The sequence below is a fragment of the Echeneis naucrates genome, chromosome 14 (assembly GCF_900963305.1).
Source record: "Echeneis naucrates chromosome 14, fEcheNa1.1, whole genome shotgun sequence".
Classification (NCBI taxonomy): domain Eukaryota; kingdom Metazoa; phylum Chordata; class Actinopteri; order Carangiformes; family Echeneidae; genus Echeneis; species Echeneis naucrates.
Window position 1 is genome coordinate 19,313,344 of NC_042524.1, and position 127,469 is coordinate 19,440,812.

A 127,469-nucleotide genomic window follows, 5' to 3' on the forward strand; every position below is an offset into this window, starting at 1 on the left:
CAGGGGCATTGATCTCGTCCCTGGTCCAGACTGTGCGCTCCCAGACACATGGTAAAGTTGTGACATCTGCCAGCCAGTCAGTCCCTTAGTGGGACTCAGCATAACATGGCAACCAAAAACAGTGTTTAAGTGGACTGGAGTCTCAGAATGGAACACCTCTTGGACATACTGTAGAACGCTAGTTCATTTCTGCTCTAACTGTCACATTTTTAAAAATTAAAGTCACAAATATTATCCAGTTATTATAATGAATACAACGCTCCATGCACAGCCAGTATTAGTAATCACACTGGTTGGTTTCAGGAAAAGGAGTACAGCAGCAACAACAGCTTTACAATAAGACTACATTTATCAAGGAATTATGAATTCCTTAAAACCAGTTTATTTTTGTTATTAATCCTTTATAAACTGTCATTACACAATAACTAAAAAGGGTGACAGTCACATGCCATATCTTTACATTATTGGTCCCACTCTGTAACTCATCTCTCCCTGAATGCCATAATTTCTTTTGGAGACTGGTATTGGTTCATGTTTTCAAGCCACAGCAAGGAACTGGAATCATGTGTTTCATTAAGTCAGTGAGGTTTAATTGTGTTCAAGAAGCTACAGGCACAGCATGCCGTTTTCTCATAATCGAACTCATATAAAGTAATTTCAGTGTGCAGGGGCTACTTTAGATTTTTGCTTAAGTTACAGTGATAAATTGTCTGCTTGTATAGGACGTGTCATTGATGTTAATGGAGATCTGTAAATTGTGACTTCCCTCCAACACATAATGTCGGGATATAAAGGCAGGGGTCACGTTCCCACTGCAGATAGAACGCACTTTTTCTGTTTTTTGAATGGTATGCAGTGATGGAAGGCTAATGAAAAGCACAAGTATAAATAATAAAGCTGAATGCTCTTTAGCTTCATCTTGGTCCTGGTATTGTGGAGGCTGGCTCACTGTGACACTGTCATGGCCTACAGAGCCTCTTTAATAGGGCATAGTGTAGTAATGTTATTATAAACTCTGCTGTGAAACTCCTTCAGCACTTATTGATACAGCCTGGCTATGAATCGTATCTTCATTTAACATTAAACATCAACTAGTAGTGTAAAGAAAATAGTGCTAGAAATATATAGATGTATGCATGCAAGGTGAATATATTAAGAGATAATGTCACATGCACAAACAAAATAAACAATCTGCCATGACATTGTGACTGTTCATGGGCGAAGCTACTTACATTGATTATCTTGTTACTATGGTACCTGTCAGTCGATGGATATATTAGAAAGGAGGTGAACATTTGGTCCTGAAGTTCATGAGTTGAAGCAGACAAACTCTCAAATCAAATCAAATCAAAAATCTAATCAGATTTATTTGTAGAGCCCCAAATCATAACAAAGTTACATCAAGGCAGGTCTAGACCAAGCACTTGTAAAATGATTTAAAGAGACCCAACAGATCCCCCGATGAGCAAACACTTGGCGACAGTGGCAAGGACAAAACTTCCTTTAAGAGGCAGAAACCTCGGGCAGAAGAGCTGCCCCCCCGGACCGATACTGTAAATTGGTTCCATAGAAGAGGAGCCTGATAAATGAAAAATCTGCCTCCAGATTTACTCTTGGAGACTCTAGGAACCACAAATAAACCTCCATCTACAAAGCGGAGTGGCCTACTAAGACAGTAAAGAACTATGGCCATTAAGAGCTTTATATGTTAAGAGAAGGATTTTAAATACTCTGTAATTTACCGGCAGCCAATGAAGAGCAGCTAACACAGGAGAGATGTGATCTCTTTTCCTAGTTCCTGTTAATATTCGTGCACCAGCGTTCTGAATCAACTGAAGGCCTTTCAGAGATTTGTTTGGACATCCAGATGAGTTACAGTAGTCCAGCCTAAAAGTTACGTATTCATGGACTAGTTTTTCCGCATCGTCTTGAGAGAGGATGTTTCCAATTTTCCAAATGTTTCTCAGGTGGAAGAAAGCTGCCTGACTGACTTGTTTTATGTGAGGGACAAAGGACATGTCCTGGTCAAAATTCTCTCATGTGAGGATGTGAGAAACTTTGACAAGAACCAAACTGTGATGTGTACTATAGATGGCTGAGTCAGAGCATCTCCAACACTGCAGCTCTGCGGGATGATCCTAGTCTCCAGTGTGGATTGCATTCATGTGGATGTCACTCTGTCATGTAGAACAGGTCAAACTTAGTATAAATTAACAATGAAAACCTTTCCTTCCAAATTACGAACAGAGAATTTTATCTGCTCATGTGGAGTCTAATGTCTTGCGCTCAACCACCACATAAAACCATGGCAACGTCTAATTATTCTTTTATTGTGTTGTTAATTATTACATAAAAAGATGGCGTAATTTCTACGGCCTCTGTGAAACACAGCCTGAAACCTTTGAAAACTAATATTTATATTTGAGAAACATAAAGCAGTGAACTTTCCCCAACTTCCCAATCTGATTATCAAACAAACATTTTCCTCTGAGGTTGGCACGCTAAGCACCAGGGAGAAAGGACCCATGATTGAAGCTGAGTGTGATGATGTAGATCACAGAGCCTGATAAAAACTGAATTCGAATAGACTGGAAGTTCACATGCCGCTCGTTTAAAGCACACTGCTCCCTGTGACATTTCGCTATGAGACATGGCCACACTCCCATTACTCCAGTGTTCAGAGTAGCTGCTCAGGAAAAATGGCCTTCAGCTCCATCTTGAGCAAATGATGCCCCTGTCAGAGATGCTGACATGTGGGGACTTGACAGACAACACTCATCCTTGGCTGCTGCTTACAGAGCCCAGCCAACACAAGTGACTATACCCTCATAGGCTTTCTGAGACACAGATATCAAGAGGTTCAAGAGATCAGGATCAGGAGAGACCAACAGATTGTGTGTGTGTCACTACTTTCCCTCTTATTACTTACACAGAGTTGACCTGAACATACATCTAACTGGTGGTGTAGTTCGTAGGTATTTGATCATAAACCAAAGAGTTGGACACATGATAATGTCAACCTTATGATGCGGAAGCATCTCTCTTTTTTCTGGGTTGGGTCAGGGCATGGGGGTGTAATTTTGTAAACCATGGCTGTGGCCAGAATCACTCACTCGTTCGCTTTCCCCTACTCACTATCCAGGCACTCAAATACAAAGTCCGTACTTATGTAAAACTCAAAAACACTTTTTGACACTACTTTTGCACTGTTTCCTACGTATCACTGTAAGATCAATGCATGGTGGAACATACTTCTTGGTTAAGAAGCACTGGGTGTATGCTACTTCTCATGATGCATTGTGGGTTACAATGAGACCACTTGATAGGGTAAAATAGTTTTCACCATAAATTTGGACAGCACTACAAAAAGAGCAAACTTTAGGAGGAGTGAGTGTGTTTGGACAAAGCCTATGTAGATACTTATGTGCTGACTCCTGGAGGGATAAATTTTCTGACAAGCAGCTAAAACTGTGCGCACACTGCCTTGCTATTTGCAGCTAGTCCCAACTTCCTGCCTGACTGTCACATTGAACAAATGCACTCTTACTCTCTTGCTCACACACCCTTCACTTGGAGTTATTTGTAACGTAAGATTATCTTCAGCCAAGCGAATTAGTGTTAAATCTCCCTCACCCATTTATGAAAAACAGCTTGTTTTTTGTGTTATCCCTGGAATTCATTTCCTGATCACAGTTGTTGTGGTTCCTCCTGAGGAGAACATGAATGTGAATAGCAACAAAGCACAAATGGTGGTGCAAGTCACAGGCTCATCCAAACCAACATGGCTCATCATCTTCACATTCTGACAAACTGTTCCTGGGGCCAGCCTGAATATGTTTCTTATGAATACCTGTTGCTCACAGAAACAGCTTTGATTGAATTATAATGAAGACTGAGTTTTATCCACCACAGCTGAAGGCATTTACAAGTCAGAAGACAAACCAAACTTTGCTGTTTACAAAGGAAAGTGTCTAATTACCCTTAAAAAGAGTTTGATTGCAAATACTAAGTTGAACATATCCTGAAGCCACTGAGAGGAAGAGACAATAGCAAGGAGCAATTTCTCTTTCCACTAAAGAGAAAATTTCAATGTTGAAATGTTTTTGTGTTTGACTGTGATAACGCAAGTTTCAACAAAAGGACTGTAGAGATGGATGTGAGACCAAGTTTTAAAAATCTGCCCTAATGCTGCTTTTGTCTTTAGGAACATAAAAATAAATGAATGTGGCTTACAGACAAGTTTGTGTCATCTGTCTTATTTGTCTGGAGAGATTGATTCATCCGGTGCATGAGCCTGAAGTGTAAAAAGGAGGACTCATTGATAGAAGACATAATGTGACTGCATCATCAACTCCCCTGTTCGAAGGTAGAACCTGATGAGTGTCTGACCCCCCCCTCCCACTGACAAGGCGGACTGAGTCAGTTGGTTTTTATACTCTCACTGACTGAATCATTGCATTGATGAAGAGAAATCGTGCTGATTTCAGACGGTGTTAAAATTCCAGTAGTTCAGTCAGTCTTCTGCCCTGATGCTGTTCATTTTGACAAGACGTTTGATTTCTCCACAGACGTGGTCCGTCAGGTTGAAATGTTCGGATGGTGTCGATGGTAATACTCAGGTTGGAGGATTCCTCTCCTCTTATTGCGCAGGATGATACTGCAGCTCCGCTACGGTTTCACACGCCAACCCACCTTGAAACGGTTCCCCTAAGTGCTGCGTTCATGTACCCTGACAGCAAAAAGGAGATATAACCATCCTTTCAGAAGTTTTATGTTTTATGTTAAAATTCTGGCTCATCAGACTCGTTCTGAATTCTGTGTCATTATCACCCACCTATGGTCAAGCAATGCCAGTATTACTGTCTATATATGAGACGAATGTAACTTTTAAGCCTATTTATCAAAGGCAACCACCTGTTGGATTCTGCTGTCTGTGTCTGTTATTGGGATAATGCAGAAACCAACTGTATTGTTTGATGTCAACTCTGGCCCTTGAATCAACAAGTTTAAGACTCAGCCAAACCTTTGGATATGTATAATATTAACTCAAGCTTTCAGGCACTTGCTTAGCTCGAAAAGAGTTGCTTCTAATTCCTCTATACAAAATAATAACAGTTTTCATATGTTTCCAAATTACTTCTACCATTCTCTAGTACCATAGAGCTATATCAGAAGTGTATCACGACTTCATTAGATTTTGTAGCTTAATATATGTACATGAATTATTACATACATACATACATACATGACGTCCATTCCTCTACCGACCGTTACTTAGCTGCACTGAAATCCTGTATCGGAACAGGAATAGAGAAACTCCGAGCATGACCGTACATATTGAACGCGTCATGATAGCTGGCATACTGACAGCGCAGGTAACCAATCAGCGGCCGGGACCTCCCCAAGTGCATCAATGAAAGGAGTGCGTGGGCGGGCCGGTTGCTATCTAAAAGCTTGGGTTTGGTTTCATAGCGCCGTCTGCTCTCGTCCCATTGGCGCAAGTGATCCGTCTCAGGATGCGCGAGGAGAGCGGAGGAGAGGGGAAGAGAGAGGGGAAAGCGCCGGAGGAGAAGTGTCCAGGGCTCGGCTAACAATAACAGTGGACACCGGCCCGCTTTACTGTCCGGGATGACAGAGTCACCGAAAGGGGCACTTTGAGATATGATGAGCTTTATTTCTGGCCGGCAATAGTACTATGATTTGGTATGTGGCCACTTTGATAGCAAGTGTATTCAGCACCCGAGGAACGGCCGCTCAAGGTGAGTCGAAGTGCAGCGTCTCCATCCTCCGCCCGCCGCTCAACTTTCTTCTCCGTGCTTTTGTCTGTCCTCTCTGTTTTATAACTTTCACCGTGTCGCTTGCATGTTAGAAATGCCACTTGACGTAATGAACTTGATGCATGTGTTGATCACTGCACCTGAGCGGAGCCGGGCCGGCAGAGGCTGGCCGCTCGGACCAGTCGGTTCCCCGAGACTGGAAAGATAACGGAGCTTTAGTCATAAGTGCCTCCAAGTCATCTGACCACAGCTGTTTGACGGACTTGGGTGGGAGGGGGCGCTGCTCATTCCTGCTGTGAAACATGACGGGGATGCAAGGTGCTTGGTGTTAAACGGAGTTGTGACGTTCTTGGCATCACGCTGGTAGATTTTGCAGTCTCCCTGGGCTGACATGTCCCTCCCAGGATGGATGTGGAGCTCTGTGGGCTCTGCCGCTGGGCTCATCGAGTTGCACGTCGGCTGCCAGCGTTTTGGTGAAACGTGAAGGCAAATGTGATTAATATGGTGCGCTGCTGTAGACGTTATTAAAATGTTATGAGTGGATTAATCTCTTCCTGGGGAGCCGATCCTGCTCAAGCTCCAGTCTATCCCGGCTCTGTCCGCCAGAGGGAGCACCTCCTGGGCCAGCGCAGGTAAACGGCTCCCGGGCTGTTGCTCCGTCAGTCACGGAGGACACAACTTTGTTGCTGTTGAGAGTAGAATGTGCTCTGTGACATGATATGACATGATGGCTTCATGGCTGACGGTTGCTGAAGCTGTACCCCCTGCAGCTCACTTCTGGCCTCCTCGACGAGAGGAGGAGGGGATGGAATGGAAAGTGTTTCTCCCTCTCTAGCAGAAAACCAACGGGTTCCATTCAGAAAGCAGCAGAATACCATTTCATATTATAAGTACACAGCTTTTCATTTGTTCTATCAAATGTAAGAAAATAGTGAAAAACGACCGTTAGAATTTTCAAACACCTGGTTTCGGACCAAACTCTGAAGGCTCAGTTTGTCATCGAGGAAATGAGAAAACCATACTTTTCTGATGTTTGAGTCTTCGTTAATAGACTAAAGCTCCATGACATCATCATCATCAAGCCAGCAGTACAAAACGTAATTATGTGTGTGTGTTGGCTCCTATGCTCAGGGACAAGCAGACGCGAGGAGCAAGAGCAGCTACAGCAGTGTCACACTGCACCCTCTAGAAAATTTCGTTTTTGTCACTTTTTTCCTCCATCTCTTCTTGCCACTCACCTACACAAGAGAGGTGAGATGGAGGGAAGTAGGACACCACCTGTTTTTGAGCATCATTGATTGGATGATGAAAAGAGATCTTGAAGAACTTTCTCATCTCTGTGTGTTTAAACTTTTGGATCTCTCAGGTTTGCTTGTATTTTTTGTTGGCTTCACTCTGACGCGTGACTGAGTTTGGCAAACAGTTATGTAATGTCCCACCAAAAGAGGATGCACTTAAGCATTGCCTGTCAAAGGAAGCAGACTTAGGGAGATGTGTTTAAGATGCTTCGTCCCCACAGCTGGGGCAGCAGGGACTTTGGCAAAACCTGACCAGTACTGACTGTGACTGGACCGCTGTGCTCTGGAAAGGCCATTTCGTCAGCCAGACTAACTGGTTTTGCATACAGTCACTGCACTCTAACACATTGACAGAGCTTTCAATGCGCTGCAACATTCATGCATGTGCACACAAAAACACACAGTCACATCAGCCGGCAGAAGGTGCACAGGGTGGCATCTTTCTGGCTGAGTGCTGCTGTCTTGAGCTGACAAGTGAAAAATGCCAGTGATGACCCTGGACCCGAACCAGACTGCCTCTCGTTCTATCGCTTCTCTGGCTTCCTCTTTCCTTCCCTCCTTCCCTTTCCTGTGTTTCTCGCATCTGACTCAGGTCCTTGTCGACCTCCTTTCCTCTTCCCATTCCCCACTCAGTTCTGTCCTGACATCTTCCACTTCCTCACACTTGAATGAACTTTCTTTCCTCCAGGTTTCAAGCGGCCTCTATCAGCATGGTTGGGTAGCTGAGTGAAATGAACTTGTTGGGTTGTGTTAATGGAGGCTCAGGGTGCGCTCCACAGCAACCGTCTGTTGCCATACACAGACACACTTGTTGCAGACACTCATGCATTTACACACATGCGTCACACACACACACGTCAACACACAGCCATCCCCTCAGGGAGCAGTGTGTCTTTAACCAGGATGTGAACATATGTCCACTAACAGGCTGTCTGCCCCAGTCTAAGTTGGACCAATTATGACTAAGCCGTGTGATAAATGCCACTCTGTTGCTTGATAAATACATACAGCATAACATGCCAAGAGGGCTGGGCAGACAGAACAGGAGGGGGTGTGTACATGGATGTTGTTTTGTATAATGGATAGAAATAACGGAAATCTGCTTTGACATCCCCTGTGCTGGTGCAGACTGGTTTGAGCTTAATCATTATCTTCGTTGTCATTTGTTGTCACATATTTGGAGCAGTTTGTTACCAAGTGTAACCACCCACAAAAAAAAAAAAAAAACAATAGAAAATAAAAAATCGTGAAATGACCTGAATTTATTTGTTAATATTAGCTTAGGTTTTACACAAGGTAGACATGGTGGTACACTGCTTTGTCCTCTTGCCTTAAAGCAAGTTATGGGTTCAAACCCCCAGGTCTCTGAATAGTTGTAGTTGTGGTTGTTCCAGTACATAAGGTTAATTTTTGTCTCTAGATTGCAGAGCGTTTAGATGTTTAAATTTGAGCATAAATGTCTTCAATATATTCCAGTTAGGACGACACAATATGCAAAAAAAATGATACTTCAATAATTTTGCAGATACAGTGACATGTCATATAATTTTTAACTAGAATGATTGCATTTGCGTTATTTTCTTTGACAAAACATTATATGAATTTTATTGAGTCTTGTCCCAAACAAACATGTTCCTTTATGCTTATAAAATTGGATATGGAAATCTGGGTGTCTCAGTAGCGCCGCACTGTTCTAACAATGGACCACAATTATGTCTGGGCAATAAATTGAGTCAAAAGCAACTGGACTTTGATTTGTCTAAGAAGACATTTTGCCTTTTATCCAAGGGGCTTCATCACTTTTCAACACATTGGTCTGACTAGTCCTCAGGAGTCTGACATCAGACAAATATAAGTCCAGTCCAGACAAGTTTAAGTCCAGTTGCTTTAGATTCAGTTTGTTGCCAATTTGCTGATATGACTATGAATGAGAATATACACAGAATATACAAAGAAAATCGATCACAATGTCATGACATATTTTACCTCTATCAAAAAAACAGCTGCTTCTGGCTTTTTTATTATTTATTTATTGTAGTTCTGCAATATTGCATATTGCACCTGGATATTTTGTGATTTCAATCATACTTCAATAAATTGTGCAGCTCTAATTGCAATAATGTAATCAAGCCTTCAGGATGTTCTGTTCTAATCAAAGTCAGAGAGAAACATGGGCAATGAGAAACGGTGGCAGGCTAAGCTACTGTAAGTAAAGCATATCTTGCAGTATGGCACAAAGTCTAACTTATGTCACAGTGATTCTAGGAGAGATCATGGTTCTTTGTTCTATGATCATTTATTATGCTTTTATGTTTCCCAAACATAGGCCCAAAACCCCACCAGCCTTGTTTATGTAGGATTTGACATCATCATGATGCTTTTATTAGAAATCATATAACTCATTCACGTTCATACATCCACAAGTAAATAAAATTTGTAAAGGAAAATACATTCCGTGACTTTTTGCTCTAAACTATTATTATACCAACTGCTAATTAAAACTCCTGACATCCTCTTGTTAGTCGACAGGTTGGAAGTTGAACGGAATGTCCGTATAGAATCATAGTTTAAATCACAAGTTATGAGGGCGGCGTAGTGATTAGTGCTGTTGCCCCACAATAAGAAGGTCGCAGGTTTGACTCCCAGCTTGGGTCCTTTCTGTGTGGAGTTTGCATGTTCTCCCTGTGTCTGAGTTTCCTCCAGGTACCCCAGTTTTCTCCCACCTTCCAAAGACATGCATGTCTAGGTTAACTTGGCTAAATTGTCTGTAGGTCTGAATGTGCATGTAAGTGGTTGTTCGTCTTTCTGTGTTGGCCCTCTGATGGACTGGCGACCTGTACAGAGTATACACCACCATTTGCCCGGAATGTTGGCTGGGTTTGGCTCCAGTACTTCCACAACTGGAAACGGAAAAGCAGTAGAAGATAGATGGATGGATGACAAGCCATGAAACAGACCACTTCCGACTCTCTTTGACAATGCCTTAAATCAGAATGATAGACATATGTGCGCTGACTTTTACAGTCAACCAATGTTCTCATGTTTTGTACTGATATATCCCTAAAAAGACCTTCTCTACTTCCTGTTCTGTCTAAACTCTCTGCAGGTTTTGCACAGAAATGCTGCTTTTAAAATGTGCATTTTAGTTTTGGCACACTGTGCTCCAATAGCATCAGGACAGCTGGCCTAGTACACATTGACTGTAACTAATCCATAAATTACCTGATTAATGGAAATAGATATCACATCATCTATGTTGTACTAACTGATGTCTATTTTTAGCTTTACTGTAGCTGGAGAAGTGCTGCTTGCTCTTACAGCACATCACTAGTTAGACCTCAGGTAGATGTAGGATTTAATATCTCAGATATGACAATATTTTTAATTTAAGTAAGAAAACAACATGAAAAGTAAAAAGAAAAAATGTCTGACAGTGTCCAGAAGTCAGAGGTTGCCTAAGTTATTTGTTTTAAAATAAATCAATCTTTAGTGAAACTGTATTATTGAAAAATTTAAACTGGAAAGGTAGAATATTTACCCATGAAGTCATCAAATAAACTACTATTAAATCAATCTACTGATTATATCGCACTCTTTAGACTAAGAGTAATGTATAACTCTAAATATGGAGTTATTTCATTGCCATGGTAACACTCATGCACGTCAGCAGATGTGTGTGGGGTGGTTTTCATCCACCAGACAGTAAAAGGGAGTAAAATTGAGGTGTGTGGTGCATTTTTGTTCAATATTGGGCAGAGCAGATGCATCTGTAATGTCACTTGAAAGATACTGTTTGGGTCAAACTCGGAAAAAGGGGCTGTGTAGTGTCTAAGCCCAGCGCTAATAATATGTGAGTACAATTGGCTCCTATAAAGTTTCTTTCATTGGATTAGTCAGGTCTGAATCATGGTAATTATCTAAAATAGCTCTTCCCACAGCAACCTACAACACAGCAGATGCACAGGTGATGGACAGCATGCTGCATTTATTGTCTGAAGGCACCTTTATATATGCACTGTCTGTTGAAAGTGAATTGGTTTCTTCCAATGCTCAGCTGCTGTTGTGCACATTTAACTAAGGTCTTAGATTCTAACACAGGAATTTCATCTTTCAAAATGTTCCAGAGAAATTGGCTCAGTTTTATCCATCTTGTAACATTTGTATTTGTGTTGCTTTTCCAGACTGACTGGAAAAAGTTAGCATTTCCACTTATGACCCCCTGTTCAGGTGACTGATTGGATGCTGAATCCATCTTGGCTGTATTTACAACTGCATATACTTTTTGGTATAGTTAGATGAGATTAATCTGAAACTCTGAAACTTTCCAGTTTCTGCCTGTGATTCAGTGACAACACATCAGAGCTCAGTCAGATCGTGTGTATTTTTGGGTAAACTGTGTAAATGGGCTGGCAAGCTGGTGCCTAATTAATTTTATTCTCCAGAAACTTTCTTCGTCTCCCAGTTTTCTGATGTTCCCCACAATGTGATCACTTAATGAGTCTTCTCTCTTTAAGTGGGTGGCTGCCTGGCAAAAACAAAGCTGCTGACCAAGAAAAGGGAAACAGTGTAGATTCAAAACCTGTGGGTGTTCAGCATTTTCTTACTGAAGGACCTGTATGCTGACTCTGTCTTCTTTTTATTGATCCAATGCTGATCACTGACGTTAACAACTACATTACTCAGCGTATTTTACCTTCAGAAAATTACGCTCCATAACTCTTGAGCTCCACAGCTCACAAACTTACACATGTGGTGCAAACAAGTAAATAAAAAAAAAATTGAAAGCTGTTCACAGCATTATAATGCAGCACCCTGGGATGAAGTGGTCAGATCCTGAAAATTTCAGAACTGCAAATATGTAAAAGCCACTCATAATTTCACCAATGAGCCAGAGCACCACTGCTGAAATCACAGTATTCATTAATATTTATGATGGAATCTAACCATGGGAACTCATGCTTCATGTGGCTGAGATTGTACCACACACTCACAAACAAATACACTCATATACCTCACAGTAGTGTCAATGACTAGCTGTTAATTGCTGCAGGAGAAGGACCCTGGACCCGTAGTGTAGTTGCTTTGGGCATGGGTGCAAATATTTTCCCTGAACCCCTCCCTTACACCCACCTGAAAATACTAGGCTTTGATCAGGACCATTGATAGTCAGTCGCCTGTATGACCATACTTTGCAGCTCATGTGAACAAATCAAAATGCAGAAAGTCACAGCACAAAGGCCATCAAGAAACACATAGCAACTCATAACTACATGGATGCACAATCTATTGATACTCTTTATTTTAGCATATATATATATATATGTGTGTGTGTGTGTGTGTGTAGTGAAAGCATTAAAATTACCTCTTACTCACCTCACTTTTTTAAAATTAAGACACATTATTGAGAATACAGAGCATGTCTGAAGATGAGTATCATGACGTGGATGCTTATATTGATTGACAGGGGCCTGGGTTATTTTCTTCCATTTCTCTGAGCAGTATTGTTGACAGAGTCATAAACTTTGACCGCGCTGAGTATGCCTCTTCCCTGGCTGGTGTTAGTAATTCAGAGTAAAAAACGTGACTTCTCAAATTGGTGTGCCACAAATGAAGGTTGGAAGATGATAGTACCACAGACACGATAGACAGACTGCCATAGCTAATACAGGTTACTTGTAGGTGGTTATTTTTAACTAGAATTCTTTTGCTTTGGTGTGTTTGCAGAGTCTAGGAGAGTACTTCTTGATGTTGTTGTTGTTGCATCTTTTAAGGTTTAAGGTTCAGGACATTGATGAAACTATTTCATTTTGTTTGTGCAATATAAAAGAGTTGTCAAAGCACTTTTTAATTTTGAAGGGGGCTTGGGTCCGTTGGAGCTACAGCACACCTTCCTACCAAGGCACCACCTTCTCCATCAGGCTGTTCCCATGCTGTCAGATCTGTTGAAAACTTGTTTCCTCCTGCACTGCTCATGTTGTTTAATGAGTCTGCATGTGAGAGAGGAGCTATGCATCACTTTTTACTGCAGACTAGAGTTTAATGTTAAATCAGAGTCAGATGGTGTTCACTGAGCCCTGGGGCTTCAGATAATGTGCTTCTCTAATTCCAACATTCAACTTCCTGGATTGAGGTCAGGCACCCTGCTCGAATCAGAGAACACATCTCAACTTAAAGCTTCCTGCACACTGACTAAATGCCTCAACATTTTTTATTGGCAATTGGTTATTTCTGTATGCAAGTTTTCGGCTTTCACCTTCATGTTGACCAACCATTCTTAGGCATTTGGTTGCTCATACTTGAGCTAGATGATTTCAACACTAGTACTCCCAGCGGGCAATTTCTTTATCTAGTATAATCATTTTTCATCTGTTATCGTGCGGTAACATTGCATCAGGAAGAAAAACCTGGTTTGAACAGTTAACATGTATCAACAGTTTGTTTGGTACTAAACTGTAAAGAGTTTAAAGTGTGTAAAGTGTTTTGTCCATGTTGCAGCCTAAAGTATTTGTACACTTTCTGATTTAATGAGTGTGTTATTGCTGCTGTGTTGTCATTCTGTGCTGACATTAAAACATAATCTGCTGTTGACAGTTCGTCCTCCATGTATGGGGGAAGTAAAACAACTTGGGGCAAGTAGCATACATTCAGAAAAGTCACCAACCTTTAGATGCCAATCAGTCTGGTATTTGGGCCAAGGAACAGTGAGTAGCAGCTGCTGTCAGACCCCCAAGCTCCAAGCAGCCTCCATTTTTGGTTCAGTGAACTAGTCCATCAGGGCGTTGGAGCTGTATCAAGTGAAAGAGGAGATTGTCAGCTCCTTGTGTAATTTTCAGTTGTTCCGGATCACTGTTGATTATACAGGTGTATCCCCGAAATTGAAAAGTACATTTTTATTTGTAATTTTCTTCAAAAGGTAAACCTTTTGCATGTTGTAGATTCATTACCCATGGTGCAAGGGTAGTGTAGAGTCAAATATTTCAAGCCACTCTTTGGTTTCATTTGGATGATTACGGATCATAAAACAATTTCTTGAAATATTGGATTATTTTCTACAAATAAAAAGGAATTTTCAAAAATGTGCAAGTTCTGTAAAGTATGTTCATCTGTCACTGATTACTTGGTGGGGTGGTGGATTGGCCTGTAGCTCTGCTGAGGTGTTACTGAAGTCCAGGCTGTTTTGATATCTCCAGCTCATTTGGGTTGTTTGGTTGGTTGTTTCTGAACTTCCTCTTAACAACAGTCCATAGATCCTCTATTTGGTTCAGGTCAGGCCAGTTTACCTGATCAAACTCAGTGACCCAACAGCAGCCCCAAATCATTACCTACTGAGGAAATGCCATTCTGGATGGGTTTGGACTCTCCCTTCTCCTCCAGACTCAGGGGCCTTGATTTTGATTTTTTGACTTTACCTCAGGCTTCCAGTTAGTCATTGTGGGTGTGTGGGTTTGTTTGCACCATCCTACAATGTCCCAGAGTTATTACTTCATTCTTTGCAGGGGAGGACTTCTGGGTTATCTCAATTGCATTTCAGCATGGAAAGGATTCACCAGGTACTGATTGCTGTATCCACAGGTGCACTTCAGTGTCGATAAGACAATATCTGTGGAGTTGTCTCTTGGCTTATATAAAAACGGCCTCACTGTTCCGTTGTGGTGCTGACCATGTGCTGAGAACAAAGGGAGGCCTACAACAATGTCAAAAGTCTGATAAGAGTTGAGCAGAGAACAAAGGATCAAAAGGACTCGTTGAAAATTGTGCCAGTATGCTCAGCTGGTAAGGATGTGGCTAAGCCCGGGTCAGGTGGACACAGGGGTCAGGTGGTAACACCCAAGACCAACACAACATTGCTGTCCTCTCCCCTTTTGAAGTGTTATTCACCATCTTGGTATCAGCCATTTTGTGCTCCACACTTCAAAACACCCATCCCCATACAGTTACACATACCCACTTCAACACACACACACACACACACACACACACTTCCCCTCTAGTTCCCTCTATAGTAACTTTGTTAGATAGTTAAAGTTACTTGTAAGTTAAATATGGCTGATCCTTAGTTAAGCCAATGCCTGTTTTTAAGACGATAGAGACCTGATTGTAATACAACATAAATGGTGCCCCGTGGGAGACTGTCTCACAACAGTTTTTACCCACCTTACTTTCACCTGACTCTCACGGCGTGTCTTCAGGTGTATGAGGGGCTGAAATAGATTGTGGTATTTTCTGATGAGTGTGTGTATAGTACAATAATTGTGAAAAAGTATTTGACCAGGAATGTGAGGTAGGAGGGCGCTGCTTTCTGGTATTTGTTCTTATTGTACTGCACTAGTTTTGCTGACTCATCTTAAAACTGCCCAGTTACAATGTGTTGTAGTGTGTCGACTGCAGTCACACTGTGGAGGGGGGACACATTTTCAAAACCTGTATTGAGTTATGTTGAGGGATTAGTGCGACCATTAGGTTGTATTGAAGCCTCTGTTTAAGTTTTTGACAACAAGCCAAAGCAAAGGGAATGTGCAATTTTTAGTGTCCATATTCCTCTTAAGGGGCAGCATGGCATCTTAATGGTTACCACTACACAAGAAGAAGATAGCGGGTTTGGTTGCCAAGCCTGGGGCCTTTCTGTGTGGAGTTTGCATGTTCTCCCCCGCGTCCTGTCACTGTTCAGAGAAATGCATTCATCGGGTGGCTGGTGAATCTAAATTGTCCATAGGTCTGAGTGCGAATGGCTGTTTGTCTCTGTCTGTCTCTGTGTGTTGGCCCTGTGATGGATTGTCGACCTGTCCAGGGTGTACCCTGTCCTCGACCAGTGTGAGCTGGGATTGGCTCCAGCACCCCCAGCAACCTGGAAACGGAAAAGCTGTAGAAGATGGATGAATGAATGAATATTGGAAACTGAAGGTTGTGTTTTCCCTTATAAAAATATAGAAATAGATAGAAATACATACATTTTCAGTTGTGGTGATGATCCTGACGTTCGGTAACGGGGCCTATCCTGCCCTGACACCTGATGGATGCTGTCAGCTAAAATAAAATTCCTCCCTGTGTCAAGTCTGCTACTGCTGTAGCGCTGTTCTGTTTCTCCACTCAGAGTCTACAGTGCAGCATCTCCCTGTGTATGCGAGAATGCATGTTTATTTATATGTACTCATACTTGTGACGAAGTGGAAGTGGCAAAATAACATTTCACATGTTGAAAGCATTTGTGTTCATCTGCATAGAGAAGTGCCTGAAACATCTTACAGCTTCTCATGTTGAGCTGTTTCACTTTCACTGGTTCACATAACAAATGCAACCATCAGCATACCAGCTTAACCCTATGAGTAATTTGACAGTAGACCAAAATAAATGCCTGCTCACATCCTCTCTGCAGTCAATGTCAAAGATCTTCTGTTAGGGCAGAGCAGCTTTCAGAGCAGCTAGGTGAATGGGATTGTATACAGACTACATTTACATATCTCACAGTGCCTAGACTTTACAGTTCTGACATAAAAGGTTTCATGTAAGAACCAGTCTTGCTAGCCTGCATTAATGCTCCACATAAATTAAATGTCATATTGACACTGCTGAGCTTTAAATGCAACACTTGTGTTTGAGGAAGACAAACGACACTGCACAGATAGGATTAGTCCTAGCCATAACATCTGGTGACTGCTATGACACATTTTATGTCAAATGAAGTTTATGTCAATTGATAACTGCATTTATCCTGTGGTGTTGACACCTGACAGCAGGAATGGTGAAGTCACAGTAATTACTTCAGTGGACTGATGTGAATCTGTTCAGATCAGATCTCTTCATACCCTGAGGACTGAGGGTAATGTACTGATAGTCATCATTGGTATCAGCATCCTGCACTATAGCTGGGAAATGCTGAAAAATTCCTTCTTGTGGCACCTGTCAATCAAAGTGAATGAAAAAGCCATCAGTGTCAAACCTCATTAATGGGCCTTAAATGGTCTACTGGTCTAATTTACAGTTGTGGGAGGAAAGATAATTTTTTTCTATAATGGGGACTACACCCATGCCTTCTGGCAGATTTTGCAGATTAAAGGCCTCATTATTCTAACCTGTTTGGGACCTGTTCTCAGCTATATGGATAGGCAGATATATTGATGGGATTGTGTTACTACTAACTACCATTTCCTCTTTGGGTTCTGTTGGTTGGTTTCCACTGTGCTTTCCGCTTCTGCTATGCTGTATACATCCGTGCTCCCCTAAAAGTGCTGTGGACGAGTCCTTGTGGATGACATAAAACAATAAGTGCAAAGTAGTAGCGTTGCTGCAGTTAGCTGAGCTAACCCAGTAGCCTATGCGTTGACGATATGAACAATAGAGGATTATATATCGAATGGTAGATATTTTTATATCGCACCACAACATATATTGTAATATCGCACAGCATTCATTTACATATTGGATGAGAAGGAAGACCCCTTAGGATTGTTTTCTTTGGTCCCCGGGGAGATGGGGATCCAATGTGGCGGATGTTTTGGTGAAGAGAAGAGTCTGCTGCAGTTGCTAGATTCTTCTTGCCTCGTCTTCTCTAATGCATCCTTTGGCTTTTTAATTTCACAACTGTGACATTGCAAGAAACCTCTGAAGTGATCCTGACATTGTTTGTAGACATTGGTAACACTTGCTCTTTCAAGTATGTGTGTGCAGTCAGATTCCTCCAAAGCACTCAAAACAAAGCCTTCCCTGGAGCTGACAGTGTATTCCTGATCTCCTGCTCAGATCTGAGCTTTCACAATGCAGTGTCTCTTCATTGTTGTGCTCATACACTGCCAGTGTCTCAGACATGGACACATGGACACTGACACTGTCAGGCAGAGGGGGCAGTGTATTCATCCTGTAAGATAGAGCTGTGTGGCTCACTCTCATGTGACAATATAAAGAAGTTGCTGTGTACTTAATTGTGTGTTTTTAAGTAAGCCTGATTTCAGTGCATGCTCTGAACAGAGTGTTTTCCTGTGGTTTTCGGTAATGGCTTCCTACAAACATACATCTTGGTTTCTCTGTCCTGCCCTACTCAGTATGCTCTCTCTGAATACTCCATTACCCCGCCCCCCTCCTTTCCTCCAGCCGTTCTAAGCTGCCTGACTCCCTCCCTTGTCTCATTTTACAGCCAGGCCCAGTGATACAGCACAGTCAGCTTCCTCCACAGCAACTTCTCTAGACCCATTAAACATTCATCGGCTCGGGCCATAAGATACCTCACCATACCCTGTGCTCTAAATTCAGCCTCAGCTTTATATCCCAACATCCTAAAGTGTACAGGCTTGGCTGCATGGAAGACATGCAGTAGGAAATGCATGCCCTAGACAAACTGATTATATTGGTATTTGGCCTATGTGTCACTGTGGATGACACACGATCCCTTTTCTGTTGTGTGGTGGCTTTGAACATGTATACCACTAATAAATGTCTGTTGTGACTAGGTGTAATTGGGTCCAAAATGATAAGAGCAGCAAACGATTACCAGGTTGTTCTGCAACAAATCTACCACTAAATACACAATGTCACCACCTTTGAGGTAGACTCGGATAGCATAATCTAAAAGATAGCATAATCTTAAAGATACTGTCTCAAGTTTATACCATCCATTGGTCCACTGACAGAGTATTGGAGTTTCGAACAAATGTAATTTCTTTAGTGAGAGGACAGACATTTCAATTACTGCTAATTAATTTGAAGGGTTTCATACTTGTTCTATTATCTGACAAGAGAAACAGAAAAGCATGTAGATGAGAATGGCTTCATTCTGACTTCACTTGTATTAAAATAGTGTTTATGTGACAGAGAACAGAGGAAGAGAAAACAGATGGAAGCTGAGATCAGTTGAGATAAGGCTGACATCATGCAAAGTTAACAAGTGATCTTTTGATAGAATTATTAAGAATAATTAATTTCAGCATTACCTAGCAACAATAAGTGACTTTTTATTCAGTCTTTAGCTTCTTTGCATTGAGACATGCCCAATTAGAGTCGTCAATTATTCTAATGCACATGTCTGTGGGATGAAGCCAGATTACCTAGAGGGTACCCACACAAGGAGGAAACATGAAGGCTCCAGGTCCTGGATTTGAACCCAAAAATTCCCCCCCAGTGAGAATAACTGGCCAACACTAATGATAGATAAGTTGAGGTGAGGTGAGCAGCAAACAGCTGTCATATCGAAATGGAGACATATTAGGGGAGCTGGCAAAGTATATCACTCACCACCAGGGAAAATTTGCTTTCTGTGAAGTAAACACATGCTTGGCTCAAGCATTTTGCAAAATGTTACAGAATCTGTCTCCTGCATTTGTCTTGAATCCTATTTTATAATCTCAGTGTCTGCTATGGTTGTCATGTTAGCACTTCCTTTATTTCTTCTTTTTCTTAAATAATGAGACATCTGGTCATAAATTTATGAAGAAAAAGCTTTAGCAATTATTTCTTCATCATTGACAGTTCCATTATTAACTATAGGCTCAGGTCTGTCCCCTCAGCTGCTGTGACCTTATATGGTGACCTTGTCAGAGCAATGACACCCACACATTACCAGCCATTAAGCAGCTGTGAATGTCAGGACTGAAGAACAAACAGTCAGATGGCACTTGGCTCCTCAGTCTTTCCCTTGATTTGACATTTGTTTATTGATTGTGGTTGGAAAACACAGGTCAGGTCTGAAGAAACAGATGGTGACTAATCGGAGTGATAGCTCATATAGCTATAGAGAGAGGGAGATTTATTTCAAAAGTGTTCCCTCTGCTTTCTGCCAGATGTCAGCTACACACTGCAAAGCCTGAATGTTCTGGATTGATTAAATGTCTCTTTTGAAGGCCACTGCTGCTAAACTGTACGGCCAACGACAGAAGCGGTGGCATTTTAGCACCTGTGCATAAACCGTGTCTGCTGTGAGAAATGCTGTCTCACCTTCTTCATATTGGAGTCACTCATTTGTCTTAGCAGGATTTTGAAATTATAATTTGTGATGCAACATATTATACTAGCATATATTTTCACGCATCTGGCTAATAACTGCAGTCATTTAAATCAAATAAATAGGAACTGTATGCTACAGAGGGACAGCTGTCATTGTTGATGTCTTTCCTGGCAGAAAAGAAAACCCTAACCCTTGAGGGGAACTGCTTTGGATTATGCCGAATAGTGATATACCATGCACTCTAGGATCAGATGTTAAAGGTCCAGAGTCTAAAGGTAGAACTCCACGTGGCCTTTGATTATAAAACAGGTCTGATTTTTATATTAATACAGAGAACGTATGAACGACTCCACAAAGAAATTCAGAAGCTTAGCCTTAAACTCAGCTGTCAGGAACTTTGTGATTTGACAATAAAGCAGTCACTACTCTCAGCAACCTTCCAAGACACCCCACCTGAACCTGTCATACCACAGTGCTAACCTGAAATCTATGTCAGAGAACCTGACAATCAGATACTCAAATAATAGTCAGCTCATCAGAAGAGAGGATTGGATCCTCTCTCTGCTGATCAGCTCACTGACCTACTGTTACCAGAGCTTCAGAGAGAAGAGATTTAAAACTACACTGAGATGGATTTTGGTTATTAAAACCACAAATATATCTTCTTATATAATAACCCTTCAGATAGAGAATATAGGATCTTTAAGCCTGAGGCAGGGATCTTTCTCAATACATAATTCAGCTACATATTGCTGTGATTAGCATCTCAATGAAATGAAGGCTTTTATTTGCAAATATGAGCTGTTTCAATGGACTCAGTGTAGAAATCTCAGGATCATAACTTAAATAGATAAAAGTATATCACTGTACATTCTGGTTTTACAACAGGGAAGACCTCCAGGATAGAATTGAACCAATCAGTTCAACCAGTGTGTGTCTGCCACCTCCTTAAGCTTTCCTACTGAACTCTGGATGAATCCTGAATGCGTTTTTTTGCCTCTCATCTATAGTAGATATAGGTTAATTGATTGTGTTTTTCTGTGGTGTCTTTGTGTGCCTCTTGTTGCACAGCATATTAGAAACTCCACTGCCTCATTCTGAAAGAAGTCATTAGAGGCAGTCTGGCCTGCCTCCGGCCTGACCTTTAGCTATGGCCCAACACTAAGTGGTTTGCTTACATAATCCTGAGAAGACACAGCACACATTTGTGATGAAGAAGAAAATGTGTGCACACATTGAAATATCATTGAAGTGTATAAGCTGAGTACAGCTGATTTGTAATGAAACTGACAAGGAAGGGCAGCACAGCGAAATATTGGTTGGCGCTGTTGCCTCACAGCAAAAAGCTGGGGGTTCAATGAGCGAGTACACCACTATCTGTATCCCTATCTGTTCAACCATCTGCATTATTTGTATCCGTATACGTACTTGGAAGGGGCGGGACATAAACCAGAAGTGGGCGTGGTTTATATAAGAAACTTGTACACAAGCACCACTTCTGTGACAAATCAAGTTTTTCCCCATAACTCCATAAAGTGGGCAAATTTGAAACATTTGGTTTAATGGTAGCAATGTGTTGAATCAGAATAGGACACAGTGATTTAAACGGGACACTTTATACAATTGGAAAACATCCAACTACTGTGTGTGACACCTGTAAACAAGCCAAAACAATAGAACATGATATTCTTAATTGTAGAAGTTATACAAGAAAGACTGAGTGCGGTTACAGGGATGAGTTGGACTGATAGGGTGTGATAGAGTGTGGTGAAAGTGGACAAGGCCAGTGATATTTATTTGAATTTCTTTTAAGAACTGGATTGATAAGGAGAATTTAAACTGTAGATATAATTAGTCCCAGTAGGTGGTGGTAATGCAACTGATAGGATGCCAGCTACCTTCAAACTTTAAAGAAGAAGAAGAACATTTGGGTTATAAAAAGCTATTTTAAAATGATGATGTAATAGTGTGGATGTAGCTGAACTTATTGTCTCTATTAGGTTAAATGATGATCTTACTGGGGACTCCATCAGGTAGTTGTAAATATCGATGTATGTCACTCAGCCGTTCAGTGGAATAATTTCTCCATGAAAATGAAGGCAAGCAGAAGGGACAATGAGAAAGACCCACATATGTGAGTTTTTACTGTACCATTTTTCTCCGGTACAGCTAGTGTGTTGAAATACTCATCTGACATGTTGAAATAATGTTTTAGGCTAATTACTGGACAGTGTATTTTAAATTATACCACTGGTTTTCTCCTCCGGTGGGCGCGGCTTTCGGAGTATGACACGCTGGGCTCTGTCTCTATCATAGGACGACCTGAGTCCAAGCACGGTTATTGACTCGTATTACTCGTACTTGTCAAAATACTTGTTTCAGCCAACTATCCTACTCAATCCTATGCGATTCCCAAGCCTGGGGACTTTCTGTGTGAAATTTTCATGCTCTCCCTGTGCTTGTGTGGGTTTCCTCCGGGTACTCCAGTTTCCTCCCATGGTCCAAAGACATCCATGTTTAGGTTAACTGATGACTCTAAATTGTCCATAGGTGTGAGTGTGAGTGCTTGTTCATCTCTGTCTGTCTCTGTATGTTGGCCCTGTGAAAGACTGGCAACCTGTCCAGGGTGTACCCCACACTTGCTCATTGTGAGCTGGGATTGGCTCCTGATTTATCCTGATTTATCAGGTGCTAGACAGGTCAGATGCTGCTGTGGAGGGGAATGAGTGTGATGGTAGTTGTCTCACTCAATAATTTCTGGTGTCATAGAGACAGGCTTGGAACTGACTGGTATTGCATTTTACTCCCAATCACCAGGAATGTGTTATCCCAAAGAATGCCGTTTTCGCCTTAATCAGTTCCTTCAGCACAGCCCTAAATCATTTGTATATACCTTTGGGGATATCATTGTAAATGTCTCACTATTTGCAAATTATATGGTTCAGTTCTCTTATGAGAAGAAATTACTGTTTTATTTTTTCGTATTTACAGTTAGTTAGGCCTGGCAAACTACTACTATTTTGCCCTGTAATATAGCTTTTACTGTCAATAAATGTTAGGGTTTAGCTGGGAATAGTGTCAACACAGAGAAACCATAAAATAAATATGTAGTGGAGTTTCAGACTGAAGCCTTAAAGCCATTAAATCAGCAATGCAAGAAAGAAGCATGCTGTTTGCTCTTTTTGTAGAAGTCATAAGGGCTCAGACTCTGCTGAGTTACTATGCTAATGATGGAAAGAAGTGAGAAGTCTTAACAACTGCAAAACATCTCTAGCATGCACTGTAGACAATGTTGATGTGGACAAAGTCTTCACACTAGCCTAATTTGTCCTTGACCTTGAAGGAAAAATATAGTCAAGTTAAAATTCTTGATTTTTTATGACTGTTGGCCATTGTGTGAGCTAAGAGTTATTGATGAGACTGTGAAGTGAAGCATTTGTTAGTTGTAACAATTGTCTAAATATAGCTAGAAATTAGTGTTACTTAAATAGGATACATATGGTACCGTAAAGCCATGTATGTTGAGACAGTTCACACATTGATTCTAATGCAGTTATAACCACACCAGCAATCACAGGTGATGTGAGGTGTCTGGTTTTCCTGTAGAACTCAGACCAGTCAGTTCAATATTTCATAAGACTAGCGAACTTTCTGACTCAGGCTCTGGGAGTACTTTAGAAATTCCAAACAGCTTCCCTGTATTTTCACTGAGACAACGCTTTTGTGGCAACTTTTTGCTACCCCCCCCCCCCCCAAAAAAAAAAAAAAAAAAAAAAATCCTGCAGTGACTGTTGTTCTCTTGGAAGTTTGTCTCATCTTGGCCATCAGGCTCGTATGCACCTCTCTCACCAAAGCAGTTTGTTGTGCCAAAGCTCTTCCTTTTAAGAATGACGGAGGAACCTTCAATGCAGTAGTAGTTTATTATTTTATTTATTTTTTTTTTTCATAGCCTTTTCCAGACTGGCACCTCCACACAATCCAATCCCTGAGCTCTGTGGGCACCTTCTTCCTCCTCATGCCTTGTTTGTTACTTTAAACATCATTATCAGAAATACTGGAGCTGAATTTAAGGCACATGGCACAGGCACAGAATAGATTTATCAATTTAATGTTTGTTTTTTTTTTGTTTAATATTGTTTAATAAGACAATATTTTAGCATAATAACAATTACAAAAAAGCAATACTTTCTGAATTAATCGCCATTGTTGACTATTGGTTTGAGAGTCACTGACCAATATGTGTGACTCTGCCTAGGAGCACAATGTGAATGTCAATATGAATGCGTACTTATATTCTCTAATCACACACCAGATTAGAAAATAGTTTTCTGAAAGGAGTGGTGTGATAATGACCTGTTCCCATTAAACAAGTGAAGGCGGCTGAAGCTTGTAATATAGGTTGACAGCTGAACAGATGCAAAATGTCTGCGTGCACTGTTCCTGACAAGAACTGCACCACTACACTTTCAGCCTATAACATGCAGTGTTTATTCTGAAAACATTTTCCTCACTTCATTTGGAAGTCCTCCAAGAGTACCTCTCTGTGGCAGCCCACAGTTTGATTAGGGCGTGCTCACCTTCCCAAATGAATCATAGATCTGCCAGACTTCGATTCGATTGCAGCACGTATGAAAGCATCAGTGTTTTTATTTTATTTTAATTATTTACCATCTCTAGGTGAAGACATTTTTTGCATGCACAATGAAACAAACAACAAAATAAATTATGTGAACGTAATAAAACATCTGAAGCAGGTAATGGAGGTTGCTCTCTTGTTTCTGCTGTCCTGACAGTCCAAGTGATGAAATAGAAGCTTTTCCATCAAATACTCACTGTATACAGTCAAATATTGGTTTTACTTCAGCCAGTTTTCTTTAGTACTTTGTGACCATTCTTGGTCCTTGGACCTTAATCGCAGCCAGTCAGCAGGAGGTAAGAAGCTAAAACACACTTTTTGTCCTCCAACAGTCATTCCATGGAAAAATCTTAGGCCCTTACAGTAGATAGAGGTCTGCATCACTTTGTGAAATACCCTCTTATTAGTGCAATATTTTTGGACAGCATTTAGTTAACTATACATATTTATGTCTTTGTGAAACCATAATAAGTTTTTCTTATTTGTATTTTTTAAATACTTTTAATTCTTTCAGGCAGAATTAAAGAGGTCATTCTAAAAAACAAACTGGTATATAAATGATGCCAACCTCAAAGTCGTATGCTGAAAGGAGCTCTTTCTGATGTTTTCGATTGCTTCAGAACTTCAGCTGCTGCAGTGTTAAACCATTAAACCATACTATAGCCTGGTGGTAAATGAGAGTGAGTTAGACTGACTGACTGGATACAGAATAGCTCGTTATCATGTTAATGTCAGCAAAACAAACACAAATAACCTTAGCATTAACAGTGGGTGCTTGCTGAAGAATACAGTTTGACGCTAACTCCCTTTATTTACTGGCAAGTGAACTGCTGTTTGCACTCTCTGCTGGCAAGGCAAACACGCAGTGAAGAGAAGAGCCACAGCTAACTAAGTATAATAGCAAAACAAGCGTTAGTATTGATCATTAGTGTTGTTTCCATCTGGAGACAGCCCTTAGTAAAGGAGGGAAATTTGATGCGGAAGCCATGTTTCTTCTAGATTGGTGAGTAAACAGCTAATACAGTTAATACTTGTTTCAAAGTGATAGCAAATTCTTAATTAGAACATTTAAATAGTGACAGTTGCTCCTGCCTTAAACATACAGGGTGTAATTGTAACAGCGGAACATGGTGCAATTATGAGCTAGAATGCTGAAAATGATTGTACATTTTTTCCAACATTAAATGCATTAGTAAAATCCTTGGCTCAGACGAGAAAGTTTAGATAGTAAGGTCACCTAGAGCCATCATCTAGTTTCCCAGCTTCCCCTCCTTCCCTACTTATTAATGACCGAGTTGTTGCAGTAGCATAGCTTCTTAAAGCTGCCCAGAAAATTATTCTGCATCGACCTGCGCAGCGCAGCAGCAGTGTTTCCTTTTACCTCTGCTGTTCTGCATAAGAGCCTGTGAAGTGGATGAGCTTTGGGCTTCAGACACTGAGTGCCTCAGACACTACTCTCATTTCGATGGTGTTGTTGATTCTTGTTTGGCTTAAGATATCAGGTGCTGAAGTGTGGATCAACCAATGGAGCCATATCAATCACACCCTTATGCTTTCTGGTTACCAAACTTCTCAGTAAGATATTCCATTTATGTCTTCTGAGAGCTTCAGGGCCACAGCTCTGAAGAGGTGCAGCACAGGTTTAAGGTAGGATATGTACAGAATTCACCAGAGAGTGAACCTGTGAATTTGTTTCGGGACTCATTCAAACCTACATCCTGCCAGTTGGACACTTGCTCTCCTATCAGCAGTAAATACCTGAGAGGTGGTCATGTGTTGCTCCACCAGCTTGACAGAAATAAGCCAAGCTCTTCCTGAATCACTGCCAGGATGAAGGAGGGCAGTGACAACTTTTCTTTGACAGGCCCTCTACCCTGTTCTCTCTGTTAAACGAAAGGAAAGTTAAGGAAAGAGATATAAACTAATTCATAGGTATAAATATAAGCAAACATTTTTGAGCAAAACGAAAATATGACATTTCTCTCAATCCACAAAAAAGCCTTCAGAAAAGGCAACAGAACATATAAATAATTACATCAGTATTACACATATTTCAGTTTCAAATAAAGCTTCATTGTTCTAGCTTGAAACCACAAAGGAAAAGAACAATTAAGAAATTGGTTGTCCAGTTGTTGGTATTTACTCAGATCCCAGTCCTTCAGTCATTCCTGGGGCTATAGTTTTACCTCCATATATCAGGAACAGGTGGTATTTGGAGGAATGTGCTTTGAAGAGTTGAGGCTATGACGAGAATTGATTAGACTCAGACTGGACCACATATCACAAGGTGTAGTATGAGGAATGAGAGCATTTGTGGTTGATGCCCCGTCATCTCACCATGCTCCACATACAATACAGCCTGAGATGTGCACTTCGTGACAAATGTTTCCAGTGAAGTAGCTTGTATCTGTCAAGGACTCCATCCACTGAATCCTCCATTTCATTGATGCAGGTGGGATCTATGTCTTTTGCAATGCAATATGAAATTGTATTTTTGATGTCTGTGTGTTTTGTTGTTTTTGCTGTTGTTGTTGTTGTTTTTTTAATGAATTTGAATGCATTTGCTGCTGTGTAGTCTCCTTGGACACTGGCATGGAACACTTGTCCTAGCTGTAATTTCTTACTGTGTGAGTTCAAACGTGTGACGTTGTTTCAAAGGATGAAAAAGATTTATGGTGTTGCTCTCTTTGATGTTTTAAATATAGCTCACTGTGCATGATGCTCTAGTACGTCCAACCATAAATAATTTTTTGCTCATTTCACACATACCAACAGTACCTTGTCCTGTCTTGTATTTATAGTTTCTGCTGTAGAACTGGTGGTTTGTGCTCTCAGCATATTATTAATTAGTGTTAAACAATTTTTGTTCAATTTAGTCCAATAGGAAGGATTAAAGTCCAAACTGTTGTCTTTATTTAGGCGATTTAGACTCTTTACAATATGACTTTGCTTTGCCTTTACGTCTGCTCCGTCTGAATTTTGCTGCAGCCACAATAGGACATCACAAACAATGAATAATTGTGGGACATCTCTGGTGGGGAAAAGAGGCAGGCACAGAGAGCTAAGGGTCAAACTTAGAGGGCAAAAGGCTGAAAGAGGGCATTAAAGCAGCTTTCAGCAGCAGTGTCTGTAAGACAGAACTACTTGCATTGATGCAAGTTACAGGTTAATATTAATAATCAGGACTACTTAAGAAGTTCTTAGTAAAATTGTTGAAAGGCATCGTCTTTTCTCATCAGCAGTCTCATCAGCCAATTTCTTTGGCCAGTTACATAATGTTTGATGCTCAAATCTTAAATGTACCCTGGAATGTGTTAAAATTCAAAACACGAGTGACTTTAGAAGTGAGTAATAGAAAGGGGGAGGACTAACGAACAAAATATTGTAAGACATTTTGTTGACAGGGGTTGCAGCAAGTTGGCATAGTGGTTAGTGCTGTTGACTCTGACTCAGACTGTTGCTGACTTGTCAAAACTGTAGTTAGAATGTGTTGTAATGTGTCTACTGCAGTCACACTGTGCAGGCGGGACACATTTTAAAAACTTCATCAAGTTAAGTTGGGGGATTATTGCCCACATTGGGTTGTATTGAAGCCTCTGTTCTTGACAAAATGCCAAAGCAAAAGGAATGTGTAATTTTTAGTGTAGATATTCCTCTTAAGGGGCAGCACGGCGGCTTACTGGTTACCGCTACACAACAAGAAGGTCACAGGTTCAGTTCCTAGGCCTGGGCCCTTTCTGTGTTGAGTTTGCATGTTCTCCCTGTGTCTGCATGGGTTTGCTCTGCGTTCTCTGGTTTCCGCCCACCATCCAAAGACATGCATGTTTGGATTAACTGATGACTAATGACTTGAGTGTTTGCCATGATTAGACATCATGTTTAGGTGGATTGGTAACTCTAAATTGTCCATGTAGGTCTGAGTGTGAGTGGTTGTTGGTCTCTGCCTCTGTCTTGGCTCTGTGATGGACTGGCGACCTGTTCAGTGTGTACCCTGTCCTTGCCTAGTGTGAGTTGGGATTAGCTCCAGCAACCCCCCATGACCCGGAAATTAATAAGTGGTAGAAGATGAACGAATGAATTAATGTTAACAGGGGCACAATGATTAAACTGACCTGAAGTTTGTTTTTAAGTTGTTGTGTGAGAGGACAGACTCATCCTAATCAGTGGATCCGGTTGGTTCCATGGGCCAATAATACAATGGAAATAGCATCCAGGGTTAAATATCTTTGAAAATAGACTTTGTTGTTACTCCTTAAATTTTGCACTGCAGTGATATAAATGCCCCCAATACCCCAACTTGTTTTTTTGGTTTCCTTTAGTCCGTGTGAAGCAGTAGGGATCACATGCAGAAAAGATCTTTAAATTTGAAAGAGTAGGAAACCAGAATTAGGTCAAGTCTCCCACCCTTTGGTGTTGTATTAGTGTCGTAAGCCACCCTAGTATATCAGAGGATTGTAGCACAAGCTTACAAACACAAGTGAGCAACACAGTTTTCCATAAGTTCATGTAAAAATGTTCTGACTTTTCGAACAATGTTTTCTGTTTTCTGCCTGTTTGAAACACACAATATATTCCCACTTAGTTTGCACATTTTACTGTATTGATCTGAAAATTTAATTTAATTTTCACTGAATAATAGAAGCTCTTAATAGCTGCTTCTAATGTTTTTTGGTGTGGAAACTGTCTTTATGCAATATTTTTTTCAATTCCCTGTTTGGACTTATACATATATATATATATATATATATATATATATATGTGTGTGTGTGTGTGTGTGTGTGTGTGTGTGTGTGTATTATATAGTGCTCAGCTGTATCTCTGTACCTCTTTTCAGACTTGAAATGTTTCTTACATGGGCACACATAGAAACACATAGAAACATGAGCATTTCAGACAAAGCAAATGCAAATAAGTGAACTGCAGTGAACTGTGAGTTACTGTGAAAGGTTTCCTCTGTAGCTGCTGCATCACCATGAGCCCCAAGATTTAAGCCTTGAGATTTTGGCAGCAGATGGTGATAGAGTTTAGAGGCCACGTGACAGAAAGAGAGAGAGAGGTAATGCTCTTCTGAAGTGGACTGAGTGTCAGTAAGCTTTTACACTCAAACTTGCTAGAAAGTCCTGTTAGCTGTGTGATTCAAGGGGTGGGCTGGTTGTTTTGATCTCTTTCTGTCCCCTTTCTCTTAAACTCGATTTGGTCAACATGCCAGGTTAGATCCAATGTGTGGATTTATGATGGCGTTCAGTGGTTAGCAGTGTTGCCTCCTAAAAAAAAAAAAAAAAAAAAAAAAGATTTTATGTTCCAACCTTGGGCATATCTGTGTGGAATTTTTATCAAGCTCCACTTGAATTTCCAATACACATAGTTAATGTGACTAAGCTCACCCATTTTGAAGGCTCATTACAAACGTGGGTCCTTTTTATGGGAAAGGAATCCAATGTGTTGATTCTTTGTGGTTCAACCAAACCCAAGATTCATTGTAATGGAAAATATGGTAGCAAAAAGAACAGCAGAGCCTGAGGTTTACACTGTTCATTGTAAGTAAAGTGTTTCAGCCCAGCAGTACTGCTCAGGTTTTTAGGGGAAAAATTATGTGTTGTCAATATAGATAGGCAACAGGAGCCTAGCTTTGCAACACAATGATAACAGCTGGAATAGCTGGTGACACATTGGAACTCGTCGAAGTAGGGTGCTGGTGGAGAGAGTTCATGGTCCGGTGACAGGGAACATGGCAAACACTGGAAAAGGAGGGTTGTGAGACACAGGCTTGAGGGATACATGGAAGCTGGGATGAATGTAGAGTGTCGATGGCACAATCGTTGGGCCTAAACGGGGGCAAGGACAGGGCTCTATCCTTACTGAACACCAGCTGCAGGTCATGATAGGTGTCAGGGACATTAGAGAGGTCAATGAGGTAGTGGTGGAGTAGTAACAGTAGGATTGGCTGATTTTAAACAGTCTTGGTGACAGTAATTACTCCAGGAAGTAATGGATGCTGTGGACCAATTGATACTGGGATCTTGATGTTTAAGACAGGGAAGACCTAATTCCACAGGATGGGTGGGGGAAAGGAGGACTAATAGTTCCACCAATTCAGTGTGGTTACCAGAAAGAGTGAGGGAAATGGGAGCAGTGCGATGGGTTACTGAGGAGAGAAGACGGCCGTCTAGGGCTACGATTTCCTTAGGCTCGGGCAAACTGACGACAGGGATATTTTTTAGTTTAACCAGATCACTGTCAATGAAACTATCATCTGCTCCAGAATCCACTAAGACATGTACAGGGAGAGAAACAAGCAACTAGTGCAGCATGCCTCTCAATGCGATTTGCAGGAGTTAAGGTCCAGGTAGAATGGCTCACCAGCACCCCCTGCTTGGTGGGTAAGCCTACTCTTTTTGCTGAGCAGGGCATGTAGCCAGGTTGTGTTCCTCGTGGCCACAGTACAAGCAGAGACCCAAACGCAGCCGGCGCTGTCTCTCAGCCAGGGTGAGCCCAGATCTCCCCAGCAGCATGGGTTCTTCCACAGAAGCTGGAGGTAGAGAGGGTTCTCCAACGCAATCGCTGACAACCTTCCCAGATGAGTGGAGGTGGCTGCAGGTGATGGTGAAGCATAAATGGGTTGGGAGCGCCTCTTTGCCTCTCTGCCCTCTCCCTGAGCCTATTGTCAAGTCTGGAAGCCAGTCCAATTAGTTCCTCTAATGAACTGGTCTCGTCCCCAGCTGCTAACTCATCTTTAATTTAGTCCCTTTGGAAAAAACTCTGGAGTGCACTTTCATTCCACCCACTCTGCCGCTAAAATGCGGAATTCTAAGGCATACTGTGACACTGAACCTCTGCCTTGGGTGAGGGACAGAAGCCGACTTACAGCTTCCTTGCCCTTAACAGGGTGGTCAAAAACCCAGCGCATTTCAGCAGTAAATGCTTGATAATCTAAACACAGGTCTCCTGGTAAGGAAAATGGCTAGGGACCAGGCTGCCGCTTTATCTCTGCACAGAGATGAATGCTATCCGGGACTGATCGGTGGAGTAAGAAGAGGGCTTCTGACTGAAAACTAAATTGCACTGGTGAAGAAACTGCGCACATGTTCCTAAGTCACCTGGGTACCTGTAAGGAGTGGGAATAAACAGCTCGTGAGGCATGACAGAGGGGTTCACCTGAGGTGCAGTAGGTTGTGCAGGAGATGCTGGAGGAGTAGCTGGTGCTGAGAGGTGAGTGAGTTGTGTAGTCATTTGGCCCGTCTGACTGCCGAGTTGAGAGACACTGGTGGTAAGTCCTGTAAAGTCTCCATAACTTGGCGAAGGGTAGATTCGTGTTCTCCCACTAATGCACCTTGAGAGGTCAGGGCCTGTTTAATCCTCTCTGTTTCCGCTGGGTCCATTTTGTTGGCCAGATAATTCTGACACATGTAGGGGTGGACCAACAGTAGCGGAGGCAGAAATATGCGGCCAGTTCCTGTGTATTTGAATGAACAGAAGGTAGCAGAGTAAGGTGCAAACATAAATGTTCCAGCTCTTCAAAAGCTTGGTGGGGGGGAGACAGGAACTAGTCGAAGCAGGGTGCTGGTGGAGAGAAGCAGTTCAGGGTCCAGCGACGGGGAACATGGCAAACACAGGGAGGCACACACTGGAAAAGGACAGGAGACAAGTTAGCAAACAGGCAACTGCAACCAAAAGGCTCGAGGGCAACAAGCACAAGGGTTTCTGATATAGCACTACCGAGCAAGTAGGAATTATCTGGCAAGGTGATGTAGAGGTGACCAGGTTTTTATGGAGTGATTGATTAGTGGCAAACAAGAACCAGGTATGCCTCCACTGCAGACCAGGGAAGGTGGAGAGTAGGTCAGCCACGCCTCCTGCACAAAAGCTGAACACAAGCTTTCAAGAAGGGCATCTCTTAGCCTTTCAGCATAGCATTTATTGTATAAATGTAAAACAAAAAGGCATTTAAGACTTGGTCATCATTTCAAGGCACAGTAAGTAGGCCTGCCTGTGTAAAGAAATGTGCCTCACTGGGAAATCCGAGAGCAACAGGACAAAAGAGGGTAGGTATGCTAGATGCAATCAGACAGCAGCAACACATGAACTTTTAAACACAGGCTTTGGGAAACATGAGGTTCGACTGAGCAAAATTTAGGCCCATTGTTCTGTTATTAACCTAGTTAGCAGCAGTTTGATGACACCACTCAATGCACTCTGCAGAGAGTGCATTTCACACAAATATTTTTATTCTTTCAAGTAGCAAAGTGAAAGTAATGTGAATATCGTCACTGACTGAAACCCCCTTTGTCATTTAAATTTTTCCTTTCTCATATCCCTGTATTTTCCAGCCGCTATCTACTCAGTGAATTCAGCGTCTGTACCTTTGACATTGTACAGCACACCAGTTCCTAAGCACCCATGTGTGCATGCGCAGTGAAACAGATCTGAACTTTTCTGACTGACAAAAATGGCTCAGCTAAATGTGTTACTTTAATCCTGGTTGTCAGTGGCAGCATATTAGCATTTATCTTAAAGCTTTACTGTACCTAAATACAATTCTGCAGAGCTGCTAGCAGGGCTACAAACTATAACTGAGTCATATCACAAATGAATTGAAGACCTTTTGGTGACAAACATGTTAGTTTAGGCTAGAGCCGTAGCTGCAGTTTTGTGTTTGGAACTTGTAGCTCATTGCATGTCTTGAAATGCTGCCATTACAGCCACTGCGCAACTTTGAAGCCCAAACTTTAAGCCTGTTGATTTTGTCAGCAGAAAGTTATGGAGCTCAGACATAAGTGATGGAAAGAGGAGGAGCTGATCAGTTGACCTCTTCTGTGTTGTGCTGTACAATGTCAAGGAAAGCAAAGGTACAATGTGCAATGAAGATCAGACAAGAAATTCCTACTCAGACTTTGTGGACTGACTGGCAACATTATTAATGCTTATAATAATTTCACCATGCTTTCATTTTATTACCAACACAGTAAGAGTTGGAAGGGGATATGGGAAGACTAAGTGCAGGTGCAAGAATGAGAGGCTGCATGACAATGCAGAGGTCTTGCTCTAGTCATCAATAATTGATGATGTATTGTGTAAAAATCTCATTTATCTTTCATCACGGTTGGCACTTATCAGAGGGCCAGTTGTCACTGCTAGACAGTGCCGGGGACGAGCTGCGGGACAAGCTGAGACAGTGCCGGGGGAGCTCGAGTGTGTTCCCTGTTTTAAGTGCCAACACAGCCTCAGATAATATGGCCTACTGCCGTCTGTTGTGTCACACTTGTTATGTTTATTTGCTGTATCTCACTGAATCTTGCACAATTTCATTTGCCGTCTTGCTTACATATAAAAATTAAGTTTTTTGTGAGACTTCGTTGTGCCAATTAGATTGGGTTGTCTGGACTGTCACTTAGTATTATTTTGACATATAAGGTCTATTATAGTGCCTTATAAGACAGTTCGTCTTTAACATTCCAGGACCTGGAAACAAATATCAGCTGTCAGTCATACTAAACATGAAAGGTAGAAAACCATTCAACCATTAAACAGTATCTTCCTGCAACTTGCCTCTTTCCATATGCGAAAGGGATTGCAAACACATAGGAACAAGTTGTGATTCTACTTCGCGGCTCAGCTCTCCTCTCACATGCCATTTACAGTGGCCCTGAAGGCTCAACACACTGGAACTAAGGGAGCACATGCAAATAATTCAAAACTAATTCAGAAAAGATCTTCATCTTCATACAATACATGCGCTGCAAATAGACACAACACAAATGTGTAGGACACAACCAAATACACAAACATTGAACAAATATGCATAACTAAATACACATACACAACAGAAGTGTTGGGAGTCATGGGACACTAGAAAGTGATGAACCTAGATGAAGATCATTTTTTGTGATCCTTGGAAACCCTTTTGTTGTGATTGTTTGCAGATTGCCTGTGTATTTGATTGTGTTGTGAGTCTTTACAGATGTATTGATAAACTTTCTGGCATTTTGGCTGAATTCTCCTTTCCTAAAGTTCCAACACGTTGAGCTCTCTGGGTCACCATAGTCACCCAGGGATTCACCATGAGGGACTCCCACTACACCACCAGAGTCATGTGAGCAGTGTGTGCCTCTCTGCTCCTCATTGTCTCAGCCTCTCCATGTCTCTGAATGATGATTGTCAACAATTATCCAGTGACAACAAACCAAAGACCTTCGACATTCTCAGAGAAATGGGTTATAATGCTGGTTTGTGATTGGACAGCTCTGCATTATTCTCTTTATTAACAATGGAGATATTTGAAAACTGTGACTTTATCTGTGAGTGCTATGGCAATTATCCCACCCCTCAGAGTAATTGTCTGTGCTGTGCTGACATGGCCTATCTAATGTTGCTGCAGAGAACATGTTTAATTTGACAGTGGGCTCATGGTCGTCTGACTTAGGTTACACAGAGCTGCAGAGCTCCTGGTAACAATCACAAAAGACTCAGCTCCCTTTTCTCTGCCACCTTGCTTACATGTGTGTGTGTCTTTGGGTGCTCCTCTGTGTTATACCTTGAGATGGTAGCCTCCTCTGGGTCTTTGATTGTAAATGAGCTAAATCCTTATGGAGGGGTGGGGGTGGATGTTGGGGTGGGAGCAAATGAGCACCGCTTCTACTCTCCCAACTCCTGCTCTTTCGTTCCCCCTCTCCTTCTCATCAGCCATAAACAGTGAAGTCATACCTTCCAAAGGGCCTGTTTTTGCGCTATCTGCGATGATGTCACCAGCAGCCAATCAACATGGAGCGTTGCTGCTTGAAGGTAGTGTGTGTGCGTGGGTGTGTGCGTGTGTGTATGTGCGTGAGTGTGCATGCGCTTGCTCATGTGGCTCACCGCTGGGAGAAGCTCAGTTATTATGTGGCTCTGCAGGCAAACATGAGAGCACATCGAATGATGAATCCACAGGCTTCATCCTCTCAGTGATGTAGTATGTAGCCGTCTATACATGGGGCATGAGGGTACTGTATGTCAGATCTGTAATGGTGGTGTGGTGATGTGCTCAGTCTCTGACAGAGACATGACTGCAGTCAGAGACTGAGCACATCGCCACATGACTCTGACAGAGACATGTAAGCTCTGGGTGTGAAGAAACTCAGCTCTCCTGGTACTCACTTATTTACATTGCACTTTGAACTTATAAGTGTTTTTATTACATTAGTCTGACATAATTAGGTTTAATTATAATTAATAATATAAACATCTTCTTTTTAGTACAAAACCCTAACAATGAATAGCTTTTCATAGTGACCTCAGTTCAAGGTGACTGTGGAGGCTTTTCATGCTGTGCAGCAGCCTTAATATGCATTTGAAAGCTCAGGCTCTGAAGTCAAGATGGATAATTTAGGTTAACACTGTTGAGAATTTACTCGTGGCCTTGAATGGTTATTCAATTATTACAGTGGTGTGATTTGTATTGGCCTATTCTACAGCGAGTGCATTGTGGTAATTGCAAAATAGAGAAACATGAAGTGTTGAGGCTCAGCAAAATGTCATCCACCGAGGAACTGCTTTTTTTGTTGTTGTTTTTTGGCTGGAGAACTGGTAGATTATGATGGCCAGAAACATCACTGCCTGATTCTGCCATCAGTTGCTTATGTTCATCTTCCTCCCACTGTTTCCACAAACACTTCTGGGCCATGTGTTATTGCAACACCTAATGTTTTACCCATTGAAGAAGAAAAGAAGAAGCTGATATTGTGACATTAAGATGTTTGAGTTTGTTGCATGTTACTCTCAATTTCTAATTAGATTTTTCTAAAGATTGGCTGCATTTATAGCTTCTCTTCTGACAAATCAGAATATATATGCTTTCAAAAATCACATTGTCTTCACAGGCTTTTTGGCTGATGGGCCAGTGAATTTTTGCCCATTAATTTGTCACTTCCTTCAGTCCATGAATGAAGTGGGATCCCATGCAGCAACAAAAGATGGTGTGATGAGCTGAACCCACATAATTGTGGCAGCTTCTCCAAAGATGTTCAAACCACTTAACTACCATTTACAGTTGTTTTGAGGTCTGAAGAAAGGGGGGTGGAGATTCCAATCCCCCACACCCCTCAAACTTCAAAGAGACTATTGCCTCCAACAGAGATTTCTCAGATCTCTGCTAAGTGCCATCCTGGACCCTATCTGAACCTGGCATCTAAAGAACCTGTTTTCTCAAAATAATATATTGCAGGTAGTGCCACAAATCAGCATAAACCTGCCTAACCCCTTCTCTGACCCTCCACTCAGGCTGACCTGATAACACTATCAGGCAACGGACGTAAATTGCCGCTCTGGAATGCATTCATACCCACAAGGACATAAGGGTTGATATCATAAGAAATTGGATATTCCGATCAAATAAGAGATCAAAATAACTGATTCCCTCGTGAGAAGAGGACTTCACAGCTGTTCGAACCATTTTTCTACAAGGTAGTTTGACTGAGATAGAATTTACAACGGACAATGAACTATTCCCATTATGTAACAACAGTGCCACCTGAATGACGAACTACCGGGACCGATGGCATATTGCCTGAGCAGCGTAATCGATGTGCATAGTCATACGTTTCTGGTTTTCTTTGTTCTTAATGTTCTTTTCTTAGTTCATTTGTTTGTGTGCTCTGTGATGTTGTGATTGCCTAATAACCATTTAATTGTGTTTTACAGTGAATCAGATAAAACCATGTCCACCGAAGTAACCACAACAAGCAGAGAAAACTACTTATCAAAACGATACATTTATCTTTGTTTTATACATAATGTCAATCTTGGGTGAATGAAAGGCGTAGTTAAAATCCAAAAACCGCCCTTGCTATGCCCTGAAACTTGAGGGAGAAATTTGATTGGACCAAATTCGCGAAGATAAGCAGACCACACCCGTGGGTCGGCGCCCAAATAAAAGTAGTCAAAATGAAATTTTATGCGGTCTCTAATTTGGTGGAGTTCTGGGGAAGTTCTGAAGAGGAGAGCTTCTCCAGGAGACCTGAAGAAGCAATAACAACCACAACAGAAAAAGAAACTCAGAAGTCAGAATTTAGCTGCTAAGCTACAAGGGCTAAGTTCCAAGTTGAAGCTGAAGCTGCTGGAGACCGGAACAAGTTTGGCTGGGCGGCACTCAGCCTCCAGCCTCTTGAGTTGCCGTGGTAACCAGGGCCGCTTGTGCCGCTCCAGTCTGTTTTCATCAGGAAAGACAAGAATAATTCGGATATTAACTTAATAACTAAGCCAATCGCACGAAAGACAACACTGCCGCTGAAGAGGTACGAGCCAGACCGACAGCCACTTCAGCTGAGGACCAGTCTAGCTTGGGAGGCCATGACTAAAGACCTCTACGCGGCCGCTCTCGTCGGACATCTCCTGCTCTTGTCATGGCCAGTTGAGTCATCTACCAAGTAAGGTGGTGTTTATCTGCTTCCCCAGGCATGGCTATTAGACAACAGTGAATCAAATTTTAGTTTTAGAGCTCTCCTTCCTCAGACTCTCCCTTGTATCTTGATAAATGATCTGCCATTCATTCGCCCAAATCCTCAAGAATCACCAGCTGCTTAATCATCATTGTTATATAATGCCAATCCATTTACATATCCAAGCTCACCTGTTTCACCTAGTTTATGCTTTAATTTGCACCCATATATAATGAGCATGTTTTTATTTACCCCTTTTTAATTTATAAAAACCCCCATAAATTAAGCCATCGTTACACTCCTTCAGTAATTGTTCTTAAATCCACAGTAAAGAACATCCCTTCGAGACTGAGACTTGATAAGAGGCAATACTATACACAATCCTAGGCACCACACAGTAAAGGCATATGAAGGGATCTGTTGCTTAGTGTATGCTTAATTAAAAACATGTGGTGACTGCAGGAGGTCATATTTTTTTTTTTTTTTCCAGTGTCCATGATTGGATCACTGCAACAGCTGCATGATTTAGAGATTCATTTACCTGTGGCCTAACCACATTACACAAAAACAACAATTTCACTGCCATCGTTATATCCAGACAGAATCTCAAATACATGACAGATATGAAAAGATACAAAACATTTTTGCTAATTTTATCAGCTGCATGTGGAAACACTCACATTTTAGGGACATTCACTGTCATACATTCAATACATTCAACATTCAGGTATGGGGCCAACTTGTTTTTCAGCTGCAGATCAAGAGCAGCTACAACACACGCACACCATGAGTCCAGTGTGTCTCAATTGTTTTTATTCTGTTTGCTCATATTTGGTTCAGTTTTATTGTCTGAAACCTTTGACCAGTTCTGCATATTTAGTTTGTTAAACTCCAAAATATTACTTCAAGAATTGATGCAATATCAGTCAACCTTTAGCACATTGTTGTGGTTTGTGAACTATTTATAGGACTTAAAACTTTGGTAACTGCTGAACAATTGTCACAGTACAGATTTCTTAATGTTGTAGTCAGTGTACAAGAAACTCATTCTCTTGGCTATCGGAGCAGTTTTATCTAATCTCCTTTGATTATTCTCTGAATATGTTCTCACTGACTGCGAGAGAATAAAATACCTTTTTAACTTTGTTGTTTGCAGATGTAATAGATTGAAATCCTGCTGCTTCTTGCAACATACAGTGCATCCGGAAAGTATTCATACCACTTCACTTTTTCCACATTTTGTTATGTTACAGCCTTATTCCAAAATGGATAAAATTCCTTTGTTCCCTCAAAAATTCTACACAAAATACCCCATAATGACAAAGTGAAAAAACTTTTTTAGAACATTTTGCAAATGTATTAAAAATAAGACACTCAAATGTTGCATATACATAAGTATTCACACCCTTTGCTATAAAACTCAAACTTGAGCTCAGGTGCATCCTGTTTCCACTGATCAGCCTTGAAATGTTCCTCCAACTTGATTGCAGTCCACCTGTGGCAAATTCAGTTGATTGGACATGATTTGGAAAGCCACACCTGTCTATATCCCACAGCTGACAGAGCACGTCAGAGCACAAACCAAGCCATGAAGTCGAAAGAATTGTCTGTAGACCTCAGAAACAATACACAAGACTGGAGGCTGTAATCACGGCTAAAGGTGCTTCGACCAAGTATTGAGTAAAGGGTGTGAATACTTATGTATATGCAACATTTGAGTGTCTTATTTTTAAAAGTCTTTTTTCACTTTGTCATTATGGGGTATATTATGTAGAATTTATGAGGGGAAAAAGGAATTTAATCCATTTTGGAATAAGGCTGTAATATAACAAAATGTGGAAAAAGTTAAGTGGTATGAATACTTTCCGGATGCACTGTACATTTTGTGTGTTGCCTGACTTGATGTGTGCCTTCGCTAATGAGAGACAGGGCAGGCAGTGGGCTTTCAGAAGAAACTTGTCTGTCTGCATGGCTTCCTTATAGGCCAGAGAGGCATGAGCAGCAAGCACAACTGATTTAGCTCTATTGACTGGTAAAATGCTACCACCACGTTTCCACTTATAAAGCCAAGCTACGTAGTAATTAGTTTGGGATCAATGTGACTGTCCAGCACTCTTTGCAGACACACTGTTTCTCTGGGACAGCTTATCACTGTACTTAACACAATGAGTTCTTTTGGGAGAAGGTCAAAGGTCTAGATGTTATTGAACATTAGGTGCATTACAATCACATTACCTCTCTGGTGCTTTTATTTGCCCACATTCTATCAGATGAGTGAGATGAATAGCTCCTTGCGAAATACATTCACAATCACATTCATGTGTCTGCAGCTACTCTGAATCACACTCTTCCGCAACCTATGCAGCCTTGGCTTCATATTGGATTTGTCACTGGCAGTCTTTTCCCTCTTGATTGATGGAGCTTGTATCATAGCATGTTTGTGTTATCCCCTGCAAACCTTGCACCCTTGACTGATGCCAAGTTGTAATAGAAAACATGTATGTCATGCTTGTTTGATGCGGCAAGGATCAGTAAAAATGGGCTATTCTAAGGAAAGTGTTCACAAGCAGAAAGAAACACGACACCCCCTTTCCTATTGGTGGAAAAATGCACCACATCAATTAATCAAAAAGTTATCTGGCCATGAACAGCATTTGGCTGTTGAGGAAGAGATTTGACGAAGGTTTTGTGCATGTGGCAAAAGAGAGAAAGTGATATCAATAGCAAGTTTTGAGATAATAATTTGTGAAGCGTCTTACTGTGACACATGGTTGTATTATTTTATTTATATGGACCGCAGAGGGTTAAACCGGTGGAATTAGCTCAGCAGGCATTGGTGCTGTTTACTTCGATTGACTGATGTTACCATAGCCTAAAGATTATAGTAACACGCTTGTCAATTAAAGACAACAGGTGGAATGAACAGGTGAATGCATGGATTTACCTACTGCTGTCATGTCTTAAAGGACTTTGGGGGAGTTGAATGAGAAGATGGGTACCTCTAACTATTTGTTAAATTCACTTAACACATTTGAGTTAACCTGAGTTTAACCCCAAAAGCCGACAAAGCTGCTGCCTCAGGTCAGTGACAGGAACTCCAGGCCTTTAAAGAGGTCAACTAAACAGACCCAAATTCAGGTGCTGACAACTCAACTGAAAATACTAAACTAGAGCTCATCAATATTAAAGTTATTGCAAATTGTGATTAATGGACAGCTACTGTGGCACTGTCTCCAGTCTCTCTTTTTTTGACTTTGACCATTCCATTTCAATTCCATTATGATTGCATTCATGTTATAAAATACTTTGGTGGTTTACGTGCTGCATTCATCACTGTGTGGTAGCTGAGACTGACAAGATCCAATCAGTTGACAAATTTTGGTTTGCGTGATGAGCTTCAAACTAGTGTGTGTGGATGTTGAGCTTGTGTCATCCATATCTCTAGCATCACTTTGGGTTGAGTGGCTTTAATGTCACTTGGATGGGCTGGAGGGCCGTGACTCAATGTGAGTAGTATTTACTGAATTAACAGACAGTAGCATCATTACGTTTGTGAGAAGTCTTTTTTGGTCATTTTCTTAGTTGTTTGTGACTTAACAAAGTAAACACAAAGATGAATATGTGTAAAGTCTGGTCAAACCACTCTAGGGTTAGGGTTAGGGTTAGAAATTACATGGTTCACACAAGAGCAGCATGGTGGCATAGTGCTTTGCGTGTTGTGGGTTCTATTCCCAGGCCTGGCGCCTTTCTGTGCGGAATTTGCATGCTCTCCCTGTGACTACGTGGGTTTCCTTTGGGTCCTCTGGTTTCCTTCCACCTTCCAAAGACATGCATATCTAGGTTGACTGGTGACTCTAAATTGCCCCTAGGTCTGAGCCTGGGTGGCTTTTTGCATTTGTCCCTGCGATGTCCAGCCTCTACCCTCGCTTACAACATGGCTGGGATTGGTTCCAGCGACCCGGAAACAGATAAGTGGTAAAAAATGAGTGAGAGCCAGTGGTTCACACAAAGACAAACCAGGGGACAGTTGAGTGTTCATCCATTAGACAAAGCAAAAAAAAAAAAAAAAAAAAAAATCTCTTCTAAAACTGTCTTCCAGTCAAATGAACCCAATGTCCAAATAGTTTAGATATGCTTAGAGAAACTACAAGGCATGACATGTTGTAATTTAGATCTAATTGTGTCAAGGTGGTTTATTTTATATTATTATTCATAAATTATTTCATATTTCATTTCAATTTTCAATTTTCGATATAGTTTTGTTTCAGGCAGCATGGCGGCATAGCAGTTAAAGCTGTTGGTCTACAACACGAAGTTTGCAGATTTGGTTCCCAAGGATGGGCCTTTCTGTGCAGAGTTTGTATGTTTTCCCTATGCTTGCGTGGGTTTCCACCTACTGTCCAAAGACATACATGTTTAGGTTAATCGCATGTAGGTATAAGTGTGAGTGGTTGTCTGAGGTCGTCTATGTCTGTCTCTGTGTGTTGGCCCTGTGATGGACTGGTGACAATGTGAGCTGGGATTGGCCCCAGCACACCCCATGACCCGGAAAGCAGTAGAAGATGAATGAATTAATGTTTTGTGTGACAATGTATACTGAAGCTGGAATGTGTTGTAGAACACTGGGGGTTTTTGATCCATGTGCACTATCTGCCTACAGGTGCCCACGGAGTGCGAGAGGAGCCCCAGTTTGTGACGGCACGTGCAGGAGAGAACGTCATCCTGGGATGCGACGTGTCCCACCCACTGAACGGCCAGCCCTACGTGGTGGAGTGGTTCAAGTATGGAATGCCCATCCCCTTCTTCATCAACTTTCGCTTCTACCCTCCACATGTGGACCCAGAATACGCTGGTAAGATACCAATTTGATGTACTTAGAGATTGCACCGTACCTTGATACCAGCAGCTCTGGATGAGCCTGTTGTTCGGTCTGTTGTACTACTGCAGATTGTCTGTAAAAGTGGATGTAGCCTGTGGGTCAGAAAAGTGATGCCACTGCTGAAGAGCATTAAATCTGCATTTTATCTCATGACCATCAGAAGGAAACTCCACTGGTTGGAAGTCAGATGGTATTGAAATCAATGTGAAAATGGCTACTAAATGTATTAGCTCAGTATATGTCTTCCTAATGAGTTTATGGTTATGCTTGGTTTATGGTCTCAGTCTTTAGTTTCAAGTCTTCAATATAACATGATTTCAGTTTTTAAATGATGGTTCCATTTAAGTGAAAATAAACCATAAAGTAGGATTTGCATTAGTGGGTGTGGCCCCTATGCAACTGTCAGACTGCACCACCCAATCAGGATAGACTACAGAGCTGATCAGATCCAGCCCTCACTCTTCCTCAGCTCCACTTTCACTCCCAAGTATTGTTTGAAAAAGAAAAGATGGCTGAAAAATCAGTTCACAAACTAATGGGTGACATGGTGCACTGACAAAGATGAAAATTTCTGGTTTTATGATCTGGTTATAAACTTTAACTGATGTCTGGCATCTAGTCTAGTCATCTAATTCTGCACATTGGCGAGCAGGGAGTTTTTCCCCTGGCGTCAAAGCCTCAGGTTGCTTCTTCTTGCTCCTGCAGCGTTCTCTCTGTCTGGTCACCTTCTAATGCTATCTGTTTCCCTCTGCATCATGCATATGCCTTGCATGCATCATGCGTTTGTCTTGCCTTTAACTGGAGTTGTGAATAATTTGGTTCTACTGTGATGCCGCACAGATTCATTTCAGGATTGTCACATTGTTACAACAGTAACAATTACATTTTATAAAAAATTATCGTAGCCATTATATTTTCCTTCCTGCTGTTTTTTTTTAGTTTTATTTTGCTAAAAGGCTTTAGACAAAATATTTCAGTATCCCCATCACTGCCTTCCTGCCATCAGCGCCTTTCATCACTATTGCCCTTACCAGTGTGATGTGAAATAAAAATGTTTACAACCGAATGTAGATGCCTTTAATGAGATCAAGTTTCTGTTTAGGGCAGCAGCTTTTTCCACTGCAGATAGTTCATGTATTTTGTTCAATGTGAAGTTTTCTGAGGAGGTGAGAAGGATTTTCCTACCTTTTAGTTCCTTTCCTCCCATCGTTTACTTTCACCTGTTCCCTAGCAACAAAACCAAGCTTTGGGTCATACCACCCCTGGGTTCAATTTGAAAGTAATGCAAAAACCTTATCTACGAATTGTTATTGGCTAATTACCCCTAAAGCACTTGGATGTAGTAATAGTACTACTGCTACTACTTGTAATAATAATAATAATAACTATATGCATGTCAAACTTTTCAATAACATATTTCTCATTCAGTAATTGAGATCTTAGTTTCCTGTATGATGTCTTTAGATGGTAGACAAGTCTGTACAGGGGATGACTTCAGATCTATTGTTGTAGCAGAATTTCTTTGTTGGTTAATTAATTCATAAATACTTCAATTTTAATAAAAAGACATTAGTTGGTCATTACACAGAATCACACACGTATTGAAATTGGTAACACTAAATACTCAACATAATGGAAAATAGTTGAGAGATTTTCCGTTGTATACCAGTATCTAAACTTCACGTCTATAGTATACTGCAGATTAAATTGTATACAAAGTAGTCAGCGTTTCGTAATTGGAAATTTTCCCATCAACATTGCATTAAGCAATCTCCAAATCTCTTTAAAGACCAGCCAATTGATCTACAGGTATCTTTATCAGATACAGGAAAAGGTTTCTTTTCTCTACGCTGCTTATCCTACCTGTGTCCTGCAGTAGGACGTCTAGAGACAGCTTAAATAAAACGGAAACCCTGTATAATGTTTGCTTCTTCACACACTGCATAAATACCAGACAGAAAAGACACTGAGTTTCAGGAGTTACACATCTCAATGACAAGGCCAGAAGGATATGACTGAACTCCAAAGGCCAAATAACTTCATGAAGTGTTCCAAGTAGACATGGCGACAGAACCTTATCTGCAGCAAGTTGTCCTCACACCTGTGAGTCATTTGCTCTGCTTGCTGCTCTGGTCAGTGCGCTGTTCTAAGAAGCTATGGAGGACAGAGCAACATGGGTAGAATTGTTGACACTTCTAGAAAGACACATTGCTCCATAGTAGGAAGTTCCCACTGTGTTTTTGGTGTTGGGAGTGACAAAGATGCTTTCAGTACTAAGAAATAAGTGTGAGCATCAGGCCTGCAATACAAAGATGGGGAGCAGCAAGTAAGACTGTGGGTGTCATGAGGTACAGAAAGCAGCCTGTGAAGGAGGTCTGTTTCTACAGCAACCACCCTCAGGTTACCTTTTTTCTGCTGTCTGCAAAAGTGTACGTCATAGGACATAATGAGTCCGTGCAAGGTCGCCAAACAGTATGCCAAGCTGTGTCTGGATTCTGTTCAGTGCAGAGAAGACCATTGTGGTGGGGTGCAAACCAGTGGAAGACCATTCCGAGCACAGTGATGCTGTGGCTATGATGTTTGGAAGTCCGATCAGACTCATACTATGGCCAGATACAGTCTGACCACTTTGCTGTAACTGTCCTTGAGATGTGTCTGAAACTCGACTGGACTCATCCTGTAACAAGTGAATTGATTGGACACTGTTCTGTGTTTTAAGGCCTATAGTTGACACTGCCAGGACAAAAACCAAACCATGAAGTCTAAGGAATTTGCTGCAGTCTTCAAAAATTGAAGGTAGTCACAGATCAGAGCAAGGATGAAAAACAGTTTTCAAAGCTTTGAGTGTTGAGTTTGGAACAAGGTGCTGAACCCAAAAGTTATTATGAGAGTTTTGGTAGTCCTCTACAGCACTTTATCAATCAAGTCTTTATTGGGGAATGGCCAGAAGGAAGTCACTCTGAATTAAAGGCATCTGACAAGCCTTTGTCTTAAAGTGCATTACTGTAATATCTGTAGTTCTGTAGCCAGATGTAGCCTGACAACAACCTTTTTCGCTGCTTCTCTGCAGAAAGTCACAGGTCATGGAAAGAGCTGATGGAATACACAGAGGCTTCTATTGTGCCCGCTTTAGATCTCCAGGGTTTATGAGACGAGCCAGGCACAAGGGCACTGTTTCCTAGATAGCTGTCTGCCGCTGATCTCAAAAGAGCTGTTGTCTTATTTTATATAGAGAGGAGGAGGAAGGAGAGCATCGTGAATGCCAGACCAAATATAAAAATTCCATCAGAAAGCGTGGACAGGAAGAGATAGACAGACACTGTAATAGAAAATGAAGCTGGAGATGGAGGAACAGAAGAAAAATGAGAAAGTGGAAGTCCTGATTACATTATTGAGTCGTCACCATCATCATGGAAAATCTCTTGGCTGGTCCAGAGGGATGGTGACATTTGAAAAGGACTTACCCCCACAGACATTCCCTGGAGCTAATAAATCGGCTTTGCCCTTCTGTCAAAGATATGTAGAATATTTGAGGCACATTTAAAGGAGCTTGCCTTGTTGAAAGCTACTCTTAAAACCAAAACAATCAAACAGTTGTACTGTAGGGGCTCATGCTTTAAAGATATAAATATGAAACATTCACATGAGAGCTGAAGCAGCCCACAGTTTTTCAGTGGCCTTTAATGAACGTAATTGTAGAGGTAAAGAGAGAACCCACAGCCAAAGTGTCCTCTGATGTTATCACACCAATGAGGAGGAGCAGAGCACGGTGTCGCACTGTCATGCCAAGAGACAAGAAATGGGGCCAACAGCTGGATTTGTCATAATTACTGCAATGAACAGAAGTCCTGCTGAGTGCTCCTTTTGTTGTCTCTGGGGTACTGGCAATTATAGTATACTGTATACAGTAAGATACTGAATAATCCAACTGAACTGAACTGGCTTTCAAATAAAAATTATGATCACTTTATGTATTACCTAACCTCTCATATGGCTAGGAGTGTAAAATTTCTACTGTCTTTACTGTGATGGTGTGGGTAATTTAACCTTTATCTACTTGTAGTCAGTGTCTTATCTGCAGTAGTATCAGTTTGCTCATGTGCAGTTGAAGTGATATTGGATTTCTTTCTCAAAAAAACAAAACAAAAAAACCCCAAAAAGGTTGTGACGTAACAGATTCAAAAGCTTTGAGACCTCCTCAGACCCAATTCATTACTCACAAAGAGTTTTCGGAAGTCCAATCTCTCAATTCAGTTTCATGATTATTCCATGCATAGTAAGTCAGTCAGGCTCTCTTCTTTCACGGGTTCTATATGTATGGAATTTCTTACTTCAAATACACATTACAAGAACCTCTCAAGTGTTTATATTCCTTCACAAGTTTCCTCAGCTTTAATTCAAATTTAACATGAAGTTTGACATAAAGGATTTGGTGTGGTCTGTTTGACTGACCTCCCTAGCTGCTTACATTGCTGGATTGTATGGCTACACGGACATAGCCCAAAGAGACTGGTCAGAATCAAGGGGTGAAAGGCAGGAGGAATGCAGGCAAATTCAGTCTAGAAAGATCCTTGAAGAAAAACTCATTCCTGAACTGTTATGACAGGAGACTGGGGCAATGGTTCACCTTTCAGCACAATAATGACCCAGAGCAACGAGCTAAGGCAGCTCAACATTGGCTTTGAGCTCTCTGACTCTCCTTGAATGGTCCAGCTAAAGACCTCATTAAGCAGTGTTCAGATTTCAGATTTCATAGTTTTCAAATTCAAAATTCGAAAACCAATTCTAGACACACTGCGATAGTAAATGTCCAACTACTTTTTTTTTTTACAATAAAATAACATTTTAAAAATGTTATACAGTTATAGTTGTTTTTTTTTTTTTAAAGAAAAAAAAAAAAAAAACCTTCAACACAATAGATTACTAAGTCTAAACCTGACCTGATTACTTTCTGAAGCTGTAGACTGTCCTACGTCATTAGACAATCAGATTTAGTCAGTCTTAGTTAGGTTTCTATTTTTTAATATATTAATACACTGAGAAAGGCTGTATTCTTATATGTTTGCAGCCGTTAAAACAAAGGCTGCACACAGAAAAGAATCAGCACTGTGTTTTCATAATGGTAGTGAAAGACAGAATAGGAGCTTGTGTTCATATGCAGTCCCTCACACATGATTTCTTCTTCATTAACTTTGATGTTTGAATGTATACATTCCAAGAAGGACATTTGATAAACAGTCAGCACAGTTTGTTTACACTCAAATGAGAAGAAATGAAAGTGGGATCAACAATGAAAAACACAGACACTGCACCTACACACTACTAAATACATAGTTCACACTCACTTCACATGGAATCTCTTTTACAGAACCCCCAAGTCAGCCAAGAGAGGAGACAGATATGGGTGGAAGCTGGAAAAATATAATCTGATATATAAATACCAAGATCAGTCCACACACACACACACACAAGGGAACAAATCCTGAGTGTGCACCTTCGCTCACAGAGACACTCTGGTGCAGCTCATATTTACCTGGTGTGCTATGCTAAACAGGGGATTTGGGAAAGCGAATGATAGAAATGAGGCAGGAATACCCAAAAAGTGGATCGCATAGGATTGGAGGGAGTGGGGAGATTAAGAAGGGATAGCCAGGATTTGATAATGCTGATGTTTTGAACCAGCCACTGCTCCCTGAAAGCTCTTTGTTTAGCCTTTATTGCCAGTTGCCATCTGTTATGATCTAGTTGCCAGATTTGCTCAGAGCAACATCTTCAATCCCCCCTCTCTCAGCTTTTGATCTGTGAAAGTGAAATGCAGCTTCTCACTGACTCCAGTTAAAAGCTGATATCTGAAATGACGGCCTGTGACTCCCATGTAACCCTGAGGGTCGTTTGTTGTCATCCTGTCATGTTGGCCACTTCCAACTCCTCATAGGAAGTAATGACCTGCCCTTGCCTCAGTGCATCTTGAAAATAGACATGTAGAGGTGGCCATCTCAGCCACACTGAGACTTAGGTGACACATTTCACTGTCCGTACACAACTGCAGTTGGCATCCTACTTTCATGTTGTGTTGCATTGGAACAGTGCTGCAGTGCAGTTTAAAATATAATCTCGTGTACTGTGATGTCACCCTGCAGCACTGTGATCTGTGCATATTTACTCTACAAATGAGCTCTTCAAAGGTTGATTCTCTCTTTAAAATGCATCTGGTGTTTCACTTGTCTCCTCTCTTTGTTCATTTGCCTCTCGACTGTCTCTTCCTTCCTTTATTTCTTCCATTAAATTCAATCCATCCATTCTTCTCCCCGCTGTGTTCCCTTGTGCTGACAACACATCTCCATCACTCTGGACCAGGCCGGGCCACTCTGCACGGCAAGTCCTCCCTACGGATAGAGAATGTGCGTTCAGACGACCAGGGCTGGTACGAGTGTAAGGTGCTGATGCTGGAACAGCAGTATGACACCTTCCACAATGGCAGCTGGGTGCATCTAACCGTCAATGGTAAGAATCATCTGCATGTTTTATTCAAACTGATCAACATCAACACTTTCAACGTGGAAAGACAGTGGTAGAGAAACAAATTTGTGTTAAGTTTTTGTGCAAGTTTAGGCCTTTGAAATGACACATATGGTGTCAATGTGAATATAAAACAATATTTTTCTATGGGTTTCAAGATGATAAAATGATGATTATCAATGTCACAACTAGCAGGAGCTGTCTGGTACAGATTTTTTGCGGCCCCTCTTAAATGCACACATTCAGCACAAGGGCAAACATTTCCATGCACAAGTCCACAAGGCATGACAGACAAGACAAGTTAGATTTTAAGGTCAGGCTATTTCACAGCACTTTTTCTTATGAAATAGAACATTAAATAAGATAAATTGTGTGATACTGATTTCAAGATTATGAAAGTTAAGACTTAGACTATCTCAAGGTTTCACTTTAGGAAAATTAAATTCCAAACACTTAATTCTTAATTAGATAGAGAGATTATAAACCTTGTATATACAACAACCAAATTATTAATAGACAATTATCATACCAATGAAGAACAATGATCATATTGAAAAATAAATAAATAAATAAATAAATAAATAAATAAATAAATAAATAAATAAATAAAATATATACACATGGCATTATTTCCATATGGATAGAAATGTGATCTTTTTAATGATAAAAATCTGATTATTTTAAACTCTCTTCAAACCATATCTCAGTATGTTATGTGTTTAAATTAGGTCAATCAAGTAAATCATAAATTTAAAATTTAAAATTAAAAAATGTAAATTTAAATTTAATAATTTAATAATTAAAATTTAAAAAGAGAAATTATGTTATCCTGACTTTTCTTAACGCTGTTGGGACTATAATTAACATGTACTGTCATATGTAACGTTATATTCATTGTTAGTTTGTCCAATATCCTGAAAAGCTGTCAACTATAAATGACATGTCAGTCGCTTAAGCTTAAGTAGCTTATCTAAACAGTTATGAGAAAAGATGAAATATTTCTGGACATTTGCTGCATTTTCATACAGTGGTCAGGTGTTGAGATGCTGCTGAGTTCAATAATAAAAGTTACTTGACATATGTTCAGTCTTTATAGTGATAAGCCACCTTGTGTGTGTGGAGTCCAGAGAAACACCAGAGTGCAGTATAAGTACCCCACTCTGTAAATTGACACACACAGGACTCTCTTAGGAACAAATATCCTCGCCCTCTCTTGGTGCAGTAGCTCAAGCATTTATCAAGTTACTTAATCAGGCAGCATACATGGCATGTGTTGCTGTGGTAACAGACGCACCACAGACCCCACAGCCTCCTCATGGTCACGGCACATTAGCTCAGTTCCATCAGTGCTGCTTGTTTTGTTTAGCTTTGCCTCACGCCTCCTTTCTTCCCCAGAAGTGCTCAAAGGCCCCAGTCTGCCTCTTTTTTCTCTGTCTTCACGTCCATCAGCCCTCTACAGGCCTACCGCCTTGTTGCCAAATCAGACATGAGCCACAGCACTTTTACTAGTTATGACCTAGGCTACCGTTGTCTCAACTGTTGTCTGTCGTCTTGTGGACTCAATTTCCGAAGCACTGAGAGTGGGTCTGGATTCAGTCCAGTTCTGATTAACATGTTCCCATCACCACCACAACCACCAAGATGTACAACTTTTTGATTTTATGCACATTTGGATCTGTTTTTTGATCATGTGCCTTTGTTGGATTTCTCTCCTACCAGATGAATTTTCTTGAGCTGTGGCCTTTGTTATCTTTGTCAAACATGAGATAATAATATGTACTTTGAGCAGCAAGTCTTCAAGACAGATTTGATGCTACAGTGAGTCACTATTAGAAATAAAAATGAGCTGGTGTTAGCTGGTTACAGTGCCAATTTGAGTAGAATAAAAGATATGACTGAGACAAGAATTGCTGCTTTCAACATCCAGAGACAGATGTTTGTGAGCAAATGATGAAAATTTTATCCTGAGCCTTAGTCTCTTTTGGACTGGTAAGTAATTAGCTGCCAATCCTAGCATTTGCTTTGCAGCAATGGCAAAACTTGCAATGAAAGTTAGTTCTGAAATTAAATGTAGTTTGCAATCTGAATTTATTCATCTATGTATTTATTTTTTCTAAGAGCTGAGAGCTTTTGGATCAAAAATACTTGCTTACGATGTGCTATTTTTGGTGGATTTGCCCATTGAGAGATGAGTGGAAGAATGATGTGGAAGGTAAAGTTCACATGGAGGACAGGAGGTGGCATGGGAACACCCCTTCTGGCAGCTGCTTCTGCTGAGCTATCACCTCTCTTACTGATAGGCAAGGTGAGTTCACTGAACCGAATGAGACTTACTGGGTGAAATAAAGGTCAAAAGAGGCCTTCCGCATCCTTTGGAGAGATATGAAGCAGTGAGGTTGAGGCAGGGGTCATGTGACCAGGTCTCTGTAGTGGCCCTGCTACTTTACAGATTGCTGATGTCATTCACCTTCAGTTCCCACATCTGCTTGTCTGACAGTAAGAAGCTGTGTAGGACAAGTCATTTATACATTTTCTTGATACTTGTTGTTAATGAAAGGTTAGTGATTAATGATATTTGAAATAAATTGCTGTGATAACTCAATGTTCCTTTCAGATTGTCCTCCCCTTTTATGCCAGTGATGGCAGGGTAAGTAACAGAAACACCTCTATAATGCAGTAGCTCATTGGAACCGCAAACTTTGATGATCCAAACATCCACAATGCTCTCAAGTTCTCAAGCTCTTAAGCTCTTAATGCTCTCTCTCTCTCTCTCTAACCCATATATATATATATACATATATACTGTATATATGTATATATATATATATATATATATATATATATATGTATATTAGAAGCATGATGAAAGAGGATGCATTACAGGATTTTCTTCAGTTTTCCCTAACATTCATTATCCTTTTTAAAAAGTTTGGACTTGAGAGATTTGTAGCACACAGCTGATGATGAAAAAATAAATATCCACATGTCCAAAGTTCAATTTTACAAAAGCACCTGTTTAATGAAGTAGGGAGCAAGCTGACTGAGGCGCAAAGATTCAGAGGTAAGATTAAAGTTTAACTGAATGCTAAAGTTGACAAAAGGCAGTAGGGCTGCATGCTAACACTAGCATGTATGGTAGATAGAATTTGCTAGGTTTTATATGTACGTTGTAGAGAACAGTTTTAAACCGTATATAAATCTTTGAAGAAAACTGTTGACCAGCATGTTACCTGATCGTGCAAACACTTAGTAGAGTAGGTGTTTTGAGGGATCAGGATATATTTAACACAGTTATGCTATTCGTAAGCATGCTGGCTAATGTAAAACTGCCTGTATCTGGTCTAGTTCACTTTTTGAAGGCTTGTCTAGCTTTAACATCTAGTGTGTAATTCTTAAACTTTATTTTCCAGAAGGAATACAGGTGACACTGTATTTGAATAGTCCACTATAATTTTATTGTATTGTGTAATTGTCATGGTGAAATTCAGGTGTCCAGCTGCTCAGTAGTCATGACGATAATATTTAAGGATAAATAATAAAGAATAATAATCAAATTAGGCCTCTTCATGAGCCACTTCCTATTGCTGAGGCATGATAGTCTGATGGCAGTTTGGATAAATGATCCCTTTAAAGTCTTTATTTCGTTACAGGAGAGCGTTTTACAGACACCCTGATGACCTTTAAACAGGTAGGGATTTAAACCAGATTACTGAGAAACAGGGGGTACCAACAATGACACTGTGTGCTTGTGTTTGATTCATTTGATTTTCTTTCAGTTACTGAACTAAACCACTTCACATATCTCACATTCAAGTTTATTCCGAAGCTCATTTGCATATTCCGAAAAATGCCTTTGATACATCATAAAGTCAGAAAATGACATCACACTTCAAGAACATATAGGGAGGCACTTTTGTTCAGACAGTTGCTTAATCCACATTCCTTCAGTGTGCAAGGGACGTTCACAAAGGATCACTAAGAACAAAGAAGAAACAAAGAAGACTACACATTATTCTTGTCGTGCTCTCAACAAAGAAGCAGGTATGTGAGAAACAACCCTTTAGTCACAAATGTTCATGATAAATGTTACTTATCTGGTAGACTGGGAACAGTTCAATTAAATATTTAAGTTCTTTCCCCAACCTGATGGTTGTTAATATTCCACTGTTTTCAAAATTTACAGAAAGCAATAGCAGTACCAAGCAACAAAATATGGCATCTACAATGGATGATAGTACACAGAGACCTAAAAGAAAGGCCAGTCCAGAAATGAACACCCAAACAAAAAGGAGTAGGGTTTTAGAGATTGCTGAACCCTGCAGTAGCATCACAGAGGAAACATTTGTAAAAAGAAGTAAGAGAAAAGTGCTGGACGACGGTGAGGGGCCATCAAACCAAAAAAAGAAGATGCGGTTGCTCGACACACAGGAAAAACAACAGGACAAGGAGTCAGGTAAGCACATCGTCTAAAGTTACAGCTGCAGGTTTATTGCCTGTTTACACTTCAAATTATATTTTAAGTTAATAAATTAATACAGTATTGGAACAAATTTAAATAAGCAGGATACAAATACACATATAAGAGGACTAGGGGATGATGCAGCAAAATTAATAGGGTCAAATATTTGTTTGGCACAATTTATTTGGGCGAACTACCCACTCTTTAATTTCTTTAACTTAGTGTCTGTGACTGCTGACAAGCTGAAATTCCTCTTTTTTATTCTGTTTATTCATTTGCAGAGAGGAGCAATAATCTTGTAGAAGACTGCAGCACAATCATGGAGGATTTGACTGAGAAAAACATCAATATAGAGACCACCACTGAAGTAAAAAGACCAAAACAAAAGAGGAAGAGAAGCCAGGACCCGAAGAAGACCAAAACAAGGAAAAGGAGAAAGAAGGAGTTAGTGATAGTTAGCCAGAGTGGTAAGTAGGTTGTAAATATTGGTGAGACATAAAACCAGGACTTACAATAGGTGTATCATAGGAGGGATTTTTATTGATGCTACTCATAGTTGTAGTACCAGAATATGTGTATGTATGTTAATTTTTTTGTTTTTTTTTTTTGTTTTTGTTTTTGCTTTTTAGTTGAACAATTTGAAGCCAAATACAAAGAACAGTTTCCGCTTGGAAATGGAGGATGTGGATATGTGTTTGCTGGCTACCGCAAATCAGATAGTTTACCAGTAAGTCAGACATACATTCTAGTATACATATGCACATCCAGACACAGTCATACATAAATATGTACATACACACATATGTTCAGAAAGTCCTAATCAAAACCATGTCATTGTCTTGTAGGTTGCAATCAAACATGTTCCAAAAGGGAATGTCTTAAGCATGGAAATGGTGAGTAAAGCCACATGAATTGGAATTCTAGTCATCCATGGAGCATCATCCGCCTAATCCTCTGCTCTGTTGTTATATTTCAGGACCGTAGTGGAAAAGAGCTCTCTGTTGAGGTGGTCGTCATGTTAAAACTCAATGAGATAAAGAATGAATCAGTGGGTACGTCAGTGTCTGTGTCCCTACTTGACTGGTATGAACTGGAAAATGAGCTGATCCTGGTTCTGGAAAGACCTGTACCCTGCGATGACCTCTTCACATATATATTGCTCAATGGAGGCGCTCTCGAGGAGTCAGAGGCCAAGGTAAGCTACAGTTCATGACAACAGATATTGTCAGCTGTCAGCTGTAGGCCTCACAATAATGACCATTGTGTATCTTTATCTGTTTCTTAGATCATAATAAAACAACTGGTCAACGCAGCAACTGAGCTGGAAAATAAGAGGATCTTTCACCGGGACATCAAAGTAGAGAATATTCTCATTGAGACAGGCTCAGATTTCCCACGTGTTCGCCTCATCGACTTTGGACTTAGCTGTTTCTTCAAAAAAAGATCAAAATTCCATGTTTTCTATGGTAAGGATGGATGTTGCTTTCCTACTTTTGCTCTTTGTTATAGTTGTACTGGTCTGTAATGTTTAGTCAGAGCTCTTCTTCGTACTCAGCCTCATCATTACTCTGTATTAATGTATTACAGGTACCCCTGCTCACATCCCTCCGGAGTATTACAGGAGATTCTCATACAGCGCTGGGCCCACCACGGTGTGGCAGGTGGGAGTGGTCCTATTTGATATGCTCCACATGAATGACGGTTTTGAGACTACCAGGTTCCTGAAAAAGACGTTGACAATCAGCAGTGAACTGTCTGCAGGTAAGAAAATCAAATGCATACACAAAACTTGGAGTCACAAATCTGTTGACTGTAATTAATATTCTCATCCATGACTAGAGCCAACCAACTTCACCTTTCTTCTAATTTTTTGCAGAGTGCCATGACTTCTTAGAAATGTGTTTGGCAAAATTCCCCACACGGCGAGCAACCCTCCAGCAACTCCTGCTTCACCCGTGGCTCAGATAATCTGCACCCAGACACACACTTGGACAATACGTAGACCATACACATGGTTACACACGAATGTGACATGCCCTGAAAATCCTGATCTTTTTTTCTATTTCTGTTTCTGTTTCGGTTTCCGCTTCTCTCTCTCTCTCGCTCCCTTTCTCTTTCGCTCTCTTTCTCTTTCACTCTCTGCCCCTCTCTTTCTCTCTTTCTCTCTACCTCTTACCTTCTGTCTCTTACAGGAAGGACAATCTAAGGACACACATTCGACTTGAACCTGAACTATATCAGTCAGGTTTGAATTGCCTCTCCTAAGGTTCCTTCCCATTTCCTCGGGCCCTGGTATGAGTAATTGTAAGTGATATAGTGCCATAAGTCATGTTAAGTAACATTGTATAAGTAATAAGTCATGTAACGCTTAAAATAAAATTCAAATAAAAATAAATCGTCTTTTTTTTTTTGTTGTTTAAATTGTACAAGGCTTTAATCTACCTGTATTTTGGTGACAAACACATTAAAATAGGTTTGATGTTTATTTCTGATCCATCATTTTGTGTTTCATTAAAAGTAATTCACTGTTAATTTCAAAAACACATCTCACCGTAAAATAAGTATAATTATGATGGAACGACTGATATGGTTAGTGAATGGTAGATTGAAATATTGGTATTAGTAATCAAGGCGCACGATAAATGAGATTTCCAGGTTTTACTTTTTCCAAACCACTGATGTCCACAGAGGTGCTAAATAACAGAACAAATTACCATACAGTTAAATCAGCAACTCTTGTCTTACTCTGTACTCCATTATATTACAAATGTACATTACATAACCTGGGCTATACATACACATTTGGCTGGTAAATGTCTAAAGTTACCAGCCAATCACAATTTCTACCGCTGTTTTTCTTTTTTGGGGGGGGGGGATAAGACCATTTATAAAGACAACTGAATACCTTTAGCCATAAGTGTTGTTTTTCATGTTTTTTGGCATTACATGAAAGTGTAAACATAAATGTAAATAAGATGAAACATTTTGGAATATTTGAACAGATTGCATTAAATGCCTTTTTTTTTTTTTCTTAATATCACTTCCTCTCTCATCAACATTGATGTTATCCCCTACCTCTGTTCTTTTATGGCCATTAGCAGTTTACAATTCCTTCGCACTGGCAGCCTTCTTATTCTCGCACACAGCCAATCGACCTATAATGTGTCATGGTATAGTGTTTATGGGAAATGTAAGAATAGTGGGCCTACTGCCAGGGGCTGTAGGGACTGACGGCTTTGAGTGACTCAACCCAAAATTATGTTTTCATTCATTCCTTCATTCAACTTTTATTGATACCTGCCAAAGTGAATTTTAACCCACATTTGGCAGGTTTGTGAGTGTTAACTTAGAGCCCAGAGTCTAACTGTCATAAGAGCGGGCTGTTATTTCCTTAGTTATTGCATCAGTTTTAGGTAAGTAGTAGTGATGATCGGTTCTATCTTTGTGACTGGAATAAATTGGTTGATCTCAGTACTGTTCTTACATGGGAACTGATGTGACTGGCAGCCTAAAGAGGATCTTCAAATTTGTATCTAATTATTATTGTTATCACCTTACTGCCTGTTTTCCCCTTCTCCATTTTAAGTTGTGATGCAGGAATGTGTACTCCTTCCTTTTGAACTGACTGAGTAAAATGCCTCTTCAGTTAGAGCAGAGCGGCAGTCACACGTTGCTTTTGTAGCGCCTTTAGTAGTGGTTATTGCCGATTTATCTTAACCCAGTTAACGTAGCTGTTTTCTTCATCACAGTGACTAAAATCCCTCTGTATATTAATACATCCTCGTTCTGCTCCAGCACTCAGAGCTCTCTGCTTCTATTTACACACAATCCAGATCTGACAGCTACATTAGCTTCACAGATAGCAATGGCCACTATTGCTTTCTCTGTTCCTCATTAAACTAACAGACAGTAATGTAGACTTTGTGACCTGGTGATGGACTGGAGCTGCATCAGTTTGTGCGTTTATGTACCGAGCTTTCAGCGTTGAGCCTGTTGCTCCTGACATGGGGCCAATCAAACGGTATTCCTGTGGGCAGGAAGCTGCTATGTTTGCTGCACTGCAGCCACAGAGCTGTCATGCTGAACCAACATGGGCAAGTCCATACAATACATGATTGATGAGTGGATGCAGAGGTCATCTTTTTAAACAGAGGAGAATCTTTGCTTTCTGAAGTTTAAGTCCACAATTTAACACATCAGGGCCTATGTTGAACATGAGCTCAGCTGCTCTGTGGTGGACGAATCCTTATGGGGGCTATAGATATCACAGTGAATATGTAATATAAGAACATACAGCAATGGCATCCTTAACATGGCCATTAATGTCATGACCTAAATGAATGTTTCACTTTCAGCACTATATCAGTGTACTGGATACTTTTAGAAATCTCTCTTTCTACAAGTTTTGGGGTTCTGCTGTGGCCCATGTTGAATAGTTATAACAGTTGTCAGTGATTACTTTGTGCAGTCTAGCTGTCAGCCTTGTTGGCACTGAGGCAGTAGGTGGTGCATATAGATTTGGCATGAGATTCATATAGACTGCAGGTGACAGTGCTACATTGTGCTCATGCCTTTTCTCCACAAAGTGGCTCCTTTGTTTGGTTCCTGTGAACTTATATCGCCCTCAAAAACCTTGTCAACAGAGTGACATAAGAGCTGGAAGACAGGAAGTGAAGTAATTATCGCGCAAGCCTGCTTGCTTGAATAACTGTGTAACTGAGAAAGAGATAGACGGTGAAGTTGTTGCTGATGTTAGACATGCATGCTGTTTTTACTCACTAAGCAGTTTGGAAATTGAATATATGCCTATGCATAGATGGTATGGTATGAAGTGGATCCCTGGTATGTCCAGCTCTAGCTCCTTGAGACCTCACTGTCCACTTTTATTTTTCTCCAAGATGATTCAGACTCCCACTGCAACCCTGTTCTCCCTCCTGCCTCAAGGTTCAGTTCCAACTTAAGCATGAGGTGATGCTAAAGAAGCGAGGTTCATATATCCAAGGTTTAGTCTTCTACCACCCCCCCTAAAATAGCCTCAGCACACTCCTGCCTTCCATCCCTGTATCCTGCAGTAGAACTCTGCAGTGGCCGCATGCTGCTTAACAGCTACCTCTCTCCCTTTATCCTCCAGCTTGGTGTCTCTCTTCCCCCCTTTTACCTCTGGGTTTTTGTGTCTCCCTGCCTCCTCCCTCGATAATGAGGTTCCTAACATGCATAGACAAACATACACAAGTACGCACCTTAGCTCAGCAGAGGTTGAGGTCTTTGAGGACAAAAGATAAAATGTCATACGCTCCCCTCCCCATCATAGTCCAAAAACTGATTTATACATAACCCCTGGCCACTGCTTATCCCACGCAGGAATAACAGCCAAGTGTGTCCACGAAGAATAAATGATGCATTCAAACAAACATGTCTTCTCAAAATCTTCCAGATAGTTTCCGAAACCATTCTATCAGTCCCATCATTTCAGAATTTCAAAGCCCCATTAAAATGGCCACTGCCCTTACCTTTCAACTACTGCTGAATTGTCGATGACTTGTGTTTTGGACATTTTAGTCGCAACTGGTTTTGTGGTGATGTGTTAGGAAGTGGTGGTGACTGTGGTGACACAGAGAGATGCTGTGATTGCATAAGTAGTGAAACAGATGCTTCAGCAGCAGTGCATTAGCCAAATTCTAATAATAAAATAAGCATAACTCTTCCCATCAGCATGTAACATTTAATGTATTGTTTTTCAACATTTTTACTACTTTATATTTTGCATGCACACCAAAAGCTGGCCAAATGATCCGATTGGATGGAAGTCTGCCTTCAGAATTGCAAGCAATTTCTGTAACCTGGCAACCCAAGTATTTTTCAATTTATAGATTTGAACTGTTCTATAAAGTGTCACTTTATATTTTATTGACCACCAATGAAGGCGTTATTTACAGCGTATAAACTGTTCATTAGTGAGATTTTGATTTCCCATTGTGACAAATTAGGAGAGATGAACTTGACTTCTCATGTGTTATCGAAGTGCAGAAAATATTAGGTTTTTAAATTTGAGTGAAAGTGAAGTTCAACTTACTTCCTTAGTTTTTAAGAACAATTGCTTATGATTTTCACAATAAATAACATGAGGACAGCCAATCATGCAACATGTGACTACCGACCCAATGATGGAGACTGATAGTCCACATCTACACATCTACAGTGTAATCCAAAGGAACGTTTGAGTGAAGCTGCATTTGAGGAATTTTAATCAAAGTAAAAAATTGTGACTAACTATTCAGCCTTCAGACTTCAACCCTGTTTTAAAATAATTTACTGCAAGCCTTTTATTATGAAATGCATCGTAGGGAGGGATAATTCAAACAGCTAGAGCTCAGCTTTTTACCTGCACCCAGTGATGTGGAAAACACATCTGAGATGTCAGGTACGTGGCTGCTCAGGGCACAACTGAGCTCAAATAGTCCCAGCCCTATAAAATTTGAGCCAAAGGGAAAGCAGAGCAGTTCCAGTTTACTGAGCCATAATGAGCTTGTACAGTCGAAAAAGCTCTGAAAATCAAATCAGTAGATAAATATTTATTTATATGACATCCTACTAAGAGATTTGTTTGATGACTGTGTGGCAAAAATACTGCTCCTTCATAGTTTGATCCAGGAGAGCCAGCTCATTTAGAAAGGTTCAATATATTAAGCTGAGCTGCTGAGCAGAACAAGAGCAGTAGCTCCACTGATCCTCTCCGCACTGTGTATCTGTTCCTTCCTAGGTTTGGCTGGTCTCTCTGCAGGTTAGAAGTGGCTTTGGTAGAGGGGTTGTCTGCTGGAGCTCAGTTCTTTCCTGCCCTCTTTTAAACTTGATTGTGCGCATCTCCCTCTTTTGTCACTGACAGTCCTGTTTGTGACTATTCAGTGCTCATCCTGTCAAATTTGTTTTGTCTCTGATGGCTGTTTGAAAGTTCTGATGGCTCTCGAGTGTTGTAGTGCACTGTGTTGCGTAGTGACTGGTTTGCCCAGAATGACTTGTCTTTGGGATAAGCGTTATGGATTTGATGTCAGTTTGGTTATTTAGTTGCTGTTTCTGCATTTGAGCCATTCGGCCACAGTATTGAGTCAGAATGTTACACACATTATGTACTCTGGTTTCAACTGTAAAACACATGAGAACTGAGCACAGACTGGTTGTGTTGCTCACTTCTGTGTAACTTCTCTCTGCCACAACAAGTCAAATTTTACTGCATCATCAGGGTGACCTGTTCTCTAAGAATTTGTGTGAACAGTGGTTAGGTTTTGCAGTGGCTGCTGGGCACTGAGGAGTTGAATCTCATTTTCCTTTTTTCACATATGTGTAGCAGAGAATAATCCACTTAGTTCATAGTGACTGCCAACTATGGGCAAGTAACAACTGTACCTGGCAAATAGCCAATCACATTGTAGTGGCGGAACAGGACTTCAAACCCTGGGCATGTGGATGTTTTTTTTTTTTTCCCATTTAGGACTGTGACACTGAATCATGGTAGCCTGTTGAGCCAACGCCTTCATAAAAACAAGTGGTTCAGCCACTGACCTTACATGGTATAATAATGTTAAGTAACAGTAGCATCAGAAGATTTGTGTAAAATGAAATTAAATGAAATGAATGAAATCAACCCACTAAAACCACACTTCAGAGTAAAGTACCACTAATGTATAGATATGTTAAATGGAGGAGGTAGAGTAGCAATGCTGACAACCAACATTCATATTGGCTGGTGGCCTGTTGTGCATGTGGAGCACTGAACAGCCTTGATTTAAAAACAAAAGGAAGAAGTCTTGATTAACCAACAACAGCTTGTGAGTGCAATTCTTTGTGGTAGCGTTACCAGGTTTGAGTGGAACGTGTCCTTGAAGGCAACACAAAAGAAAGTTATCAAAACTAGTTGAGTAATGTAACTTTGGCAAAAGAAATTTTCATAGCTCTGCAAACTGATATTCATAAAATACTGAAATGGTTTGTCTTTATTGTGCTGTGGACAATGGTTTGAATGTTGTTGAATGATTGCAGGTTGTATCTTAGAATTTTAAGAAACCATCACTGCATAGTCAAACAATAATATGAATCAAAGATAATGATATGTTCATATGAAGTGTGATTCTGGCCCACTCTTCTTCCAATGCTGAGAGTTGTTGCCTCCTGCCAATGAACAGGAACTGAGCAGAAAATAGCAATATAAAGAACTCAGGTTGCCATACATAATGTTATCGTGACTGGTTTTCAGTGATGGAGTAGTGAGTTCTTCAACTTTCACTCAACATATTTTATGAACAGAGAAATGTTAAATGCCAGTATGAGGCCATGTGGCTGGAGTACCTCCTGTGTTTCAGTCTCTGTGGAATTAGCACTATGGTCTGGCTTATGGCTGCAGATGTAACGACATGTTAGCAATAAAGGGGCTACAGGATTACACATGTAAGCAGATCAGCTTGAGTCCTAAAGTGATTAGATTGAGAATATCAAAACAGGAATTATGAACAACGAAATCTGCAGAGTTGCTAGAATATTGGTATGTGGACAGAGCAGAGCTGGTGGCAGAGAAGTCAGAATTCACAGCTTAAGCATGCTGCCAATTGACTTGTATGATCATCCCTCCCTATAATCTAGTCAGCCTCTGAGCTAAAGAGGATTTTGAAAAAAAAAAATGATTTTACAAGCCCAGCATACCAGATAGTCACTCCCCATCCTCACACTCCATTCAAGTCTCAGTGCCCTGAAAAGCAAGCAGTCTTGTTAAATTTGTTTGGATGGATGAATGAGAACATCAACCTTTATGACATATTTTTAATTTGAGGTGTGGTCATAAATGGAGGCAGTTGAATCACTTTTACACAACCTTGAAGAAATCCTTCTTTTTATTAAAACCATTCTGTTGCTGCAGAAAAATGTTAAAACCATCACCCCCTCTGTGAGACAGAGGCAGATGCTCCTGCAGGCAGATGTTTGAAAATGCAGGCTTTTGCAAAATGTTTGTCGTGCATATAAAAGGCATAGAGTGGCGTGTTGATGCATGTGCACACTGTAATGATGCGCAACACTCGTTCTTTGTTCTATTACTGCTCAAAAGTCCTGAGACATGTGCACTGAATCAGAGAGCAAAGGTGGTCAGCCATGGTTTATACACACGCACAGGACTGAGTAGTCTCTTGGTGACTTGTTTGATCCCTCCACTCTCCTGCTGTTAAGTGCAAGTGGCCAAGTGGTGCCTCAACGAAGGAATTCTACTTTTAGTTTTATTCCACAGAGGAAGAAAATACCTTTAAAGATTCAAATGTCTTGTCCAACGATCAGCACTTAAATATTTGATGAAATCTTTCCAATGATTGAAGCGTTTTGTTTGTTTTATTTATTCATCCGTATTTCCCAGCTCACTGAATACTTTTCAAGTTATAGTTCTGCTCCTGTTGTCCAGTCAAATGCAACCATTTACATCTTCAGTGACTTTTAAGGTGTTAAGGTAAAAACTTGAAATTTTAGGGTTAATCATCAAAATAATCTTGTACCTGTGATTGGAAAAACAGCTGTGATCACTGACTTATATATCTTTAAACTCCTAATCCCCCCTTGACTTCATTCTTTGGTCTGTCAGCTGCTGTTTCAAAGCCTACAGTTTGTATTTTGCCTGGCTCCATTTCATTCTATTTTAATTTGTTCTTTTTTTTTTTTTTCAACAACAACAACAAAAAATCCTGATTAAGTTGCTACAGCCTGTCAATCACACACTGAAACTAAAATAAATTAAAGTGCAATAAAACAATCCAGGAAATCGCTATCTTGCGATCGTAATAATTGAGGAAAATTCATGCAAATTTTCAAAATCGCTACAAAAATACAACCTAAAATAGTGAGTAATACATTCTTAAAAATGTATAATAAAATTTATGCAATGTTGATGAATTTGACACCATTAATAATAGTAATAATACATCAATATGAGGAAAACCAATCAATAATTAATAAATGTAATGAAGAGTGATAAAACAGCACTTAAATGTAAGCATTTTTTTGTATCATTTTATAAGATGGGGCATTGGGGGTATTTCCATTTGACAGACGTTATTTAAAGGCAACCTTTGCTAATGAGAAACTCAGAAATAAGAAAACATCATAGAGCAAATTAAAATTAAATAAATTGCAAACAAACTGCAAACAGCCCTGTGCTGAGAACACAGCATGCACTCAGGAGACTGTACGGAAGAACCATTGTCGGAAATGTAATCAACTTCAAAGAGCAAGCTATTTTTCATACACTCTGATGCATGTTTGTCAGGTACTACGCGTTTGATAGTTGGATGCTCCAGCTTTGTTGCAGTCTCCTGGCAACCACATTGCACCAATATGTGATAAAATAATGTCATTTTGTATGTTAGTGCAGCTATGTGAAGCCAGTGGTGCCGTTTTGTGTAGGTAATCAATCCTTAACAATAAACAGCAGAGTCTAAAAACTGTATTGCACCTATAACCAGACTGAGGCAGCACAGCAGGTATAGGATGAATTGAAACTATTCAAACAAATGTATTTATTTGAATGGTTTAGTATGTCTGGATGAATTTAAACTGTTCAAATAAATGCATTTACTTGAATGGTTTTGTATGTCTGGATTTCTTATCGCAGAGTGCAGTCAGACTCTTCCTCTTTGCTGTGAATCGTACCAGAACTGCTGTAAAAAGAAGAAATAATTGAACCATTTCAGTATTGGTTACGTTTTTCAAGACACTATATTATAAGCATGAAATTTTAAGAAAAATTTTGCTGAAGGTAAACTGACTAGAGGGATTCTAGGGCAAATCCCATTAGATTATTTTGTCAGATATTTTGAAATGTGATTTCAAATCTAATGGTCATTTTTGTATTTTGTTCTCAGTGAAAGAAGATTGCATACTTTGTTTTTGGTTGCACCAAAGAAATATGCAAATTTTTCATTTGGAGAATATTATCTGTAAGCTGGCCTTGATCTTTGTAGCATCACATTGCTTATGAAGCCAACAGTGTTAGAAATGTTATCACATCAATTCAGTCCATCACCGTTGTAATTCAGACTTTGTAACAATAGCAGGTAAAACTGTGACTGAACACGTAAATTTGTCTTTATGAACACTGCACAAGTTCGGCCTCCACAAATAATGAAAACTAAGTTTAGAGAGCTTGAGCCTCTATGACTGTGACCTCCAGCCGCTGATTTAACACAAAAGATCAGACAGAATAACGTGTGTGGAACTGCCAGCTATGGTGCCTCATGTTCATAGAGTCATCAACTTGCAGAAACAGCTTTCTCACTTTGTTCCATCTTTTTTCTACCCTCTGCCTGTCTTTGGACCCCTCAGCCCCGCCCACATTCACAGATACACCACCTCAATATGTAGAGGCAAAGGAGGGGGGGAGCATCACTTTGACCTGCATAGCTTTCGGCAACCCCAAACCCTCGGTCAGCTGGCTGCGGGAAGGCAATCTCATGGTCAGCAGTGCCAAGTATAAGGTAAGTACAGACTGACAACAACACCTACAACAATGAGATAAATTTCCCCTTGAAAGCTCCAAACAGCATCTTTGTCCCCTCCAAAATGCTACAGCTCAAATATACACAGTACAGTCGACATTTATTAAAAAGCAAACAAACCGATTTAAACCAGTTGTGTGGCCAGTACATTTTATCCATATCCATAAGGTCAATTTCATAATGTCGCTTCTTGCCATTATTTTAGGAAAATTAGATCATTTCTGAAATTTGGCTGGTTAGTGGGGAGACATAATCATGAACAGACAATTCTATGTGAAAAAGAGCAAAGGGACTGTTTGTTTTGTCCATTCACTGTCCATTTCCTGTTCCTCGTTCCATCAGAAACACTGTGTTTGGGTAATACTCTCAGACATTTAAATGCTGCTGTGGTGATATTCAGACAATTATGGCTGACAGCAGAGCTACATCTGTATGTTCATGAAGTGGCTTATTAAGATCAGAACAAAACACAATGATTACATAGCACATCTTTGAAAATAGATAAGATATCCTTTATATCCAAATGGCATAAAAAACAAAACAAATGATAGTACTGTTAGTTGCTAACAGGATTACACAAAGTAACTCAAATGTTTACTATGATGAAAAAGTGATTTGTACACACAGATTCAGTATCACACTAGGAAGCATTTAAATGGCAAATTATCTTATTCACAATATTCTCATATATCTATCCAATGTTCAGTTCTACCTCTGAGCTCAGTGTGATATGGAAATCTGGTCTGAGTTGTTCTCCAGCAGCTGGCCTGTGGAGAATGTTTTGGCTTCTAATGTTTTTGTGTGTCAAGTCTACAGTGCTGCCAAACCAGGCTGTAGTGGATGCAGCAGACACTGAGTTAGTACACTGTAGTTTGCAGAACAACAGTTCTTTGTTCTTTAACTGTCAGACACATATAGAAGAAAGAAAGAGAATCTACCTGGTGGCATGTTTCTGGCCACCTGGACGTTGTAATGGTTCAGTATTCCGTTTCTTTGAGCTCTGTCTTTGGTTTTCACCAACTCATGACATTTTTTTACGGGGCTGTTTAATACTCAACACTTAATCAGCTGCTCTCCATCTGTGTCTGTCTGCTGTTAGCAGATGAGCAGGGGACCACTGGGTTTTCCTGTAAAACATAACTCTTAGTTTGTCTGCATGAACAACACCTGTCACATCCAGTCCATATAGTAATGTGAATAAAACCCCTTTAAGGTTAGGGGATATGACGTATGGTGACTTGAATGACTCTGATGTTTTGTATTTGTGTATTTAGTGGCTGTGAGAAGTTGGCTGGGCCCGTCCTCCAATGACTTTACCTGCCAGTGTAAACATGAAACCACAGTACCAATCCAGTATGAAACAACCCACCGATTTGCAGGAACCCTTTAAACCCTTACCACTTTTATGGAATTTGTTCACCCATTATTTATTTTATGACCTTTAGATACTGACATGCTGCTGAGTGTGATCACTCATGGATTCAATGAATAAATAATAATAATAATAATCTAAGGGCAGATGGGATCTTTGTTTCCCACTTTGAACTGCATTTTAGTTTTAGTTAGGTCCTGCATGTAAGTATGGAAATGACTCGCCCACATCAGATAAATTATTTAAATGGCTGAGCTTGAGTCATAGGAGAATTATTTATCTAAATTTGTCTCTCCCAGGCTGCAGCTTTCTCTAAGTCACCGGACTGTACAGTGTCCTACTCTCCAGACTGGTGACCAGCATCATGATCTGTAGATTTGACTGAAGCCCTTTTAATTATCCAACCACCATAGTTTGAATGTGAAAGTTGGCGTGCTGCCTGTAAGAATAAAGATCATTTTTTGTGGTTAAACATGGTATGGATTGGAGAAATTGCACCAATTAATATGCTTATATGCTGTGCGTTTAGGAAATTGACTGAGAAATTCATTTACATCTGATGTGGAGGGTAAAAAGGGATTTTTCCTTGCACGGGGCATTAGTTGGGGCCTGCTAGTTCATTGGTGATGGCTATCAAAAACTGACTAATCTATGAATATCAAAATATTCATGTGAATAATAGTTTTGATTAAGGTCAAAGTTAACTTTGGGGCACCTCCCTAAAAAGGGAAACAATAGCCAAATCACCAATTCAGTCTCATAAAATACTATTAATTTGAATCCCTGACTATAATCAAGGTTAGCGCTGTTGCCCCACAATAAGAAGGTTGCAGGCCCTGTTCCTGGGCCTGGATCCTTTCTGTGTGGAGTTTGCATGTTCTCCCCATGCCTGCGTGGGTTTCCTCCAGGTTCTCCGGTTTCCCTCCACTGTCCAAAGAAATGTTTGGGTTAACTGGTGACTCTAAATTGTCCGTAGTCTGAGTGTCTGTCTGAGAGTGAATGGTTGTTAGTCTCTTTCAGTCTCTGTGTGTTGGCCCTGCGATGGACTGGTGACCTGGTGACCCAGTGTGAAGTGGAACGGCTGCAGCACACCCCATGACCTGGAAATGGACAAGGGGTTGAAGATGAATGAACTAATTAAGATTTAAATCAACTACAATCAACTATTTAAATCAATTACAGCCAAATTATTCAATACAATTAGACTGTCTTGCTATCGCTTTTTATGTCCAGAGCCACTTTTTTTTATCAGTTATGATCAGGACAGATGAAGTTTAACATATCAATTATATATCAGAGAGCGTAAATCACTTATTCTTCTTAAATTATTGATATTGGACATTGGATATTGCACCCATTTGCAATTAACATAATTAAACAAGAAGCACTAATACAAATCAAATTATTTGAATGTCTCCACTTCAAACTTCTCTTTCATTGAAGACATCAAGCATTAGATATTTGCACCACATTATACCTTTAGTTTTCAGTAATAAAGTGATGCTGCAAACAACCAGAATCCAGTCATCTTCATCTTCTACCGCTTTTCTGTTTCTGGGTTGCGGGTTAGCTGGAGCCAATCCCAGCAACGTTCAGGGCGAGGGGCAGGTACACCCTGGACAGGTCTCCAGTCCATCACAGAGCCAACAACCACTCACAAACAATTTATAGTCACCAGTTAACCTAAACATGAAGTCTTTGGATGGTGGGAGGAAACCTATGCAGACACTGGGAGAACATGCAAACTCCACACAGAAAGGGCCCAGGCAGGGAACCGAACCTGTGACCTTCTTATTGGAGGGGTTACAGTGCTAACCACTATGCCGCCATGCTGCGCAGAATCAAATCCTTTTGACAAAAATAAACCCAGTGAGTCACTTGATCTTCAGGACACAGTCAAGCGGTAGGCCATTCATCCATTCATCCATCCGTCAGCTGGGAGGTTCACAGTCCTTCAGCAAAACCAATCAAATGAACTTTTAGTTCCTTCTGGACACAGAGATGAATCCAGGTTCTTACTTATTTGCACCCCAAACAGATGAAGCCCCAGTAGGATTGTGCTCCCTGTACTTCAGTGATTTGACTTGTTCCATGATGTTTAAATGTATCAAAAAATATATATACCATTCATGGAAAAACATCTTGCTGGCTCCAATTATGTTCGAACAGAATAACTCTGTGGAGGAAGAGACTGTTCTTTCGTTAAAGCACCATCATTTTAGTTATTGCTCCTCCAGTTTTAAAGGAGGCCTTAAATAGTTTAATGTATGTGTGTTTACTCAGGTGTCTGATGGGAGTTTGACGGTGCTATCCATTACCCGGGAGGATCGTGGTGCCTACACATGTCGGGCCTTCAGTCCCCAGGGAGAGGCCATTCACACCACTCGGCTGCTTGTTCAAGGTAGATATGTATTTGTGTCTTTCTGTGTTTCACATCTTCTAATGGAACAAAATTGTTTTCTATGAGAAATTATATGATAAAGAGCTGTAATTACATTTGATTTCTTCATCTTCTTCATATCCATCATCCATTTAAAATCATCATCAGCTATAGTTTTACAAATTAAGACATTTACATCTTTAACGGGACATTCAAAGCTGAAAATTTTTTTTTTTAGCTTTTGCCTCCAGTTCTTACTCATTCTAATGATTTATGGGATTGATCCTTTTGAAACGGTCAATACTTTAGTGTCTCCCATCAATACTACAGCCTTGCAAGCTGTCCAGAGTAAAATAAACCAAGTGCACATTTTGCTAATAGCTAATGTTCCTGGTGATTGGAACACATTCCTTTGGAGGCAAATGACGTGTTATCAGGCTTGTCAAAGGACATCACGGTTACTCGATCAAATCTGAATCAGAGACCTGACTGAGATCTGGATCAGAAATGGCGTCCAGATGTTCAAATCAAATCAGATTTATTTGTATAGCGCCAAATCATAACAAAGTTACATCAAGGCACTTTGCATATAGAGCAGGTCGAGACCAAACTCTTTATAAATTTATTTAAAGAGACCCAACAGATCCCCCGATGAGCAAGCACTTGGCAACAGTGGCAAGGAAAAACTTCCTTTAAGAGGCAGAAACCTCGAGCAGAACCAGGCGCGGGGGGGGGCGGCCATCTGCCTCGACCGGTTGGGTTTAGAGTGGCAGAGAGAGAGAGAGAGAGACAGAAGCTCAGTCCTTCCCCCAGCAGTCTAGGCCTACAGCAGCATAGCTAAAGAGTAGAGGACTTTAACTTTTTAACTATAAGCTCTGTCATACAGGAAAGTTTTAAGCCTGGTCTTGAAAATTACTAAAGAGTCCGCCCCCCGGACCGATACTGGAAGTTGGTTCCATAGAAGAGGAGCCTGATAACTGAACAATCTGCCTCCAGATTTACTCTTGGAGACTCTATTGATGGGAGAAATCCTCATTTGAATTTAGATATGGCATTGTTGGGAATGATGACCAAATGTTCTCTTTAAATTTAGCCACAGCAGCTTCAGATCTTCTATAGCTGAATTTATTCCTCAATGCTGTGGAGCCCATTAAAGTAAACTCAAATGTAATGAGGTAATGGTCAGACAGGAGAGAATTTTGGGGAAGAATTGTTAGCTTGTCAATTTCAATGCCATATGTTAGAACAAGATCAAGGATATGATTGTAGCAGTGAGTGGGTTCATTCACATGCTGGGAAAAGCCAATTGAGTCTAGTAGGGAAAGAAACCCAGAACTAAGGCTGTCGCTTTCTACATCAACATGTATATTGAAATCTCCCAGGATAATGATTTTATCTGTACTGAGTACTAACTCTGATATAAACTCAGAAAACTCTGATAGGAATTCTGAGCACGGACCAGGTGGACGGTACACTGTAACTAACAGAACTGGTTTTTCACCTTTCCAGTCTGAGGGGGAAAGACTAAGAGTGAGGCTTTCAAAAGATTTTGTTCTCGGGGTGAGTAATAGGCTTGACTGAAATATTGCAGCCACCCCACCTCCTCGACCTGTGGTACGAGGGATATGAAAGTTAACATGAGTTTGGGGTGTAGCTTCATTAATGCTAACATACTCATCCTGCTGCAGCCACGTTTCAGTTATACAAAATAAATCAATATGATGATCAGGTATGAGATCGTTAAGTAGTAGAGATTTTGATGATAATGATCGAATGTTCGACAGTTCACATTTGATCGCAGTGTTACTTGAGATTGAATTTGTGGCTGTTTTAATTTCAGTTAGGCTTTTGTTTTTAGCTCCTCTTCTGTTTAATTTGGGTTTATTAACTTTTCTAAATTTAGGTGGTCGGGGGACAGACACAGTTTCTATAGACCTAAACATAGACAGAGACTCTATTCTATTCTCGGCAGGTGAGGCGCAGAGGAGCGTGTTAAACTGCGGCTCTGCCTCCTGGTCTCGACTCGGGATTGTCAGGGTTTTGGATTTCTAATAAAATCGGCCATATTCCTAGAAATGAGAGCGGCCCCGCCAACGGTGGGATGGACACCATCTCTCCTAATTAGACCAGGTCTCCCCTAGAAAGACTTTCAGTTATCTATGTAGCCCACGTTGTTTTCGGGACACCACCTCGACAGCCAGCGGTTAAATAACGACATGCGGCTTTACATGTCATCACTGGTCCGATTCCACATTAATTTTTGTGACTTCCGACTGGCGAAGTCGGGTGTCAATATTAGCATATTTACGTTTACCCTTAGCCAGCAGTTTCAGATAAGACTGGATGTCGCCTGCTCTGGCCCCCAGGATACACTTCACTATGGCCGCCGGTGTCGCTAACTTCACGTTCCTCAGAATAGAATCACCAATCACTAGGGTCAGCTTTTCAGCGGGTGTGTCGCTCAGAGGGGAGAACCTGTTGGAAACGTGAACTGGTCGGTGGTGAACCGGGGGCTGCTGCCTACGACTATGCCTCTTGTCTCGGACAGTCACCCAGCCGCCCTGACTAGATCCCGGCTGCTCGGGAGCCACTGGGGGGGAACTATCTTAGCTGCCGTATGAGCTCGTCTACCGGCTACGGGGGGGCTAGCTACACTAGCATAAGTTGGGCTAGCTAAAGCGCGGAGCCGGGATTCAACTCATTAATTTTGGCTTCCATTTCTACCATCATCCTACATCTATGACAAGAGGTGATATCATAAAAGGAGGCAAAAGAATAACTACACACGAGACACAGAAAACAGGAGAGGAGAGGAGGAGAAGGAGGACATTGCTAATCGGGTAGTTTGATTAGCGGAGGAGCAGAACCGGTTATAATCTTTGGAGAAAGGGGAGACATTGAATTTTAAACCTAGTGTTGGTGTGAAAATAATTTGCTGTCGGATTAATCGAGTGAATTTGGAAATAGTAGCAGAAGAACAGTGGAAACAACAAACGAGATGACAGGGCACAACCGCCAGTGACCGGAAATGACGCCATTTCGATAACTTGTCCAAATTATCGATACAGAGAATGACAGAAATTATACTGGTAACTGAAACACACAATATCACATCCAGTAACTACAGTATCAGTCCTGTGTTTGCAGTGTTGGATTCTGTGAAAAAAATCCGTTAGTTGCTGTAGGTATTAGATTCAGTTGATAACATCAGGAACACTTGACTAGACATAGCAGGGATTGTAAAATGCCTCTTAATAAAAAATAAACCAACAAACGCGATGCACGAAAAAGATAAAAATAAATTAGCTTAAGAACAAAGAAGGAACAAAGAATGTACAACAAATCCTGATGAAGGGGAAGTCACATAAAAGACAGACCAAAATAAAAATTCCCTAAATAGACACAAGACCCTTTTTAAATTAAAATATTTATTTGTTGTTCACCAAACTGATTCCAACATATCACATTCATAGTCAGCAAAATGCTATGAGACTCCATTTTACATTATGTGTGAAATTAAAGAGGAACAAATACCTGTGTTAAATTACTGATGTTTGTCAATTGAAAGGACAGTGTCAACCGCAGCCACTGGAGAAAAACCAGAATATTTCCATGACTGTCTGATGGGCTTACATTGATGCTTCACATTTACATCTTCAGTTTCTGTTTGGGAGAGGAGGAGGAGGAGGAGCAACAGATGGGCAGTCTCTGATGAAGAAAATGGAGCAAATCTCTTGATATGCCTTTCACCACTGGAAATGTTATTTAAAAAAAATCTATGGACAACTGCAGCAGCAGAAATCTTCTCAAGCCTCAAACAACATCATTCATTCATTCATCTTCTATCACTCATCATCTGTTTCCGTGTGGCGGGGGGTGCTGGAGTCAATCCCAGCTCACTCTGGGCGAGGGCGGGTTCACCCTGGACAGGTCACCAGTCCATCAGAGGGTCAACACACAGAGACAGACAGTAGCACACAACCACTCAGACCTACGTACAATTTAGAGTAACCAATGGACCTTGACATTGGCATTTCTTTGGACTGGGCGGAGGAAACCAAAGTATCCACAGGAAACCATCACAAGTACAGGGAGAACAGAAGACCTTGTGTCTTTCTAAATAAATGTAAGAAATGTAGAGCTAGGTCATAAGTTTAGCAGAAAGACTGAACACAGTTAGCATTACTTCAACAATAATGATGTTTACAGCGTGTCCCAAAAACGTCAAGTTATCCTTGCAATATTTAAGTTCTTGTTCAGTACATGCAAAACTAGAACTAATACTCCACTAACAGACAGACGTGGAACTGGACCATGACAGTTCATGAGTGAGAAAATGTCTTTCAATCACATCAGTAACTATGTTAAAGAGAGCCTCTCTCAGTCACTGATTGCTGTTGTTTTTAATAAATTCTCTTCCTCTTTCTCAGTGATTTTCGAGGTAAGATACATTTTAGCTTGACTTTGCAATCTTCATCATGGGACTGGGTGCATTGCAGCTACAACAGTGTGGAACATTGTTGTGATAGTATCATGCCCGGAAGAACGAGATTGTGGGTACAAGTGACCGAAATGAGCTTCCTCAGAAGGGTGGCTGGCCTCTCCCTTAGAGATAGGGTGGAGCTCAAAGTAGAGCTGCTGCTCCTTTGCATTGAGAGGAGCCAGTTGAGGTGGTTTGGGCATCTGGTTAGGACGCCTCGTGGATGCCTCCCTTGGGAGTTGTTCCAGGCATATCCAGCTGGGAGGAGGACCAGGTGGAGAGATTATATCTCCACTCTGGCTTGGGATATCCCAGTCACAAAGGAAAGGAAAGTTTGGCACTCCCTGTTGAAGTTGCTACCCCCACAAGCCAACCTCGGATAAGCGGACGGAGATGGATGGATGGATGGATGGATGGATGTTGGGATAGTTTCACTTTAGTTGTGTCCCTTTGACTGACAGCATGCTCCCCCACCCATCCAGGAAACTCTCTTATATGTGTCTGATGTGGGCAAGCTTTGTGAGTTTTTGTATCCAGAGTGGAGAAATAAGGAGAGTGAAAAAAAAGTTTAAATGTAAAGTAAGAATACTCTAAATCAGCAGTCCCCAACCCCCGGGCCACGGACTGTCGATCATATCATTTTATTTTTTTGCATTTATCCGCCACACCACACCACACATTAAACCAGTCTGTGGCGCAAAAAAAGGTTGGGGACTGCTCTCTAAATTACCCATAGGTCTGGGTGTGAGTGGTTGTTTGTCTCTATGTGATGGACTGGCCCCTGCCCAGTGTGAGCTGGGATTGGCTCATGAAGATAAGTCAGTTAGTGAGAATGAAAATAATGTTTTTATTCCAGAAAAATGTTCCATGGAGTAGAGCCATCAGACAGTTGTGAATTTATTCATCAAATTATTAATTTGTGTTTAAGAGGAGGTTTAAAAAACGGTCACATATTGTGTATTGAGATATAGATATGAAGACACAAATCTGAAACTTTGGTTTCAGCTAAAATCTAACATGAGCATAGTACCCTGGTCATATTATTATCAAGGTGGTGTTTAGCTCATCAGCTCCCAACACAAAGAACAGTGCAGATAAAAATGCCAAACTCAACTGAACAAGTTATTCCAGTTCATCCTGAGGGAGACATGAGTCAGGCTATCGAATTGTTGTTGAGACAGTTCGCTCTTAAATGCAAACGTGAACTTCACAATGGCAGCCGAGCTGAAGTCATGGGATCACAAAGGGATCATGGATATCTGTACGCTGTCTCATGGTAATCCATCCAGTAATTGCAGTGATATTTCAGTCTGGACCAATCAGATGCCTTGAGTCACGCTGCTATTGTGGCTAAAATAAGTGAAACTGTAGAAGTTTATCAGGATCGTATAAAAAGTGTTGAAACTGAATGTATCTTCTTCCTGCTGTTGCAGCACAGTCACAATCAACGTGATATTGTCTTGCTGCTCCCTGAATTATATAATCGCACCCACGTGAATGCTACAATATTATGGGATTAGAAAGCTAAAATGAGTTTATTGACCAGAGAAGTGTCTTTTTTACATGAGGAACATTTAAGATGATCGACAGTTAAATTTGTACATTCAAGCAGCTTATTATTCATAGAGGCCCAAAGAAAGAAAAGAAACAATCCAAAGAATGGTAATCTTTTTGCCCCCAGCTTGAAATGAAATGTCAGCATTTGGAACTAATGCAATCTGTCTGTATCAGTCTATGCTCCACTGAAAAAATGAAGACACACTCAGAAAATTAATCATTTATCCTGCACGATGTGCCACATCAGTACTCAAAGTTCTCTTTCACAAATTAAAAGTAAACACAGTATAAGACATCAGAATCAGAATTAGAAATAGTTTTATTGCTAGGTATGTGTAAACATACTGGGAATTTGACTCCAGTGGTTTAATCTTGGACAAGGGAAAGACAAAAATAAATAATATATATATATATATATATATGGTTTTTTTTTTGTTTTTTTTATTTCAATATATATATGTTGAATATACATTGAAATTAAAAATATTTGTAGTGGTATAATAGTGCAGTAATGTGCAAATGTTCATGAGGTTGACAGTTGGGTTAGGGTTAGGGTTAGGGGGTTAAGTCTGGTGGTTTTTACGAACAGAGCGCCTACCAGAGGGAAGCAATCTGAACAGCCACACGTGTCTCGCCCAAGAGGATGAGTGATAGAGCAGCAAACACAGTATTCCAGGTCATGTCATTGAAAGACAGCCGAAGAGGTAGTGACCTCATCTAATCCGAGGCTCAACGGCTAACTGAGACACATTCACTACATTCCTTCTTGACTGATTCCCATCATTCTTGTGTGAAGCCAACAAAGTAGTACACAGGTTCTTACATTATTACAGAAAACTGAAATCCTGCTACTGACTCCCACCAGCTTCAGGAAATCAGACAGTTGTCTCTTCCCATCAAATGCAACAGCTGTAATAAGAAATCAAACACATCCTGTTCTGAACAAAGATTAAGGTTACTTCAGAGTCTACTCCAGAGTAGATACAGACGCAGAGTGTTAAAAGGGAAGCCAATGCTGAATTGAAGTCTATGGGAAAATGGCCATACTTACTCAAAATGTATCATTCATTCACCTAGTCAATCATTTTCTATTCCTTATCCATTTTCGCATTGTGGGGTCACGACCCTGCAACTAAGGGTTTAAACTAAGGTTTTTGTGATGGCAAGAAAACACTGACATCTGACATTGAAAGTGGGGCTGAGACTTGAATGTGACCTGGTTTTCTGCACAATTAAATAAAAGATATATGCAAAAATCTTACCAAACTTTTGTTTTTCGCAAGGTAGCAAAATTACACTTCTCATTCCTACCAGTGGAGTTACTCCTGTTGGTCATCAGGCAGAATTTAAGGCTTTTCTTTTTAGTTAAAACTTTGTTCTTTTTTTTTTTCTTTTTTTTTGGGGGGGGGGGGGTAATTTTTCAGACACAGAGTTTACATGCAGTATCTCTTATAATCCAATCATGTGTATGGGTATTTGAATGCACACAGAAAAAAGAACTTCTCAAAATTCAACTTTGCGACCTAAAGCTGCCTGAGAGATTAACCTAAGTCTGAGCTTCAGTGAGTGTCTAACTTTTCCTGTTCCAGCAATATGTGACATTTTTTTGTCAGATCAGATTCGGATTGTCATGCTTTCACACTACATTTTTGATTTAAAACTGAAATTTTCTTTGAGTTGCTGAAGACCATAAGATTTGCAAGTGTGTGTGACTGTGTGTAAAAGAAGAATTATGGACTACCATACCGCTAGCTTCATGTGAAGGACTTTTCCTGAACTTATTCCAAAGCATGAATATCACTTTTGTCAAGTGACTTTGATCATATCAGAGCTAGATAAAAGCTTTTCAGGTCTGCCGCATATTCTACCTTCATTCATCTCAGAGCATAAAGCAAATATGTTCACATATTTCTCTTTGCGGCAGAGTACAAAGCCAGGACTGAGCCAGAGTGCTTGTTTGACCCGTCGTGTATAATTTACAGGGGAGACAGATTAATAGAGGCCCTCCTGGAAAGACACTGAGCAGCAGATCAGCTAAGAGACTACAGTGCCAACAAATCTCTACCACTCAGCTGGTCCCAAATATAGTGGGTTGGCACACAGACACACACACACAAACACCGACAACACAGTCATCCAGCACAGGCCTAGTCCTGGTTGTCCTGCTAAGGGGCTGGCAGATGGTAGCGCTCTGCCTGTTAAAGGATCAGGCTGTGGGCTACAGATCAGGACGAGCATATGGGATTAGCAGTTTATCGTTGCAATACTGGCTCAGCTCAGCTGTGCATGTGTGTTCGTGTATTAGTGTGTTATGAATAAAACACAAGATATGAGGACAAATGCAGAGATGTGTGTGAATCCATCGCCAGGAGAAAGTATTGAGTTCAAAGATCATGAAGTACCAGCTTTGCAGCGTGTCTGTGTTTATATCTGTTCTATTATATGAGGTTCAGATGACATGGATGCCAAAGAAAGTAGCTAAGCTGCTGACGGATACTATTCTGTTTCCACTATTCCTCATAGTCATCCTAACTGGATGATGCACAGTCTCAAGGAGAGCTGTGGTTTGGTTATAAACAAGAATAAAATTAGGTCATATTGTGGCTACTCTGCAGCTGGCAATAGCAGGCTCAAGCTGTCTGCAGCTAGCTGTAGATGTCTCTAACTATCTGCAGCAGGCTGTAGCTGTCTGCAGCTGGTTTTAGCTGTCTGTTAGATGTCTGCAGCAGACTGTAGCTGTATGTAGCTGTCAGCAGCAGGCCGCAGAAGGATGTAGCTGTGTGTAGCTGTGTGTAGCTGTCTGCAGCGCTTTTTTTTTTTTTTTTTTTTTAATTACTCAACCCTTTATCTAAAGAAAAGGAATGGATTTACAGTTTGCACTTTCACTTTCTAGCCAGGAATTATGTCAAGTCATAATTCTAAAGATCAAATTGATGATTGATGATCCCTTACAAACAGGAAGGGGTCTTTCCCCTCTTTCTTGTTTTGGTCTAATAAACTTTTCTGCCTTCTCCTTGTGTCTCCTCAGCCTGGGTGTCTTTTGTCTTCTTCTTTTGCACCATTTGTCTTCCTCTGTCTTGTTGAATCTTTTCAACTTCTTTGAACTTCATTCATTCAATTTTTTCTCTCTGATCAATCAAGCAGCTCAGAGAAAGAGCTCCATGGCCTTCAGGTCCATTGATATATGCTCCCTTTTCATCAGACTCATGTGTTGCCATCTTCTTAATTATGCTGGTTTTCCTACTGTGTAAGCTGCTGTACAGCTTGACAGTTAAGTATGCACACCTTTATCTTGACTTACAGGACTGGACACATTCAAATCAAAGCTCATGTCTTTTATAGCTGCCACTGCTGTCCAGTATGTTCTATTCTCACACTTGTATGTGTAGTGGTGGTCTCTGATAAACACAGCACCTAGTGTGTGTCAAGTACCTGAGATTCAGATTCAGGCCAAATTCACATTGTTACAGATATGGTAACAGTAAGAGGTAGGAAATAACTGCAAATCAAGGATCAGGGTATAAATTTATCCATGGGTAGTAGAAGGATTATCCATCGAGCACAGCAACTATCACTCAATACATTTTCATAATCCCACACTGAGTGAAAAATAAGTATGTGTTGTGGCTTTGGGGTCTGTGACATTTCTAACAAAGAATTCAAAATAGATGGACAGGTGTTGATCCCTATGTCTAAACAGAGTGGCCATAAATAGGATACATGACCATTGTCTATTGTGGTTACTAATTCCTGTGTTGTGTATTTGTATGACGTGGTTGAGTGTCCCACTTTGAGAGGAGACCTCTGGAATGGTGTCACACTGACTTATTTTTACTTGTGGACAAATCGTCATGTAGGTGTTATAATCTGACACAAAGGTATATATTGAATGTTTTTGCAAAGAGCAGGGGCAGCACGGCAGCATAGTCGTTAGCATTGTTGGCCCGCATTAAGAAGGTTGCAGAGGTTGACAGTGACATTGACAGAGTTTGCATGTTCTCGCCGTGCCTGCGTGGGTTTCCTCCCACCATCCAAAGACATGCAGGTTTGGGTTAACTTGCGACTAATAACTTGATTGGTTCCAGGCCAAACATCACGATATACATTATCAAAGTTATATGACGTGTGGACTTTTAATACAAAAATGTTAACAATTATAATTGTAATTTTATGGTTCAGGTATAGGCAGGGGTGGACAGTCACACATTTACTAAAGTACATTTACTTGAGTACTTCACTGCATTTCTATCATTTGCTTAGCCAACAAAATTAGTTTATGCTTACTTTCTGAAATTATAACCAATCATAGCCCCCTGTGTTGCACAAATCAACAAAATCCAAGCCTCCCTTATCTGACTTACCCACCATGGGCATTTCCATAGCCAGAGCCAACCCTCAGAGAATGCATGCACTCGCTTTTGTTTATTTTCAGAAGAGCTTCCTTAATGTGTAAACAGAAAAATTAAATATACAGTTTTCTTCAACAGTACTGGTATCATTTCTCAGAAAACAAAATACTTAAATTATTCAAATAGTAAAAATCTCCTCTGTCCCAAAGAACGTGATAGTCAGAGTTATGCTAAAAATCACTGCCCATCCGTTCCCGTTTTTAAACTGACTGTTTTTCTGTTTTTCTCAACCAGGCCCACCATTCATTGTGTCACCCCCGGAGAACATTACAGTGAACATCTCGCAGGATGCCTTCTTCACCTGCCAGGCTGAGGCCTATCCTCGCAACCTGACTTACTCCTGGTTCTGGGAAGAGGACAACGTCTTCTTCAAGAAGTAAAGTTATGATCGGGCTCATTATTGTCTGTCATACCACATCGCCTGTATGTTCTGACACTTCACCAACCACTCTTAAGACTCCTGTGTTGTGTTGCTGTTTAATGAAACATTCTGTTTTTTTCTGACACACTAACAAGCTAGGTTAGACTGTATTTACACTGAGAGTCAGGGCAAAAAGATAATTCTTTCAACCTCAATAAGTTTGTCTTCATTGACTTGTGTTCAGTGGCTCAGCTCGTTCATGTTCCTGTTCCTCAGTTGCGATTCAGTGACATGAGCGTGTTATATTCAACGTGCATTATCAGAGTCATTATGATATAAAAACCCCAGTCTGGTTTAGTGTTGAGTCACGCCTAAATCTGAACTGAATGTTGTCAGATTAACTTTAAAGTTGCAGTGTCCCAAGATCAGACAAGAAGAGAGGAGATTAAATCTTATTGCCCTAATCAAGATCAACATATGCTCTGTTTGTCTCTTTGACTCAAAGACAATAAAACTGTTGAAAGGCTAGAAATGACCAAGGGCTGCAGCTTTTGATTATTTTTGTAATTGTCTTTTGGAATAGTTCAATGATTAATTGAATAATCAAATGAGTAGTTTTTTACCTTTTTAAACAGGCATGTTAAAAAAAAAACAAAGGATAAGAAATTTTACATTGCATTGTGTCGACTCAGCACTGTTGACATGATTGCTTTTGGTTTAAGAGCTGCATCGTTGGAGGTGGTGTTGTGGTTTGCAGGTTCCATTTTACAGTGGCTGTATTGCACAGCATTGCGATTTTTCTGCAACTTGAAATGATCCCACACCTTTGACATTTTCTGTCTTCTGTTATTTCTTGGCTTTTCTCCATTTTATCTATGATCGCACCTCTGAATTTGAAAATGCTGATCATCATTAGTAACCATCCATGTGAAACACAAGCAGAGTGTATCGTATGGTGAGTCCCATGAGCTAAACAAAGCTTTGATTCAAGAAAAAGTTTCCTCAATTTTGTAATTAAGTTTTTTAATCTACTCAGTTTCAGCCCTGATCAGAATCAAGCTACATTCAGCCACAGTCACATGAATGGCAACTGCTAGAGGTCAATAGAGTTAAAGGATTGGATTTTAACTCTCTGGGGTCTAGGGCATAATTGACTGTTATTAACTACTTTTGATTTTACCTTATAAACTGTTTGCCTTGCCTTGTTTGGTGTCATTTTATGTGTGACTTATTTTTTCATTTTGACATACTGTATTAATCATTAGACCTAAATCAAACTAAACCAAAACATATAAGAGGAAACTACAAACATGTTTACATTAAAATACAGGCAATACCTCAGGCATTTACTTCCAGCTACTCACAAATCAGTCATGTGTCATAAGAAGATGCTATTATTACTATTATTACTATTATGCTAAATTACTATTATTATCTCAAAACTCGCTATTGATATCACTGTCTCTCCTTTCCCAATATCATTCCTTCAGCCACCAAATGCTGCGTGTTGCCATATAATTTTTTGATTAGTTGATGTTGTGCATTTTTCTTACAATGTCTCTTTCTGCTTGCAGGCAGAATAGCCTGTTTTTACTGCACCAAACATGATGACAATATTTGGGAAAAAGCATTGCGTAAATTATCTATCCTATGTCTGGTTTTACTTGCCCTATTAACACACTTAACACAAAACTGGTATATAGTCCATACTTTAGATACATCATCTTAAATCTGTCTTTTGATTTGGAAGCACCAGCCAGCCAGCCAGCAGTGACTCAGAAGGGTTAAATTCTGTGGTCCAAAGAACCTAAACCATTTCTGTGTAATTTTACATCTTCTCTCTGTAGTTCTGGTAACAGGTCAGCCAGCCAATCAGAAAAGAAAATTTCTCTGTGCATTTCTCTGTGGACCTTTGACTCTTTGATTGTATTAATATAGAACCTATGCCAGATTTAGAATCGAAGACTGCATGGTGTACCTTAGACTGTGTAGACCTTTAAGACAGACAAACATCTCCACAATTGAAGTACTGTTTTATTTAAAGTAAATCAACTACATCACTCATCGTGTTTGATGGATCTCCAGAGATGTTTGTCAGTAGGCACATCTCCCTCTGTGGCCATGGGCACTGACATTTCTACTGTTGACGTTTGGCAGCTGTTCAGACAGAGACAATGTACTTGTCCATTCCACTTAACGATACAATTCCCCACAGCCACCAAAGCTTGAAGTTAACCTAAGTATATGATGCACATTCACAATGCATCACATCATTGTCTACTTCAGTGCAGTTTTGGAGGACCATAGAATTGACAAGGTTGAGCCCAACTAGTCTGCATTCGTGGCACAAATAGAGGGATTTTCTCCATTATTACTGCTTTTGCCATTTTAAGCCTGACAAAATATTTGTGCTTGTTTCTGTTGTGGTGTTCAGACTATGTCATAGTCTGGTAGTCCATAGTCTGGACACCTGTCACTTTAAAGTCACTAATTAACCCATCTTTGGAGTGAGAGGGAACCAACACAGACAGAGATCGTGCAACTCAACCTACAGTAGAACCTTGTTGGGGTGATGCAGCAGTGCAAATCACTTCACAACTGTGCCACCCATGTCTGAAACACTTATATTCACAAATGTCCATCTGAAGGGACATGCACTCTTTTTTTAATTGCTTTGTCAATGTTTGTGTTTTCTGTAATTCTTTGACCAATTTGACCATGAAAAAGGGTTTCATTTAGAATCTAAGTGAAAGTGAAAAGCTCAGAAAAAGTGTTGAATTTAACTCTGGGGGCCGTTTTATTTTTTAATGATTCCAGTGTGAAGATTAAATGCTATAGTTAGATAAAACATTGCCCTTGTCAAAAAAAAAATAAATCACAAATGAATTCAAAATTATAGTGCCTTCATTATGCAGAAGCACTGCCACGCAACAAGAATATTCACAGCAACAACATTGCCTATTCAAAATACAAGTTGCCCAGATTTTGGCACGTGTGTGGTCACCAGTCAGCACACCCAGAACTCCAGGCTCACAACTTGTTCCAGCCCCAAATACAAACAGAGTGTTGTAACCGATTAGATCTCCATAGACCAAAAAACAGGACAATACCATTGTGCTGACATTAGAATGAGTTAAATGCAAATACTTTTAAGACTGGGAGAGGGCAGCTGACGGATGGTGGAGCAGAGGGTCAGGAATGGAGACCACAAGGCCAAACAGTTGGCAGGGTTGCAGGTCGGTGGTGAGTGGGTCATCAGGAAACACACAAAACCAGAGACCTAGACGTTACCAACCAGGTACACTGAGGTACCTGGGCAAAGAGTGACTGTGGAGCCTGAGTTGAAATACTGATGGGTGGAGGGGAACTAGAGAGGAGCTGGAGGGAATGACAGAGAGAGACAGGCAAGACAGGAAACATAAGAGGATAACAGTGGAGACACAAGGAGAAAGGGAAACACCCCTGGGAACTTCAGTATGTCAGGATCATCAAGTCTAATGTATGAAAACTCTAACTTAAAACAGCACACTTATATTCCAGAATAACAATATATAATAATAACAGTGACAGTCTCAAAACCTCTTTAAATGTTGATTGCTTTCACCCCTCCAGATCTTCCAATGAGGATAAACCTTTTTTGTATGAGAAAAATAGGATATCGAAGATATATATAGTTTCTGAAAACTATGTAGGCACTGTGCCAAATCTGAACCAGCATCTCTGTGATCCCCCCTTCTCGTGCTGTGCTCGAGCACCATCTAGCTTGCTAGCTCTAGCAAGCTAGATGGGGTCTGAATAGTGGCAAAGTTCTTGTTGGTATTTCCATCAATTAATTTCCCATACTCTGGCAAATTCCAGTAGTTTCAGATTCCGATGTCCTTCATTGTCATTTTATCATGCCTTGTTGTGGAATTAGAATGAAATAATGTTCCTCCTATACCAACACTCTACATAAACTAAAGAAAGCAATAGATACAACATATCTTTTGGACTGTGACAGTAACTAATAAACAGTGAACTCACCAACCAGCCACTCTGCTCTGCATCATGAATCAGGTTGAGCATCACTCATGAAAGTCAGAACTACAGCTCCACTGATATGTGAGCAAAAATGAGTAAGAAATTGTGGCACTAGTCAAACATATTGTCATCATCTTCAGAGGAGTATTGTGTCATGAAGCAGTGGCACTGTGTGTACATCTTTAATAAATATTCTCCAAAAGATGACAGAAAATGTTGTTTTTGAAATATTTTCTCAGAAAAATTCTTGTCATAAGAAAGACACACACAAACCTGAGGCTCGAGTCTCTGTGTAAGATGGAAAGTATTTCATACCCTTTTTGAAATTTCATTTTAAAAATATGTCCAGATCTTCCCAGTGACATGACATCAGATCAAACAGGTTTGAGGAAACTCTCATACTGATGTTTCACTTATCTCCACCCTCACAGTGACCTGAAGCGCAGAGTCAGTATTCTCATCGATGGTTCTCTCATCATTGCCCAAGTCAAACCAGAGGATGCTGGGAAATACACCTGTGCTCCTAGCAACAGCTTGGGCCGACCACCGACTGCCTCGGCCTACCTAATAGTGCAATGTGAGTGTCCTGCACTTTTTTTTCTCAAAAATATTCCTCATTATAGGCTTTGATTTACTCAAGCCAACTGAGTGCTGTTATTATTTATACCTAATTTTCCTGGGACATGCAGCCAATTCCAGCTGACCCAATGAGAGGGGCGGGGTCCAGCCTTGACAGGTTGTCAGCCTGCCACAGGGCTGATATATAGAGACAAACAACCATTCACTCTCACCAAAACAGCTTATTTAGTCTGTGTCAGAACCCAGAAGGAGTCCACATAGGCACAGGGAAAATATTCAAATTCCACACAGAAAAGGTTTCTAACCCAGAACCTCATGTTGTGAGACGACAGTAATTACAGCACTATCATGCCACTCTGAGAGTATTGTGGCTTCTAGAAAATTGTGGAAAACTAATACATTTGAAATATATACAATCAAACTGGCAAGAATGAAATTAAAGAAAAAGATGACTGATATTTTTGCTACTTTTCTCTGTTCTCTGACAATATTAGAAAGATTGGACTTCAAAATAAACATGAGCAGGTCTGAGGTTTCTATTCATGGACATCTTGTACCACTGAAGGCTTCTTATTGGAGGGTTCTGCTGTACGTATTCTCTAAATGAAAGTGAATCAAACAACTATCAACAACAACTATCAAACTACCTTGACAGATGGCACCAGTTTTAACCATCCAAGTTCTTTCCAGTGATTTAATTTCTCATTGCTTCCTGTTGAATTAGACACTGCTCATGCAGAGACCATGTCTGCCTCTGCTGTGTGCTGATGTGGACTGATGTGAACCAGTTTCCAGGCTGTAATCATAACACCTAATCCTGCTCAACATATGTTGGCCATCTCAAAAACACTCTTCTGTTTGTCATGCTTGTCTCCTCTCTTTATTTCTTCTTTGTCGACAGTGGTGTATGCATTCACCTGCACAGCAACACGTCTCCAATCCTCCTTCTCTCTGTTGGCATCATTGCTCGCTGCTTCCCTCCTTCAGTCACTCCCAGCTGTAGAAGCATGAGTCTGTCACCTCAGAGAAGCAGCTGACTGTTATTTGGATCAGGACTATTTTGAGATTCTAGCATCGTCAACCGGTGACCGGCCACTGGCAGTAGTCAAGGCAACAGACATTTTGCATTCCCTCACTTTCCTGCCTCCTTTGATGGCTTTACATTGGGATGTGTGGACAGTGTGTGTGTGTGTTTGAGCGTGTGCTTGTGTGTGTGATGAACGGAGGAAGGCAGCATCAGTTGTGAGAATGAGGGAGGGAGGGAGACATGAGCAGGAGGGGATTACATCACTGCTGAAAGAGCAGGGACTTTTCTCTGGCAGACTGCAGAGCGCCCTATTCCTCCTCGTGTTTTCCTTTGGTTCCCTCTTCCTGTCTCTCTTCATCCCTTCTTTCCTCAGCCCTCGACATCCGCTCTTTTCCATTTGTTCATTTCCATTTTTTTTCACACAATCGCTCTCCCACACTTTCATTCTCTCTCCGTCCTTCCCTTGTCTTTTTCCCTGAAGTGTTTGCCAGTGAATAACTTCCCTAAAGCATCTTGCAGTGTGAACCAGGGTGTCGTGAGCGATAGCGCTGTCTGAGGGCTATATTTAGAAACTTGGCAGATACTCCTGTCTGTGGTGCTGGTGACAGCCTTCTTTTGGGCTTTTTGTGGCTAAACACTGCCAGGCCAAGTGGTGAGGACAGCAGCTAAGGTCCACAGTTGTCCTCTATCCCCATTTCATTCCCTCACTCCCTTACTCTCATCCCTCCAGCGTGAATGTCTGTTTTAGTGCATTCTCAGTCATACCACCTCAACTTCCTGCCTCTTCCACCAGCTACACTCTACCTTACGTCATCCAATCACATCTCTCTCTCTCTCTCACTCTCACCTGTCCACTTTCCCACGCTCATGCTCAGCCTCACTTGTCCCTCCTCTATTGCTCTGCTGGTAGCACCCACCCCTCCTCCTCCTCCCCCTCCTCTTCCTCCTCCCCTTCTCACTAAGACCATTTCTCTTCCTTATCAGTCAGTGCCGGCTTTGAAGCTCTCCTCCTTGACCTGGTTTAGGCGTCATGCTGTTCTCTTCCCTCCTCAGAATTTCAGATTTAAGAAGGAGAAATTTAAGCTTCTCCAATTTTTCCTCCTCCTTCTTTTCCCTCTACCAGATGGATAGATGTATGGGCTTTTTCCTGTGTGCCTGTGTTTCAAATTAAATTAAAAGGATTTAAGTCTTAAAGTGTAGATGAAAAAATGTGAGAGCATGAGTAATGTGGAGTAAATATACTAATAAAACACATCAGACATGATCTGATTAGACTGATTGAGGTGAGGACAGTCTGTATGATGTAATGTCTCTAACTAAATATGACAGCAGTCGCATCCAGCCATCCTTAAGCTATACAATTTATCCCTAGACAGTCCCAGGGGAAGGGGTAAAGTCAATACCAGCCACCATTGAGTGAGAGCCCAGGTCCTTGGACAAGTCGCCTGTCTATCACACACACAGATGGTTCTTAGCTTTGCATAGACTGTAAACTTGTGGAAACAACAGGCAAAAATAGTTCTATCTAAGAAAGGGAAAGTAAGAAAGCAAAACAATACACTTCTGTTGGATCAGACCATACAGTCAGCCTTCTCAGCTGGCCACCATCATTGTTCCTTGACCGCTGACCCTGTACTTCATTGGTTTCCCTTCCTTGGATCACCTCTGGTATGTCATGGTCTGGGATCGTCCCACATTTCTGCGTTGTTGGAAATGCTCTGACTCAGCCATCTACACATCACAGTTTGGTTCTTGTCAAAGTCTCTCACATCATCACACTAATTTCACACATTTCTGCTTCATCTCATCAACTTTAGGACTAAATGTTCACCTGCTGTTTAATATACCCACCCACCGACAAGTGACATGGCAACCAAATCATCAATGTTATTCACTTGTCAGTGGTTATAATGCTGTGGCTGATCAATGTAAAAAAAAGTTCAAATGCTTTTTCAAATACCTTAACAGTGTTTTTAACATGTATCTCTGAGCTGATCACAATGTCACACTGCTGATCATAGAGAGATGGTGTACAATGTGTCATACATATTAGAGGTCATAGTGAGATTTGGTCATGTTATATCATTCTTACTCTACATCGTGTGCACCATGCTGCTCATTTGATCTCAGTCAACAAGTAAACCTAATGTGCTTGGAGTTCTTTTGTGTCTCTACAAACACGTGAATATGCAAATGCTGCTCTTCGATCAGCTGTGCTCCACAAAAATTCATTTGTTGTTTTATGACGAGTCCAGTTCCCATAAACTGTGATGTCCCAGTCTTCTCTATACAGCTATTATAATCACCAGCCACCAGACCTTCCAAAGCTGCAGAGAGAAGTTTTCACCACTAGGTTTTTCTCTCCAGATCCTGCCCGTGTGATAAACATGCCACCCGTCATCTATGTGGCCATTGGTCTGCCTGGCTTCATTCGCTGTCCTGTTGATGCCAGTCCCCCTGTTACTCTGGTTAAGTGGAAGAAAGATGGCCTCCCTCTCCGGATAGAAAAGGTGAACTTGTATCAGTGCGGCGGCTCTAGTTCTGTTCATAATACCTCAGCTAAGACCGGAAACAAGAGCAGCAGCACACATCTGGTTCTATGTTTCCCTCCTCTTTTTCTCATTCTTTCATCCATTTCCAAAAGAGTTAGTCGTAGGAGAAAAAGGTGGCCAGAAACAAAGCTTCCCTCTTCTTTATATACTGTTCATGACCCATCTATCTGCAGTACCCTGGCTGGAGCCAAATGGACGACGGGAGCATCCGTGTGGCAGAGGTGACAGAGGACTCCCTCGGCACCTACACCTGCATGCCTTACAATGCCCTGGGTTCCATGGGATGGTCCCCTCCCGCTCCCCTGGTGCTAAAGGTATGTGTACCGTCACAGTACTGAAAAAACTCAGTTTCATCCAGACAAAGGTTTATGTTTGGTGACTTTACTGACCCTAACCCCGCTTTGTTCTGTTTCACTCTGGGCAGGACCCTCCCAAATTCTCAGTGGTTCCTGGAGGGGAGTACAGGCAGGAGGCTGGGAGAGAGCTGGTTATCCCCTGTGAGGCGGAGGGAGACCCCTTTCCCAACATCACATGGAGGAAGGTTAGACCCTTCCCCCATTTCAGAACACTACACTCCACCTCCCTTGTCTGTAATGTCTTCACCAAACATTCAGTATCACACTGGGTAATATTTATTGTTTCATGTTCACGTCCATGTGTTTTACATTTCAATTTCTCAAACCTCTGTATGCCATTTTAATCACATTTTAATGATGTCTATAAAATACACAATCAGCAGACATATTAGATTCCCTCAGTTGTTTGCTTGATTATGAGGCACAATTAAGCTTGTTCATTGACTAGTGTGTGACTAGCCATTGTTTTTGTCTCCCGCTTAAGAAACTCAGAACCCATCATACCATGTAATTAGATCATTCAATTATATATTTGAAGTGATGTTCCTGTTAGGTCTGAGATTTGTTACCTTTTAGCGGCTTGTAAGCTCTTTGTGTGTCTTGTGCATTTATTCAAAGTTGTGCATCTTTCAATGCATGTGGAAGCAGATGGTGCACCTTCCTCTGCCTTTCTGTCTTTGGCTGACTCCGTCTCTCCTTGCCTGGTTTGACTGCAGGTAGGGAAGCCCAGTAAAAGTAAGCACAATGTTCTGCCCCGAGGCAGCCTACAGTTCAAGTCACTCACCAAGGAGGACCACGGGGAGTGGGAGTGTGTTGCCACCAATGTTGCCACGAGCATCACTGCCAGCACGCACGTCCAAGTCATAGGTACAGAACACGCACTTGGATGCATATGCGCATATAAATGCATATACATGCTGTATGCTATAGCACAGTGTATTTATTGGGTCAGTGCTGTAATTGACCATTTCTCTTCTTCCCCAGTCCGCCTTTCTATTCTCTCACGGCACAGCAATTTTAAAAATGGCTCCATGATTTCAAACACAGGCTCATAAAAGCTGAAACTGTTACTACTGAGTCTGTGATATTATGAAGGGTTTTTTTTTTTAATGAATCTTGCACCCTGAAAATGAAGGTGGTATGAAATGCTCCATAGTCTTCATCTCGTGCTGACTCTCCTCTCAAGTGAATTGTGTACCCAATCTCTTGAGTGCATAACCCAGTTTGTTCAGTGATTGGTACAGAACCAGGATGTAGGTGTGCAGAGAAAATGATCTAACTGTTCCTTTTTAACTTTCTGCCTTGTTGCTGAATTGACTCCTGGTTTGGAGATGCAGACCAGACAGGAAGTAGTGTTTATATTACAGTGGTGCCACTTTGGATGGGCTGCAACACAGCACATGTCATCAGTTCTATGGTGACCCTGGAGCTTCAGTGGTTTAAGATGGAAATGATTCATACTTTGGTCTCTGGGCCAAATGTAGAGCCCTTCACTTTGCACTGCTTCATAACCTGTAGAAACTAGGATAGCCTTTTATTTTTTAAAGCAGCAGTCCAACAATTTAATGAGTTAGATAAGAGGATCAGTACCACTCTTCTGCATTAGTGATAAGCTTACTAATTAACATATTGTATGCAATTACCCACTATGATACAAAAAGAACCAGTTTTGGTTTTGTGGAATTTTATTTCTTCATGACCTCACACATGACAATTGGTGTAGGTACAGCAGAGCTTGGTTTTAAATCTCTGTTTACAAATGCTAATTTAGATACAGGTTAACCTTTGGGCTTTGGAGGTGTCGTTCATTTTACTTATGAACCTCGAGGTGAGCTGCACAGCTTAATATGTATAATAAACCAACTAATCACGTGTTTGATAGTCTTCAGCAGTAACAGCTGTTGCATGAATGAAATTACATGAAGCATGAAAATGTTGGATGGTGGATACTTTTGAACCACAAGTAGGGTTTTCAAAGGGAACAGAAGTGTTAGTAGACACTTTGTAGACAACCTCTCTGCTGCCCCAGGATGCTGCAAACACAATAACTAAACACTGAAAGCTGTGCTGGAGGGAAACCATTGAGCATGCATTAGGTATGAAATGGTTTGAAATATTGGCATGCTTCTGATGAATGCAGTGAGCTGCTCTGTCACTGACCACTGTACTTCCTCTCTGGATGTGAGCCACTTACATCAGAGCAGTGTAAGAACTGTATTGAACTGTCTTCTAATTGGTATCCTGTGGCTTCGTTTCAAGTACGTCACCTAAACAATGGAAGTGAATATAACTATATCTTTATATATATGCATGTGTTTGCTTACTAAGAACTTTTCCATAAAAATCTTTTTTTTTTTTTTTTTGGAAAGATTACATCTTAACTACTGTTTATATCTGCTTTTTTTCCCTACACTTAAATATTGCTTTTGTTTGCTGACTGCTGAAAAAATATATTTTGGGATTCAGTGTTGGCCTGCAGTAATTTTTTTTGACAAATAAAATGAATGTACTGCACCACAGAAGGGATAATTGGTGACTAATGTGCCCTTTTAACAACACCTCTCTCCCTGCAGGCACAAGCCCCCACGCCCCCACCAGCGTCCACGCGGTGGCATCCTCAACCTGGGCCAATGTGTCCTGGGAGGCGGGCTATGATGGCGGGTTCCAACAGACATTCTCAGTCTGGTATGGCTATGTGTGAGTCATCCCAGCATGCTTTGCTTTCATGCTTTTTCTTCTTCCAGTACTTTCTGTCTTGTTTCTTCGAAATGTCTTTTTCAGGGTTGTGTTCAGAAAAGTTGCGAAAGCGTAGAGATGGAAACGCATGGCGGTCTATTGTGAGTGAGTTCTTCATCTCTAAACTTTGGATTTTTGGAAGAAAATCAGTTGCAACAACACTGAACATAACCCTAAGTTCTCTGTCCTGCTGCTGCTGTTGATGTTGCTGTTGCTTTGCTGCTGCTTGTCCATAGCTGGTGCACACAATTATAAGCAATTTTAAACAGCAAAACTGTTTAAAAAGAATAAAAGTAAAGGCAGTGTTAAGATGGAATCAAACAACACAGGAAGGCTCCACACACCTCAGTTACAATGGGAACTAGGAGTTAGGGTCACTGCAGGTCTTTTATTGTGTGTGATACAAGTATCACATGTGTGCATTGTTCAGTGGCACAAACGATACCACTTAAACAGAGCAGATATTATCAATCAATCATGTGAGCTTAACAGTGCTGCGGTGTGAGGTGACAATGTCCATTATAATAAATGCAATATTTATATACTGAGATGTCCTGAACTAATCCACAGGTTAATTTAAGCCAGACGCCCATTATTGTATCATATCAAGTTTATTAAGCCATTTAGGGAAATCCAGTCCAGAACAAATCCCCCCAAAAAAACAAAGAACTAAGCAGACAGCAGCTTTAATTAATGATGCTCATACTGACAGCAAAGAGTATGAGCATCATTGAGTATCAGAGCAGAGCAGCTTTGGATTGCATCAATCTAAGTGCCATTCTCAAGTGAATCATGACTCCATTGTCCTGCTGTTACTCTAAAGAAGATTTCAACTTTAAGCTTTGGTTTCTTGCTGTGGATGATTGATTAATGTCTGTCCCTGCAACAACATAAAAGATTGAAAAGACTTTTAAAGTAAATTGTGACACATGCTACACTTTGTTATTGCAGAGTGTCTCAGCTATCAAACATTTCAGAGGGAGCACTGTTCAGCAGTATCATGTAAGGAAGCATAATAATATTCACCATAAGCAGTGTAGTAAGCCTGACCCGTGTTTTGTATAGCACACAGACACAATCAGTGGAACTGTGTTAGTGTAACCAAGATATGCTCAAAACAAAAGACCTTAAAGAAACACTCTTAACTGCGCAAACTTCAACATATGCAAATGTAACTTAATTTATCAATGCTTGGCTATACCATTTCTGTTGCCCATATTTCCTGACATTATTTCTGGCATTAGGTTTCCAAGACTTTTCCTTTTTGTTCACCATATTTTCACTTCTTCAGAAAAACTTGCTCCAAAACATTTTAGCAGAAGCAATGATGGACTGCAAACTCTAACCAAAATGCAAGTTTCAAGCTGTTATGGGCAGATACAAAGTAATATAGTAATGTTTAGAAAGAGAATACATGCTTAATACTATGCTGTGATGCAGTAATGCTGCACTTTCATTTGTTTGTTCTCATGTCAAACATGCTCCACCACGCTTATGGAAATAACAATTGACAACAATCTGATGACATATTATGTCTTTATCCGGAAATACCTGAGATCTGAGATTAGGGCATTTTGCTCAATCACATTGACATTTTGAACTTTGTTCTGTTTTTTACATGTGTAACTCTATGATGCAGGTTTTTCCAAGATTCCAGTTCTCAATACCTTACAATGATGGTTGCACAACAAATAGCTTGCAACATATGTAATATCCAAGGTTAAAGAAACATCTGCCTGAGAGTGTCAACCTATGCACTTAGAGTACATTTGTTGAAGATGTTGCATGAGCAGTTTCCTTTTGTATCTAGTGGTCAGCTGCAGTCGTGGCTGAATGCAGGATGGCATGGGCAAACTGCAAAGTTGAGTGCAGCATGGGCTTACAACCATCAAGTCACAGAAGTGGTGTGAATGAAGTGAATGGTCAAGATTCATGACGGAAATGTTAAATTTTGATTGTAAGATCAGAGAGACAACCATGATGATGATGTTGAGAAAGGATTTTTTTATGCATCATCAACACGAAGTTAACTTTTATCTCAATCTAAAACCAAAGTAAAGCACTTAACTCTATTGTCTTCCTCCCCACATCCTGATGTATGTATCATCTGAATCTTTCCTGTCTGTCCTCTCGCGTTTCATCCTGACACCACAACAGGCTGAAGAGGGAGCATTTAGGTCCACATGACTGGCTTTCCATACCCGTGCCTGGAGGCCATGACTGGATGCTGGTGCCTGGTTTGGAACCAGAGACAACATACCAATTCAGTGTCCTGGCCCAAAACAAGCTCGGCACAGGCCCCTTCAGCGAGGTTGTCACTGTGAACACATTAGGTGAGTGCACTCACTGCTGCTCTAGCAGGACAGGGGGATCCAGGAATAGAACAGTGCAGAAAACTTTTTTCACATTACAGTCTTTTTGGGTGTGTGTGCTGATATTAAACCTTGTGAACTGTGAGAAATGCTTGCAATTTGCATTAAAAAAATTCTACTTGTGCAATATGTTTTATGATGACATTTGAATAATACTTTTTTGATGGACCTCAGGCTCTGGATCAGATTAGTGCTGCATTTCTTTTTTGTAAATGAAGTCTGACACGTTTCGTGCCATCAGTTCCAGCATTTCCCTCGGAAAATCCAAATAACACACTCTGTGTGAGAGCTGCACTTGTGATGTTTCACAGACTTAAGGATTAAGCTGTTGAGCATATTGTAGATGTTTCAGAACCTCTCATTTTCATGTCTGCAGGTGTTCAGTCAGGAAATATCACAGGAAAGACAAAAATGCCAAACATTCATTCCCCTAAGGAAGGAGGATTGAGCAGATGGATTCTGGTTCTGAATCATAGATTTTGTTAACTCTCCTATTAGCCACTAGTTAGTAAATAATGATGAGTGAATATTTTAGAGAACATTTTCTGGCCTAATATGCTTCAGCTCATAAAATTATAAAATCTTTAATCAGGCTAAAGTATTTATAGATATAAATCAATATTATTTTATTTGTTATTTTATGAATAATAATGCATTCTATAATATGATAGTATTTTGTATATTTAAAGCTACAGACCATGGTTGTCCATAATTGTATTTAGTATTAGCAAAACTATGTGCTACAGTGATTCAAATTGACAAAGTTATGATTGTTTTGTTTCAAACAAAAAGAAAAAAGAAGCTCTATGGAAACATTTCTAGCATCTTGTAGAAAAATTTGCTTTTATTTAGTAAGATTTTATATTATCTCGGGCACAGATTGTTGCTTTGTTGCTCCTCTACAAAACTGTATTTGATAAAGTGTGCAGAGAAAGACAAACCAAACAGCCAGCTTTTTTTTTTCTTGTGACATGCAGAATGTAGCATAAAATCAACAGCCAACTCAGTTTTTAGACAGAGCAGTTTATACTATCACAGATAAGGTGAATACCTTTATTGGTGATTATCTGAAATTGCACTATAGGGGCCATCTTGTAAACACTTAAACTGAAGTTTGGTTGAATCATTATGCATTATGTAATTCCATACAGTAGTGAGAAACAGAGATGTTTGTTAAATGCAAAAGAGGCTGTCACAAATCATTATTTAAAGATAGGTGACATGCTGAAAACTGGGATAACTAGCATCACCTTCTGTTTCAGGAAAAAGCAGAAAAGAGCAGACAGAGCATCCAGGCCAGGGGCTGTGTGAAAAGACAGCACCCTTCATTTGCAAGTCAGATATCCTGACACATCTTTATGGGCTTAATCTACATGCATTTACTAATATGTGGTCAGAAAATACAGAGTGAGCTCAGTCCTCATATGGCATTTCTGAAAGTGGGGATGAACCTCAGCATATCCAAGCAGGATGATGAGCAGATTGGATGGCAGCATGTTGGCCAGAAGTGGACTGTCAGGATAGTCAGAGCCGGGATATGAGCGAGCAAGATGAAATGTTTATGAAACAATCTTAAAAGATGCAGGGATTCAGAGATGAGGTGTGAGTTTTATGCATGTTCAAGATGCATTTCGTATAAAAACTTAATCACATTTCGTCACAGTTAGAGATTCTTGTCAGTGTCAAAGTAAGAAGGAGGGCTGACTCCCTTTTATCATGCTGTTGAAGCCTTAACTCACACGCCCTCTCAATTCTGATTGCTCTTCCAGTATTTCCTATAAGTACCCCTGAACCATTGGTGCTGCTTACTCCACCACGGTGCCTCACAGCCAATCGCACGCAGCAGGGAGTCCTGCTCACCTGGATCCCACCTGCCAATCACACTGCACCTATCCAGCATTATGTCATGGAGTTTCGTCTCGGGGAGCGATGGGAGGTTCTAGACGATAGCATTCCTGCTGGGGAAACAGAGCTCCTCGCTCGAGACCTGATCCAGGTAAAAGACAGGGTAGGGACTGTGAATTTCATCACACAAGACTTACATCTGCCTGATCCAGACACATCTGGGACATAGTGTTGGATTAAACACACTTTTCAATTCTCTGAAGATATTATACAACTCCACAGTTTCACGAACCACACAATACTAAATTCATTGTTTGTTCCATTCTGACTCTGCATCAACACAACATGTCACCTCCATTATATGAGTTTGGGAAATGCAACTCCTTACAAAATTAACATATAAGAGCAGCAGAATCTTTTATTCGGAATTATGAGTGACTGGCAAACAGAAATCCCAAAGGGCAAAACCACCAAACTGGCCCATCAGATGTGGAACAAGTATCAACCCACCTTGACATCACCAAGTGGTTTGTGAGTTTTTTGTGTTTGAGTTTGTTTGTCACTTGGCCATCTTGGTTTTCTGAAACCAGACGAAATCATATTTGGACACAAAGATGAAAGTGGCCAGTTAGCACGGCAGCATAGTGGTTACTGCTGTTGCCCCACAACAAGAAGATCGTGGGTTTGGTTCCCAGGTGTGGGACCTTTTTGTGTGGAGTTTGCCTGTTGTGTTGACCCCGTGATGGACTTGTGACCTGTCCAGGGTGTACCCCATCCTCGCCCAGTGTGAGCTGGGATTAGCTCCAGCACCCCCTGTGACAGATAAGCGGTACAAGATGAACAAATGAATTCATGGATTTGTCACGTGATGATCATTTTGATAGAATGAGGATTTAAGGCTCTTCAGCCCAGAGTCTACCTCCACATTTATAGACAGTCCATGGTGTGTAGAGAAAAGCTGAACAGTCAGCTCATGAGGCCACACACAGCAACACACACAGACACAAAATGAACTGGACATTAGCACAAAGAAAATAAGGTCTACAGGGCCAAAAAGGGCCAAATATAGTCAGGTTTAAGTGTGTAACAGATCATGATTACCCATCAGTTCTGTCACCACTTGGCAGACTCCTGTTATTACTTATGGCACATGACATAACAATCATCCATCCATTACATATACTGCTTCATTTCATCTACCCTGGATGTTGGTTTGGGGTAGGGATGTTAATACTCCACATCCACCCAGATCAGATTCTGCATATGTATTTTTGTGCTGCCGTTTCTACTTTGGTTGTCATAGTAACTGTGCACGCTGACGGCTCACTTTCTGAGCATCTCTGTGGGTTTCATTGTGTAGCACTGAAACTCTTGTATGTATTTCACATGTAGTGTGCAGAACACCTACATACACTGACCCCACGGCTGGACTGTAAGATTCAACACTGTCTCTGTGTAATTCATGAATACAGTGGACTTTTCTTAGAGCCATTCTTACCACAGAAAAAGAACATAAACATATGCTATATTCATGAGTTCTGACACAATGCTTCTTTTTCAGCATCTCACATCTCACCCGTGTCGGCTAATTCTCGTCCTTTGACATGTTTAAGCTTCTTTCTTTAATCTATCCACCACTTTCAACTCAATGCAGATGCTTTCATCTTTTCTTCCATTGCACAGCAGACACCCACACACACTCACATATGCTTCTCTTCAACTCTCTCATCACATTCACACACACATGTAGCTCCTCGCTTGTATAATGTTTCTGCTATAAATCTCTGACAGTATCACTTAAGGTCATTTCACCAGGAGTGCTCCTTCATGTAGTTGTCATCATGTGCGAGACTGAGTGAAAGTAGGCCTTTGGTGCAATGATGCTATGACACACTTCACTATTTCTCTTCTGAAACCGATTATCTCATTCCTAGGCATATGCATCATGAGGTTCATTTCAAGTGGTTGCAGCTAAGCAGGTGTTAAACCCTGCTAAAGTGTCCTTGAGCAACATGCTGACTGAACACCCCACCCCCATTGCAATTAAAAGTGCTTTATAAATAAAATATATTATTATGACTATTGTTATCTCTCTGTGTGGCCTTGTCTGCTCTGTGGAGAACACAGCAAACGCTACATCAATGAAAACCATATTGTAAAAGGCTTAATGTGTCTTTTCATAATGACCTATTCATAGGTGATTTATCCATCTTAGCCACATTAATCTTTTATTATGTTATTCACATCATCACCTCATTCATTTTCTATTTAGATTCTTGTCATGTACTCCACTCTCTTACATATTCTCCTTGTTATCTCACATTATTGTCATGATTTTAATATGTTAAAAAGCCATTACGCTCAATTGCTTTTACAAAGTGGTTAAATCAGTGAAAATAATAAAAAAAAAATTACATTTTTAATAAATGTCCACTCCACTCCACTAAATACTCCACTGATATGCCACTTCAATTTTGGGTGGGACAATATATGATTTTATCACACATCGCTAAGTTGAAATTGTATTATCTTATATTAATTGTTAATATCTATTTCATCAATCATGCACCAAGTTAAACTCATCTGCCACAAGACTACAGGACTATCTTTCAGTTTGACACTATGCCTTGATGCCAGTTAGGTTGTCTTTTTTTTTTTTTTGTTTGTTTGTTTTGTTTTGTTTTTGTTTTGAAGTGACAGGGAATATTATGTTGGAAAGGACAGACTGACAGTTTCAAACCCCAGCCACAACACAAACCACCAACACTGTAAGCTTGTGCTGGTCCCAGACCTGGATATATGGTGAGGGTAGCAACAAGCAGGGCATACAACGTAAAAACTGAAGTCAGTCATGCAAGTCACAGAGCTTACTTACTGTGGTTACCCGAAATAGGTAAAAAATTAATCTATCTATAAATCTGTCTCTATTTTTATTTATTTTCATTTATTTCTTCATCGGGGGCTGATGATTAAAACTGACCTTATTTAGAATTATAGCTTTGATTTAGCCTGATGCTGCTAGCCAGATAAAGAGCAGTCTGGTAAACTTGCTTCTTTTGAGCTGCACAGCTCCATTTTTTTTTTTTTTTTTTGTTCAGACTCAGTTGACCGATTCTAGTGATATCACAGTTATTAGATGTCACACAGTTCTCTCTGGAGACACATGAAGATTTATACTACTGTTGAAGGCAGATTCTGATGTGTGAAGTTCGAGGGATATTCATTAAAAGCACACTCCTTTTTACTTACTACTCCTACTCGGACTTCATTACACCTACCTAACATTACAGAGATTTACTAAAGATAATAGAAACTAACTAAAGTAAGCAGGAGAAGTTTAGATTTTCAAGATTTCCAGGAAAATCTGTATTGTACATTTCCCATAATGCTATTAGTGTTCTGTGTCACCTCCCTGTCCAGTCATTTCCCAGGCTTATCAAACTCAGATGAGCCAATGGTGATGCTGCCCGTAAATTGTTGTTTCGCCTCTCTGCTCCTCTGTCTCCAGGAGGCCTGGTACGAATTCAGAGTCATGGCCATCATGGACGACATGATCAGTGAGCCCAGCAATGTGGTAGGCGTGTCCAGTACAGGTGAGATATCACGTCACAATCTGTGGTCATCAGTTACAAAAGCACAAACCTGTAATGGCTGATTTGTAAACACATGAGGCTGAAAGAAGAAAAGACAGACATTCTGCTTAGTTGCCATGAATTCAGATTCATCCTGACAACCTCTGGCTGTAATAGGCATCCATGACCTCAGGCTATCTGAACCCTTCTGAGCTGTGGATGTATTGCATACATAGCATCTCCAACTTTACATTCTGCTCACTCAGCATTATTAAATTTAAGCTATCTTTATATGCACACATCCTGAAACATATGACATCATCCTCCTGCCTGTCTACTTCAAATTTTCATTGGGCTGCTCTGTGCTAAATAAAGACAAATCAGCTTTGAAGCTGTAGTTGTTATTGGGTCTCAAAACAGAGTCTACTCTGTTGTGAATCTGAAATTAAACCCATCAAAATGATGCACCCCGCCCCCCCCCCCCCCCACACACACACACACACCCCACCCCCCACCTTCCGAGGTCACTGAGTACACATCACTCGGTAAGAGCTGCTGGGAGCATTTATGGAGAGGTTTGCTGAAGGACCTTCAGAAATCTGGAAGTCTTCTGCTGCCTCCCACTGGTGAAGCTGGTGATCAAAGGCTGCTCACTGGTATTAGCTTTCTCTGTTCATTCTGTCAGCAGCATGGTAGCATAGTGGTTGGTGCTCTTACCCCACGACAAGAGAACTGCACAAGGCATGCATGTTTGGGTAAATTGAGTAAAATGTTTGGGTAAACTCTAAATTGTCCGTAGGTCTGAGTGTGAGTGTGAGTGGTTGTTGGTCTCTGTCTGTCTCTGTGTGTTGTCTCTGTGATGGACTGACGACCTGTCCAGGGTGTACCCCGCCCCCTGCCCGGGACTTTGGCTGGAATTGGCTCTAGCACCCCATGACCTGGAAGCAAATAAGCGGTAGAAGATGAACGAATTAATGTTCATTCTGTCAGTAAGCAAGTTAATAATGTGATTATTTTACTGTATATAGAAATTTGCTATAGGGTTAGGGTTATTGCCATATCATTCTGCCCAGCACCACGTTAAGCTTTCTAACTAGTTTATAACAAGCACTGACACGAGGTGCCCTCCATTCCTCACTGAGTGATTTGTCACCATGTATGACACTGGAACAGCCCCTGAGCTGATAAGTGAGGGCAGATCTCATGATGGAGGCTTATAGCTCTGCAGCAGGATGTAAAGTAGGCTGACGCTGAGTTTTCATTGTTGTTAATGCACAACTGTTCCAGACGATTCTGCTGCTGATGCATCTCTGACCCTAAGAAGCTGAAGCTCACTGTGTCATAAAGTACAGCATTAGAATATAACACTGCAGCATTTACCCTACTAAACTGAACTGGAGAGGACTCTATGTCATTTGTTGTTCAATGTTGAATGTTGTCAAACAGACAAATAAAACCTCCTCAGGGCTCCTCTTAATTTAAAGGCAACAATTAAACAGTTAACTGGTGACCTGTCCAGGGTGTACACTGCCTTTGCCCAATGTGAGCAGGGATTGGCTCCAGCAACCCCAGCAACCTGTAAACAGATAAGCAGTAGAAGATGAATGAATTAATGATTATTTTTTTGTACTGAGGAAAGATAACTCCCAGGTCTATTTGATTGTTTATTCATTTTAACTTTTCTGGTGGAAATCAGCTCTATGCCATTCATTTTTGTGCTGAAGCTTTTTGCTGAAAAAAGCAAGCTGACATTAACATTAAACTTCCTTATCACAATGATCTTAATATCAGAAGGAAAGTTAATCAACATTCTTAAGATTATTTATGTTTTCAACAACCCATTTGTATTATTTTTTAAGTGATCAGGGGCCGAGGAAAGGGCCCTGCTCTACACGATAGAAACAGACCTTATTAAAGACTCTGGCTGAGAAGTAAACCTAAACATGCATTCGATCTGTTACATTCATTCATTCATTCCAGGTTGTGGGGGATGCTGTTGTCAATCCAAGCTCACATTGGGTGAGGGTGAGGGTGGGGTAAACCCCGGACAGATCACCAACGCACAGAGACAGACAGAGACCAACAACCACTCACAGCCCCATCTTCCTTCTAAAAACGATTTCTTCTGGCTTCACAAACCAAGGTAGCTGTTAGACAAATTCCCAATTTGGGGCTTCAAAACAACAGAAATCTTGACTTGCCTAGAATTTTAAGAGAAAGAAGTGAATTTATTGCTCCTATCTACTGTCTGCTGTGCCACGTTGAAGCGCATTTAAGTAAAAATATATAATTTACAGTAAGTACATAAAAGTAAGTAGTTTTATGCCCTTCTCTTTCTCAATGTACTTCAGAGACCTTCATCGATGCCTTTATGTAAACCAATCAGTTATGCTTCTCATTGCTTTTTTTTTTTTTTTTTTACCTAGATTTGGGTTAAATAGACTGCTATTCTGCAAGCAAGAATTCTCCGATACTTGGATTTATCTGCTTGAGGAAGAAGATTTCTCTAAGTTTATGACAGAACTAGATCGTAATTATTTTACAATTGAGCATAATAATAAATTCCAAATAAGACGATAATCAAAGGAGTTCGAATACTGGTGGGATCAGGCAGAGCAGGCTTTAGAGTGCAGGGTGTACTCTAGTGTTGTAAGTTCACCACAGCAAAATGCAAATGATAATTTATAAAGTACAAAAAGAGTTGCTTGCAAGGAAAGTTGGGGGGAAAGCTCACACTGAGCTAAGTTATCAATGCATTTACCCTGAGGAAAGGCCGACTACAAAGTCACCTGCAGTTATAAAGGTCAGCTCTTGTATATTTGAATTTGGACTAGAGAGAGCTTCTTATTTTCCATGAGACAGGTGAGGAAATGGACTGACATCATTAAAAAGTTGCCTAGTCAGAGCACAGAGTTTCCTTACTGGGGAAAATCAACACCCAGTCACACATTAATCTCTCAATAAATATCCCCTCCTATTTACAAGCTAGAAAATGAGTGTTGACATTAATGTTAATCTTAAGACGTGCATATTAGAAATGGAGTGTTTCACATTTGTTTCTTTGCAGTTTTTTATACTTCTGGGTATATGTCTGGGTACACCACCTCTGTAGCCATATTGTATGTCTAAATGTAAACTGCTCTGTCCCCACCTGGACATGGCTGACTGCCTCTGTACTCATGTCACAGACTTTTTCCCTCCTCCAGAGGTGGTGGAGGAGCGTGGACTGGCTCGGCCTGTGGTGGCTGGCATTGTAGCCACCATCTGTTTCCTGGCAGCGGCTGTCCTCTTCAGCACGATGGCCGCCTGCTTTGTCAACAAACAGCGCCGGCGGAAGCTCAAGAGGAAAAGAGGTGATGGCAAAGTCCTGCCTCCACAGTCGCTGAGCATAGTTCAAAACGTCAGAGAAATATCGACAGATGTTTCTGTCATGCTGTGTTTTGTACACCAAGCATTTCACGTACTAGTAAAAATTGGAAGTGTTCCACATACACCATCGATGTACTTGAACTGCAGTTGTGATGTTTTATGAGAACTGCACATCCAAACAGCAAAAATTCATTTATTCAATATATTGGATATCCTTCATAGTATAGTGTTAAGTAGTAAGGCAACCACAGAGCTCTTTTGACGATGGCCAGGCTTCATTTATTCACACATATTGGACATCTGGAAGAATTTGATCTAAAGGAAGTTGGTTGCTCAGAAAATGCTTTATTTATGCTTCTCCCCTTGGTCATCCACTCACAGTTCTCACATCTTTTTGAGACAGGGACATTTTAGTTTACGATGGGTTCCACTTCTTGATGGACACTGGCTTCAGTTTTCTGTCTCTTCTGTCTAAATAAGGCAGCAAGCAGAAGATTCATTTAACTGTCTGGCTTAACACTGTTAAATAATGTTTGACTTCAATCATTAGATATGTCACATCTTTTTTGAAGGTGCTGTTCACTGTTATTCTTTCACTGGACCTGACATGAAATATAATGTAATGGTGAATTTGAAAATAGGTCATGTGGTTGCAGTCTGCTAGAGGGCCAGGGAGGGGAACGTAGCATCTATCATGAATTCCTTTGTTGCAGTTCTGACATGAGTGATGAACATATTTGCTGTGGTTATATATAGACAAGCTTCTTTAATGCTTTAATGATCTTCTTTCCTTCTTCAACTTTCAGACCCCCCTCTCTCCATAACCCACTGCAGAAAAAGCATGGAAACTCCGTAAGTAACCCTCCACTGCACAACAGACATAACAGAGAGCAACACTAGACACTGCACACAAGCGTAAAAACACACCAGATTCATCCATCGGTCATTGATCAGGCAAATGAAATCTGTTGTAAAAGAAGTAAATACTAAAATGTATACACTTCTTTTAACCACTGTAACATTCTGAATAGTATTTATGAAGGATGACGATAACTACTGACAAAGAGCAAAAGAAAAACAACCAAAAAACTGTGAAATATATATATATATATATATATATACTATCATACTGTTTGATAACCAAACGATAATTCCCCACAAAAAAAAAAAATTATTAAAAAAAGTTTTTAATGGTGAGTTGTTCTAGCTGTCTGTATGAACATTATCCGGTTCATCTGTAGATGTAGACTGACCAAAACACTGTTTACTTTAAGTGAACTGTGCATTTCTGTGTTTGGTCATGAAATTGAATGCTAAAGAAAAACCTATTGAAATGAACTGGACATGCAGACAGAACATGAAGCGAGGTCTAGATTTTTAAGCAGAAATTACTCATTAGACAGGAGCCAATACCCCTATTACCCAGTAGATATGTCTGATAAATAGTCTTGAAGTATAAATAAAAAATATTGCTCACTTCTTGATCTTAGATGGCCAGTGGCCTCATGTTGGAGTTACAATTTATATAGTCCCAATTATAAAGCGTGTAAAGGCAGAGAGGGATTCACTTTCCTTCAAGATACTCTATTAGTCTCCTGTTTGATCTTAGATTTCTCCAAACCAAAACATACAGAGGCATATAAATCCCCTTTTGCCTGTAAGGTTGTCCACCCTGCCATGGCATTACCACAGAAATGTGTTTCCACGAATGTCAAAAGCGGTCCTGTTTGAGAAGACATAAATAAATAAATAAATAAATAGATCAGCTTTATGTCTGAAGTTGGCTTATTTATTTGTGAATGCATTCATAACCAGTATCTGCTGTGTCTGAGCAATACTTTGATCAAATGACAACAAGTCTGCGGATGACAATAGCTCCACAACTTTATTTCCACTGTTCTGTCCTTAAAGCACATTTCATGTCCTTTAACAGAGCTTTTTTCCACAATAGAGCACAGGTGGAGTTAACTGTTGTAATTATGACCAGAGTAAACTGTGTTAGTGACCCACTTAAACAGAAAGTCCAAGTGATGGCCTTCACAGAAGTTTGTTCAAATGTATGATCATCCACAGTGGATGTCTCTGAAACACTTTAATTTTGAAATGACTCTGCACTAGAAGCACTCATGTTTGAGTAATTTTTGCTTAGTTAAACAAAAGAAAATACTACAGTGATCAATTGTTTCAACAATAATTTAGCCTTTTTGAAAGTAATAAATCAGCAAACAGTGCAGTCTCAGGTTTGGGTTTGGGTCTTTAATGTGATAATACCTCCAGCCTCATCTCTGAAGTTCAGGGATGATTGTTGGGGGGAAAAAGGAAAAAACTAGCTTAAAGCAATTTTTTGCTTGTGAATAAAGCCTCCATGTTAAGGATTTTAGAATATCTGAATATCTGCCTTGGAAGCTTAAAGACAGTAAATCCTTCTGCCCACTGCTGGCTGAGTTGATCTGTTTATACACAGTCAGCATCAGAATGTATCTGTTTTTATCGAAAGTTTGAAAACAATGATACTTTTCTACACATAGGGGCTTTAAGTAAGGATTTCTTTCTGATCGGTACAGTCACAATCCAGGTTTGCCTGAATGTATGGCTGTTGCTCAGTTGTGTGACATGCACAGGCTATGTATATTTGAAGGCCTCAGAGAGCAGTGGAGCAGCAACACAGCTATGTGGTTGTCAAAGCAAGCGATGTGGCCTCAGATGGCATTTCCTCGATTTCTCCCTCTTCGCTCGTCAGCTACCCTCCTGTCTTGAGTGGGAAGTACAAACATTAAAATGAGAGAAATCTGAGCTGTGTTGTGGGTCTGAGTGTGCAGGGATTAGGGGCCATTTTACCCTGAGAGGTATTACATAGAGAACTGTCTCACACATCTTCACTAACATTTCTTTAGTTTCTTTTGCCTTTACGAACATGTTGTTATTCCGTTTTGGGCTTTAATGTCTGCAAGCATTTCTTCTATATTAACGTTCCCTTTTTCTCAGATAATTCATTACAGTTTTCAAAATTTTCACTCCAAAATCTACCTCTTCTCTCTCACTTCTTTTTTATAAATGTACCTTTCATTGACAGGCTTCCTGTTTTCCTGCATATTTTCCACACTTCTTACTGTTTGATCTCCCAACTTCCACAGGAGTCCACTTAGCTTGAGTCCAAGCATTGAGCCCTACTGGCTGGATGAGAGCAGGTACAGGCCCAAACCTTCCAGTCCTCAGTGAGTGTGCCAACCATTGCCCCCCCGTCCTTGCACACTCTACACATTCAACTTTTTGCAATTGGGTTCAGCCCCAAGCCCTCAGACTCCTGACCTGGCTGCATGCTTCCAGCCAAATAACCCCACCAGGCAACAACACTGGTCATGGTCTTACATGAAAGATGAAGATTCATCATCATCAGAGCATGAATTTTTAAATACATAATCAATTTTACCACTTGGAGCAGGATTGAGGTCAGATGAGGTCAGGTCAGCAGGAGGAGAAAATATGATCTTCACTTTCATTTTATAGTCCAACATGTTGGAAAATGTAGTTCTTTTCATTTCATTCAGTTAACTCGGAGCAGATTTCACTGTCTGTCTTCAATGTCTGTACACTAAATGGGAAGTCAGGTGAGGGAAAACGTAGTCTAGTTCAGCAGTAAATACATAAATGCTGTGCCTACATGGGTTTCCCGGATATCATTCAAGGACATCAGTGTTCCCAACCAGGAAACTGGTTACAGTTGGGTATCGTTTGAAAAGGTTCAACAGTGGTATGCAATAATGAAACCTTTGCTTTGATATAATTTTTAGATACTTTCTTAGCATATAAACGTCATCAAATCCAATTTAACAAAAAGATAATAACAATACACGCGATTGAACAAATTTTTGTTTTACTGTAGTTGAATATTTACTTGTTTAATACGGTATTAAAAATTTGGTATGAAACTAAAAATATTTTTTTTGGATTCTTGATATTTGATGCTTTGATAAAAATCTCAAAGTTGGATTACATGCTCAGATTCTCAAGCAAAACTAGCCTTAAAATTATACACTGTACTTTCAGTTTTTGTGTGAATGAAACAAACGAGCATTAGATTTTTTAGGGAGCTAACAACACCTTGGCCCTAACTTTGTATTTAGTGAAGAGACACAGCGATACTAGTATCAATACTCATATCCTACAAGAATGAGAATAAGAGTATTTCCCAATGAGTGAAATTAGTCTTTTTAATAATAATGTGATTCAGACACTGAGATCCTGTTGGTCAGCTTCATACAATATAGTGATAAATCACTGTATGGTAATGGTGATTCCCTTTCTTTAAAGTCAATTAATCTAAAGCAAATAATGAAACTATCATGCTATTATTCTTAAAATCTTGCTTCACAGAGAAGTGAAAGCGCTACAGCAAGCAGCTACTTAACTCTGCACAAATCTTCGGGAATGAAGCAAAGAAGGTTCAATACAATCTGTGTTTTCTACACTACACACGACTTGTATGTTCTGACTTTATACAGTTCAGGCCAAAAGTTTGGACACACTTTTCTATTCATTTGAATCAGAAGGTGTGTCCAAACTTTTGGCCTGTATTGTATGTGTTTGAGTTATATGTGACTGTCCCCATTAACTCCATTAAATCGCTATTTCACCTCCAAGGGACCTTAAATGCTTTGTCTTTGACATTGGTGACTTAACTACTGCTCCTCTTCTATCCCAGATGCTGTCTCAGCTGCATCTCTTCGTCACCCTGTTAATCTGCCTCGTTCCAATGCCTCAAAAACAATTGTGGTTCTACAGTATTAACCTGTAACCACAGCAACATTAGTGCTGCTCCTTAAGTGCTAAAGCTCATGGAAACAGTGTGAAAACTGAGCATTTTATCTAAATATATAATCTGTATTTTTAATGTATCAGTAGTGATGACTGGGTCTTCATTTTGGAGCTATTTAATTTTACTCTGTTGCCATAATTTTTGTTTTGACACGAGCATCACTACTATTTGTAGTGTTTCCTGTTGTTGTGGTGTGTTATTTGTGTGTACTAGCCACAGTATGGCCACACTTTGACTGTATTTTATTAGTTTAGCCTTTATTCTTATGGTAGTATGGTAGTGTATGATTATGAACACAATTAACAACATTATTTAGATGTTTTTATGAATAAAAGTGATCAGAAATGTATGAAACAGTTTTAGTCTGTTGTCTAAATGAACTGATTAAATTCTTATTGTATCCAATAGAATTAAGGACCAGATGAATTGAGTTATGTTGTAAAAAATAAGCAAAAACATGCCTGAAAAGACAGTGCAAACAATCCTTACAAATGTATTTTACTTAACAGTCCTTCTTTTTATCAACAGCTGCTAAATAAACACTGGATACCTATCTTAGTCATTATAAGCACAAGGTTAAGCAATTGAGGACTGGCTCTATGTTTTATTTTACCATCTAATAAAATTATTGTGGCTTTAAAGGAAATAGTGGTTTTATATCCTCTTTCCTATCAAAACATTTTTTTATCTTCCTTTTTTACAAGAATATAAAATCCACTGGAACTGAGTTTCACATGATGTTTTTTTGTCTGACTATGTTCTCAGTACATGTTATATCATTCCTCAACTTGGAATGTATTAGAAAAGCGAAGAGTCAGCAAAGAGTCAATGAAGATTGATCGACACCACCAAGCATTCTAAAACCTAAACCTTTCTGCAATCGAATTCAATGACATTAGACTAAGCCTATTTTAGCAGTTGTTAGCTGAACAGTCAGTATCCTTTTACTTTTTTCTGTAGGTGTGTTCAAGTGCCTCTTCTACCCTACTTGTCTGCTTTGCCATTCCTTGGTGTTACTTTGCTGTTGATGCCAACTACCCTATTATTACTGTTTCGCTCAAATCTAGTACAAAACCAGATTCTCCAAACCCGGACTCCTACATTGACTCCAGACATTTAGATTTACATCCTGACCATCACAAAATATTCTCCTAGAGCATCAAGGGAGACAGTGCTCATTGTGCTTCCAGATGCTCTCTCCCTATCATCCCCATGCACCTTTTCTTACACAACAAAATGATCACATTTGTGCCTAAGAGCATTGGTGGTCAAGTGGTTTAGAGCATGTGCCTTGTAATTTCAGCATCCCTGGTTTGAATCTGGCCAAGGTCATTCCCTTCTCTCTGTTTCCCTGTTTCCTAAAGGCTTCTATACTAGTTTCTGACTAAAATAGAGGCATTCATTCATTCTTTCAGTCATTTTCTACCGCTTTTCCGCTTCCGGGTCGCTGGGGTAGCTGGAGCCAATCCCAGCTCACACTTGGTGACAGGTCACCAGTCCATCACTGGGCCAACACACAGAGACAGACAGAGACCAACAACCACTCACACTCACACTCAGACTTACAGACAATTTGGAGTCACCAATTTCACCCACGCAGACATGGGGAGAACATACAAACTTTGCACAGAAAGGACCCAGGTTGGGAACTGAACCCAGGACCTCCTTATTGTCGGGCAACAACACTAACCATGCTGCCAAAATAAAGCCATAAAAGCCCAAAAATAAATCTTAAAAATAAAAAAAAAAAAATGTAAGAGAGATACATTTCCACATCAAAGGCTCTTTTGCTGATATTCCTCATGCTCAACTTGCAGGGTAGCTAAGCTAGCTAAGCTAATCTACAATAATAATACTTGTCCCCTATGACAAAAAAGTGTGCTGGAGTGCAAAGCCAAACTCAATGAAAATGTAATACCAAATACATTATAGTTCACGTGGCTAGAGACAAAGCAGCATCAGGCATGGTTTACTGCAGCCAAGCTTGATGTTTCATTTACTGAAACAGCAAAATGACTGAATCTATTCTGCCAACAGGGCACTAAAGGGGAATTAACAAACTAGCTAAATTGTCTTGAAATTATGCATGAATATGATACATGTTAGAGATTACCATGGGTCCAGTTAGTGTTTCATTTAGTGTTTTATGTCCCTTCCCTGTGTGGACCTTCTGCACTAAAAAAAGAAAGCATAGGTTGAGTTGCCAAGTAGGTGAGGAAAGCAGAGAATGATCATGTTGTAACTCTGTATTTTCATTTTCAGGTCAATAAAGATTCACAATATTCATGTCTTTACTCTTTATCAAACTGACAAGAAATTCACATGCACCAGATTCTACAGGATACCTCTGTTCACTAATGATAAGCTGGAACTCACCTTGACCTGTGCTTCTATGTGCTTCTATCACATGTGCTTGGATGAGGTGTGCTTCTACTTTTATTATACTGCCGTTGGATTTATGTTGAGTCTACTGACAATTGGCTTTGGAGGGCACTGTTGTCGTTTGGAATATTAATTACTTTTGTATTGTTTTCTTATAGGTCATCTTCGGGAAAGGTGAGCCCTGAGAGCATTCATTCAAAGGCATCCCCATCAGAATCATCTGAAGATAGTCATGACCAGCGTGGGAAGAAACCACCACCAAGCCCAGGGAAGAAGGAGGAACTATCTTTGTACAAGAAGACCAAAAGAGCAATAACAAGCAAGAAGTACGGAATTACCAAACATGAAGCTGAAGCAACAACACCCATTGAACTCATAAGCAGAGGCCCAGATGGACGCTTTGTCATTGATCCCACTGATGCAGAAATGACTGTTAAGCCCCGACGAATTGAGGGTTTCCCCTTTGTGGAAGAATCTGACCTCTATCCTGAATTTCGGCAGTCAGATGAAGAAAATGACGATCCCAGGCCTCTGCCCCCAGTAATGGCCCCCCTTCGGCCTCACCAGATTTCCCCCATCTCCAGCCAGGAATCCTATCTGCAGCCTCCAGCCTACAGCCCTCGTTTCCACAGGCCCTTCGAAGGTATGACCATCATGGAGAGCAGTCGGCTACAGGCAACAGGGCAGATCCGTGGCTCTCTCCACCATAGGGCTTTCTATGGCTATCTAGGCCCCCCAGGGGATCACGAACCCCCACCTCCTTTTTACATGCCTGATACCAGCCCTCTCAGCTCTGTCATGTCCTCCCCTCCATACCTTGCTGAAGGTCCTTTTGGTCACCCTATGATTCCTGAAGAAATGGGGGAAGGTGATTTTCCACAATATGCTGTCTCTGGTTTCCCTCTTCCTCTGACACTTACCTCGTCCTCTCGCTCACCGGAGATTTGGCAGGGACTGGATTTCACTTTTGCAAGCCTGGAGGGCCCCCAATTTATTTTTCCACCACCCCACCCTTTGCATCTCCGCCATGACTCTCCATACCCTCCTCCACCTCATGTTCTTCCCCTTAGTGCTTTCCAGCCTTCCAATCTCCCAATGCCTACTTACCCAGCTGTCCTGCCACTGGAAGCCCCAAAGAGCCACAAAAGCAAGTCACCCAGCAAGGCCAAGCCTCATGGCTCCCCAGCCAAGCATTTAGCTATGCAAGAGGCACAATTAGGGCAGCTAAGACACACAAGCCACGGTATGGGTGTGCCGGTTTTGCCTTACACCGATCCAATGGCCCATATTGTCCCTAGCACATTCAGTAGCCTGGACACACGATGGTTTGAGACCACCCCACGTTTCAGTCCCAGACAGGCTCGTAGGATGGATTCAGGCATGCATCAGGTGGTTCTTCAGCCCTCTCGACTTTCACCCCTCACCCAAAGTCCTTTTAGCTCTCATACAGGCTCCCCAGAGATTGTAGTCCGTCCCAGGCCACGTCCCAGCATTGTCCAACCTTCCATACCCCCAGAGATGTCTGAGATTACCCTCCTCCCTCCTTCCACAGCCAGCTTCTCAAGGAGATCTTCCCCTTCCTCCTCACCTGCCCAAGGCCAGGGTAGCAGGAGAGCAAGCCCCAGCTACCGTTCCCACATGGCCTTTGCCACTTCTGCAACCAGCTACCCAGTTTCCCAGTCCCCATCACCCCCCATGGAAAGCAGCAACATATTTGGGCAGATGCCATCTCAGAGGAGGACTGAGGAGGAGATTCTTCCATCTGAGCCCTCTCCACCCCAGTTGTCAGCTTCAGGGTAGGTGCATTAGGCATGCAGCAAGGGATACCATTTGAATCATCTGCCCCAACCCATAATGCTTTGATGTGTGAATTTGCTCTGACATTTTGGTTACCAGAGTGCTGTCAAATATCCATCAGTTTTTTTAATCATCTCTGTGGCAAATTAGTTTGATAGCTTAGTTTTTTCATGTGTTAATATTTTTATATGGAAAATGAAAACTGTGGTTGAAGAAAAACCATTTTATTGTGATGATTCATTCTGTCAGCTCTGGAAGTTTTCAGTTTAGTTTCAATATGGTCAGTGCTGCTTTTCATGTCAAACATCAAGTTAGAGGTATTCACCCACTGCATCTGTGAAGCATTGTTCCAAAATGAACACTCAAATACACAAATATGTTGCATTTTCCAGTGAAAAGTAACCAAATATAAATAGTGGAACAAATCGTTTTTTCATTTGACAAGGAAATGCATGTGCTTCACAGATTACATTTCAGACCTTTTGGGGCTACAGTGAAAACTACTACTGTCAGTGCAGTGTGTAATTAGTTTGACACAAGCCCCTTAAAGCCTGGGAATCTGCAAACATCACCTCAGGGCCCCTGTTTTTCCATCTATATCATGCGTTACCTGCTTTCACCTAACAGGAGGAATCCCATAATATTCATCCAATTGATTCCCCAGACAAAACACCCATTGTTATGTCTAGCTCCGAGCCTTTGAAGATGCCTTTATCATGCAGAGGGATGCTTTAAGAAGATTTCATCTTGGCAGGCCCTGCGGCCCATCCTCGGCCTAAGTAACCTGACTGCATGATCAATTCTCCCTTACCTTCAGATTTTCTCCAACGTTCCTCTCCCCTTCCCTTTCTATAACCCTCCTCTCCCCTACCCCTTCAATTGCCCCCAGGAGTTCCCCCAGGTCTGACTACCAAGGAAAGGTTGTTGGGCAAAGTGTGTCACAGGGCCTGTCCGCTTCTCATGTACTGCAATGTCTCCATCATTATGAATAAGGGGCAGTATGGTGGTACTTGATAGCTCCTGGAGTCTTACCTGCTTTGTTTTTGATTGATCTCAGCTATCTGGGCAGCGTTGTTGTGACCAGGTCCTCTACACCGCAATAGGTAAGGGTTGGATCCATGTCTGAAAGGGGGGGGTTAGCAGGTGGGACTTTTTTGATCACCTCGTCCTTTAAAGGGGAATACAAGACTTTGAGTCTTTGTTTAATTTGTTCCTTCCTTCAGTCGACATGTGTGGTTCATTTCAGTTATTTCGTTTTTATCAAAGTGGCTATGCATTTTAAGTTCTGCAGTCTGTTACGTTATGCATTCTGACTGATATGCATATGCCGTCTGTTAGCTGATAGTTGAGGTCAGAGATGTATCACCAACATGATTTCATGCTTGAGTAGTTTGCTAACTGACCACATTCACATGCAGCTTTTGAATCTATAAATCATAATAATCCACTTCAGGCAATCCTACCTCAGGTTTAGATATGAGTTAGACAACGGTAGTCTTATCAGCCAAACAAGTTTATGTAGAGAGATTTAATGTTCATGCTTTGGATGTTCCCTGTTTCAAAGGTCATCAAGAGCTATATGATACATTTCAGGAAAGACTTTGGTGCTAAAGACAAAGAAAACATCTCTGCATGGCCACACAAAACTATTCTCGGGTCAGTGGTTGTTAGGTTCTATCAAGTCACACATAAATCATTTTTGTCAAGATATAAAACCACACACACGTACAGCATGTCATATGATGGACGTCATCTCAAAGTTAATTGAGTGTCAATGCTGAAGCAAGTCCCTTCTGTACCCTTTTTGACAGTGTAGGTTGATGGTTTTATGTACAAGATCTGTTCTTTGCATACTTTTCTATTAATTTATCTTGATGAGGCCACACCTCAGAACTCAATACCCAGTTAAGTATTAGTATGCCACTAGTATTTACTGCTCTCATTTCACTTTCAATGCAAAGCATGCTTCAGAAAAAATTACTCTCACCATCACAGTATAAGCAAGACTTGTCCCAACTCCTCCACTCCCGAGTTTGCTCAAGATCCCAACCCCACTTGCTCATGCTGCAGTTCACTAAGATTGTCCTCCTGCCACACGCAGCTCATTGTCATCCAGTTTGAGGAAGAGCCACCTTTTCTCTCTTTTTTGTAATAATGGCTCCATTATCTGCTCCAGGCAGCTGTTATGGAACATTCATCCCTCTTCCTCCTCCACTTTCATAGTCGATGGTTTTACCACCAACTTTACATCCAAGCAAAAGTCAAGGTGGCTTACTGGTCAAGCCCTGAGAGTTATGCTAAGGAGTTGCATTGGTCTAGAATACAAGTCGAGTGAGGAAGCTACCTATCCTATTCCTCCATCTTCGTCAGGACCAGTTCAATTGTAGCCCTATGCATTTTCATGTACACTTTGCTCATGTGCTCAGTTTGCAGCTCTACAGTAGTCCTAATTACCTTCTTGGCAAGTTTGCCCTGTATCACCCACCACAAGACTAAACCAACTTCCCACAATGAGACCTACACTCAGATGACAGCCTTTTTCTTGATGTGGGCTTCATACATTTAGCTGGAAATATTTATAAGATGCAGAATTTTCATTCACTAAGTCTTACTTCCTCTTTGCTTTCAGCCTACATGTGTTTTGACAAACAGCCTTGCAGCTCTTTGCTGTTACTGACTGCTCACCATAGCCCAGCAAAGTACCCTGCTAATGATAAAAGTTGTCCCAAGCATTACTTCCATCAAAGCATAAACAATACTGAAGTCAATTAGGTGGCCACAGAGCAGTCACAGAACTGGAGCTAGATTCGGGTAATGTTGTCATGAACATTAATAAGAAATGCTGCTTTCCAAAGGTATAATCGCTACTTCTCTCTAGTCTCCTGTATTTTTGTACTAAAAAGATTCTTACAAAGTGTGGCAAACAGTGAATTTATGAAACTGTTGTCTATGTGGCCTTTCTTCCACATAGAAACTTATATTCTGAGATGATCACATTGTAAAAGCACTGTTAGCATTCTCCTCAAGCGTGACGCAGTCTGGCATTTAGTGTTTACAGATGCTTATGTTGTATGACACTAACTGAAAATATTTTGGATTCCAAACTCCAAGAAAGATTTTATAAGATTAAGACCTTAAACTGTGTGTCCACTGGGAGCTGTCATTTGCAGCTCTTTTTTTTTTTTCATTAACATTTCAACTGAAATGCCGGCAGTGACAGTGATGAAAGCTTAGCATGCGTGATTGATCACGCATGCTGATCAAGAGGGGCACCTCTTTAATGATGTATATATATATATATATATATATATATATATATATATAATTTTTTTCTGGCAGTGGTTAGTGCTGTTGCTCCACAATAAGAAGGTAGTGGATTCAGTTCCCGGGCCTGGGGCCTTTCTGTGTGGAGTTCACATGTTCTCCCCGTGCTTGCATTGGTTTCCTCCAGGTACTCTGGTTTCCTCCTACCGTCCAAAGACATGCATGTTTGAGTTAATTGGTGACTGAATTGTCCATAGGTGTGAGTGTGAGTGTGAGTGGTTGTTCATCTCTGTCTGTCTCTGTGTGTTGGCCCTGCGATAGACCGACGACCTGTCCAGGGTATACCCTCGCCCAATGTGAGCTGAGATTGGCTCCAGCAAACCCTGTGACCTGGAAATGGATAAGCAGTAGAAGATGAATGAATGAATGAATATACATTTAAATGTACCAGATCCACAGACCAGCATCCACAAAACAATAGCGGGAGCCATGACCCACACTTCATAAGCATCTATTTCGCCCAAAAACCTAACAGATTCCTGGTGGACACAGGGCCTTAATCCCCTGTATAAAGCATCTGTGGCATGAATTAAACCATCTATCAATTTGTCATTTAGCCATTCCACTTGCAAGTCTGGACTGCAGAACAGTTCTTACTGCCATATGAAGCAAGTGTCCTGCCAAAAAGCGCATGCACTTCTTTTTTTCTAAGGAACAAATATTTTGGCAAGAGAATTGCAGAGGTGGGAGGGGGGCACCAAAGGGGCATAAGCAGCCTCCTATGTTTGAGTGAAGTGCCCAATGAAGTGCTTTTGAATGTATTCCCCTTTAAAGTCGTGTTCCATGTGCAAACAGCCATGCATGCCATCGCTAAATATTGCTCTTCTGTTAAGAAAAAAAAAAGAAAAGACTATTCTATGGATAAATTCTTGTTACATTTGTTGTCCTAGTGCTTCGCTTTTCTTTGGCTTATTTTTCATTATGTGACTGTTCCCAAGTAGTCATTTTCCCCTCCCGCCATCTCTCCCCCTGTCAGCATGGTGAAGCCCATTGTAGACAGTATCCATGTCTATGACTACATTGATGATGCTTTGTTGCTCAGCTGTGATTCTCCCCCTTTACTAATGAACTTCGGTTTCTCTCTGCAGCCACAGTTGGAAGATGGCCTCTCTGTAATGCTAATTGTGTATCCGTGCCTTGAGAAAATTGAGTGTCTGTTTGTAGCAGAAATCTGTGGGCTGCCAAGTCAATCGTGCCTCCATGAATGTGAGGCAGGTCTGTAGATACAATCGTGAGCAGCTGAGAAATATCCACTCCACACTGAGGAAACCTTTGCATCTGTTATTTTCAGAGTGAGACAGATTCATTTTGAGAAGAACCCAAACCATCAACAATTGAAAAGTCATGTCCATTTTGTTAAAAATGTCATTCAATTTTGTGGTATTTTCCTCTGAAACCAACAATGGAAGTCTTTTTCAAATGTTGTATCTTCTCAAAAATGTAGCTCTCTGTCCTATTCCACGCCATGAGGTAAATAGAAGGATCATCTAATACTGTGTTTTGTTTTGTTTTGTTTTGTTTTTTTGGATAGAGAATGTTTGGATCAATTTGAGCAAAGTACTTACTATACTATTTCAAGGTGTATAATCTGAATTTATTTGATTAACCTAGTATTTGCCTAAATCTAAAGTTAGTAAATCCAGATTATATATATATAAGGATATAACAGTAGTAGAACTAATTGCATTTTTCTTCAAAGCTACGAAAAACAAATCTTTGCTGGATTTCAGAGTTCAGCTCTTGAGGTGTCTCACATTGATCCTTTGGCAATGTGCTGAACTTTGGCTTAGCACGAGCGGTGCTGTTTGAGATTGTGCAGGTTTCTGGTTTTGTTGCGCTCCGTAGTGCAGAAACACAATCCATTTATTATTTTTGGCCTGAAGTTACCTGTTGTTCCCTCTCTCTCTTCTTTATCCAGAAAACATCGAGGTGCGCCGAGTGCCCTTTCGGGGTCTGAGAGGATTGATGCACTGAGATATCAACGTATTAAAAAGGCCAAGAAGATGACATTGAACAACAACAACTCCAAGAAAAGAAAGAAAGCAGGTGTGAGCCCTGTTCCCGCTGTTCTCTGTCTTGAAGCCATTTCATTTCTCTGGAAGATGCTCTATCATAATCATAGACAAAATTGCTGTTTTAAAGTAATGGAAGCAGGATATAGCTAAACTTAATAAATAACTTTGCACAAAACCATTGGCAGAGAGGTTCAAACCAAATTTTCTTTCAGTCATTCACCAGTGGACAAAGCAGTTGCTATTTCCACTCCAAAAATGGGAGTACTATAGATAATGATCTGAAGCAAAGATCAAGTGATAACTGGATCAGCCTTACCTTGGTATAAAACTAGTGGATTCACAAGCATATTAAAAACACAAAAGCCTTGCATCCCACGTTTCAATATCATTGACGCCCAATTTCTGCTTCATAAATCCCAGTTTTTTTAAAATCCTGCACCCCTAGTTTACAAATTTCACTCTTTAACTTTAAACCACAAGATATTCTTTTTTGCAAGACTAGTGCGCAAAGTTAATGCCACCATTAATTATACAAAATTATGCTTTGTGTTTCACTCCTTGATTTACTGATGTGTCACATCTAAGGTGTAGTTGTGTATAAAATGTGTTTGCGACCATCGTTCATCTTAACCCCCAAAAGTTTCTGCTCATTCATCACAAAATGTTACTGTTTCCAGTCCTTCAAAACTCCTGACTTAATATATATATATATATACTCCCATATATATTGTTTTTAACTAGGAAGTAACATACTGACAGCTGAGCTTGCTCCGTTTTGTTTGCTTCAGTTTGGACACTTCTGTTTGAAGAGAGCAGTAGATTTAACATTTGCAGTTCACCAAATAACAATGGAAACAGATATACACACAAAAATTCAGGAATGTAATGTTATGGAGAGTCAGTGGATTCCACAGACATTGCATTAGCAGCCTCATTGATTGTGGCCAATTTGTCATTATGCTATGTCAAACTACTGATATTGGTGTTTTCAGCTTTTTACACCAATGGTTTGACAATTTAGGAAATGTTGACTGAGCAACAGCTAGCCTGGCCTGGAAAAAAAAAAAACAAACAAAAAAAAAAAAAACCCAAACATATATACGCAAGTCTCATTCGTTAAATCTGGAGAGAATTGACCCTTGGCCAGTTGCTGTGGCTTCCCAGATCTTTGTCATCTCCACATGGTTGGATGCTAAGCAGCAGAGACTTGAGGCATCAGTGAGCTGAAAGTTACAGTCACACATGGTACATCATGATACTCATCACTCTGCTCAGATCTCATTATGCATTAGTGAGCTGAGAGCTGACTGACATGCCAGCTGCTGCTCCACGTGTGTTTCTCTGGTCTTTCTTAAGCTAGCAGGAAGAGTCAGACTTGCTGCACTGGCATTTCTGGAGAATGTGTCCGTTCTTGTAGACTGCAGTCTGTAAGTGGGCATGGACTTGGGTTCTGACATCACAGTGAGCTGATACTTGGTCTTGCTGCATCTGTTGGATAATACTAATGGCGGACAGCTGAAAACGTCCACCTGCATCTGACGGTCTGGTCTGACCTTCATGCATTTACCTTAAATTTTAATTTCTATCTTTATCTGACCTTAACATAACCTTATGAAACACATTTTAAGGCCAGGTCTAAATGTGGGTGTTAGGTAGGTGTATTTTACTATCTCCGGAGCCAGTCTTGCTTTTTGTTTTTGTATGAAGCTAATCTAAGAGCAAATGAGCTCTATTGTTTAATCTTCATATAGTCTCAAACATGAGAGTGGATAAAACCTTTGTATCTAGTTTTCCAAAAACCATGTCTAATTATTGTATAAAATCGCCTGTAAACATTATCTCCATAAATTCTATTAGGAATGACCTGCCATTTGTCTCCCCCCTACAGGTGTCTCCGCCTCTCAGACCCAGACCCAGCAGGCCTACACCTCTCAGGTACTCCAGCCCGAAGAAGCTCTCTACCTCCGCAAGAAGAGGAAACGGCCTATCCTCCATGACCCATACACTCGCTTTTCTGCTCTGCTGTACCGCCGCCCACTTCAGGAGGACCAGAAGGCTATTTTGGCTAGCATGGACAACATAGACCTAGACCATGCCACACTGCTCTGAAAATCCTTGAGGACAAGGCCACAACCCTGCAATATGCCCCCATTCAGAAATAACACAAGCTCATGATTGATACATCCCAGTTAAAAAAAAAAGAAAAAAAAGACATCAGATGTTTGCAGTCTATTATCTCTAAAGGGGAATAGTGCTGCATATCAGCATTCAGATTTGGTGTATTGTAGATCAGGAAGCATATATGTTTCCAATCAGAAATTAGATCAAAAACATACAATTTAAAATCTGTTTTCGACATACTGTCAGTAAAGCAGCTTAATTGATATGATGCCATCACAGATGTTATGACTAGAATTTGGATTATTTTCACTGATTGGGATGCACAAAAGTAAAAGAATGTCCAGTGTATATTGAAATCAAGCGGTATTCCCTTTTTTTTTTTTTAAAGTGTGTAGACTACTCGGGATGAAAATCTAAATGATAGCTGCCACAGATTTCCAAAGTTTTACTCCAGTGCAAAGCATGAGGTCTGAAAGAGGCAATGCCAACCTTGTTTTTTCCCAACTTTTGAAGTCACCAGTGTTAACATTTTTAATTTGAAATACGTCTTCAGGCCAGATTGTTTCTTGCGCTGAGTCAATCCTCCCCATAAGTCCCCTCCCCCTGCAGGTCTCTGTTTACAGCCCCTCCCACTGGATCCTCTCTGCAAGCAACGTCTCTTATCAGCCGAGAAACTCGCCTCATAAAATATGGGTTTTTTCACTTCTTACCAAGTATACCTCAGAGCACAGGACACGACACCACACAACAATCAGGATCAGCTAGCAGAAAACAATAGCTTTTTTGCATCCCATTGTTTGCTGCATTTTTTTTCATATAAATTATTTGGTGAAAAATATTTTTATTGACTTTTCTCATATTTTCTGCTCTAACACTAACACAAACCTAAATGATCAGGACATGAGTGTATTGTTTCAGGAAAGAAACAACCCTGGCCTGCTTCACTGGGGCTTGTGAAAGACATCTTTTGATTCTCAGCAGATGATATTTCATATTAAACAGATATCATTCAGCAGGTTTAAACAGGGGCTGACATTCAGATTTCACATAGTCAAGCCAAACAACTTGCACAAATGGAAAATGGGAATTCAATCCCAAAACTTTGTAAATGTTCAGGTTTTCTTTTGAAGCAGTAGATAAACTGAACCATTCAACATAAAGTCCCTCCAATTAGCCACTGTCCAGCTCTATCTTCTCACATTAGAACTATTTGCACTGGAGCAAAATATTGTCCATCTTAATAGATACTGTATGTGTCTGTCACTTTACATTTCTTCTTCCAGTTCTTCTACTTTTGTTCTTTTAGAGGGCTCCAAATCCTATTCAGAAAGAATTGTAGTCATGCCAAAAATAGTCCAGATAATGAGAAAACAATCCATACATATTGGAGGATAGGATTTTGTGCCATATTGTGTGATAATATGTTTTTTTTTTTTTTATTAGGGGGTGTAAAAAAAATTGTTTGGCCTTAATGGAGCTTCTGGTAGGTTGCCTGCTTCACTTGTGTCTGATTTTTATTTCTCTTTGAATTTTTTTACTTGTGTGGTTGTGCTCACCTATATAAGTACCTGCCACTTTTGGCCATTTTCCACTCATGGCCTTTTGTATTCAGTTTCATTATCTGCTTATCATTTAAAATCAAGGGGATGCAGAGAGTAAAGTCATCCTTTAAGAAAGCAGTACATGACACTCAAGGCAACTCAAAGTGAGTTGAGAGGTTTTGTTGGCTTGTAGCTTGCAGTTTGTAATGATTTTGTGTGACTTGTAGCTTTGAGTGTGTCATGATTTTTAATTTACTGTTCAAAAGGTGCTTAGTTAAATTTTCATAGGTTCAATTCACTTGTAGACATTATGTTAACACATCCTTGCCTCCTAATGAGACATGAATGCAGAGTCCACGCTCCGCTGAAGTGTATTTGGAGTCGTATTGGTGTAGGTTTTTCCTGTGTTTGTTGATTTGTGACATTGAGCAGATTCTGACTCAGCTGCAACTCCAACAGCCTTCTAACATTAGCTGCATTTGTAAATGATCACATATGGTTGATTGAAGATATTTCCACAATGAACCCTGGCAGGATGAGGAGAAATGAGATTTCTCAAATGTTAAGCTCTGAGTGACTCTTAGAGTTTCTGCTTCAAAGTGTGGGACGAGCAGAAGAGACATTCATCTCTTCATTTACATTTATTTAATAAAACAGAAACCCCATGAGAGCAATTTATACTTATGAAATGTTTTTTAAAGTGCCCTGACTCATGACCAGATCCAGCATAGGAAACCTAGTATTTAAAAACAAACAAACAAACAAAGCAATTACAGTAAAGAAGCTAGTGCCTTTATTTATAATCGGTTTAATTTAGTCTCCAAAGTTGGAGCATTTGGTGATTAACAGTCAATTACTGAGTGATTGTTAATATAAGGCATTTATTGTGGAAATAACTTTGAAATACAGTTTATAAAATATTAACATTTGAAACTAAGTGAAGTCACAATCTTTACTTCCAAAGAAAATCATGTCAGCATGAGTAATTTCAGTGAGAATGAAGTGGCATGAAAATGGATGTAGACCGTACAGAGCAGCTGCCCACCTCTGTTGGTAACATGGTGTTTGGCTTAGATGAAAGAGGAATGGAGTGATGCCAACATAGTTTTTATCTTTTCTGTATCAGTAAAGAGGTAATTTCATCATCGGTGCTTCAGTAGTGGTGTCAAACAGAGGCTCTTGCTGCAGCCTGAGGTGCTAAGCAAACACTGAACCAATGCTACAGGCTACTGATGAGCGATTCTTCCACAAATAATCACAAATGCCACTTCCATTTTCAAAATTTTGTAATTAGACAGAAGAGACTGCACTGCTGCCTGCTTAAGAGACTTGCTTAGAGGGCAATTGTTGGAGACGTGGTTGCATTCAAAATCGCACTGACAGAGAAACAGGGAGCTCTTCTTCTATGAAAACTGTTGCAACTGTGCCATGTTGCAGTTAAATAACTCTGGTTTTAAAGCATCCAGAGGAGGGTTTATTAGATGGAAGAAGAAGAGAGCCATAGTTTCATTTCAGCGCTGTTGTGGTTTATTGAACATTTCAGACCCTATGATGTCTGTGTTGCTATGGAGGGATTTCACTAAATGAATGAATGAATGGTTTGGTTTGTTGAAGGACTCTGGTGTTGTACTTGAGACAGAAGTGTATTTATCACACTGTGCATGAGAAAACTAAGTGTGATTTAGCTCAATTAGCAACTAATTCTTAAATAAGAACATTAATGATTATAATTACATGATAAGAAATTAATGAATGAAGACATCACTGCTTGGTAAATTGGGGATCAGTCATTTGATTGATTTTTTTATTTTTTTTATTTTACTATTTCCTACAGTCATACAAGGGACAAAAACAATAGTAGATATTGATTGATACAATTAATAAAACAGGAATTTGTTTTCGGGGATTAAATCTACAACTATAAACATAATGAATTGTATTTAAAATGCACATTCCAACATATTGTCCATAGATGCATACATTTTCCAATGATATTGTTAAGGAATTGATTTTATAATGAATTGCATATATCAGCAAAAGTATAACTGATGCACTTTTCCAATTTAACACATATTGTTTCCTATTGTAATTATCCCTCATTTCAAAGAAATCACAAATGGAATGTGGAAAAATTCCAAAATGATTCAGAAGATTCTATTGGAATTTGTAGATATAATAAATTAGTCTTTATATTGCAAAATGTAAAATACGAAATAGCATTTTTATTAAAATTGGTTAATAATATTCATGCAGTTAAAAGATTTAATATCAATATATTCCCACTTTTTTTATTTCAAGTTTGGAATTGGGTTTATTTTATGTAGATACTGCTGTGAATGTGGTCACAAAGCCTGGACGCGCACATATATATACGTATATATGTATATATATATGGACACACTCTGGTAGTATTTTGTTTATTTAGAATTTAAAGTTTAAAGTTACAAGATCAGCTCTTCAAATCAGCCGTGGTGGGAAATTGTAGTTTAGTACAGCTGCACAGTTGTTTCATCACCAAGGGCTTTCATATGAGACTAATATGAAATGTGTGAGCTGGACAATGCAGCTGAGGGCAAGGTCAGGCCTCAACAAAGAAGTACTGTATACCTCTTAATGTGCCACAGAACAATGTGTCCATGTACATAGTGTATAGTGAAAGATATAATTTGCATCGTATGATCATTTGATTACAACTGAAAATAATGGGCCCTCACTACTACCAGGACAAACAATGGATAGCTGTTATTTGCAACAGAAAAAGCTTTACCTCCTTGAAAGATGGAAGGCAACAAGTGGACTGTAAAACATTTTGTCCATCGGTATGTAATCCTAAAGTTACCCTGAACACTGTTACACACCAACCTTGGCTAAAAATGAAATTAAAATATTAAACAAATAGGTTAAATTTCTCCGAAATTGTTCAACATGACAGACAATTTCATTGTGTGGGTGTTGAGATGCAATAAAAGCACGGGCTGTGCAAGTCAGATACATTCGGTGGGTTTGAAATTGTTGTTGCACTCACAGTCGTCTGTAAATGAATTGGTAAAATTAGGTGTTGGTATATCTGCTCTTCTTTTCTTTGGATGATGTCTATAGGTTTGATAGGGTTTGTTTTTTTTGTACATGTGACATCACAAGCAGTAGTCTGGAAGAAAAAGATGCTCTACTTACTTAATAAGTACAATGCATAGATAAAAGGATGCAAAGCAGAATCATGATAGATTTAATAGCTTGATGAGGGTAACTCAGCATATGATTCATACAGTACATATAACTTTAATTTGTCGTATGTGCCCGAGAAGTTACACGCATTTCAAGATAACACTAAAAACTTGACTCTGAAATGGCTTAGCTGTTTGTCGTGTCTCAAAAAAAAAAAAAAAAAAAAAAAAAAAAAAAAATCACACATTTTCTTATCACTCATTAAAAGACAATTTGTAAAGAGAATCTTAGTACTGTATCACATGTGGCTCTTTGGCCAAGAAGAACTAGGGTTTGGCTGGTGTCCTTCACCAAGAGAAACTTCTCATCCAATTGTTGAAGATATTCACATCTTTGACACCCAATATGCCAAGAGTGGAGAATCTCTGGTGCTAAACTGGTGCTTGGTACTATATTGAGTTGCTTGAGGAAATACTGAGCTCATAGTGTCCAAAACTTAAAACTGCCATATAACTTTCTGTCAGTTTACTCTTTTTTTTTCCTTTGGAATCCATACAATCAAATGTACACATGCTGTGGCACAGAGTTTAATGAGCGGGATTTCTGTAAATACAAACACATCACATTGCTCAGAATATTTTCCCTGAAGCTGTCCCAAGAAGAATATTATAAACAAACAACTGCACGTGGATAGAATGACACTGATCACTGTACAACATCACAAGACACTACTTTTGTCCTTCCAAAGAAATAATGGTGGACAGATTGATGACACAATGATATTTTAACCTGTTACACTGATAAAATAGGCTCTTTCAGAAGGCATTCAGTATATATTAAAAGAGGAAGGGTTCTAATAATAGCGGTTTGAACTGTGCATACTGAAAGACTGACCCCAGCAGATGGACACATATAGGCTAGAACTTTCACCTGAACCAAACTGTTGATAAATTCATTCAAAATCAGCCTTTACAATACCTGCCATTGATAAAATGAAGAGGAAGGTATTGATACATTACCAACTTTTGTCCAAACCTGGGCGTTCAAAAAGGCATTACAGATTTGAGATTTAAATAGTTAAAAAAAGTAAAATAAATAAATAAATAAATATATATATATATATATATATACATATATATATATATATATAAAATAGTTACATCATGTAAATATCTCAAATAAGCATACCTTGTCATATATATTTTTTGTAGAAGAATAAGATGCACATCATCTATACTGAAGATTGAGTGGGAAACTGAGTAGTGTAGGGTCTGCTCCAATGACACATTATAATATTGTATAACAGACCAATGTGTATGCTGTATGAGTAAGGAAATCTTCTAAATGTTAGAAATTATTAGTTTAAGAAGGAATACTCATGAAAGCAAAATGGCTATATGAGTATCTATATTTGAAGAGTACTTGTTTTAAAGAATGCAAGAATGTATAAGTCTATATTATTTTTATATCCATTTGTTGCTTTATACTGTAGCAATGCAAAATCTTATCAAAGTAGAGAAATATGTCATTATGAGGTTCTCAGCTGTGTTTAAAACAAAAGACAATGGTGCAACAACCTGGATGTCACTGTACTGTAAATCTCACTGTCTTATTACACACAGACTCTCAGAGAAGGATACAGCAAACTAGTTTTTATAGCAAAGTCTGTTTGGTGTGAATAGAAAATGTGATTTTTGAATTCTATGTGGGCCATCATCACATCACCCTGATCCCTTGCTCATTAGGGGGTGTTAATTTTTTTTCCTTTTTTTTAGCTCCTCCTGATTTAGCTTGTTTTTTATTTTTTTTTATTTATTGTTGTCACCAGTCTGGCTCCTGCAGTCATCTTTTTAAATATCTTTTGGCATGAAAAAAAATGGTGAGAATTTTTTTCCCTACTGTGGTCCTCCCTTGCAATTTGTATCACAGCAGAGCACAGACATATAAATGTATATTCATCTAAGTTAAAAACTGTGCAGATAGAAATGTTGTACAAAATATATTTGCAGTATGTAGGCCTATGTAACAGACACACTGCTTTGTGATGCTGCTTTGAATTCACATAAGGTACAAGTGAACATGTCCAGAGTGAACCCTCTCTGGCCTTTTGCTTTAAAAGTGGAGGTTGAGCATTGAAGCAGCTTGTGAAGGTTACTCATGACATTGATAATGTTGACAATTGATTCAGTGCTGTACATTGCCAAAAACACATCATATACATTCTGACAACTGGTGCTATTTAAAAACATCTGTGGTGCTTTTTTTTAAGTTAGTTATTTCCTTGCTTCAGACAAAATGTAGCTACACAATCCTGTACTGTACTGTAGATTGCTGCTCAGCCTGCAAGTCATCGTTTGATCTGGTTGGGTCTTTCAGAAGGTTTTCTTTTGACTGCTGTTGTTTCAGGGAAAAGGCAGTTCAGATAGGACTGACAATATGAATGGTGAAATTTCAGAGCAAGGAAATTTTATAGGAATTTCATTTGAATACAGGTGTAATCATCATATTTTTGGATTGAGTTTACAGTTTCCCTGTTCATTTAGGTTGAACTTCACAGTGCTTCAAAGTGTATTTGTGGTTGCAGATGGTATCCATATGTCATGTTCTGCCGAGTGATCAGATATATTCGCCATGACCTTTGATATTGTATTTATCGTTGACATTTTAATCCTTCTGCAGTCTTTGTCTTTAATGGCCTAAGTGAACATATTGAAGCCCCTTGCAGGTACCCTTGTGTTGTAGGGAGTTAAATGAAGGCCCCACACAGTTCTTCTGTAACCACACTACTCCAAAATGAAGGTTATTGTTTTTTTAGGGACCTGAAGAGTAACTATGTTTGAAGAACAGAGAATGCATCCAGATTTTTTCACAAAACTTGTTAAAAATGTTCGCTGAAAACACTACTCTAATTTTTAAAGTTTCTGTATCAGCTACATGAAGCTGATTATCTATTTTCTGCCCTGTTATTTCCCATTATTATTATGACAAAATGCAATACAGGTGAACAAAGGACAAAGTGAACTCATTGTCTCTTCTGAATTGTTCAGTCTTCCTGAATAGAACTGGTTTAAGTTACAGCTTTCATTTTTAACAGGTTTTCTCATTCTGACCCAGAAAACAGCAAATGTGTTTTCACTGTTAGTTACAGGTGTAGACAACTCAGTACCTCAAATTATGTCTTGATGGAACTCTTTAGTCAGATACACAACTGGTCATTTTTATTATTATTATTATTACTATTATTATTATTTTATTTTTATATGTTGACCATTTCTGGTAAGTCAGTACTCATGATGCTTTTTCTATTTGTTGGCACAATTTCAAACAAGAATGTATGGCTAATGTAATTCCTAACTCTCACTCTTCCTAAAGATCGAAGCTTTCAAAGCAAGTAAATTGAAATGTTGTTTTTTTGTATCTCAAATGTCTTGGTATGCTTGTTGTAGTTGTATATTCATAATGGTGTATATTACATCAGTTTTTATTTATTAAAATGTTTAAATTTTCTAAGATGACTTTTCATGTTCTTGAGCACAAGGTTCTTCATCATTTCATGCATGTTAGGTGCAAAGCTTAAAATACGCAATATGATATATGGGAGGCTCCCCCTGTTGAGCTGAGCTGTCGTCACTCAATATTCTCAATAACTGCACCACTGCCTTCCAGGTAAGTGAAAAGGTGTATGTTGTGAAGGTGTGACTCAGTTCACAGTTAGAAATGTTTTTAATATGAAAATGTATGCCGACTCGGGTTGGTAGAATGCTTTGGGAATCTTCAGCTGCCTGGTCATGTAGCATATTGAACTCCAAGCGGAGTTAATCAGATTTCAAAAATCCATTAACAATCGTCTCCTCCAGGTGAGCAAAGAACTCAGCTTGCATTTAACATATA

At 40.3% G+C, this 127,469-nt stretch overlaps 1 protein-coding gene across 1 annotated transcript; it reads left to right on the plus strand.

Moving 5' to 3' along the window:
* Positions 1-5,573: 5,573 nt before the first annotated feature.
* igsf9bb (immunoglobulin superfamily, member 9Bb) lies at positions 5,574-118,860 on the plus strand. The gene is made up of 20 exons (XM_029519620.1): positions 5,574-5,759; positions 42,712-42,903; positions 49,288-49,434; positions 65,258-65,409; positions 69,086-69,203; positions 79,863-80,004; positions 84,441-84,586; positions 87,983-88,125; positions 88,341-88,481; positions 88,592-88,708; positions 89,240-89,390; positions 91,097-91,208; positions 93,417-93,592; positions 95,401-95,627; positions 98,985-99,069; positions 102,237-102,401; positions 103,224-103,269; positions 109,774-111,411; positions 116,655-116,793; positions 118,663-118,860. Exons 1-20 carry the CDS (start codon positions 5,696-5,698, stop codon positions 118,858-118,860), a joined length of 4,299 nt encoding a protein of 1,432 aa, XP_029375480.1. The 5' UTR covers positions 5,574-5,695.
* The last annotated feature ends 8,609 nt before the right edge of the window (positions 118,861-127,469 follow it).

Coding starts and splice junctions, on each gene's coding strand:
- igsf9bb (XM_029519620.1), top strand. CDS start 5,696: ATGATTTGGTATGTGGCCACTTTGATAGCAAGTGTATTCAGCACCCGA. Junction 65,410..69,085: donor TCAGCAGTGCCAAGTATAAG/GTAAGTACAGAC, acceptor GTGTTTACTCAG/GTGTCTGATGGGAGTTTGAC. Junction 88,709..89,239: donor CCAACATCACATGGAGGAAG/GTTAGACCCTTC, acceptor GTTTGACTGCAG/GTAGGGAAGCCCAGTAAAAG.